Source organism: Aptenodytes patagonicus, chromosome 3, assembly GCF_965638725.1.
Source record: "Aptenodytes patagonicus chromosome 3, bAptPat1.pri.cur, whole genome shotgun sequence".
Taxonomy (NCBI): Eukaryota; Metazoa; Chordata; class Aves; order Sphenisciformes; family Spheniscidae; genus Aptenodytes; species Aptenodytes patagonicus.
Window position 1 is genome coordinate 117296183 of NC_134951.1, and position 130189 is coordinate 117426371.

The 130189-nt window shown below is 44.2% G+C and overlaps 1 protein-coding gene across 3 annotated transcripts; it reads left to right on the plus strand.

Annotated features, from left to right (window-relative positions):
• Window positions 1-18077: 18077 nt before the first annotated feature.
• TTBK1 (tau tubulin kinase 1) lies at window positions 18078-120768 on the plus strand. Of its 3 annotated transcripts, XM_076334822.1 has the most exons (15): window positions 18078-18119; window positions 18253-18411; window positions 26797-26944; window positions 40238-40311; window positions 43857-43997; window positions 45259-45363; window positions 62335-62400; window positions 63932-64024; window positions 64719-64844; window positions 78972-79126; window positions 80069-80288; window positions 83945-84120; window positions 86864-87422; window positions 113979-115573; window positions 116707-120768. In XM_076334822.1, exons 2-15 carry the CDS (start codon window positions 18304-18306, stop codon window positions 117131-117133), a joined length of 3993 nt encoding a protein of 1330 aa, XP_076190937.1. In that variant the 5' UTR covers window positions 18078-18119; window positions 18253-18303; the 3' UTR covers window positions 117134-120768. The 3 variants fall into 3 exon arrangements, with proteins under 3 accessions (XP_076190937.1, XP_076190938.1, XP_076190939.1); XM_076334823.1 differs by lacking the exons at window positions 18078-18119; window positions 18253-18411; window positions 40238-40311; window positions 43857-43997; window positions 45259-45363 and having other exon boundaries at window positions 26911-26944; XM_076334824.1 differs by lacking the exons at window positions 18078-18119; window positions 18253-18411; window positions 26797-26944; ... (1 more) ...; window positions 43857-43997; window positions 45259-45363 and adding an exon at window positions 58079-58098.
• The last annotated feature ends 9421 nt before the right edge of the window (window positions 120769-130189 follow it).

Below are 130189 nucleotides of genomic sequence, written 5' to 3' on the forward strand. Positions count from 1 at the left end.
TCCCAACAGTGCAGTGCCCAGCTCCACGCCGAAGGTGCCGGTGACAGTCCCAGGCCCAGTGGGACAGTCCTGGAGCGACAGTCCCAGGGCCGGTGTGCTGGTCCCGGTCAAAGCGCAGCACCCGGCCCTGTGCAGGCAGTGCCAGCGCTGGTCCCAGTCCCCGGGCAGCACAGCGCCCGGCCGCACGCTGGTGCTGCCAGTGCCGATCCCAGCAGCGCAGAGACGAGCCTTGCACCAGCCCCCGTCCTGGCAATGCCCGTGATCGTGCCGGCGGTGCCGGTCCCGGTCGCAGGGCGGGGCAGTCGCGTGCCGGCCCCGCTCCCCGGGCGGTGCTGTGCCGTGCCCAGCCCCACGCCGGCGCGGTGCCCAGCATCCCGTGTCCCGGCGCGCTGCAGTGCCCAGCCTCGTGTGCCGGCGGTGCGGTGCCCGGTGGCGGTGCCGGCGAAGCGCCCACAGCCCCACGCCGGGGCCGGTTGCCGGTGGCGGCGGGGCGGGCCCGGGGCGGGCCCGGCCGGGCGGGGGCGGCCCGCGGGTGATGTCAGGCTGATGCTGTCGGTGCGGCGCGCGGTGCATTGTGGGCGAATCCCGCCGCCCGCCGCGGCTCCGAGGGGGAAGATGCGTCCGGGGCCGGCCCGCCCCACAGCCGCAGCCGCAGCGCGCCGGGCCGGCGGCACCGAGCCCGGCCAGCCGCACTGAGGGGCGCGGGGCATGCGCTGCCCGCGCCGGCCGCAGCGGGAGGCGGCGGCGGGGCCAGGTGAGCCGGGCCGGGCCGGGCCGCGGCGGCCGTTGCGGTCATTGGCGGGGGAGGGGGCGTCCCGCTGGCAGCTGGGGAGGTGTGGGGCCGCGGGCCGCACCGGGCCGGGCCGGGCCGCTCCGCTCCGGGGCTGCGCGCGGGGCACTGTGGGAACTGTAGTTCGCCCCTCCGCCCGGTGCCGGCTGCAGAAGGGGAAGGGTCCCGCGCGGAGGACTCGGGTGCCCGGCATGCCCGCGGAGCCGGGCGGGCCCGAAGCGGAGTGACGGTCAGGCGCCGCCAATGAGAAGGCGGGCCGGGGTGGGGCGAACCATCTGCCGAGAGGGGCGGTGGGGGGTGGGGGGGGGCGGCGTGCCGGCAGCTGCAGTGCAGGGGCGGACGCGGCTACCTCGTCGGCGGGGGGAGGCGGGGCGGCCCGAGGTGAGGGGCAGGGCGGGGGGGGGCCCGGGGCGGCGGCTCCCCCTCCCCGCCGCCTCCTGCCCGGGCCGGCTGCGGGCCGACGGGTGCCGGGGCTCAGGGCGAGGCCCGGGGGGTGCCCGCCGGGGGAGGGGCGGGCGGTGGCCTCGCAGGGGCGCGGGCGACGGCAGCGTCGTGTGGGGCCGCGGGAGGCCTGAGCGGGGGTGCCCCGTCCCCCCGCGCCTCGAAGGGCTCCGCCGAGGAGGGAATGGCCCCGCCGGGTGGTGCCGGGTGGCTCCGTCGCCCGCCCGGCCCCCGTTGCCGGGGTGGGGGCTGAGGTGCGAAGGCAGCCGGCAGCCTTGTGCCGGGCGGCCGGGCCGGGGCCTGCGGGGGGGGGTGTCAGGTGAACCCACGGAAGGTGTCAGCTATTTCAGCGGAGCCAGGCTGCCGCCCGGGGCGAGGGGACCAGCATCCTCCCAGGTGTCACTAGGTGCCTCTTTAACCGAATGCTAGAAAGCCGGCCCATTTTGTAGGGGCTTTTGGGGAGGGATGGTTTTCATTGTGTTATTTTGGGATAACTCTTTGGTGCTTGGGTTGGAGGCGGGAGGCTGAGAGTTTCTCCTCATTAGCTTTTGCAGGGTGGGAGATTTTACTCCTGTGTGCATTGCCGTGTCTTCTGCAGCTTTTTAGCTTGAAGTTTCCTGCCATTGTCTTTATTGCTCACGGTGCCCAAGTTTGCACTGGTGAATGTGACTGTAGTCATTATGCTTTCCCTGCATACCGGGAGAGGCGGTATCCAGTAGCCTGGGTCTGACCCACCAAAACTTTCAAGATGAGCACCATGACCTTGAAGTGCATCTTGTATTTAACAAGGAACCAGTATGCTATATGAAGTGCTGGAGTGACACTGCCACTCCATCAGTGTTGCTGAACTACTTGCATGCCAAGTTCAAGACCCCCTGTGTCTTTTGGGGGGTGGGGATTTCAGTACCTGTTGGTATCATGTTTCTGAGCAGTCCAAACCAGCTGTATATTAAAATCTTTCTTCTATATTTTTGAATTTCCATAGGCTTGCAAGGAGAAAGTATAGGCAATTTGATTGATAGAAGGAAAGGCTTCCTAATTTTACTATTGCACATGAATTTCTTTATATTCCTTGTACTGTCACTGAAAATGCTACCTTTTAGCAACAAACTTCTCGGTGAGTCACAACAGAGATTTTCAGCCTGAGAACTTTTTCTTTGTATGAGTGAAATTTAACCTCACGTTGTGTGTGAGATAGGGTGTGCTAATGCTCCCTCAACACTAATGCTTATAGGTGCTGTGCCTATACAGGTGCTATGACTAAAAGGCAGTGTGCATCCATACTGTCTCACTAGTAGTTATTCACCACATTTTGGTGTATCAGCTTCTTTTGAGACTATCACTCAGTATAAGAGGGGCAGGGTAGGAATTACGTGTTAATGTTTTGGCTTTTTTTCCTTTGTATGCCAGTGATCATCCAGCTCATAACAAGCATTCTCATGCTGATGTATGTGGGATCAGAAACTTTTGAGATGTGATGCTCATGAATGGTGTATGTGGTGTCCACTGCTGTTACTTTTGTGTTCTGTGTGCTTTTGCATGCTTTGTGATACTCTCATTCCTTCAGGAATGGGCAAAGTTCCTCTTCTCTGACTGGCAAAGAAAAACACTGGAATTATCATTCCCTTGTAGGACAGTTTTATCAGGATCAGTCTTGGGGATACCTGCCTAACCTTTTTTTTCTTGGAATAGTTAGCAAGAGGAAAGTCGGATCCCCATCTGGAGGCTCTTGGTCCTCCAGAAAGGAGTGTCGCTGGTGTTAGGAAATTTATTTCACCAGCTCCCAGGGTTGATGCTAATGAAGTGGCGCTTGTGGCCCATGTGTGGATTTCCTTTCCCTTCCCTCTCCATCCCAACCCCAATGTTTGGTGGTGAAGGCAAGTGTATCTCTACACTGCAACAGGCAGCATGGAGCTCTCCTCCGACGGAAGCAGCTGGTACTCGTTTTCCAAAGCAGGAGTGATCAGACAGATCCAGGAAGAGCCAAATCCCTCTTTCATCTTTATCTTTAGTGCTTGGATCCCTTCATGCTGTTTCTTGTCCTCTCTTACAGAAAGATTGCCACATCACTTTATAGCTTATTGGGTAGCCCACTACTCTCCTGTGGGTCTTGCTGTGGGCTCCTCTTCAGTTGTGTCCTGTCAGTTTTCTGCCTTGGTCTTATTTATGTATGTATCAATGTGCAGGGTCCAGATAAACTCTGCAGGAATGGCTCCCCATCCTGGGAAGGTCCTAGATTAGATTCATTTGCCAGAGCTCCATAATGACCTTCCAGTAACTTTGAGAACAGAGCAGAAGACAGCAAATAGGGCCTTATAGAGGAATATGTCTCTGTAAAGTCCTCAAGGGCTTTGTAAACCGTTCCCTCATTTTTAAGGGTTTGTTGGCTTTGTTGGTATCTTCTCCTTTGAACGTTGCAAGGCACAGGCCAATATTTGCTGGAAGTATTTGCTAAAAGGGTGTTTTAGCTCTGCTAGCTTACTGAATAAGATGCAGAATGGGCACGACTAGTGCTTCGCTCCCCTTCTTCCATCAAAAAAACCCAAAAAGCGGGTATTCCTCTGAAACATCCTGAAATCCCCTTAAATGTCATTGTGGGACACCATCCAATTGGAATAAATGTTAAGATTGCTTTGGGAGAGAGGAATAAGGAAGACCAGCTATGAGGCCTCCCTCCCTACGGCAGAGGAAGAATGGGAGAATCTGTTGGACATTTATTGAAGTGTTAGGAAGGAGAGGTGGGAGGTGAGGGAGATGATGTGATTTTTATACTGTGCGTCTGAACCCAAATTGAGACTCCCTTGCCTGTAAGAGTCTCACCAGCTACAAACTGGGCAATGGCAGTCCCCCATGTCATGCAGGACCAACTCTTGGTCTTCTCCACAACAGCCTGTGTATCACACTGTTGAGACCCACGACAGTTATCCCAGAAAATATGGGAAATAATCTGGCAATAGTAATGTGGCTTGGAACTTGATGTATTAAGTGTTTTTTCACATTAACTTTTCTGGTTTTTGTAGACCAGCAGATACATCAATGTATTGGACTTGATGGAGGAAAAAAAAATTGACACACCAGCTTTTTTCATCAGACTTGCAATCCCTTTTGGTCTTACCCAGTTCCACACTGTTTTCCATTAAGTCGTCTTCACTACTCAAGAGCCGTTTACATGTGAAAGGGTCTTTTTTGTAGTTGAGAAGGAAGATGTTGACAGTGTGATGGACTGTAGATGTAATCAAATAAGATGTGCTTGGAAACCCTTTCCTTTTGGTGTCAAGCCATGTCATCTTCAATTTGGTGAACAATATGAAAGGAACAAACTGCAGATCATGGGCTGACTCCATCCATATAGGCGCAACAGGGAGCAGAGAGAATGCTTGTGGGCGCAGATTTCCTCTTCTCTGGAGAAGTGGGGCAGCCTAGCCTTAAGAAAGAGATTTAGCGTCAGCCGTGACAGATGGAAGTGGATTCCTCACTGTCCATGCGACAGTAAATGCTAGGAGGCTTGCTGTCAGCCCAGAGGCTGTATGTGTAGAAAGCTTTGGTGGCCTACCAATCAGATTTGAAAAGATTGCAAAAGGGATAAGGAGAAGTTGATGTCTAGTGAAAAGGTTTTGATTATAGGATTATAAACCCAACTGCTCAGGCCAAAACCCTGTATTGCTCCAGTCCTTTTTCTGCCAGTGACCAAGAGATGATGCTTAAGGAAAGGCTAAGAGGACACGTACAACATGCTTGCCCTAGTTATACCCTTCTTGGTGCTGCAGTCTGCAGTTTTTCAGTCTTTTTGTTAGCCTGAATAATTTTGTATGTACACAAGGTGTGTCATTCCACTGGTAACAGCACTCTGTTGTGAAACCTAGCTATGCATTCCTGTGTGTTTTCCTCTCTTTTAGCCAGTTATTAGTTTTAGAGAAACTTTAGTTTTATCCTGGGACATCTTAATTTTTACGGCCTTTGGTCTGATGCCACACCAGAAGGTTTTGGCTATCCAGAGACACTGTTATTAGTGAGATGGCTCTATCTGCGTACTTGTTGAGTTTTCCTAAAAGCACCTAGCCTTTCCTAATAAGTCTATAAATCATGACTTCTCCCCCCTGCCTGCCAGTTAGTTTTATTTTTCATTTTCAGTTTTTGGAACATGTCTGGTGCGGAAGTAAGACTCTCTGATTTTCCAGATCCTCTGCAGAGCTCTTTAAAATGAACAACAACCAAAAATCCTTGACATCTTCTTTCTTACCTTTTCTCTATTCAGTCTTTCTATTTCTTGTCTGTCTGTCATCCAGCGGACTGGCTGGCTGGCTGGCCTCTGGTCAGGTGTGTGTGGATAATACGTAGTTTTTATCTGTAGAAATTTGCTTCATCTCTTTAAAATCATCAAGAAAAAAATACTTAACTTGGAAGAATTTGTGCTGTTTTCTTCTTTTGCGCACATCTTCTATTTTTAAAAGACTTTTTGCTTGTACAATAAGTCAATTAGAATTAAAATCAAGCAATTTAAAGGACCAAGCAGAACTTGCGCTAGCCAAAGACTTTTTTTTTTTAAAGGTGATATATTTCTGTTCTTACTCAACAAAGTTGAGTTACTGTTGAGTTACAAAGTTACTATTTAAAATTTCATCTTGGTGCCATGTCCTGACTCCATGAGGAAACTGAAGTTCCCCGTTGCTGCCTGTTTCCCAAAGGCACAGCCCATCTGTTCTTCCACGGCAAATCACTGTGCTCCTTTATTCTGGTCTGATGGGGTAGTTTTACTACTACATTTTTTCCATTTAGGCTTGATACAATTCATTTATCTATCTCCTTTGAGTCTATTTTTTTCTTTGGTATGTAGTACTATTCCTCCCCTTGAGTGACCTGGCCTTTTTCTGTGTGCCTTGTTCCCTGGAGCGCCAGAGAATGCCACCCTGTTAACAGGTTCGTGGGGTACACGTTACCTCCATGTTTTCCCTTGAATCCATACATCCTAGTTCCCCACCTTACTTCTGAGACCTATTTCATCTGTTTGGTTTTTTGGGTCCCATTTAAATATCACATACCCTCAAAACTGCTCTTTGGGAGCGGGGGGTGTTTCTTCTAAAATTCTGCCCATTTTTTCCCTACCCTGCATCAGAAGTTACAGAACTTGGGATTTCATCCAGGCTATCATTCTTCGCCTCTATACCATTGAAAGCCATATGGATCATGCTTGCCAGCTTCTCCCTGGGGTGATACAGAAATGGCTGTTCTGGACTAGACCACCCAGCATGTTACCTGTGACTGTGACCAACGCTGAATGCCCAGGGGGGAGCCGGAGGTTGGAGCTGGTGGGCCGTGCTATTTTCCTGGAGTGCTCTCTCAGTGCTCGGTCGCTTTCAGTTCAGTGATTTTTTTTTTGGTCAGAGGTTTTTGTCATCATATGCAGTTGTCCTCTGCTGGCTGGTTTAGGTTTTTTTGTTTGTTTGTTTTTCTTAGGTTTTTTTTTCTATGAATTTGTCCAGTTCTTTGGACTCACTGTAAATGCTAACCTCCACTGTGTCTTGCAGCAGGGCATTGCACAACTCCTCTGTGCTTTGCACTTGTTTCAAACATGCCACCTGCTAGAGTTGCCTGCTGCTGCTTCCGGAAAAAGCGGTGAACAGTCTTTTCTTGTTCACCTTCTCCATGCGGAACTTGGTTGTGTAGACCTCAATCATACCACACCTCAACTTGTTGTTCTTCGTAAGAATCTGCCTCCCAGCACCTGGTGTGCCAGTCTTGCACCTGACTGGCAGGTCGCCGCATTCTGCTTTCACCTCACAAATTCAGCTGTCTGCCTGTCAGGTATCTGAGTTGCTTCTGCAGCATTCCTTTTCCTCTGCCCAGCGGGTGGGTATTCCTGGTGCAAGAGGATGGGATACCGCCATCCAGTGAGGAGGTGTCACCAACAGGATCATTGCTAGTCACCCTAAGACCTATTGCCACAAGGTGTTTTCCCCTCCTTGGTAGGAGCATAGTCTGAAGGTAGGAACATATCTGAAGTTCTTCTCTTCCCCCTCCCCAAACCCCGATTTGTGCAGTTCATCCATCCCTAACATGAAAAAGCAATATGTTGCTGGTGGTGTTGGGTTGACGGTTGGGTTGACGGTTGGACTCGATGATCTTAGAGGTCTTTTCCAACCTCAATGATTCTATGATTCTATGATTCTGAGGACTGTGAGGTGCATGTACATCTGTTCAGAGGTAGGTAGCTGTACATGCAGTGCTTGAAGCAGACTACAGCCGTCTTGCCTTTCTGCTGCACTGCTGCCTGCTTCCCAGCTTCCAGCCTTTTTAGAGGTAGTGGAGAGCAGTCAGTAGGTAGTTCTGTTGTTTCTCTCTTCTTTTAGCATAACTTTTTTTTATTTCACTTCTACAGTTAGGGACTAGGAACTTCATAGTCTTCTTGACATACAGCTTAAATTCTTGATACATGTTCTGCGCACTCAAACAAGGGGATGGTGTAGTTGTCTTATACTTTTACTTTCATATAGGCATCAGCGCAGTGCTCCTTTTGATTGGACGCTCCATTAACTTGTGTGTTTTATTTCCCTCATTTCATGAAGAAGAGCAAGTTGTTTGTTGCTTTCTTGCTGAAGTACCTCAGTCAGAGAACAGAAGTCACCTGTGTGGTGACATTGTGTTAGGAGACTTAGAGCTTTGTGGTTTAATTACATCTTGAATTATTTAAACAGAATCTAGCTGCATTAGACTCTCTTTACTAGTTTAGGAGTTATGAAAGTAAGTTATCGAAACTAACTGGTTTCTTTAAATTTTGCTTTCCTTGGAAAAAAAAAAAAAGGTTGGCCTCAGGCAGAGTTACTCCACTGCTTTTAAGCAGAAGTGGCTGAATCGTGTGATCTCATGGAAGGCCGAGAGCTTCCTGCTGTGGAGACGAACACAGAGCGCAGCTTGACTGAAGCTGAAATGGATCTGAGGTACCGCTCCTCCATTGTGCTGGCACTTGCGTTTGACTGACCCTACAATGAACCAGTTCAAGGAGCTCTAAGCCAAGGAAATAACCTTATTTATTAGGAAGAGGAACAGTTTTTCTGCTGGTACAAGTCACTGAACTGGCTCATGGTGGAATCCAGCATGCAGGAGTTCAGAGCTGGCAGGAGAGAGGGGAAGCTGTTTCTCTTCATTGCTGGTAGGTTTTTAGATTGGCTAACCCAGGAACGTGAAGCTGTGGATCAGCGTCTGTTTGTAGGCTTTATGGAGGAGGAAATGTAGGTAATGCGGTGTAACAGTGCTTCCATTGATTCTCAACTTTCATTCATTAGTGTCTAAGCACTCAAAAATGTGATTTTTGTTTTTTTTGGTCATTTAGTAAAATTTGCAGTAGCTAAAGCATGCCTTTTTAAAGGTGCCAAGCCTTGATCAGAAAACAGCAAGAGGTGCCCAGCCTGGATCTGAAAAGAGCGTGAGATCTAGAATCCACCATCTCCCTTGTTTTAGGTCCTGTCCTTAAGGAAAACTCTCATGAAAAAATAATTTGCAGTTGTCAGGCTTCAGCTTCTATCGGAAGATGAGCTAGAATGGGAGAGCCCTTCAGTTTCTTAAATTTTCATCATAAAGAGATACTTCTACACTACATTCATTTGCTTTTCAGTGTGCCTTTTGGGTAAGATACATGCATTTTAAAGAGTTTAGTTTTCAGGTGGCTGGAAGGCATCTTTCAGCCTTTTTTCAGCTCCAACTTTTTTAGTGACCATGAGGCCTGGATGCTGGCCCTTTACCAGACTCCACTGTCTCTCCCCAATTGTAGGCCAGGACAGAATTGCCTCCCATTTTTTTTCCTGCTTCTCTCTGTAGCAATGTTGTGCTCTGTATGCGTGACCTGTATGACTTATTCATAGACGTCTGAGCGTGAGTTTGGTTGTATTAAGAAGCATTTTGTGGAAGATGCACTTTTTCTTTCTGCTGTTTTCCATGTCTAGAAAGAATCAGGAGCGGTTGCTTGTCAAGTAGAGATGAGACTTAAGGGGCTTTGTCCATTGAGCTAACAGGAAAAAAAAGAAAATGTAAAAGGTGCAAATGCAAAGGGCAGGTAGTCAAGTATTTTCTCACTCTTGTGACCATCGACGTGGGGGAAATGGCAGGAGGCATTTGGGTTCCAGGACTTGGGGCTATCTGGTCGTGTAGGTCTCTGCAGCCTATTTTCAAGTTTGATGGCAACTCAGAAGCTGGTATTTTTAGTGTCGTTGCTTCTTTTGCAAAACAGATTTTCTTTAACCTTGCTACCTGTGTGTCTGATTGTGATGAAATGACATACATTTTTTCCCCCTCCAAACATCCTAGGCTGGACTTGAACCAGTAATTGTTCTGTCTGTGGAGTATTATTAGAAGCGTTTGCCGGTAGCCAGCTTACTCTGGCAAGTTGAGCACAGAATACGCAATTACCCATTTCAGGTTGAGATCAGTTTGAAAAATTGTTATGAGCTTTGACCAGCTCAAGTACAAAATTTAGTTTTCCATTATTTCATTACAGCTATGAATAGAATTAAAATTATTTTTACATTCAGATATGACATAAGGTTTATGATGCTTTTTTATAGAAACAAATTCTGACCATCTGTGTTCTGTAATAGGAAATTCTCAGGATCCTGTTACCTGGCATAGCACTGGCAAATTAAGGATCAAAGTATAAATAAGGTTTCTTACAATGAATCTGCCCTGAAGAACATATTTTGAAGTTGGTTTTGTTGTTTTTTTTTTTTTTCTTTCTAAGAATAATATTCAAGGGATTTTTCTGTCAAGCACAATGAGCTGGTGCTTGATCAAGATCTGATAGCAGAATGAGAAGACACATGCCTAAGTCATAGAACTGCTTAACTCAACAGATAGGAAAACTTATGTATGGGAAAAAATTATTTGCATGGGCTGGGAGAATGCAAGCAGATACTGACAGTTGTGGACTAGATGGCATCATTGACACATGTCAAAATGGATTATATAGAGGCAGTCCAGACCAGCTTGTAAAACTCTTCCATAATCTTAGTAACACCGTTTCTCCGTGGAAACTGACTCACGCAGCAGTGCAGAAAGAAATCAAACAGGCCGTGCTTGCATATACAAGAGTTTTCATGTGTCTTTCTAGGATGTTCAGGCATAGAGAGAAACAGGTGTAGGCCACAGCCATTATCTGCCTTAATGTTATTGTTTTCTTTGTTAATATTATCTTTAGATATTAAGTACAAAGGAAACAAATTCCTCTAGAACTGTAGATCCTTCAAATAACAATGAAATTTGAGCTTCCAATCTAAAACCAAGTTTTACACCTCTGGGGAATTTTGTCTTTGAGGGAAAAAGCTCAGGGAACCGTTGAATGTGGTTGAGAATGCACTGGGATTTCCCAAGGGTAGAAGAAAAAGTGGGTCAGCCATGAGGATATCACCTTCGGGCAAGTCACCAGCTGTCTGCAAACTAAAAAATGGTGAGGCTGCAGATCAGAGAATGAAACTGTAGATTTGCAGGGGGCAGAGGAAGGTTGAACATGCTCCCCTGAGCATGCTCCAACAAGGGGGGAGAGTTCCTTACAAAAATGGGATAAACAGTTACGGAAGGGCTGTAGAGAGATGGTTTAAGTGACTAACAGTTGGCATGATAAAATGTTTTTGTCTGTCCCAGGAAATCTCTTCTGTGTAATTACAAACAGAATCTCTGCTATGATCAGCAGTGGGCTTGAAAACTGCAAAAATTTTGTCCCACTTACTCTCATTTAGTCTGATACGACGTATCAGTGCAGCAAGTGGCAGTTGCCCCACTTACGCTAATTTTTATTAAATTTCAGACAGCGCTTGGCAACATGAAGTCTATGTGGCAAATCTATAAATACGTTATTTTTCCCTGCAAAATACCCTGTCTTCCAGAATTTGAATCAAAATACCAAATGTCTGATCAGGAACTTACTGTTATGTTCCTAACCTCTGAATAGTTTTTTGACAAGTTTATTTAATCCTTGATAATTATGGTGACTGTGTATATCATAAAATTATTTGAATGGGTAAGATGAGCACCATTCCCCCTGGAAAGGAGGTTTAAAATGATTGATCTCAGGCTGCGGGCCTTTTAATAACCTAATGTAACAGGTCATATACAAGACCATTGAGCAACAGATGTTATCAGTTTGCTGTATGGCTGAGTCGGTTATTCAAGGTAAAATACTGTTCTCCAAGAATAAGGACTCGAGGAAGGTACTGTTGACCACAGCTATGAAAAGCAACATGGAGTGGCCACGTTTGAAGGAAGATGAATAACAGCCTCCCCAGAAAAGCAAGGAGAAGGAAGGGAGAGGACTTGCCTAAGAGGGATACTTTGCATTACCGAAGGATCAATTAAACAAACTGGTCCAGGATCAGGTGATGAAAACATGGTGGTGTTTCTGGTGGTGTCAGGTGTAGATTGAGTCTGATACTATAAGTATAACCTCTGCTTAGTTCTTGCTTTTATTCAGATGTATTTGTTTTGGCTACCAGCAGACTACTGAAGCTTTGCAAGTAGTCATCTATATTGACTTTGCAGGTAGATATACTTAAGCTGCAGTTAAATGTTTATTGTATGCAGACCGTAATATTTGCCTGTTAAATTAGTAGAGGTTAAGCTGGTTATGATATTAGAGGGATTTCCTGGTGTTGGATTTAATTTTCTGCTTGGATCAACAATTGGAGCAACTCTGTCAGGGAGATTGGTGGAAGGTAATAGACTTTCCTCTCAAACTCTCCTGCTCCCCATTTTTTTAGCTTTGCTGCTGAGATGTAGTTGGAGAGGCTTAGGATCCCATAAACTGCCAGTAGTGCAGGCCTGCTTATCTGGTGTGCGTTCCTAATGATTTGTTGTCATAATTAGCTGTGCTGATTCTCCCTGTAGATAGGTGGTTTTGGCACAGAAATCACTGGTGTGTCTGACTACTCTGTAATGTATGTGAGTACAGTCTCTGGCAGTATGAAATTATGTGTTTGGGGGTTTTGTTTGTTTTGCTTAGGTTGGGTGCTGTTACTTGTAAGTCACTGTGCAGGCAATAATACATTCAGTTGGCTGTGCAACCGGGTAGCCATAATAATGCTGTCAAGGTGTTATCTGTTATCATATTTAATATATTTATGTATGTTCTGTTCAGTGCAGCCTGTTAGCAGAGAATCCGGACCTGTCTGTCTTGATGGCAGCTTTTTTTTGGGGGTGGGGGGATTTTGTTTGTTTGCTTGTTTTTGTTTTTCCTAGTTATAGGTACATCACTTCTTAATGGTCATAAACCTTTCAAAGGTGAAAAACAGTCCCAGTATCTCGCAACCTCACCTTTAGATGTTTTGTTTTTTACAGAAATGAAATGCTGTGAATAGCAAATCCAGAATTTCTAAGGCTGATGCCTTTGCATGCCTATGAGAAGAATATGTCACAGAGGAGACTTTAAGCCGCAACTGCTAGGAGTTGAGCCTGCTGTCTAAGCAGGGTTTGCTACAGCAGAGGCAGGCAATGAAGGAAGATATGTGTCTTCAAGGAACAATTCAGAACCTTTCGAGCTCCTGCTGTCAGACCTACCCTAACAGTGTATGACTTGTTTTTAATTGCCTTTTCAAGTTCAGCAGGAGGTATGATGTATTCCAGGGCTGAGGGGCTGTTAGTCCAGTGCACTGTATTTTTTTAATCAACTTGTTTCCTGTACTCTCATATGCATTTCTACCCTAATAACAGAATGCTAGTGCATGGTACAACTTATTTATACGAAGATTTAAGGGGGTTTTTGTTTGTTTTAATGTGAGAGATTTCATTTTTATAATTGGTATTGTGTGTTGGAAGTGGACGATGTTTGTAAAACAGTGAGGGACACTGAGTGTGTGCAGTTAATGCTGCCGTTAACTGAGCCCCAGTTCTGCTGCTCAGTTGCACTTGGAAACACCACTGTTTTTCTTCCTTACTTCTAAGCACTCTCAATCCTACTTGTTATATTCTCCTCTTATTCCCCACCCCATCTGTTTCATTTTGGCTTAATGCCAGTAAAGTTCATGTTGGGAATGGCTAAGTTATGGTTAAGTTCTATTTACAACTTTTTTGTTTGTTTGTTCCTCCCGTGCAAGTATTGGACAGGGAGAATGATCTGATTTCTAGACTGCAGTTTACTGGGGTTGCTTCTTTTGTTTTTTCAGATGTCCAGCTTTGTCTCACCTAAAAAGCTCTAGTGTTTGCATCAGCTTTCTAAAACACCATTGGGATCTGCTCTTAAGGTGGATCCCATGTTCATGGTGGGGAACGATAAAGTGAAGAGGGTCATGGGCTACAGCAATCTAAATAAACTTCACTTGTTCTAATTGTTCTAATTTGTAGGCTTCCAAAGGTGAGGATGTGTCCTGAAATAAAGTGGGATATTGCAATTCCTCCACAGGGAGATTAAGACACTTAAGATTATCCAGGACCTTTAGTGAGATGGTGAGAGACAGACCTCCATAGCTTTGTTCTGCTGTTTAATAACCACCTTGCTTCTGACGAGTTTTCAACTTGATGTTTGTTTGAGTTTGGCTGTATTTTGAGCACTGCTACCACAGTATATTGAGAGTGAAGTAAGCTAACATAGGAAAAGATCTCATATATACGTTAGGAATTTCCACAGGGAATGCTCCATGTTTATAAGTTTAATTTTAAGAGTGCTGTGATCCTGCAAAATTAGGAAATAATTTTTCCAGTAATGCTGTTTAAAATGTTGCTTGCATGAAAGAGAACATTGTAAGATAGGTAACTGGGTTGTGTATATGAGACTTTTTGATTGATTATTTATTTTTTGGTGTCTGATCTCCTTGAAGGGAAAAAGGAGACATACACACTACTTCCTCTACGAGTAACTGGTAAAAACACAAGTCTGGCCATACTGAGTCATATCACAGGTCCATCTAGGCCAGTATCACGTTCTAAGTTGGCCAAGAGTGGATATCTAGGGTAGAGAATAAGAGCGGGGAAAGCATATAAAATGACTCCGCAGAATGCTCTTGCCACGTTCAGTGAATTGAAGGCTTCCTAAGCTAAACATGGAATATTTGTATGTAACTGTTTCATGGATTTTTTTTTATCATTATTTTTAGTGAATTTGTCAAGTCACTTTTTGAATCTATGTAAGCTTTTAGCATCTGCAGCGAAGATTTCTTCAGCTTAACAACTTGTATGAAGTTACTTTTGCTTGGTCTAGTTTGTCTCCTGATGAACACACGCGTGAACAAGGCAGATGTGTTTGATGTAAGACTGCCACACTAATTGCAGCATCCGTCTTGCAGACTTTCCTCCTAAGTTTGTTACTGTTGCCTATCCCAGTCATGCTTCTCTGCTGGGTCTTGATTTTCAGGTTGGCTAAATAATTGCTGCTATAGTGCATCAGATTTTGTAAGCTGCCTTAAAAATAAGGAGACCATTTACCCGCGAGTACTATTGACTGGAACTGTCTTGATGCCAAATAGAAGGAACAGCTAGCAGAGCAGTGTGTCAGAATATATAGTGGGGCTTATTAGCCTGTTTAAGCATTGTTTTTTGGATTTCTTTTTTTTAAAGGCCAAGACTAAATTTATAAAACTATAAAGATTCTCCAGTATGGGCTGGAAGAGATGGCAGCATGCAAGAGCTGATTCCACACTTCTTCATGCTGAGGTTGGCCAAGAGACGGCATTTGGTCCTGTTGTCACTGTTTCTTTCTCACAGCTGCTTTCATTTCTGCTTCACTTGCTGTTTCTAGGAAGCCAGTTTTACAATATCTTAGGATTGCTCAGGTCTCTTGCCTGTCTTCATGGGAGAGGAGTACAATCATTTCTAGACATCCTGTACATTTCCTGCAGGAAAAGACAATCTGAAAATTCTTGTCTTCTCAGCCACTATCTTCATTATGTATCTTTACATTCTACGGTCTGTATATTTTAAAGCTAAAAGTGATGCAGATATGTCAAAGTTCATATGCTTGGTCACCCCTTGAATCAGGAACAGCTTTACTGGAGTTCAAGAGAGAGGTAATCCTTCCATCTCTCGTCCAGTTCCCCTTAACATCACTTAACATTTAACATGCAGAAATGATGCTCTCTGCTGTGTGTTGGAGAAGAGACAGTAGTGCCTTACCTCTCCCCCACTGACCATCCTTTGCCACCTCCCTTCTGTAGCTACATTAGCAAATTCAGCTCAAGCAGGGGGCTGGCTGCAGGCTTTGATGCTAGTCAAACTATTTACACTGTATTTTATTGATTTAGAAGGACTTACAATAACGTGTAAGTTAAAAGTATAATTTAAATGTGCTTATGTTTTCTGCACAAAGGTAACTTCATCCCTTCTTTTGCCCTTTCTTTGTGATGCTCTGGAGACCTAGGTTAATGTGTTATGTCTTGCCATGGGTGTAGGCAATGCTTCAGTGTTACTCTGGTAAACCCTTGGTCCATAGGCCTGAGCACGTTTCTGCAGTATTAGTACTGCCTCAGGAACAAATTTTTTATATGTTAACACTGCTTTGTGCTGCTACTCTGATCTAAAACAGCTTGAAATTTGTCTCAGGCTGTAATTAAATTGGCTTTTTGGTTTGGCTGCATCACTCTGGCTATACCAGAGCATATCCGTAAACTTAGTTCTGTAATTCTGTATTGCCAAATGGCTGCTATTCATGGTAGTGCCCAGGAGGATTTTGTTCTGCTTCAAAGCCAGTGAAGATTTATGCGACTCCTTTAAATAACAAACATGTTATCTTTGTACACATGTATTATAACATTGATAAAGGAAAGTGGAATAGCGCACCAGGGAAAGCAGTTCTACCTTGCCTAGCTTTGAGTGCTCATAGACTTTCATGCTCTGTCTCTCCTCTAAAATTATTCCTTGGGATTACTTTCCACCACTAGTCACTAGACTGAAATCTTATTATGCGCATGCATCGCTAATGTGTACATCATGTACCATACTTTTTAGGTGTTTTGCTGCAAAGTGAAAAATAGTGCATGGCTGACTTTCTCTGGAAAACTCCCAAACTTTTTTCTGTCTGTCTTTGTTGCTACTCCCACCCCACGTCCTGGATCTCTAGCTGCCTTTGTATCCCCTGCAATCCAGAGCCTGCATTGTGCTGTACTTGTCCTCATGAAGTGATGCCAAGAGACCTTCAAGAATAGAGAGGGGATACCTGCCTCTGTACTTGTGTGTTAATGTTGGGTTTTTATATTTTTATAACATTGAGGGCTTGGGATAGTCTATAATTAAATGACTATTCTTTAAATAACAGAAGAAAAGCCAGCCTTAGAAGAGATTTTTGCGGGGATTCTCTCTCCTGTGCAGTCTGCGGTGTTGTGCAGGGAGGCTGGGTGCACAGCATATGCAGACCTCACTGGTAGCTTAGGGTTGGTCAGTTCAGAGGTTTTGGTGACCATAAGGAGCCTGGGAATGGCATTAGACTTGCTCATCAGGAAGAAGCAGCACAAATGTTGTGCTGCCAAACATAGCATGTACTTTCTCATTGGAGAGCTTTCCAGTTTCAATACCTGGTGACTGAAAGGGCTGCTACCCTATACAGATGCAGGACTCTTTCTATGAGAATTCAGAGCATTTTGCAGCACCTTTCTTCTGAATTTCTTTAACATTCCGTTTCTTCTTATTTCTCTTCTATCATTTTGATTGTACTTTAGCTGATGTTGGACTCTATGAACATTTCTCAGCAGCCCTCTTACTGCGTTAGTCTGTTGCTCCTTTTTTCCATGTAGTTATCTTCTATATCTAGAATGAAATCTTCTTTTGTGAAGATCTTTTAAGAAGATCTCTTTGAGATCTTTTGTTCATGTTTTGTTTGATCATCCTCTATGTCTTGCACTTTTGACATACTTCTGTCTGCTGCTTCCTTGTGCACACCACATGCTGGTCACTTCCTATCCTTCCTTCTCAGTCCTTTTATTGCTAGGGAACGCGCTCTTTTCTCTATTTGAGCTCATAATTCACCGGTGACTTTTTCCCTTTTTTTGGGCCTGAAAAAGTGTGATGGTTGAATGACCAGCTCTAGTCTTTTTCTCTAATTTGATATTTGCGTTGTTAATCTTATTTAAGTCTGCAGTCAGAGTGCTACAGTAACAGTCATTTTTAGGATGGAAAATATTTCATATTTTGGGGGAAGGACGATAGAACTGCCAAGAAAGCTCAATAAAAGATCCATGCTTAATAAAAGATCTGGCCTACTTCTAAAGCCAGAAAAATATCTTGCAGGAAGAGACGAAATGCACTAGGAAGATCTTTTATTACTCCTGTTTCAATTCATTTTCTTCCCGGAAAATGGAGTTAATGTGTATCTGAAAGTAATTTTTTTTGTAGAAGAATTATAACCAAAAAAACCTCCAAACAAAATTAATTTCAGCATAGGCTATCTGGAGCTCCCTATAAAAGCAGGAAAAAGGGGCATGAGGTAGAAAGCAAACACCATAGGAACAAGGTATCTCTCTGTATTTAATTTGATCATTTTTAGCACTGTGTGTATGCTGTGAGGAGGACTAATTTATACATGGCTGAAGCCCTTTCTAACCATCCCCATCTTCTTTGCTTGGCTGTTCATCACAGTGATAGTGTCTGTAATCCTAGGCCCTTCTACCCTATTCAGATGCTTTTAGGCTTATTGAATGCAATACCTGGCAAACCTTTCTGATTTGCATTGGATGTTGTCCAATGAAAACCATAAAAACTTCCTACGTAGCAGCTGCTCTGTTAAAGCAAGACCTTTTTGCCTGGTAACAATAACAGCTCTTGCAGCATTTGGCATTAGATTCTGTCTGACTTGTTGGCTGTCAGGCCCAAGAGCACTGGACTCCTGCATGGTAGCTGGTAATTGTCACCCTTTTAGTTTGTGCTGCTGACTTGAAGCATGGTTGCGTCTGCCAAGTTTATGCATGGAGTGAGCTCAGGTGTTTGCAAGGTGAGTTTGCCTTCTTTCCTAAGAGACTGGTTCTGATTTAGTCATAAGCAAAACCTGTGGAAATGTAGCATGTACTTCTGCCGTGACATGTACTAATTTTGTCATTCCTTCCCCCTGCCCCTTTTTTCCCCAGATAAATGGCTCATTTAAATTGGGAGCTACTAAAATACTCTCTGGCTAGCAAATGCAGTGCCTAGCAGCAGTCATCAAGGACGAACCAAACATGAGTGGAGGAGGGGAACAGGTCGACATTCTTCCGGCCAATTATGTGGTCAAAGATCGCTGGAAAGTGGTGAGTAGCTCCGGCTTTGTGCTTCCTTTGGTGGCCCAAACAGATCTCCTCCTCCTGTAGTAGTATAGAAACTTGTCTAGTTAATCGTGGGCTCCGGCAAGCAACAGTGGAGTGGTATGGTTTGACATGTTAGTAAGATACTGCAAGAAGATGGTTAATATTGCTCTAGTGTTTTTTAGACTGTCTGGTACTTTTAGAAGACTAAACCTGCCAAGGATTTTTAGGTAGGATTGAACTGTTGCAGCAGGCTGAGTCATCTTTTAGTAAGAAACTTAGATTTCGAGTTACTGTGGCAAAGAATACTACAGACGTGCCTATAAATAAATTACATTACAATAAAATAATTTAAAAGCAAATGTTTAAGGTTGGAATGTCAACTACTTCAAAAGTCAGAAATTCCGTGATTAGCTTGTTGGTACAACTTCTGTGTAAATTTATTAGGATACTTTTTAAAATTATATCATCACATGTTAAGAGTTTTAGTTCTTCATGGGACAATGGTCTCATCTGTTGTACAAGCTGGATGGGGTACACTGAACTAGTAGCCACTTCATCTTTTATGTATTCATTGTATGGCTGCAGATATCACTATCCATTTAAATTCATGGCATGAGTTTGTCATTTAAACTCAGCTCTTTATGTTTCTTATTGCTGTAGTATCTGTGTCAGGTACTTTTTTTCTTTATTCATGCTTTTACCAGGTGATACAAGAGAACTATTAGCTTGCTTTTACAGATAGGGTTTCAAATTTAGTTAAACTTGATTTATTTTTTTTTTTTTTTTATTTTTTATAGACTGCTTAATATTTATGACCAAAGCACAGCTCTGCTAGATATCATGGGCATCTAGTCATGCTCATCACTTCTATCGATGGGACCTGGCTGTCTTGCCTTAGGCACCCAGCAGATGAGCATGTGATTAATGATGGCTTGTGAGCAGAGACTTCAGCAGCTTGACACAGAAGAATGCTGTGGTAGAGACATGGGGAGAATCTCATCCTCTAGGCCTGTGTTTTATTGCCACCAGATTTGTTCAGAGGATGCAGTTCCTCTTACGTATAAGACTTTCTCTTTAGTCATAAAGTGAGGTCTCTGGGATGGTGGGGGAAGTAGCATTATATTATCACCTCAGTTAAAGAAACTAGAATATAACACATGAAAGAATCATGTACCTTTATACTTCTTGAAATTCTGTATGTGTTTTCTGAGAGTTTTTGTTTTCTGGCTTTAAAAGCTTTGCTTTTAAAAAGCTGAAAAAAAATTTAAATCCCATGTGTGCCATTGTGTCCATTTTTAACTTGGATTACCAGCAGTGTCTGAATCATTAAACTCAGAGCAGAAGCCTCGCTAGTTTGAACTACAAGTAATTTGTAGTAGTAGCACTAAGTCGTTTCTCTGTGCTAACTAGCTATGGTACAGCTGCCCTGTGAGTTTTGCAGTGGGCTGTGAAGAGCAGAGGACTAAAGAGACTCAGGACTCTGAACTCGCTTCAGTTCCAGGCTGTGGATAGGTTATTTTCAACAGCCCACTTCAGACAACATGCTATCCTTTCGTTAGACTTGCCTTGTGCCTGTATCTCTTTTGTTGCCCTGGACAGTTCCACCTTGCTCTGTTCTTGTTACTCCCCCATTGCCTGCCTCTCTTCATCCTAGCACTTTGCTCCTGCTTTCTCCACAGCCCTCACTTTTCTGTCTGGCCTATCCCCGAACAGCCTATTTATATTTAAGCAATTCAAACTGCTCTTCATTCTCCATGCTTCCTGAGAGCAGATGGAGAATCTCAATTTTCTCTGTGATTAGATACCAAAATGGAGACAATCCCTATCCCCCTCCCAGAGCTTTCTGGCATGGCTGAAGGAAAGTCTTGCTGTGCTCTTGCAGCTCTAGGTTGGAGCACGTATACTTGTTTTGGCAGGATGATACATGTGCAGGTTAACTGACATATAGGACTTGAAACATGCTCTGTGCTTATGGACTTCTCAGAAAATACTGTTTGCAGCTTTTATCTGACCCTCCTTGCACAAATGGAAGTTTCCACAGAGCCTACAACTTGGTCAGATTGGTGCATGTTCTTTGCAAAGCTGAATTTAGACACTCTCCTGAAGCTAAGCCATTTCTTCAGGTGTATGGTTGCAAATACTCATTCTTCTCCATTCTCCTTTACCCTAGCTAGCTTCGGCTTGTACAATTCCTACTGTTCATCAAACTTTGAGTTTCTCCTTCATAGACAGGAGTGCTAAAACTTCTGTAAATGACGGGAGTATTCTTTTAACAAAGTCTAAACTTTGTTCTTGGAAACAGCAGAACTCTTAAAAGCACCGAAAACTCCAAATAAAGCCTAAAATATGCTCAGTTATGTTCATAGAGGAACATTTCAAACTAATTTTAAACTTGGTAGAGGCACTAAATGTGGGATTCGGTGACTTCATTGTTGCATGAATCTGTGACTGGGGACTGCTAGAAGCTCTACCCACTAACCCTGCCTTAGAAAATATAGAAATGTGTAGCTATATTGTCAACAACAACGACCTCTAACTAGAGAAATAGCCTTTTATGTTTTATAATGTTGACTAACAGTAGTCTTCAATACTGCAGTGAGCTCATTGCCCCACTTGAAGGCCCTGAGAAATTACACAACTTGCTAAAGGGCGTAAATAGCAATGAGAAATTCTAATTCCCACCTCGGTGAGTAGAGCTGGGAATTTGGCCTTGTGCTATCTGAGTTGTGTGTTGTGAGCCTTCATTGAACAGTCATTTCTGCCCCACTAAAAAGTGCACACCCTTTAGGCAGGCCTTTTGCGCTGTTCCCTTGTTGTGCTTGATGTTGGTGTGGGACCAGTCAGAACTGTGAGCTGTATGGGGCTCGAAGTAATCTGGAAAAAATATAAAACCACCTCTGTTGGCCCAAGGAAATGGATAGCGTAGGATCAAGTGACAGATGAAAAAGGGAGTGTACCTTAAAGTGAGCATACAGCTGTAACCTCAGTAGTACCATTTTTTTCTTTATCAGAGACCTTTCTGAATCTAACCCATAGCATGCAAGCTGGATAGTCCAAAGCTTTGCTGTGAGAGATGGATCCTGCTCAAGCAGGTGTGTGGCATATTTATGTGATGCTGGGGTTCAGCTGCCAGAAGGTTTTTTGTGTAATTTGTCCTCCCATTGTGACTGTCTCTGGCTGGGCATCTGCTTGAACCTTGTAGTTCTTAGTGCTGGCATACTTCCAGTATTGAGCCAATTTCTAATTTTAGATCGGTATAATGTATTCCTTGAATTCCTTTCCTCCTCTCCTCCTATATGCTGGCTGACAAAGTTTTGAAAAATGAAGATGTTAGTTCTCTGCAGTTAGCCTGTTGGACATCTTCCTGTCACGCCAAGTCAGTAAAGTTTGGCTGTCTGACAGCAATGATATTTTTGTTCTTATTTTTGGAGAAAGGCATGGGCAGGGAGTGCTTATGCTTTTTATCAAAACTTTTGGACTTGAAGTATCCTTTTGAGTCATCATTCTTTACTTGCAGATATTTTTAATGTTTTGACTGGATGAAATTTGGACAGTACTGGAACCATGTGACTTTTGCTGAGACCCCCGAGGGTGACTTGATCCACATATGCTCTGAATGATGCGAACTGCTTAGTTCAGGGGAGATAACAAAGTCAAACATAACTTGTACTTGCTTTGAACTAGGTATAGATGTTAAGGCTGAATGGATGTGTCTCTATTTCACCTAAATGCTTTGTATTGGGGATTCACAACTGAGATTTATTAGCAAGACAGAGTTGGCAGCTCCTGCACTGAGCTTTGAATGCAAGTGGTGAATCTTGTACACATGTATGCTCTTCTGTCAGGTGCAATCCATGCCTTGGTTTCTTCCAGGTTTCTGAGGTTCTTGAACCGAAGTTTTGGTTACACTTGTCCTTCTCCTGTTTATTTTAGAAACCTTGCTGGAAGCCCCACAAACCTTTGTGGACTCTTCACCTTGTCTTTGTCACAAAGGCCATTTATGGTTCCAAGAGGGAACTTGGGACAAGGAAGGTGCTTTGTCAGTCTTGGGGCCTGTTTTGGTCTCACTCTGTGCAGAATTGCTTTAAGTGGGCTTTGGCAGGTCTTCAGATAATTTAGAATGTGGCTGATTGACTTCTCCTTGATTGGCTTCTCACCAACTTTATATAAGTTAGTTTTCCCTTGAGATCAGTATAATTCCAGTCCTCCTAAGCAAGTTGAGTGGACTCAGAGTTTGGTGAATGTAAGTCCACTCTTCCTTATCTGTTGTTAAGTCAGATGAGGCCTGCTAACCATTTCTGGATCAAGTAACCCATTGAGTTGTGCAGCAGGTGTTGCAGTGCTCCTAAAAGGCAGTAACAGTAGTCCCTGTTTGACCTTGTCAGTATTTGAAGCCTGTGGGTGACAGCCTTGACCATGGCTGAGTTCATCATAGGTCGCTGGCTCTTGGTTTGGTCCTTTACTCTGGATTCAGAGCACATGTTCTTGTTCCACTCATGCCTTGGTCCTGGAGAGTTTTCCTGGGAAGGTCTAGTCTTTATATAATATCCTTGGAAGGCAGACTTTGTTTAGAGCAGCAGCGTCATATATCCTTGCCAAATAAAAGATTAAATTTGCAATTGAAGGCTATTTTTGGTTGGGGGGGGGTGTTGCCTTGGTTTTTTGAACTGTCCCTCTGTGAGTACTGATTTCTGCTTAGTGGGAAGGCTGTGTGTTGTTTGGTTTTTGTTTTTTTTTTTTAATAGGCTCTGGAGGCTTGTGCTGCAAGAGTCTTTTCAGGATAAATCAAAAATATTTCAGGATATTTAAAGGAGACTTCAAAGCGAGCCATCTGTGTCCTGTGTAACTACTGATATGTCCAGGGGGGCTTTTGGGAATGGCTTCCCCCATCAGGACATGGCTGTTTTGTGTTGGTAGTCCTGAGGGACAGTCCAGTTTGGGGAATTCCTGGAACCCCCTAGTTGGAGACTGCCACACTGAGGGGTCAAGTAGAGTGGCTTTTTGGTGACAGTTTACTCCAAGGGCCTAATGTGGCATGAAACCTCTTAGAATATGGAAGAAGCACTGCAATGAGCTGTATGGTTGTGTGGCTGTTAGAGGGATGCTGGAAGGACTGAAATCATGTCTGAGATGCAGCTTACTTAATTTTAGTTGTCTATGTGCAAGTTCAGATAGATACCTGTGTTTGATCAGATGAATTGTTCACTTGATTCCACAGGCTGTAATGGAAACCTGGACACCCAGCTCACATATAGGCTCGTGCATTTAGGTAGAATGAATCCTGCTGGTGTTGTCAGCCTGCATCCCAGTCTTAACAGTTAATGGACTGGTGGAAGGTAGGAAACAGGATGAGAATATTCCCAGTGCAGCGAGGCTTAGCATGGGCTGGTGACTCGTGATTACCACTTAGGAGATTCTCATTAGATGTTCCCTTCTTTCTTGACTTTGTGTTTAATGGCTTCATTATTTGTTTATTTTCTTGAGTGGTATATGCCCATCTCTCCTTTGTGTCCACCAGAAGGCTGTGTGGAGTTCCCCTTAGACAGTGAACTCCCACAGACTACCCAAGCAATGAGGAAATGCCTGTGTGGTATAAGCCCCTGACCTCAGCCAAGGCCTTGAGTTGCAAGATAACAACTTGCTCTGCAACAAAGAAAAGAAAATGGCTGCCAATGGCCTCTGGATGTTGCTGAAAAATCAAGGAGGACGGCAGTGCTGGTAATGATGAATAGGACCATCTGGTGTGCTGGGAAAAGTATGCCAGAGAATAATTTCCATAAGAGGGTGAGAGAGGATGTGAGGAAGCAGAGGCAGCTTGAGGGCTCTTGGACAGCGAGGTGCATCCATTGGCTGGAATGTGTGTATAAAATCGGTTTTCTGATTCAGCAGAAGCTCTGATCTTGATCTCATGTCATCTCGCATTTGTTGCTCCGTAGACTTGGTCCTCTGTCCAAGGGGTCCTCTGATTTGGCTGTTTTCCCAGGTGAGCAGTCTCAACACCTGTACCTGCTTATCCAATGCACATGTTCTTTTGCTTTTTCTGAGGTAGCAATCCTAGTCTGTCCTTAGTTTTTCTGGGCTCCTGATCATTCTCTTCATCCTGAAATGAACCACTCCTAACTCAGTGGGAGCCTCTAGCAGCAACATGATTGATATTGTGCATTGTACATGACTAGACATTCCTACAGATGCTTATAGTGCCACTATCCTAATCGTATTACTGTGTTGTTCCATTTATATTGTAGTGGCTTTGCATTTTGACAACTGTGTTGGATATGGGAGCTGTCCTTGTTAAGGCCAGTGAATGGAAAAGGATCACTGTCTGCGTCTGTGCTGGCTCAGCAATATTTCTTCCCAGATCCATTTCTTGAATTTGCAACCCAGCGAGATGTTTGGGTAGTCTATGTTTCTTCTCCATCCAAGCTATGTTGTGTTATATTTATTACTGTTGACTTTTGCTTGTTATGTTACCCATTTTCCCACTGAGACTTTTTAAATCTTCCTAAAAGCCCTTCCGGATCCCGACTAAACTTTTTGCCTTCTGCAGTTTTTACTGTCCCTTTCCCTTCTGTGTCATTAATACCTCAGGCAACAGAAGATCTTGTGTACTGAATCCTGAGGTATTAGCTGTTGTTGCTATGCTGAATGTAGCATTGTTTTGATAGAAAGATTTTTTTAATAGCCAGCTCACTTAGTGTGAATTTCCAAGTACAAGTAGGGCTGCACTATAATAATTTATGAATAATATGTGGTGACCTAGTTATTGGGCTGTTTATTGTATGAATATGCCTGTTTAGCCCAGTAGAAGGTTGTGAGGAAAAATAACAAGTAAAAGGAGAAGAATGGCTCCGGACAGCAACTCTCAAAGGGTTATCAAGAAATAGCTTCAGAGGCAATAGTCAGACTGTTAATACAGAAAGTACTACCTTCTTCATGCAGAGCTGTTTTCCTTGACCTGGGAGCCAGAAAAACAAATGGTTTGGGTCGCTTTAAAAAGGAAAAACAACCTGCCCTTGAGAGGCAGGGCCCTTTGTTCAGCAAACCGGACAGATGCACAGAACAGGCCTTCTGTGGTGCAGAATAGACTAAAATATCATCTAAACCTCATTAAACATTGTGTAAGATACATGTTTGACTATCTGCCTGATTTAAACTTCTTTTTCTCTTCAAGAGTTATTGCTGCCATTGGAAAGGAGCAGCACTCAGGGCTTCCTGAGCAGTTGTGAACAGAGGGGACATAAAATGCTGAAGGGAAGGGCTTCAGCTAGGTTCAATGAACAAGTGCTAAGCAGATCAAAGGAACCCTGATCTAGCTCTGCTGTAAACCTGAATTTGTTCCTGGGCAGCATAGTATGCTTTAAATATATCTAAGAGAAACAAATATAAAATAATTTTCCTGGCATAGACATTGACACTTGCAACATGTTAGGAGTCTGTCTTATGCATGCATATGTATAACTATATGTGCATATGCTGTCAAGTCTCAGCAGAAGGAGAATCAAGGAATCACCTTCCAGGAAAGGCAGAGGATCCCAGCTTGCTCTCTGAGTGGGTAGCTACTCTAGAACAGGCAGACGATCTATCTCTAGTAGGTGCGTATCAAATATGCTGAAACTTAGACGTCTTTAGCTTTGAGTTTATGTCAATTGAAATTGTTTTGATTCCAAGTAGTGATATCCTCTATTGTGAAACAGTCTTTAATTTTGCTCAGAGACACAAAAAGCATCATCTGGTGTGGTTTAAAATTAAAAAGAAAAAAAAGAGAGAAAGAGAAACAATGGAGCTGTATTTGTGGCTTGTATGTAACTGTTTTGAGGTAATGCAGTTGGCAGTTCTCTGAAATGTGACACTGAAGTAACTTCACTAGCAGAGCAGGTCAAGCATCTTGTAAAATACTCCAGTGGATGTTTTTTTCTGTATTTAAAATCCTGTGAATGAGATGTAAACTTCATTTAACTTATTTCTTGAAAGCATTATTTCCAACTACCATGGTTGTGTTTTACTGCAGAGATGTGTTTGAGAGGGAATGACAGTTTTTATCTACCATGGTCTGGATAGTGGTTCTACTATCTCCTTGAAGGGTCTTTCCTTGAATTTTGGCAGGAACATTATTGAGGTAATAGACGTTATCATTTGCTTTTAAGTGTATCACATGTCATCGCTTGCTAGGCTTGTTCTTTGTTGTTACAGCAAAGAATTTATACATAGCGCAGTCCAGTGGGTAGCTGGACTTTTGCCTAGCTGTGCAGTGAAGGGATTCAGGCACGGCACAGATTGGGAGCTAAGTTTGTTCTCCCTATGCAGTAAAGAAGCTAGTGCCTGGCTCTGAGAGCCAATTTGATGTTCTCTCTCTTGTACCTTGTACCAAACCTCTTCGTGCTTTTCTAGTTGAAGAAGATTGGTGGTGGTGGCTTTGGGGAGATCTATGAGGCGATGGATCTGCTGACCCGTGAGAATGTGGCCTTGAAGGTGGAATCAGCCCAGCAGCCCAAGCAAGTTCTCAAGATGGAAGTGGCTGTCCTGAAAAAGCTGCAAGGTAAGGCAGAAAGCTCTTTGGAAGTGCTAAAGGTCACTCTGTGTGTTAACAATTAGAATCCAAAGTTGCAAATGGTTTTTATAATTTTCTCTTCAGCTTCCATCTACATGTGATGTTACATTAAGTCATTCAGCTCAGAAAGTTATTACATTCTGCAAAGTGTCCTACTCAAGTGAGTTCCAACTACAGGGACTATTTTTGTCCGCCAGGCTGTAAGAACAATGAGGAGACTTAAACCAAACTGTTGGTACGCTGGTCTGTACACTCTGGTGATACTGATTAGACAGTAAGGAATAGAGCAAGCAATGTCTAAGAAATGAGGTTAGCTGATTGCCTCCCAGAGGACCAGGACAATGTTTGTGACTATAGCACTGTGAGCGTGACAGAGTCTTCAAGTAAAACGGTTGACTAGTAGATGAGTGCAAAACGTGGATAACATGAAGTATAGGGAAACTGGCAATTAGTTAATTTTTCACGTACCTGAAGGCAAAGTGTGAAGTGATTTTTTAGGTCTTTTAGTTTTGGGAGTTGGTGGTTTTGAATTATGTTAATTTGAATGATATGCCTATTCTTAACTTTTCCTAACACAGCTTTATATTGGTTTGCATGTGGAAGTCAGCCCTGGGACCATCGATTTCTGTAGTTGAACCTGGCAAAGCTTATAAGCAAGTTTCAAACTGACTGGGAAGCAGCAAAATGGGAGCCTGCCTTGACTCATGTCCAACCCTGCTTCCACTTAAGAGATTACACTGAAGGGGGACTTGCCTTATGCCAGGATGCTGTTTTCTGTTTGCTCAGATGAAACTATAAATAAGGCTAAAAGTTAAAACTTCCTTTGCTGGTCTTTAAAGTCACATTATCAGGAGTGAACTAGTAGAATAGGGTGAAAGAAGCCAGCCAGTATCCCGAAGGCTTTTGCAATGCTGATGAGATATAGTTTAACACCAAAGGGTGCAAGGGAGCAGTCTTGCTGCAGTTGTTCCTGGCTGAAAGAACAGTGAGGGGGCTTCTACTAAAAACTGATTGCTAAGGGAGGATGTAAACAAAGAATTTCCAAATCTCCCTTTGAGGAACTGAGAACTGCTGTTTGCTGAAGTGCATTGTGCATGAATTTCCTTGTGAAGGCAAGGCCAGCTATTGACAGGTACAGTTTACACGTTCTAGTATAATATGCCTTTGAAGGGATGTTCCTTTTTGCAGGATTCCCACCTGGGCTGAGGAAACACCTTCCCATGAAGCAGTGAGTAGTATCCCTATCACCAGGGTTTATGCTTCAGAGATAGTGTTGTGGCCCTATGTCTGTGTCTATACCTCTGCTCTTGCACGAAATCTCCAGAGATATGATTGAATTAGAGGGTGAGACTGTTGCAGGTCTTGTGAAACAGGGGTTACTCAATGTTTGTGACAGATTGCCTCTAGGTAAAAGTCAGTGAATTATTTTTGGAGGTCAAATAGTTTTCCACAGTTCAGCTCTTCTAAGAGGAGGACTGATAAGGCCTTTTTTGAATACGCTGTATTGTAATAGATGCAGCTGATCTGTGTAAAGAGAATCGAAACAAAGGATAAATCAACCCAGGTCATTAGGAGGAAGCTTGCTGTTGATCTGTGAAAGGCCTGGATACACAGAGCTCCCAGAGAACAGCAGAGCAGGTGGCTGAGGTCTGAAAGCAATGTAGTGAGGGCAAGCAAGGCAGAGATTTAGATTTTTGCATTTGGTTGTACACTTGGAACTGCTCTGAATTGAGTGAGAGTGTGACTGTGTATGACAGCGGATTATTAAAATACCAAGAGACGATGCTATCATGCCGGCTAGTGTCAATATGTGTTACATCCAGGGCAGGGAATGCCTGAAAAGCGTGACCTGAAGTCACCAAATCAGAACTAGCATCAGAAAATGTGCAAGTTGACAACTAATACTCATGCTTTGCCATCAGTGTTTATTTCTGGAAAATAATTGAGAATACCAAATGCTTGAAAAAACACCCACAGTTGTACACAGCATGATCCTGGTAATTGGGGAGAGGGAGTGGTGGTGTGTGGAATTAGGAAAGTCCCTTCGCAAAGCAATTATCAAATATTAAGGGAGAGAAAAGACAGAAGAAGCAGAATTGGCTATGCATCAGCTATCCTGCATTTAAGAATGACAAATTACTTCAGCCATATTTTTCAAATCAAGCTGTTCTGTGAAGAATTTAGCTTTTTTGGTTCAAGGTTAATCCCCAAATGCCATACTGAAATAAATGATAAAGTTAAAATAAGAAATAAGGTTGAGAGAGTTGGGAATCATGTATTGTGTATGTTTTCGCTGTGAGCTGTTGTGAAGAGGTGAGAAACATTTCGGAAAGGGAGATGCTGGCTTTATCCAAACAGTTGGTGGATGGAGGAAGTTGGTGGTATTACCATAGGTGATATAGCCAGTTCATGGTTTTCCAGGTGAAAAGCAAGGGAACAGTGTTGTCTAAAATTCCTCTGTACTTTTCTGGTAGAATTGAACATTGCAGTCCCTCTTAAATAGTACAGCTTTATTGTTTTCTATTTAGGTATCACACCAACATTAAAGGACTAATGAGCTGCTGCTCTTTTCAGAGCTTGTGATCAGGGTCTTGCAAGTTGCTAGAGCTTCACAGAGTTTGGGATAGAGAAGGCTGGCCATTAGCCCATACTGCAGACCTACTTCAGGACCTGATTTGGGTGCAGCCTGACCTCTCAGTGCAGTAGCTCCTGATCAGTTTGGTCTGCAGGCCGTTGCCAACAGTCAGGCTTTCTGGGACACTTTCTGGAATAGCCGCATAAGGAACGTAGCTGCAGGTCCTTCACAATGTCCTTTCTGCACTGGCAGTCTGCACAGGACAAGTGGGGAGCTAACCAGTTAATTACTCTTCTAGAGAGTCTCTATACCTTCTCATAAACACTGTGCAGTTTTCTACTGCGAGGGTGGTCAAACACTGGCACAGGTTGCCCAGAAAGGTTGTGGAGTCTCTGTCCTTGGAGATATTCAAAACCTAACTGGATGCGGCCCTGGACAACTTGCTCTAGCTGTCTCTGCTTGAACAGGTGGGGTGGACTAGATGATCTCAAGAGGTCCCTTCTGACATAAATGATTCTGTGACATTTGTGCTTGGCTACGTGAGATCACTGCCACTTCAGTATCTCTCAACTGCCCTGTAGAGTCATTCTGTTCTGCTCTTACTTGATTTGATTCTTCTAGCTGTATAGTGCTTTTTCTTTATCTGTTTAGATATTAATGTGTTTGCCAAAGGCAAAGTTCTTTCTGACTTGTATTGTTACTTGCAAGGATCATAGATCATCTTCTGACCAACATTCCAAATCTTTATACTCTCTTGGGGCTGGGAAGCAGCAGCAATGGTGCCCTTGTAGGCTTTGAGTGAAACATGATTGAGAAGTCAGCTTACAGAGTTTCTTGCTCAAGCAGGTGATGAGCTGAAGCTCCCAGTTGTCCTGTTGTTGCACATTTACCCAAAAAGTTTCCAGCAAAATTTCTGTCTTTTTCTTGCCTTCCATGGACTATTTTAGTGAAAATCAAAACCTCTTGGTCCCACAGAGTTGCTGTAGAGTATTTCCTTGTTCAGGCTGGGCTTGCAGGGCTCAGGACATTCTGTCTGGTGTTACTCTATCTGGCCAATTCTAATCAGAGCACCACAAGATAACTTTTTTTTTTCATCTTTGTCAAGCACTGTTTGGCTTACATTGTCCTGTTGCTCCCCTCTTCTGACAGGGCCTTGGCACTGTTGAACCAAAGCCGTTTTCTCAGTGCATGTTGGTAAGCTTGCTTGAGGAACAGGAGAATTGCATTCTCTTTTTGGTACCATTAGGAATGTTGACCTCAGTATCACAATGTGTATTACTGTCCTTGCTGCTCGAGGAGGCCTGCACCCTCCACAGTGCCTGATTTTACCCGTATCATCATTGCAGCACGAGCAGATGGGATCCTCCATGATGCCAGGCCTCTTCCATGAGGACTCACCATTTGAAAACAAGTCTTTCTTTCCAAATCCTCACCACGTGGTGGCACTCAGGCAACCATACCTTGTTGTAGGACCAGTGGCCACTACAGATGATGACCTTGGACCTCTTTTTTACTTGACACACTTAAACATGTGTTTACCCACTGTCTGCTGTAGGTGAAGTTCTCTGCTGTTTATCAACACCAGCCTGAGCAAGTCTTTTGGCATGACTACAGGATTTGCTCACCACTTCTGTTGGGCTTGATTATCTCTGGCTTATCTGTCCCTTCCATGGATGAAGGAGTAAGCAGGACTAAGTTTACCTGGAGGATCAGAAAATTTTACTTCCTTGAAGAAGGCTGCTGTGCAGTTCCCAGCTACTGGGTGTCATGGAGAGTCCAAGGAACTGCATCAGAGAGTAGACTTTTGCAGTAATAGATTCTTATATACATATTTATCTCTAAAGCATGCAATAAGTAACAAGCAATATGGAAATGATATGTAAAATTCATGGTGTACAGCAATAAGAAATGTGTGTATGTAGTTGGTAAGTATAGGGATAATAAAGTAATAGTATGAAAAAAGATAATAAGAAAAATTATTTTATAGATGGCTAATAGAGAATTACCCTCCTAGGGATGAAGAACTTACCTATAACAAATTCAGAAACTGTTTCAGGGATGGTTTGGCACATCTGCACAGGGAACTTCTGCATGAATACAGCTTCTCTGTCAGAGGAATACTATTTTAGTGCCAGGCCCTCATTTTATTACCTTAATCACTACTGTAAAATTATCTTTAAGTGAGATAATTGTATATGATTGTACCATTTGCACATATTTTTAACCTATTGGGCTTTTCTACTTTGCCATCAAGCATTTTGAAACCAAGCCTAAGCTGCATTGGCAAAATACTCCTTGCAGATACAACTTGTCTCCAGAAGAGAAGGTTGATGGTTTAGTTGTATCTGCAAGTGTTTTGCCGTGTAGACAAGCCTTTTGATCACATATGTTAAAAAGCAAATGGAAATAAGATCAGTATGGCTAAGTGAATTAGCAACTTGCTTATCCAGAGAGCAAGAACAGCCTTTGCTGGGTTTTCTGTTTCACCCTCTTAAGCTACATCTACATCAGTGAGCAGTATAGTACCAGCAAATCAGTGGATAGAAGCAGTTGCTCAGGCCTCTACATCTCCAGCATATATGGCTTGCGGATTTTACACTATAAACAGCATGTGTTTTGGGGATTTTGCTTTGGGTTAGTTTTAATCTGTTCCCCCTGTCTGAGGGACCAGTTGTTGGTTTGGACTGTCTCCTTTAGGATTTGGGAACTCTTTGGTATGCACCTGGAATGGAGCTCCTGGGTCTGTTTGATCAGAAAAGTTTACATGACCCAAAGCCACTCTGTGAACAACACTGACACAGGGTAATTGCAAAGATTTATGGCAGTATGGGGGCTTGCTTTAAAACCTCATTGCTATTATAAACCAGGACTCTGAGACTCCTGTTCTTTGGAATCATGGGGAGAAAAAATGGGATGGTTTCCTGTCATTGAACACAGGGAAGGAAGAGTCCTGTCACTTCTAGAAGAACAGATGTTTTTTCCATATCTTCAATGCTTTTCTAACCCTTTGAATACAGACAGACAGAAACCTGCCTGCTCTGTCTGTGACGTTTTCCCACCCTAGATTTGCTGTGGAGCAACATGCAGGTGGCAAAGGAGCACCTGTGAAATACTATCCGGACTCTGTTTCCCATCTCTGAGGTCTTTGAGGTTAATCAAAATGCAACGGCTTTGTTAGAACACCTCTTGCACAGCTTTTGAGGTGCTTGGCTTGGGCTATCTCAGTATCAGTCTACCTTTCCAACAGCAGCCTTAATTGCAGAAACAGTAAACCAGTATCCCTGATTAAATCCAGTGGATTATTTTCTCTCGGTTTCGGGCTGCTGCACAGAGGGGTGTGGAAACCATCTTTACATGCCAAACCAGGCACTGTGTCTGCTCTAGATGCTCAGCTGGGGCTGTGTGGGGCCTGGCAGCAGATGCTTTGAATTAAAAAGTATCCTCCCTGGCCTTACCCACTTCTTGATAGGTCTCTCTGGGAGCACTCTGAGGGCTTGTGAGACTAGGATGGTGCAAAAGGATCTCTCATGAGGGATCTCTCATGAGGCACGCACTTCAGATGCCTTCTGGTCCACAGGCTCCCCAAAATATGGATGTGGCCATGGCATTCAGTTTCCTTTGCTGGGCTTCTCCTTAGAGCAGCCTAACAGTCAGTTAGATTGTCAGTTAAAATGGCCAGATTATTCTGGTGCTGAGCACTGTTTTCTGTTCATCCGCAGTGGCAATTTTGCTGCGGTGTGAGGCTACAAGGCCCCGTGTACTTGCATTTGACCTCACTTGGCAGACAGATATTCCTAAGCTCTCTTCAGTGTGTCATTTTCTTTGTAAATGCCTTCTTTTTCAGTGTAACCAATCTCATTGCGTAGGACTGTGATTAATTTTATTCTGCAGTGCAGAGATCTTCTGCATATTGAGTAGTTGTGCAAGACGCAGCCTGGTCACAGGCATTGTAGTTTTTGAGTACCTGATTTTATTATAGCAGATAGTGAAGCAGGTCTGTGTTGATTGTTCCCCGTTTACTGCCAGGGGTTGGACAGGTAAGGGTTTCCTAACAAAATAAGGGAGGAAAAGGGATCTTGCTTGTGTTTTCTCATTTGCCAGTCTTAGTCTCTTCTTTTTGCATACGCGAGTTTTTTGTGTTAAAGTGGTGCCTTAACTCTGATTCAGTTTCTGTTACTTTTGTAGACACGTTTTATATGTTTCTACAGTATTTTGCTAGGTTGATGTAACCAACCTATCTGTAAAGGCTGGAAAGCCAGGTAAATTAGCCTTGGCAGGTCTTTAGGCTATCACAGTGTGGCAGATTCAGACACTTGATGTAGCTCTAGCCTCTCTGCCCAGCACTGCATTTTTCCGTGTGGAAGAGTCCTGTGGGTGTTTGAATGAACTGGCATTTGGGTCACATGTTTTCTGTGTCAGCCATGGTGTCACGGGATGGGGGAAGGACATGGGATGGATGAAAGAGGATTTAAAACACTTTTTTTGAGGCTGTGTTGAATTCTTGCTCCTTCGCTATTCTGCCTTGTCCTGTGTGGGATCTATTATGAGTTGCTCATCTTAAAGTTTTTAGTGGTCTTGGGAAACAAGTAGAAGAAATTATGCCATGCAAGGTCAGGCAGTTTTAGTTTTTACTGTTTGATTAGAAGATGATGACCAGCCTTTTGTTTTTATGTCCATTAGTTCATTCATTTATTACAGAAGCACTAACAAGGTTAACCCAGTTGATTAAATCCTAGTTGATTACTACTGGATAATGTAGTTATTTAAGCCTTCCTTGCAGCATAGCATTTGTTTTCTCTCATGTTCAAAACTCTTTGTCACCAAGCTGAGTTGACAAGTCCCTGAAGTCAGCTAGTTTGTCTGGCCAGAGATGAAACTTGCTAACTACAAAGGAAAGAAAACTGTATGCTAGTCAGCTTTGCCAAGCTACAGACACCATTTCCAAGTAAAGTTAGAAGATGATGAAAATAACTCTCATTTTATTTTCTAGTCCTGATGGATCCTCCATTTCTTTAGAATATTTGTACAGAAGTGAATTCAATATCCCCACAATACAAAATCTGTGATAAGCTGATAAACCTGATACTGATGTTGACAGGTGAATAAAAAAGAGGATAGCTGTAAAATGTATATTATATCTACAATGTGGAGCATGAGAAATAGCTGCAGCTTTCCAAATGCCGGTGAGAGCAATTGTATAGCTAGATGTCCCCAACTGTGCATATAATAGAGATCCTGGCAGTGCCAAGTGCTCAAGTAAGGTATGTCACTAAGCACTTGGGCTTTTCCTATGCAGTTGTCTTTAGGGTTGAGCTGCTGGATGACTGTGCCATGCTGGTTATTTTTGGCCAGCAGTATACCATTGGTTTTGATACTTCATGTATTACCTGAATAAAAAGAAACTTGACTGATGATTCTGGAATTAAGCTGAGTTTGTGATTAGAGAGGTCAGGGGCCGCTGCTGATGCAAGAGGCAGGCCTTAAAGAAAAGTGAGTGTTTGACACGGATAGATCCAGAGGATAATTTAGGCTGGTGGAGGGTACCTCTGGAGGTCTCCAGTACAACCTCCTGCTCCAAGTGGAAAGAAATAGATCAGGTTGCTCTGGGCCTTTTCCAGTGAAGTTTTGAATGATTTCCAAAGACAGAGATCCCACAGCCTCTCTGGGCCCCTGTTCCAGGGTTTGACCACCCTTGTGGTGAAAAAGAAATGACACCTAATGGGAATTTCCCATGTTGCAGCTCGTGTCCAATGCCTCTCTGTGTGCCTCTGAGAAAAGTCAGACTCCATCTTCTTGGCACTCTTCTGTTAGGTGGCTCTGACCAGCAGTTAGATCCCCCTCTGCTGCCTTCCTAAGGCTGCACAAACCCAGTTCTCTGACGCCTTCTTTGAATGTCATGTTCTCCTTTTCCTGCAACCATCCTGGTGGCCACTGCTGGACTTGTGCCGTTATGTCAGTGTTGGTCTTGTACTGCAGAGGAAATGCAAGAATTGGTAAGGTAACAATTATAAGAATAACAATAATTGCCACAAGATTTATGATAATCTATGCAGTAGAAGTTTCTTCAGTGTTTTGGATGGACTGTTAGCAATGAGACAGCTAATCTATGGAGATGAATCATAAAATAATTTTAGCATAAATTTAAAAGATTAAATTCTTCGACTCCTTTGGGGAGAAGAGTGGTTATTTGTTTTCTGCAGGTGAAAATGCAGGAAATATGGATTCTGTTACAAAAAAAACCCAAATCTTCAAATTGCAACAATAATGTCACATATTTCTTTCTTACTATTTATTTGATTCGTTTCATTGCTGTATTGAAAATACATTACCAATATTTAAGAACTTAAACGAGTAGAGGATTGGAATGAATATTGGTTTCCAGCAGTTTGAAATTGATCCATATGGAAAAATACACTCAAAAAAGAATCATAACTTAATTTTTTAAGTGCTGTGTAATGAACGTTTTTCATGTAATGAAAGTTTTTTAAGTATTAACATGGGGGTTTTAATTATATCTCTACAACGTGATGACTATCTATCCTAGGGTGGAAGGGTTTTCCAGATACTTGAAGTTATTTTTATACATGAGGACATGGTTATTGACTGTAATTTTTAAGTTCCTTCAGAATAAGGATGGTGAAGACCATTTCAGTAACTGAAATATTTGTATTTCTTACCCAGTATTATATGGGAGATTATGATATTCATTTTAGTTTAAAGGCAGCAGTAGAAAGAATATTTTTCTGTGGGTGAACGTTAAAACATTGCGTTAACTAAATCCTTGGAAAAATGAATGCATGTGAAACAAAATAAAACACATGTTCTCTGAAACTTTTCTCAGGTCAGTGTTTATGAACATCAGGCTGACTTATTCCTCCAACCTATGTTAGTTAGTTAACAGGCCAAAACTCTTTATAATCTCTTGCTCTGTTCCTTTACTTTGTTGGGAGATAACTGCTTCGTTTTAGTAATAAACAAATACAGATATAGGACTTACTTTCTAAAGTATGAGCTTGTGGTCTTCTCTAATATCAGGGTGGCTGTTCAGTGGAACAGTCTAGCAAAGGAGCAGGTGTGATCTGGCAGTTAGTGCAGTAAAATGGTTGTGAGGCTGCCCGTACTAAGTATACCTTGAAAAAACTTTTTTTTTTTCCTTTTCTTACTTTTCTGGGTTAAAATATGCTTTGCTGCTCTCTGTGCTATGGTCTGCATGCTTGAGGAGGGCATGTGTGAGGAAGGAGGGCTATTTCCTTCTGCCTTAAAGTATGACAGTCTCATCATCCTGGCTGCACAGGAGGTTATTATGAAGCCCCCAAGAACAAATCATGTTAATTCTGATCAGCCTCAGGACTGATCTGCAGGAATCCCAAAGTCATGCCTGACTTGCAGCTTCCATTTGCTACTTCAGCATGGCATGAACTCCTCTGACAGAGCAAACAGTTTTAACCTGGTGCCTCCTTTAGTTGAAAAATTAGTAAAAGCCTTGGAAACCCAGAGGGGTTGATGCTGCAAGCATTTATCTCATCTATATGACCAGCTGGCTGTACATACACCACCTCTAAATGTGGCCTGCTTTCTCTACTCTGTTATATTCCTTTTGTTTCATGCAGGAATTGGCACAGCCTTCCCTCCCCCACTTTCTTCTTTTCCTGCTGTTGCTTGTGTTGCAGAATAGTGCATGGGAGAGCTGTTCCAGGGAAAGCCTAAATTCCCAAGACCAACAGGTCAGGTAGGAGCCCATTTTAGGCTGGAAAGGAGGATTCAATATAAAATCAAGTCAGTTTGGGGATGTGGGTCATCAAGAACTGTCAGTCAGTTCATCATTTTCAAAAATTATAGTAAGCAGAAACACGTTGTCGGCCTAAACATGCATACAATTCTCAAAGATAATAAATTAAAAATATAAATGCTTTTTCTTTCTGTAAATTTTGTGATCCAGAAAACAATAATGTTATGGAGGAAACTGATTTAAAAAAAAAGAAAAAAAAAAAAAGGGTCTCAGGAATATACTCGAAATCAGAAGAGGCAGTACCGAATTAGCAGGGATGTCTTAGGTCACAATGAAGTCTATTGGACACTACCACTCCTGTTTCACTGAAATGATTGATTTAGGTGGCCAGGTTCTCCCTGTCACAGGGGATTGATTTTTAATGTTCTTGTCTGTAGTTTTACAGCAATAAAAAGCACATGGTGTCCTGCCTGTTAGTGCTTTGCAATTATTTAAAATAATAAAAGCAAGTAAAAATTGGAGTAATTTACCCTTTTTACCACACAGTAGCTCTCATTGCCAGTAGAAACAGTCATTGTTTTGGCTGTTGCCTCAATATCCATCTCCTGGTGCTCTGAAAGGCAAAACAAAGCAAAGTGGGTCTCACAGTGTGTCTGTAAGTAAGCCAGGCTGGTCTGTGTGAATCTGTACGGACATAGAGGAGTCAGGTCTGGGATGAGTGTGGACCTGCGCTGGCCTGTCCATCCTGTCTGAGACCTGTGTAGATTGCCAGTTTGCTGAAGCACGTAAGTATCATAAGCTCCTAAAGAAACATAACTGGTTCTTTCTGAGGTTATCCAGATATGTTGGCTTTGTAGCCACAAATCTGGCTTTGAGGCTGCCTTCATATTGGCAGGCAGCGTAGCCATCCATATTGGGACCCATGGCAGGAAGACGTGTAGGACCGTTGAGGCTTGCTGGTGGTCCCTTCTTGGTAATACCCAGGCCAAGACATGTGCTACATTCAGACAGTGTCTCAAGGAGTTCCCTCAGAAAACCAAAAACCTGTATGTCAAAATCAACACTGAATTTGCAATGAATGTGCAGATAGTAGGAAACCAGTGGCACCCAGTACTCATGGGCACACACAGGACATGGGCTTGGTATGAGAAAAAAAGGATCAAGGAAGAGTGTGCAGGCTGCCCTGATGTATACTGAAGAGGGTACTTTCCTGATCTCTGAATATCTTTTCCTGAAATATGGTGGCTTGTGACATTCCTTGATGGTTTCAGTATGGTCTTGCACACTCACTTCTGAAACTGGACAATGCCCTTAAGTCTGTGCCAGAGACATGAAGGATCTGCAGCCGCATAACCTTCCTGCTTATCTGACCAGATACAGATGGATACTAGGATTGGTTGGCTGGTTTGTTTTAAGCCTGTTCTTCCAAAGGGAGTAAGGGGTAGCCAAGGCCTCTGTCCCTCCAGTTCTGGTTGCCAGCAGCTCTGTTACCTCCTTGTGGCAGGAGAGAGAGTGTGGGTGTTCTGCTGTGGGATGCTGCTGGGCCCTGCAGGCTCTTGATGCTCTTACTGAGAGCCTTGGGATGGAGCTCCGTATTCCACAGCTGTATATATTGCTCTGGTCAAAGCTCTGGTTCTCCAGTGAGAAAGCTTCTTTGTCTCCTGCTGCCCTCCAGGTCCCTATTCTGTCACATCTTGCTGTCCTCAACAGTTTTTGATGCCCCAGGCCTATGGTGCACACAATGAGAGCAATAGCGGAGTCCTGAGGGTGTTACAGGCAGTGCAATTACTGATTACTGTATATGTTCATGTTCTTTTTTTTTTTTTTTTTTTTTTTTTTTAAAAACTGGGAAGTATCTAACAATAAGCTTTGGTTTAAAAACTACTTAAAATCACCATTGCTCAAGTGCTACAAAGAAATACAAGGCAAAGCTATGCAATGATACTCACCCTCTCCCCTGCTTAGAAACCCCACCAGGAACCAAATGTTCACTATTGTGGTGTGCATCAACCTTTACTCTGTTATCAGTAATCTGCTATTAGAGGAACGCATGCATCATACCTCCCCTTTTGCTATACAGAGAGCACACCATCACAAATCCATTACAGGTCAGGATCTGAAACCACAGCCTCCGCTCCCTCTGCTTTTTTTTTTTTTTTTTTTTTTTTTAAGATAGGTCCTGCCTGGTGCCATGTGATGAAATGTAGATGTTGTAGCAGCACTTTTGTACCACAGAGAATGAACCTAGATGACTAGCTGAGTGTTGCAGTGTGGCTGGTTGGCTTTGATTTTGCCTGAATAGATGTAGTTTGTACTTCTAACACCATGCCAGCACTCGACACAAAATTGCCCAGGTTTATTTCCTTCTTTTACTACAAAATTGCTTTAATGTTTCAATGGAGTTTTTCCATAAGCATTTTTTTTCCCAGATGTTTCTGACTATTAAAATCAGGGTTTGTCCATGTTGAAGTAGCATCAGTTTAGCTGTTTCAGAGTAAGCAATGCTAATAAGCAAGTGTAGTGGTGGTGTAAAAGTCAGCATTTACTGAGTAAAGCTGATGTAATGAGCTTAAGCGTGCTGCCAGTGAACCTGTAAAAACATGTGGTCATGTGTGCTACCCATGGTTTAGTTCAGGGATGGTGGTGGCTGTGGTGGTGTTGCATGTACATGGTGGTGGTATCACCACCATGCAGTTCATCACGCTCTCACTTGTGCCCTGTGTCATTTTGAGGATTCAAGGATCCCTGACACTGATTTCCACTCATGGCTATTTCTGAGGCAGTTTTCTTGTTGAATGTCAGTACTCTACTGAGCTACGAGACTGGGAAATAGAAACAAAATCAGACTGTTCTGCAAAACTCCCAGCCTGATGCCACTTACGGTTACAAGCCTTTGATCAGAAACCATTTTTCTAAAAATCGTGATCACAGGGTTGTTACCTTATGTTCCATTCTGTATGTTTCTGTTTCTTTTCAGGGAAGGATCATGTTTGCAGATTTATTGGCTGTGGAAGGAATGAAAAATTTAATTATGTGGTCATGCAGCTCCAGGTGAGTTCTGTCCTTCCCCTCTCCCCCCCGTCCCATGGAGATGGCATCACAGGGAAGGATTTACAGTGAGAGAATAAGGCCAAGCACTGGTGTAGAGACTTTGTTGTAAATAGAAAATGGGTGGAATGGGAGACAGTGAGAAGGGGTGGTGTTGCTGTGATATCGCTTGGGATAGCTCCAGTTGTCAAGACGCGCTAAGATATTTCATAGCTCTGCTTTTCTGTTTAAGATGGCTTTCTGTCAATTTTCTGGGGAAAGCACTCAATTCAGAATGCTCGCAGGAGCTACCTACAATATCATGCAGCAGTGGCAGCTGTTTGAAATATCTCCTGCTGAGCTCTGTGATGCAGCATTCAAAATACTTGTCTTGTATCGGAGCTCAGAGTGTGGTGGGAGCCAGTGGTGTCACACCAGCAGCACAGTCTTCTCTGTGAAAGGGAGTGATCTCTGGCTCCCCCGTCTCTACCAAGCTCAGCAGTAGCTTGGCTTCTGCTGTGAAAGTGTTTTCTCCTGTTTGAACACTGCTGATACTAAGTCAATATGGGTAAATACTTGGGTAGCTAGCACATGGTGACTGTACTGCTAGACAGCCAGCTACTCCTATCAGAGTTAGGCAGCTGAAGTCTTACATGGGTGTCTACACAAGCCACAATAACAGCAGGAGGTGCAGGGACCTCTGCATGGTTCAGCATGAAACTTTACCAAGAAAACATATATAGTTAGATCTTCAGAGCCCAAATATGGTGGTACTGTCATGAAAACAGCTTTCTTTTTCATGAAAGCAGCTTTCTTTTACAGCATACAGTCACAGGAGAAAGAGTTGGACGGGAACAAGTGGGAAGAGATGGCTGAGTCAAAAACACATGGAAGAAAGGCCTTTAAGGAGAGGGAGATTGTCCCTGGCTTGAGGGGAATACTTTCAAACTAAAGGTGCTTCCTTCTGACACAGTTGCCTTGGAAGCTGGCCTGTTTCAGCACCTGACATAAGAGCTGACAGGGAACTTGTCCTATCCCTCTTGCAGCTTGTATGATCAGGGCTTTGCTGTGCAAAACACTGTATGGTTATACAATACAAGCCTACCCTTCCCCTGAAGAGCTATGTCATGTTTCTTTATGTATAATTTGGATGATAGAACATGCAGAAGGAAAGTGAGACAATTGAAGCACTAAGTAATGAGAAGTAATCTGCTGCATAAACTGAAAGGTTTAATTAGTGAATGGTGAATGAAGTAAAATAGACACCAGCAGACCCCTGTACTTCTTTAAAATAAACTTCTGATTCTTTTGAAGTGTAGTTCTAGTTTGCAAGGTGGATGTATAAAACCAGTAAATTCCTGGTGCTTGAGTTTGCCTTTTACACACCGTTGGCATCCCAACTGCTGTTAGGGATAGAAAAAAACTTTGTTCTCTAACCAACCCTGGCTATTGCTGCTGCTGCAGTGTGAGTGTGAATATGATTCTTGAAAGGGCTAATCGGGAGCTGATGGAACAAGGCTTCTAACCCCCCAATCCCGTCCTTAACAAGCCTGATAAAGATGTCTACACCTTGGAAAAAAACTTCTCTGCCCAGAGTCTTACTTTCTAGCCTATTCTTTACTATGTAGCTGAGCTCGTAGAGTAGGCAGAGCTAAAAATCATTTCATTATTTACAAATGAAGACTTTGATACTTAAAGCATTAGCTAGTTTTGCACCATCACTCTTTAGGCTAAAATTCTCCTTCAACTTCAGGGTCTGCTGAGAAATGGTTTATCATGTGTCCCCTCTGACTGTTGTGTGCTGCAGTCCTCCCTTTCTCTTCAGTCACTGTGACTGAGGCTTCAACTCTAAGCTTTGCAACTCATTGCATCTGCTCTGTTTCTTAGCCAGCCTGATAGCGTTTACTTGGAAAATAATGCTCATTTTCTGTCTTTTCCTGGGGGCAGTATTGGATATTCAAATGCCTTGGGTTGTTTCTGGAGAGCAGGTGTCTGAGACAGTCTCCCAAACCAGCTGGGGAAAATTATGGCACACTTCAGTGTGTGGCTCTAAAAAAAAATCTGCCTTTCCCTATTACCATTGGATAAGAGAGCTGGTGTCCAAGGAACCGCTTTACAATGGAAGGAAAGATCTGCTGTCAGTTCAGTAACTCGGACCTTTCAGGATAGCGATGACAAATCTGTGCTGCCTCTAGTAAACTGTCACAGAAATTAAAAAAGATAAGCACTAGAGAAGTAGCTTAGTCTTATCTTGTCATGCTAAGGAGCAAACCTGGGCCAGTTGCTGTGGCTTGGCTCTATCTGTATTAGCTGACCTGTATCAAGTGTGGTTGTTCAAGGGACCAGAGCCCCGAAGTGAAACATGGGTCAAATCAATTTGAGAGACTAGTCATATGCTAAAAGAGCCAGTTAAAGTTGGCCCCTTAATGTCTGTAAATAACTTGAGAACTGGGAATGGGTGGATGAATAGAAGGCATTTCACTGGTTTGGAGAGCAATCTGTGTTTTCTCATCAAATGTTTGGAATCTTTTATAGATCTTCTGTTGTGAATTTTGTTTGAATACATCTGGACTTGTATTATAAACACGTATGTCTGCAGAAGCAGAATCAAGAGATTCTATAGTATAGTGATAATCAGCATGTCCCTATAACTTTTGTTCTTGATGCATGTTCTCTGAAACAGTGGACTCTTACTCCTAATATTTTTGATCAATTCATAAATGCATTAGTTCTGTGGAGTAGAGGGGTATTCTGTCATAGAGTATACTCATTTTAACACCTTCTTTCTCTTTACAAATCTAAAGAGATTCAGACAAAACTGAGATGACAGAGGTCAAAGAACACTGATTCTTCTGGTGTTTAGTCTGTCCTCTTTTTTTTTCTTTTTTTTTTTTTTTGCTAAATTGTCTTTATTTTCATGCCCAGCTGGTAGACTTTTTTCCCCCCAGAAATATAATTAACTGGAGGTAAATTACCAATTTTTTTAATAAGTATTTTTTAAGTCAGTGGAAAAATCCTCCCCTCCTGATTTCTGGTATGATTCTCTTGATAGACCACTTTCCCCATTGTGGCATTGCCACAACAATGCTGACTTGAGCTTGAGCCAGACAGTTGTGTGCTAGAGAGTTTCTAATGAAACTGCTTCGATGAGCTGTAATAGATAGTGGCTTCATGACCTGCTTATCATATTTGTACTGCTTTAATCTTTAGATGGCCCAGAGAACAGTCAAAGATTGTTCTTAAATCAGCTTCTATATAGTCTGGGTTTAACAGTAAGGAGATGCTGGGCTCACACAGTCTGAGGCACTGCTGTCCATGCCGTGCCTATTTTCCAAATAGTACATCAGCTGACTTCCCAAGATAACGGTCTGGTATCTTCTTATCATCAAATACATCGCTTAAAAGTTAAAATGAAGTATTGGAAGATCATATACAAGAAATAAAGCAGACATAAGGTGAGCACCTGTCTGATTAGCATTTCTGCTTTTTTGGGGATGCATGTTAGAACTTGCAGCTGTGAAATGCTATGCTTTAGTGTGATGTTTTAAGTGTTTTATTGATTGTTTCAGGGCCGAAATCTTGCAGATCTCAGAAGGAGTCAGCCTCGAGGGACTTTCACGCTAAGCACAACACTGCGATTAGGCAAACAGATTCTGGAATCAATAGAAGCCATTCACTCTGTGGGATTCCTGCATCGTGACATCAAGCCTGTATGTTGTTTTGGAAATTTTCCTTTTGGTTGTATGTGCCTGTTCTGCTTGAGTCAAGAAAGACAGTCTGAATATGGGCAGATCTCAGTGGAGGCATTTAGGCCTCCTTGCACACTCCCACTGTCTGACACATTGGCTATTTTCTATAAGTACAGAATAATAATATAGTATTGTCATTCATTTAAGTGCATAGCAGACTAGTTTTTATCAGCAGAGGCTGCTCCATGGTGGGTTAGTAGCTGTCGGTCATACTTGTACCAGTCAAGATCACATGACAAAGCAGTCTAATTTTGAACAACCATTTAGAGTCCAACCAATTATTACTATAAAAGGGGTTCAGAAAGGGTGTCTTGCTCCATGACCCATCACTTGAATAAATGCTATTTCATGTTTTTGACTTAGCTAAATAATCCTCTTAATCTTTTCTGAGCAATTGCCAAAAAAACTGGAGCACAGTTTCCAACGTCGGAAACACAGTCACAGTGTTGGTCATCTGCCTGGGTGAGGCACAATAATTCCAAGTGTCACTGTAGGAGCCAGTCTCTTTCCTGAAGCTCTTCACTACTTGACCTGAACACTTGTTGCTACATCATCCCTGAGACCATCTTCCTTCCAGCAAAATCATTTGCTGCTTTTAAAATCAGCTGGTTTTGGCTGATCAGATTCAGCTGAAAATCAGTCATTAATGTGACTGGCCACAAATCCTTTAGCAGCCATCCGTTATGGTAAAGGATATAACTTTAAGATGGGGGTTAAAAAAGAGCTGCTCCATTTGCTTGTTGTCAGTTTATTTACTAAGAACCAAACCCAGTATTTTTTTAGATGTCTGAATGTTCAGATAAATTTAGGTAATGCAATACAGTGGATGGAGATTCTGGGAGTTAGGGCAGAATAATGCATGTTAGCAGCTGAACCACGAACAGAAGCAGTTGTCTCCAGCTTGTTATGCAAGTGCTAGAGCTCTCACTGCAGAGCTAGTGGTGTTAAATGTAGCTTTTTCTCATAGCAGCTGAAATTTAGCGAAGCTAATGTGAATTTTAGTTATTTTGAGATTCCACAGTCACTTATCTGCAAAGTGAACTTTTTAACGTGGCAGTGATTCTCTAATCATGATGTTTAAGATGCATCTTAAAATTCTTCTCTTTGACTTATGTTTTCACCAGAGGCATGTGGGGCTATATGACAGTTTTGTTAACAAATGGCCACTCTTACCCTAGTTGCTGGTATCAAACTGATTTTTTTTCTTTCTTTCTTTGTCTAGTCCAATTTTGCCATGGGCCGCTTACCTTCAACATACAGGAAGTGCTACATGTTAGACTTTGGTCTGGCCCGTCAGTATACCAACACCACTGGTGAAGTCCGGCCAGTAAGTAAATTTTAAGTAACTTTTTCCCACTTCTGCAACTGCTTAGGCATGGAAAGGTTTTGTGATTTTTGTTTGTTTTGTGGTTGTTATGCTTGGTCATTATATTGGACTGCATTTTCTGCAAGGTGAGAAGCAGCAGGTGACTTCAACTGAGTGGGGAATCTAAGAAGGGATGCTTGCTTTTGTTTTACAAGGTGTGTGGCTTTTTTTTTTTCCTTTTTTTTTCCTTTAGGATAATCATGTTTTCCACAGGCTTGGAATGCTTACTGAGTACATTATGGCCAAGCAAAGAGGGTGAACCGAATTTTGGCCAGGTAACTTCTGTAGTCCCAGAGGACTGGTCTAGTTCAGTTCTCTGTGATCTGGGGAACCAGGTCGGTGCGTTCTTAAAGCTTCTTATGAAAAAAATGCTAAAAGTTAGAGGCTGACCTGATCTCTGAGACTGAGCTTCCTGTGAACTGCAACCTGTAATGCTGTTCTCACCCCTGCCTGGGTTTGGTTTTGTGTATATTGCCCCCTGTCCAGATTTCTTAGTAGGACTATTTCAGCATGCCTGCTTGGAGGGGAGGTAAGGGCAGGGGGCATAACTTGCATCACATGACATGTGTGTTTTCTTCAGTCCTTTTACCAGCACTGTGTTATCTGGGGACACTCATAAGGATGCGTTAAGCTTCAGATGCTCTAGGTATCAGTCAGAGCATTCCTAGGTTTATTTCGGAACACAGCGCAAGCAGGGAGGGCTCAGACAGTCTCTCTGTTTATCATCCTAGGCTTATACCTTTCGGTCTGCGCATCTTTTCTATCTGCAAGATAATCGTTCTGGAAAATGTTGACAATGTGAGAGCTAAATTCAGAGACTCTGTAGTGCAGGATATGGTTGGGGAGTGGGAAAAAAGCAAAGATCAGTGAGCAGATTTTATGTCTTTAGCAGATGAACACAGCTGTGGGATTTTTTTTCTATTTTTTTTTCTTCTTTTTTTATAAGTCTTTTCAGTTGGACGTTGCAAGTCTTTTCTTTTTAGCTGTAGATGGGAGCAGCTCCAAAGGTTGTGTCTGCATCTTATTCTTAAAAAGACACACACTATGTACTACTGGGTCTTCCTTGTCAATGCTGTTTAGTTTGGGGATAACCCTGCTCCATATTGCCCTTTTCAAAACACAGCCCCACTCCTTTCCTCTTTCTGCAGTCAGAATTAAAGCCCGTTATGGATTGAAACTGGCATTTGGTTTTCTGCAAAATTTCTTCATTGCTTCAGTGAAGCAACTATGTTTTATCTCTGTATTTCAAGTCCCATTGTTTGAACACTGTTCTTTCTTTACAGTTAAAGAAACTAATTTTTCCAGATGTCTCTTCTTTTGGATCCTCTTTTTTCTTCCTTTCTCCCACGAATTTAAAATTACTTTGCTTTTATTTTGCTACATCCTTAGAAAATACTCCCAGGGCCTGCTTTTGGAAACAGCACTACATGCAGCCTTGACATTTTTCAGAGGAAAAGATTCTTCAACTGTGTCTTGCAAGCTGTGTCCTGCCTGAGTTGGTGTGGGGGAGGTGGGGCTTTGTTAGGACGCAAGAGTCTGAGAAGGTCGGTCTTAATTCTGGTCATTCTGGTGGTTGGTTGGTTGCTTGCCACAGATGGGTCTCACAGAAGGACTAATGGCACATAATCTTTTCCTGAAAAAAGACACGGGGATCCCCAGAGAGGTGGGAGTATGCCCTGCTGAAAGCGGTAAAAATTCTCTGTTTGTTTGGGATGTGGGAGGATCATATGGGGTAAAGTCTCATATACCTAATGTACCTATTCCCCCATGCTACACTTCAGGTGGTGAGGCTTTTTCACAAAAATGATACAATAAAAAATACATAAATATTTACTTCAGTCCCTTTTAACATTATGTTATACTCACCGGGCTGTTTGATCCTTTTGTATCCCTGACGCCTGATACCACTGTTGAGTCCCGCTTACCGGACTGAGACACTTGCCTAGAGAAGCATGGTGTGATTGCTACCCAAATAGTACACTAAGGATTAGGAAGGATGGGGGTGAGGGGCGGTATGAAGACAAGTGAAATGAAACTTTTTTGTGAGTTTTTTCTTTTTTTAATTAAGAACTTAATCTTTTATTTCACCACGGAGATTATTTCAAGCCAGTAAGGTACATTCTTCTTTCTCCATTCTCTTTCAGTTCCTTTATCCATGAAGAATACAATTCCCAGATTTATAACGTGATCATCCTGAGCCTAGTTTTTTTGTGATTTGGTTCTGAGGTACATATACAAGATAGGTAGGGGAAGGAGCTCTCTTTCTCTTTTTCTGGAAGCATGTCTGAATTTTGCTTTCAGTCGTATTCATTTATTAACAGAAGTTTTCTGCTCAAGTAGGTTCTGTGCAGTTTTCTACAGTTTCAGAAGCATTGTCATACTTTATGAATAATTCCATAAAAAGTATTCGCTGTTTCCACATCCTCTGAAATTCATAACCTCAATCTTGCTTGTCAAATCTTCAGAAAGACTTTGAATGACTTGCTAATAATACATACAATGGGCCTGGCCTTTAGGATGCCGTGGTTTTGGTTTGTTTTTTTTTTTAACTTACCTTTTGCCTTCTTATTTTTGGTCACTTTTCTATTTTGAAAACACCTTTGATTTTGAAAAAGGGAAAAGCCAGTGATTCTGTGGAGCAAAATCAGAAACAGAACACAGAAAGCTGTGTTAGCACTGATTTTATGTATTTATTTTTTTATGTGCAATTCACGGATGCCAAACAGTGTGAATTTATTTTATATGAAAAGGCAGGGAGCCCCTTAGTAGGCAGATAGCATAGGCTGTCACTAAGAAGGTCTCATTCTGATTTTCTAGACATTGATTAAAGCTTTGAGGTGGGATCATTTCTACTCTCCATGATCTTCATTGAGCATTAGTTCCTCCATCCTCAGCTGTTACCACTCTGGCTTTCCAGATCCTCTTTCAAGGGCTACCACAGTAGCTTCTACCTAGGGAGCTGTTACTCTGCTAAGCTTCTGATGAGCACTATGTATTTGGTTTGTATATTTTTTTAGCTACTTGACAGTTCAACTTGATTGCTCGGCATTTGTAAAGTTATGGGCCACTTGGCTTAACTAAATCAAAATTTATTCTGAATCTGAATTTATTCTGTGCTTCTAGGAAAACAAAACTGATCTACCTTATGTGGGATGCTAATATTAGCACAAATGCTCCTCTTTGGAGAAAAGCTGTTGTCGCACAGATTTGCTTTCATGGGAGCGGTCTCACCTCTCTACCACTTACCCCTTGCCAGATGTTGCAAAATCTCCTGGATAACAGTCGGTAGGAACTCACATTGCACTATAAAGACAGAAGATGGTTGGAGCCAGAAGGTGTGTAAGGAAGCATCAGCAACAATTTTTCTCTCTGTTAGCAATCAGGGGAACTCAGCTGTTCTCAACAGTCTCATTACTTGATATTTGTCTGAGGGCTGTAGAAGTCTGAGGGCTGTAGAAGTCAGTCTTTGATAGTTACTCCTTCAGACGGGTAGAGCAGATGTGCATCAGCCATGTAGCCATTTGGTGTCCATTGTGTGTTGAGAACTGCTTAGGGCCTGGCTGAAGGCTGTTACTTTGGCTACTATCAGCATTTCTGGCATTTGGATCAGAGTCAACATCCTGGCTAGCAGGAGTGACTCTGGCTATTATGATAAACAGGACAGACTGCTAGTGCAAAAAAATTTAATCTTTCCAGAGGATTTTGTTTTCAAACACTTGTGAGGACAGGGAAATGAAGGAAAAGACAGGCAGCTTGACAAAACTGCTAGAGGAGGTGCTGATTTCTTTACTGCTCCTCCCTGCCCCTCCAAGCCCTACTCTCTCCTGTTTGAAAGGTGGCAAATACTGGTGAAGATCTGTGATCTGTATTCAGCAGGGTATGTTTGACCTGGGATTTCCCATTACTCAAGGGAGCACTGTCAGTGATAATTCACAAAGTATTCCTGGTCCATTACCCTTAGTAACATCTTTTGATGCTTAATACTTACATATTTACTGAAACAGAGTGGAAAAATTACTTAGTCACAGTAAACAGGGCCATCTCCAGGGCTGTGAGACTCCTGAGGTCCCTTTTCTAGGGAACATGTCTTAATTTTGTGCAAAGCTGTAAAGCTTCAATGAGAGAGATCGCAATACGCCTGCTCCCATTCTGCCTGTGGCTTAAATACATGATGTTTGTGGTACTCTGCTGTCAGGTGACAATGCAGGAACTCCTGTAGGAGAGGAGGTTATTGAACCTGAGACTTCCAAACTGGGTGAATGATCTAATGCTGGAGAGAAGAAACTGTGCTCCTGTTCAGCGTTGTCCTTTTTTTGTGAATCTGAACCTTCATTTCTTGTTTTTCTGGTTCTGCTCAATGCTCACCAGAAAACTGAATTGCTTCACCCTGCCACATTGCCTCTCCAGGCAGATACGAGAGTTATTCAAGCCCCCTATGAGTACTAGGGCTTGCAATTGCAAGGCTTCCTTCAGTTGTCTAAGGAAGGCTTCATCTACTTTTTCTTCTTGATCAGGCAGTCAGTAACAGATGCTTACCATTATGTTACCTGTGTTAGTTGGTGCTGATCACTTACCCATCAGTAGTGACTGTCTCATCGCCTGCTCCAAGGAGAGCTTCATACATTCAAGCCAATCCTGTGCAAACGCACCTCTTTGCCGTCCCAGTCCTTCTTTCCATTCATTGCACCACTCAAGCCATGTGAGCTGTCCCGCCAAGTCTCTGTAATCCCAGTGAGATCGTAGTTTTGCAACAGCACATGGACCACTAACTCCTCCTGTTTGTTTCACGTGTGTAGGTGTTTGTGGACAGGCACTTGAGGTGGGCCACCAGTTGTGCTGCTTTTCCAGGGGAGGCATGAGAGCTTCTATCATCCTCTCCCAGGGCACCTCCTCACAGCCTCCGTTCTTCCACTTCTCTTCAAGTTACGGTAATCATCTCTCATTGTACCTGCTTTAAGCCCTCCTCACTAGGTTAGCAAGCCTAGATGCAAAGCCTTCACAAAGATGCTCTTGCCACGCTGTCAGGTGGGTCCCTTCTTTCACCAACAGTGCTTTTTCCTCGAAGAGGGACCCATGGTCATAGAAGCCAAAGCCCTGTCTTTGATAGCTAGGTGTTGACTTGCAGGATGCATCCACTTCTACCTAAGTCTTTCCCACTCACTGGCAGGATTTAGGAGGACAGCACCTGGGCCCCTATGCCCCCAGATCTGTAGTCACTCTTAGTATACTCAAGGTCACCCCTTGAAAAACAGGTGCTTTTGGTGCTCCTATGAATGAGCAGCAAGGGTTAATAGTCAGAGGGCCACACAAACCTTGGCAATCTGTCCTTATCATCCCATATCCAGGCCCCCAACAAGCCACAAAGCTCTTGAGACATCAAGTCAGGCCAGTAGATGGGGCTTCCATTTCCTGCAGGAAGAAGTCTTCAGTGACCGTCACTCACCTTTTGCTTCTTGGTATGGACATTTGGTTCAGGCTCAGCTGGCTCCCCTGACAGGTCTTGTTCCTCCCCACCAGTTTCCCAGGTTACTAAATCTATTCTGCAACTGCAGATCTGCATGTGGAGCAGGAGCCTCCCTTCTGCTAGCTTCCCTCCTCTTGGAAGTCTCCATCTGTTGCTCCTTTGAGGATGACTGCTAGTTGTCCCTTTTTCCTTGCATTGCAGGGTTCATGATCTTTACTTTCAGAGGCTCTGTGAAGATTCTACTGATCTGTTGTTCACCCTCCCTGATGCTACACAGTCTGCTTGCCTCCTTTCCCACCTCACCACAGCTCCTTCACCTGGCAGCTCCGCACCTCAACCAGAGTACTTCTCTTAGAAATGAGGCCACTGCAGAGGCATCAGGTGCTCTCTGCAGCCCAATGTGGATGGCCACATCCTTCCTTTGGGGCTTTTTCTGGCTTGAAGCCTCCAATGTGCTAGATAGTTGCATCAGCCCATGCTGGGTACCAGGCCTTGTGGCCCATCACCACCATCGTTGCAGCCTCAGTCAGGCCCACACCATCCTGAGCAAAGTTTCCGGGCCCCTTCACACCCTTGTTTTGCGAACTGCTGTCACAACAGCTACAGGTCTGTTAGTTGTCTGTTTACTGTGCTGCTTATAAATATCATAAATAGAGGAAAAAATTAAATCAAAATTTTCATGCTTTTCATGCCAAAGTTTTTGTTAAACATCAAGAATCTCACAGTTAAACTTTGATCTAAAGGAAATCAGTTCTGAATTTGGCTGATCTCAAAGCTTTCTTGTCTCATGATATGAAAAATAATGCAACAGGAGAGGGGAAACTGAAAACACAACTTTGACCAGGTTGTATCATAAAGTTCTTTTTGTGTGCAGGTCTTTAAGAGTTTGTTGCCTCTTTAAAAGGACAACTGTAATTGCCACCGCCCAAATGAGAGAGCAACATTATCTTTTGCAGTGTAATTTCTTGAAGTGTGGACTTTCTCAGGGGCTGATGTTTTTGAAAATTCAGGTGTACTATGTGGACTAGGTTGCCCTTGTCTATATGCACAAATGCTGCAGAGAACTCTGTTGGTGATACACTACTTTCCCTTAGAAAAGGGAAGACTTTTCCTAATTACATCCCAGCTAGCCATATTTCTACTGATTTTGTTCTTTAGGAGAGTTTCAAGTATTCATTCTGGTGCGTGGGGTCTGAACCAACATTATACGTTTTAAAAATTAGTATTGCACGTGCCAGATTAAACAGAATGCAAGGGGACTGCATCTGCCCAACTACATGTACTCTACCTGTAGGATATCCAGAAGCACCTTCTTTAGGACTGGAGACAGGTTACCAGATGAGATGCATCGAGCCAGTGATGCAATCGTTATGGTCCATATGGAATAGGATGAGGAAAGCTACAAAACCTTTTTTAGTGCCTTTATACAAATCTAGATAAGATAACAGTTGATGATGCATAAGATACCAGCCATCCAGTTTCAAAGAAGGTATTGCAGATCTAAACAGTATTCAGAAGACAGTAATGACAAACCCACGTGAAGAGGGATCGAAAAGATTGTGATTATAACCTGAGCAAGAAGATGAATAAAAGGAGTTTTCTAAAGTCTAAAATACTATAAAGTCTTGAGAAGTGAATGAGAGCGCCTCTGTTCTCTCTGGTTACATAGGAATAAGATATTCAGTGAAATAGCTCATAAATTTAAACCAATAAAGGGATGCATTTATTCATGAGGCATCACTTGCTGCCACAGGTAGTCAGCGTGCATTGGGAAGAGTAATACAGCACATGCGTGCAGGTCAGAGACTGGTCTAAATAGCAGCAATGGGACAGAGTGTGCTGTGGTAAAGGTAAGGGCCAGCTATAGAAAATAGGGGGGGGCTATAAACTGGCAGGTGAAATTCTGTGTAGGTAAAAGGTGATGCTCATGGTGTGTGTTTGGGGGCAGGGGGAGAACAGTTCTAATTTCACATATATGATAGCGGCCTCTGAGCTGACAGGTATCACTGATAAGTGAGACCTTGATATTATGGAATAGCTTCATGAAAACATGGGTTTGATACTCAACAGCTTTCAAGAAGGTGCTCAAACATTAGAAGTCATCAGGAAAGGAATACAGGACAAATCAGAGATCACTGTTGTGACCCTTGATGAGGTGGGGGTAGCTTTTCAGAGTTCTCATAGGATACCTGAGAGAAAACTTTAGACTGATCTGAGGTGGACTGAGTGTTTATTGGCCTTGTTCTTGCAAAGAGCCTTTCTCTTTTTGTTGGTCATAGCGTGATGCTAGCAGCAGTTGTGGGTATAGGCCATCTCTGCCATCTACTATTAAAAGAGCTTGCTTTAGGGTTCTTTACTTTTTAACCCCTCTCTTCTGAGATTTTTGCAGTGACTTCACTTTGTGGTTGCATGTGGGCAAACTAGCCCAGCAGCAGGAAAATGGGTAAATATAAAATCTGTTCAGAAACATTTAAAAAATGGAGGCAAAAGAAAGAACTGGTGGTCTCTTCCATATCAGTGGTCTTCCTGCAGAACATTTGCACCCCATCTTTGCCTTGTTGGAGAATAAAATTGGGAAGTATAAGTAGCTTGGGGGCAGTGTTGTCTTCGACCAGTCTGACCTTTGTCCAGACTACTGATATATAGGAAGCAGTTTTTCCTTCCCTTAATACCTGAAGCAATCCCATTGCCTAATGCAAGGTCAATGTCCTTGTTTTTCAAGTTTACATTCTGCACCCTCCCACACCCCACAATACCTTTTTCTCTGTGGGATCTTCCCAGGATTCATGCTATTGTATAATTTTAGTGGCAAGGAAGCATAGTTTTTTATATGGTTATGCTGATGTGTTACATACTTTTGTTATCAGCACGAGGATTCCCATCCAAGTGGGTTTGAAGTGGGAAGTAGTTCAAGCCATGTTTTTCTGAGAACATGTGTTTCTCAGTCATGGAAGGCTTGGAGATCTGCTTGAGAAGAGATGGCTTATGGAGGGTATCTCTTAGTTCAGCTCCAGTTAATAAAAAAAAAAGTCCATTTTGGTGTGAATCCCAAAACCTTCCTTAACAAATTCGATATTACAGGATTCAGAGAGCTTTTTTAGGGATTTAACTATTATTTCCTCTAGATGCAACCTTCTGCCATGGTTCAGATAGAGACATGAGCAGTTTTATTCACTGTGATGTCCTGGTTGTACAACCCACGTTTACCATGCAGCAGTATAAGCAGTCAATATTGATGCACGTCTTAGGACAACAGAGCTAAGCAACTGGGGAATGAACTGAAAAGTTGGGTTTTTTAAATTTGTGGAAGTATCTTCTATAGAGAGCACAGAAGTCAAAATTTTCATCTTGCATTAATTTTTACAGCAGAGAGCTGAACTAGCAGAACGTGTTTGATATGGAGAACTAAGGCTGAGAAGAAAATTTGAATTTGGAGGGGAAAATAGACATAAGCATTGTTATACAGATAATATGATTAACAACATATGCTTGTATAGTGGAGGTGTTCTGAGTCATGAAGGTCTTCCGTGCTAATGTAGGTCAGGTTTTGGACAATAACTCCTTGATCATTACTGGTCTTTGTTCAGGTCTGCTAGTTTTGTCACTAACGCACAGTACAGAAAGCATTATACTTTTCCTCTCTCTGTGACACCCTGCCTTCAGAAACATATTCCCTGTGGCTCCACAAATATTAATTGAAAGTGGTCGAGGGTTTAGCAGCTTGGTCTTAATTATTTATTTGAAAATAGAGGAGAGGCTATGTTTTTCCTGGAGTCTCTCTCCCGTTGCAGGATCTGACACTGGGCTGTTAGGCTCAGCAAGCATTTTTTTAGCTTAGTCAGCTGCAGCCCATTGATTAGACCTCGATCTCCTCATGGCTCAGACTGCACTGCAGTAGTTTGCAGTGCCTTGCTGAAGATACTGTACATGTGCAAGGGCAGCTCTGTGAGTCAGTGGGCAGAAAGATGTTGTAGGCAGGACAGTGCATAGCCTGTTTAGATGAGCATGGTGAAGGCTGCAGAAATGTGTTAGCTAATTGAGAAAAAGGTATTTATTTTCCAAATGTCTGTGCATAGTGTGAAAAATAAACTTTGCTGCAGTGAACAAGGTATTAGAAGAGGAGAGTTTGGTATGTTTTTCTACTAAGAAGTTTGCCCCCCACTTGAAAATAAGCTATAAAATAACACAAAGGATATTAACTCCTACATCCAAAGACCCCAAATATTCAAACATAGAAGCCCAGTAGCTTTTATACTTACTTTGTACTTGAAATATATGTAAAGCTGTAATGTTATGTAGGAGATGAACATTTTGCAGTAGAATAAACAGATATGTGGAGCTGTAGTACTCAGAGTACTATATTAGCTTAGGAAGGGATATAATTTTTGTCTCAAGTTTTGTATTGTAAAAAGGTAATCGGAGAAAAGGCTGAAAGCACAGCATAGTCACATTGGTTCACACAGAGATGGGGAAAAGGAAAAAAATGGACCTATGTCTTTAAAAATATTGCACATTTAATATATTATAGAAATGCTATTTCTGTGGGAATGGGTTAGTTATAAAACAGATCATCATACAAATTACGTAAAGGTTCTCGTTGTTACTTTCACTGTTGGAGTAGCAAATTTGGACTTGAGAAGGGAGTTCGTGTTCTGGCTTAAAACATTACAACTACAGAAAGCCAGTACAGTTGAAATTAAATGTATGAAAAGCAGACTAGCTGATGGATTTGAAAATCTATTAGCAAGCAGGAAGTCTTGTGTCTTGTTATAACTAGCTGTTTCTCTGCTTTCCTCCCCTGGAAGCCCTGATTCAGTGATGGTGACCTCAGATCATCTACATCAGGTTGTTGGTGGTTTTATTTTATGTAGCATCTCTCTGGTTAGAGCTCTTGTGCTACAAGGGTGAGGGAAAAGGAAGGACAACTCAGGCTCAAATCCCATATATGCCTGCAGGGAACTAAGATCCCATTTTCCATTTCTGAGTGCCTTTACTGCCAAGCTGCAGGGGGGATACGGTACATCTGAATGTGTCATTCCTTCTGGTCGATGCTGTTCCACTTGAAACTCTGATTATTCTTCCCACTGGACTACAGAGAGAGGAACAGAAAACTATTACTGTGTCCAGTGGTGAGGGAACAGGGGTTTTACTCCCTGGGCAAATGAATGTTGAGTTGGATTGCAGGTCAAGTCTCCCCTCCATCAGGTAAGTGCATTTGCTGCCAGGTTACAGAGTGCCTGTCATACACTTTCTCTTGGTAATAAATATTCAATTATTCTGTGCAAAAGGGATTTTTTCCAACATGGATGTTCTTAGACTTGCATCTCAGAGTACCCTGTGGCTTAGGGGTGAGGGTGTACTTTGGAAGGAGGGAGGTGTGGTTTTCATGTCTGTCCAAGGGGTGGAGAGATTTGAACTTAGCTCTGCTGCATCTCAGTGATTGCCACGACTGTCTTTTGTCGTCTTGCTTTTGGTAGAAAAGGACCGTCTTCTCCATCTGACTCCAGGAAAGCATTATGAGCTGTAAATCCCAAATGAGATGTGACTAACACTCTACAACACTCTCCGAAACATTTCCATTTCAGTTGGTTCCCGATCTGTGTTACAGCACATGAAAAACTTACCTATCTTACTTAGCAGTCCCCATGCTTTCCATGGGGATATTCTGTGCTCCTTGTTCCCCTATGGGACCATGCATGTAAGAAACAAGTGCAGCTCTGAGGCCAAAATTCTCTTGTTAAAAATCGAATGATAATTGCATAATAGGATTACAGCTGGAATAAGCTTTTGATTAAAAAAAAATGTTCATTTTTAGCCCTGTTTCTAATGTGAGAAAGGCATCCTCATCTCCAGCACAAGTTCTGGCCCAGGAATCGCATGATGAGATGGTTGGCGCATGCTATTCAGAAAGACAAAATTATTACCTTGGTCTTTTCTGATGTTAAAATCCATTGGAAATTTTGAATTCTCCTAAAGTAAAGAAGGAAAGATGGTATTTTAACTCATCTCCTTCTGGTCTTTTGCATTGGAAAGAATAGTAGGAGACTATTAAGTAACTTTCTCAAAACTAAATTTCGTGCAAAATCTATGGAATTCTTAGAACTTGCACATTTTTAGGGAAGAGAAATACTGAGACTCAAATAGGAAACTCCATTGGGTTGATTGCTTTTGATTACTTGATTTCTGTTCGAATAAGTATCTCTCAGCGGAGGTCTTTCCTCAGCTCATTGAATTGAGTTTTAAGGTTATATAATATATTATAATATTAGCTCTTGCCTGTGATCAGGGTGGCCCTCATGTTTCCATACTGTGCAATTCACATCTTAAGATACAGTGACTGCTCACATGGCCTAAAAGCGGCACTGACTTTCATTCTGCTTTCTTTCAAGCCACCATGCTGCATCCCACCACAGCCAGCGGAGACCCCGCTATTTCTAGGTGGAGCACTGCAGCAATCATCAGGGAAGGGGAAGATGCCTGAAGTTGGCAGCTGTGAAGCCCGTAAAGTTGGCAAGCCAGTGATTGTATGGAGATTGCTGGTGAGAAAGCAAGGTGGTGGTTGCAGAAAAAGCCAAATATCTTAGGTGGGAACCCATGACAATTCAAATGGGGAAGGGGACTTCTCTGTTCATTTTTAGAAACTTAAGCGCTAATGTTGGAACTTGCTCTGGGTGAAAAGAGCAAGGGATGAGAAAGAGCAAATCCCCTTGCTGGTTATTAGATCAGTTTGACTGGAGGAGGAAGGGAGGTGTAGGTATCAGATAATTTTAGGAAGGAAGATGATGGTAGAACCATACAACTGACCTGTGGTTAGGCTGCATGCATCTCTGCTCTCAACTTTGTTTTTTTTATACTGTTAGGTGTGATATGTGAGCAGGGGGAAGTTAGTCTCTAGAGGGACCCCTCTCACCACTTTACAGAGCACTCACAAACCACACAGCCTCACTCAACTCTGTGTCTAAATGAAACTAAATACAGCATGGGCCAACAGCCCTGGGGAGGATGCTGGGAGATGGCAACAGCTGAACAAGAGACCCAGGTTTCTGGAGGGATACAATATTGAATTGTTTTTTAATTCATTTCTGTTTAATTTTTTTCTCATTTTGTTGTTTTTTATCATGTTTTTCTTTGGGTTTCTCTCTGTTTTACAGTTCTTTTGGGCTCTTCTTTTGAGGCTGTGTTTGATGCGTTGGCTTCCCATCCGCTGCTCGTAACCATCTCTGCTATGAGTTGTGAGTGAGCCATCACCATGCTTCTGGGTTTTCATTTTGTTTTGTGCTTTTGTTATATATGGAAGTCCGAATTACACCCGGTTTTCTTTTTTCCCCTCATGATATATTTGTTTTTCAGCAGGATCGTGACAGCTACCTAAATGTGATGCAGAGGCCTAGAACACTTGGGATTCTGCCTGAGGGGCTGGCAGACATTTGGGTGGTGATTTTGTCACTTCTGTGGTTTCAGAGGCAAGGGGAGGGGAGTTCTCTCATCTTACGTTTTTGGCTCCAGCTTCCTCTATTAAATTTCTGACTCCCCATTGGGATAAAATATGCTGCTGTCATTAATGATTCTACAAAATGCTGCTGTTTAAATTAGCAAGTCAAAATGCATATAAGAGGTGCAGAATTTGTCTCCATAGAAGAGGTGGAGATGCATATCCCTGCATCTCCCCTGTGAGCCTAACTGGTGGAAGCAGGAGATTCCTAGAAGTCTCAGAGATACTTCCTTTTAGTTCAGCTAAAGCTTCCTTTCACTTTTCTTTCTTATCACAACTTTTCCAACAAGTCATTTCAATCCAAGATACATCTCCAAGTGCTTCCCAAGATCTGTGGCATTTCCTCTCTCCCCTTACCACCTTCTCTTCGATCTGCACTAACTTTCTTTTCATTTTCTTACTGCTGGAAATCCTTTTCCTGTTTCCAGGAGAGGTGGGTTAATGATCCTAGATAACAGCAGGCCTGCCAGGGGCAAAGGTGGTGGATCTTGTGAGGTGTTTGCACAGGCTTCCAGAAAGTTGGGGAGGAACCAGCGGTCACGTTCCATGAGAGTACCACAGGCATAAGAAACGGCAGGAGGAAAGTACTGACATCCAAATACAAGTTTTTAGGAAGGAAGCTGGAAACCGGGACATTCAAAATACCAATCTAGGGACCAGTGAGGCAAGAGAAAAAATTTTAATCTCTATGTGTGAATGTGGTGTAACGAGCAGGGATTCAGATTAATGAGGAAATACGAGCACTCTTGAAATAAAGGGAGCATATACAGGGAAGACAGACTTAATGTTAATCAAAAGGGAGACACTGTTGGCACTTAAAATACAAATGATCATGAGTGTTTGAACTGGAGAATGATGAAAAGCTGATGGGTGCAAAAGAGCACAATTTGGAACAATGCATCCACCACTTTGTACAGGATTTTGTCACCTAATTCTGTCTTTGTCTGTGAGGTAGTGTACATGGCTAATATACTGAAAGGAACACAGAGTATAATTTTTGCTCTGTGGTAGTGATCTAATGTATTTTCCCAAGCTAAAACTCATTTTAAACCAAGCTTCTAACACAATGCAGTATACTTTATATCTCTGTCATCTCCCTGACAGCTCTGTGTAATAAATTACTTTAGCTTTGTGCTAGACACAATCTGAATGCAGGAAGAGATATACTTTACCCTGAGTAACATTTTTGATAGTAATACTGATGTGGAAAAATTGAAAAATAAATCATGTATGGTTTAAAATTGTATTTCAACTTGCTAGCTTATTACCTTCTTACCATTTTTGGGATTCAAATCGGTTGGGTTATATATGATTCCATAGTCTGAAGCTCCTAAGTGTTAGAATTTCAGTTCTGTGTCAAATGTGGATCAGTCTGGACAGCAAGGATGCTTTATCCAGGCTCTTTTCCACCACTGGGCAATGCAGTGGTGGGATGAAATTTATTAACTGGAAGAAATGAAGTGTGTAAGGAAATAATCTGGAAAATTAATGTTGATGAATTCAGAAGAAAAGTCAGTAACAGTTGGGTGTACAGCATGTGCTACAATAAATGCTCAGGCAGGAGCTGTTTGTTTGGATGAAAAACAAGGTATCTCCACAGCCATGGAAATATTTGATTGCAGTGATTAGTGATACAATCAAAAGGCATGACTAATTGCCTTGTGACTGGCAGGGCAGTCAAATATGGTTAAAAGAGGTGAAACCGTTATGAGAAAAAGATGCTGTTAACACAGTTAGCATCTGCCTATTTTGTTCAAAGCTCTAAATGTCCTGTCAAAACAATTGCAAAGTCTTGCTCAGTTGTAGTGCTCTCCCTTTGCTGAGGTATCACATGAGAGAGGGCTGGAGAGAGAGCCCTTCGGGTTCAGCTGCAGGACTGGCTTGGTGAACTGTTTCATGTTGGCTGTGGGACAGATGCACAGTTAAAAGATGGCTGGGCTTTTGGTTTTCTTCTGAAAGAGGAGGGGAATACATTTGCAAACTGCCTAAAGTTGGTTTCAGAATAGATCTAATTAAACACTGCAAAGATAACCTGTGTGCCAGAAATAGTAAGTATTGATCTAAAAAGATTTTCAGAGACATTGCCAACCATACTGAAACCAGCACATGTGGTACTTGGTTCAGTACATACACAGTTGATAAGTGAAGACATTGAAGTAGGGAAAGAACATGGAAAAACTCCCATGGACTGCAAACATTGAACAATATTTGTTCTGAAAACATTACGGGTTACACACTAGAATTGTTCACAATACACTCTTATTTTATGGCTCATGAAAAGTATCCAAACACACTAGCTTCCACTCATAATGGAAAAGAAGAATGTCCTCTTGCTTTTGAATATGTAGAGGACATTTACGGTGATGGCTGATTCCAACAGATGTATTCCAGTGGCCAGTATTCTGCTTTTCAGGAACTCATATCAGTGAACTCACTGGAATTCTGAAAAATATTTTGCAGTCATTTGTCAGTGGGAATCCTAAATGTATGCTCCAGGAGGAATGAGGTACATGATCATGAATATAATATCTCAACTATTACCTGCTGCTAAATAAGCAGCTTATAGCTCAGGCTGGTGTACTGCAAGATTAAATGCTGCATTAAGTGCATGGGATATGCATACAGGTTCTCCTTGTGGAGCATTTGATTAACGTAAAGGAGTTGTAAGAGACTTTTAGCTTTTTTTTTGCTTGGAGTCACTATAACTTAAGAGCTGTATTATACACCATTCAGGTGTGTGTTAGTGGCACAGTGTTGGTGAACTTGTTTAAAAAACGTTTAAAGTTTTATTCTTTCTGAGAGTATTGAAACTCAGAGCAACTTCCCTGTACCCAAAAGGAAGCAATTGAATTGTACGTATTTAAACTGACAGAAGGGTGGCCTAGAATAAAAGTATAGAGTTTTAGGCTTAGTTCTGAACGCATAGGCACAGCTGAAAGAACAAACATGAATCAACTGACCTAAGTGGGACAAGTTACCCAATTAGAGTTGTTATTAATGTGCTCAAATTTCTGCAAGAGTAGGATTTTAATTATGAGTATGTTTAGTTCTTTGCCCAGGCTTAGCCTTATGATGGAAGATGTCTGGGCCTGAACCTGGTTTTGCCACATGAATTTTGAAAGCACTGCTGTTAACTCTCGTGCTTCTAGCTAAGCTGAAAGGATTTGGTGGATGTCCTTATTTAAATGCAATTTTTTCAGAACAATGACATCTTCAGTAAGTGAACTCACATGGTCTAATATTCTTGTGGAGGCAGCAGTGGAAAGAGTTGGAAGTGTTGCTCAGCCCCCAGAACAGAGAAAGCTTCCAGCTTGGCAATATAGTCACAGGAGGACTGCCTTCTTCCCAAGGCCGCTATATCAAGCCTTCACTTCCTGAGGACACGAAGAACAAGAGAATCAGAGAAAGAGAAAATAAAGATACATGGTGTAGGATACACTGGGAAGAATCAGGAAAAAAGCAAGAACTCTGAAAGTCAGAGGTTCTTAATTTGTTTAAGTCTTACAGAGGATGTTGACAACCAGTGTCAGCAAACATGTATGGTCATCTGCCCTGGGTCAGAGTAGGGGATCCCTGTTCTTGTCCTGACCAGGCTGCCCTCAGGCTTTGCTTAGCTCATGTTATTCATGACTCAGTTCTGCACTTGCACTTCTTTACTAGCTTTTCCCTTGACCTGGAGTTTAAAAAAGAAAATATGATCTTGGATAATGTTCTTAGCTCCATGCCTAGACTATTACTATTCTAACCTATCACTGTAACCACCTTGCCCTCTCTGTAAAATAAGCTTTTCTAGAAATGCAGAATTGGAGAATGCTGTCTGTTTAGCTGGCTGCTAGAGCAGATGAAAGCACTAAGAGCTTTGTATCCCTTGGGTACATACAAAATAACAGTACAGACAAGAAGTTCTCAGGAGTTAGCTGCGCAGGGGATTTAGTAATCTGCTCTATCTCTGAGATTTTCTGTTGTCTCCCTTCAGCCTCGCAATGTTGCTGGTTTTCGAGGAACAGTCCGCTACGCTTCGGTGAATGCACACAAAAACCGAGTGAGTATTTTTGGGTTATAAGGAGTTAACAGCAAGGTTATTTCTCCTCAGAAACCTGTTTTTAGGAGCAGAGGAATAAGACGCTTGAGTTCTGGTTTGTTACCTACAGAAGTTAGTATATCAGATGAATTCCATTAGGTGGTCAAGGCTGTTGACTGTAAAATCAAAATTATGATTCAGTTATTGGACCCTCTCTAGTTGGCAGCCTTAATAATTGTAATTATTGCATTATCAGACACTTTTTAAGGGGGGGAAAAAACCCACACTAAAGTGGAAATCAGGTTAAGCACCAGGCTGCTTGCTGCTAGTTTCTAGCAGAACTTGGCTGTGAATTACCAAGTGCCAAGTCCCCAAATCCATTCTCTACCTGGAATTTTTAATATTAACATCAAGCCGTCAGGTGAAGAGCCACCTAGTGAAACCTAGGTTTATTTTTCCCTGAAAAGAGCCATTATTTACATAGTGTCTGGCCTGTTTCATTCTAAACACTTCCAGAAGTCTCATCCAACATTCTTCTCAAAACACGCATTTGTCCTATTTCAGTAATGTTCCTGTGTAGACCATAAACCGTAAGTCCGCTGGTTCTGCTGCTAAGTGCTTGCCAGATGGAAACTATCAGCCCTCCTGCATTACCTCCAGGTTTCTGGCCTACGTGGGATGAGTCTGTAGGATGACCTGTGACATATGAGGAAGTTCCAAGTTTTTTAGGGAAAAAAGTTACTGTCTGCAGAAGGTGGAAAGTGTGAGGGGATGGCGGTTGGATGCCATCATGAATTCATTCTATTTCCTGGGAGACACTGAGAAACCTGAGGTATAATTTTTGGAAGAGCTGAATAGTGCCAGCTGTAACTGGCATCAGCTGAAGGTATATTTAGACACAAAAATTGCTGTAGAATGCATGCTATTCTGAAAAATCATGTTCTAGACATTGGATGTTGAGCATCAAAAATGACTTCATGTGCTTTGACAATTTCAGCCTTAATCCCCATGTTTCACTTTCCCATTTGCTAGGCCAGGACAAGAGTGGTATGTGGAAATATTATAAATCTGTAAATTGTTGTGGTGCTTGATGATGAGTGTTTTGCAAAAGCCCTTGAGTAAATGCTGTCTTGTCTAAAGAGTTTGAATTATATTTAGCTTAAAAATAATAATAAACTTTCTACACACAGTTTGGTTTTTTTTTAATCTAGGTTATTCCACATCCCATTAATAAATATTCTACTCCTGTATACGCTGAGGGCGAGTCCTACGGAAAACTTGTGCTTTGTTGTATAGATAAAAACTCTTTCCTAATATATTCACAAAAAGGAAAACAAATGAGGTTATTCGGGTGACTGTATTGACATTGCCAAGTTTAATAAATGCTTGATTTTGCATCTTTAGTCTTTAATCTGGCTTCTTTAATCATTGAATGGGAAGTATGACTTCTCTTCCTGCTGTTTTAAAATGAGGTAGCCTGTCTGGAGAGCACACCTGGACTACTGAGCAGCATGGAACTTTGCTCCTCAGTCTTCGTCTCTCTTTTCTCCAGGAGATGGGTAGACATGATGATCTGTGGTCCCTCTTCTACATGTTGGTGGAGTTTGCAGTTGGTCAGCTTCCATGGCGAAAGATCAAAGATAAGGTAGGAAGCCTAGTGTCTGTGCTTAAGATAGGGTGCTACATTTTCATTATTATGACTCATTATTCCTCGTGCAGCTCAGTGCAGTAAGATCTGATGAAAAGCAGGCTCTGGCTTTACTTCAGCAAAAAGCTGCAAGATGCTAACCTGCTTTTGTGTGTTCTGACTCACAGTGTGGAGCTTGTCTTATTGGAGTAGCTAGACATTTTCTTATGCATGTTGTTAATCATATTTGATCAAGCGACTTTGGCTTTGTTCTTGCAAAGCAAACAACAAAAGTGGAAAAGCTGAGCTGTCCTTTGACAAATAAACAGAGCCTTTAGAAAGGCGGGAGGATAATGCTTTGCCATGCCAAACAAGCCAAATGGGAATTGCAACTGGAAAGTTAAACAGACTAAAGATAACTGTTCATGTTGTCTTGGAAATACTTTGTGCTAGAGAATAAAATCCATAGAAAGAAATAGGTCACCCGTGCAGAAGGCTCTGCTAAAGGGACAACTTCTGAAGAGTGTTTCCAGCTCAGGATTCCCCTTTGCCAGGGACACCAAATGGGAGAATTGTGTAGACAGTGCTGGGTCTAAGAAGATGCCATGTTCCAGGAATGATAAGACGAGATGGTATTCCAGGAATGATAAGACTGTATGAATATGAAGCAATAGAAGAGATTCTTGGCTCTGAGATATTTTCTTTTTTCCAGGAGCAGGTTGGCATGATAAAAGAAAAGTATGAACACCGAATGCTGCTAAAACACATGCCTTCAGAGTTCCACCTTTTTCTGGATCATATTGCAAGCCTAGATTACTTCACCAAGCCAGACTATCAGGTAGGAGCCTTTCTTTGTTACCAATCTGATGCATGGCAGTCTGGATTGGCATTTGGATTTTCTAACATTTCCATGCACGTGTTCATATCTGGCTGAGGAATACCTTTCCTAGGACCAGGAGAAAAAGGTTGGACTGTACAGTTCTTCAACATCTCAAAAGTTTTTTTTTCTTCTCCTTCCACCACCCTGTCCAAAATAATCCTGTACTCCAGACCAGAAAGCTCTTCCCAAACAACAGAGTACTTTTGGCTTTCATTAAAACACAAAAGTTTTGAGATACTCCAAATGTGACGGAATTTTAGCACAGCTTGCCAAAGTCTGCAGAGAGCCTATGCCAACAGCTCAACAGTGCACACCAACCCCTTTGTTTTCTTGCAGACTCATATGGGCCTTAGCTATTATCTCTTTCTTTAATATTCGTCTTAACATATATTTTTTCTCCCATTCACTGTTTGCTGTCAGCATATATGTCATCAGTTACAGTAGCTCAAATAACACAATATAGCTGAGGCAACTTGATTCTGTGTCCCTTTTTTATCACAGTGGTTTTCTCTGTACATTAAAGCCAGAGTGATGAAAACATTTTATTAGCAGATCTGTGCAGTCTTACATGAGTGCCTGCTCCTGTTGATAGTGCATCAAATGAGTGGGAAAATGGTAGGAGGGTGTTCCAGCAAACTCTCTCCAACAGTGCTTTTGTATTTTAGCCGCATACGTGTTTCAGCATAGCAACCACAACTTTTTAAAAAAGAAAAAAAAAAGGCAAATACTTTCTGGATAGTACAGTGGAAAAATAACATTTGCCACTAAGATGGAGGGCTATACAGGAATGGAGGTAGACTGAGGAGATGCTGAGGAGATGTTTAGCCTGGAGAAAAAAAGTCAAAGAGGGGATCTGATTGCTGTCTTCCACTGCCTCAAGGACAGTTGTGGGGAGAATAGGTTGTGGGGAGAATAGAGGCAGACTTTTCTCAGAGGCAGCAAGGGAAATTGTGACTAAATCTAGGGGGGAAAAAATCAGAATGAGGGTTCTTAAGTACAGAACAGGTACCTAGAGAAGCTGTGGAATTTCCATCCTCGGGGATTTCCAAAAGTCAACTGGATGAGGAACCTGATTTGACTTTGCAGTTAGCCCTGGTTTGAGCAGATGGTTGGATTAGGGATCTCCAAAGCTCCTTGTGAACCTACATCCTCCTATATTCTATTCCAGTTTAAAATAATTGTGTCCTAACTGAAAAGCCATCCTTGAGATGGAAATGGAAGAAGATGTTTCCAAAAAATTTTAGTGCAGTACAAATCACGAACAGCTCTTTCACAGTACGGGATTTGTCTGAAGCTGTGAATTGCCTCTTTGCCTTCAGTTTCTTGCAGGTGCAGCTCTGGGAAGAAGCCTCCAAAAGGGAACTCCCCACAAAAGTCTGGCACCTGCAGCTTGCCACCAAACAGTGATTCTTCTAGCTTGACTTGGAGGCCTATTCCAGCCAGCAAATTCTCCAAACATCTCAGCTCCAGAGATGTCTTTATATTGATTTATCTGGATTTATTACTGTGAAAGATTAAAAAGTATATCAGGTGGCATCTGAATTTGTCACCAGTACCAGACCCTCAGGGAAATTAAGGAAATTGGGGAAGTATGTCTACTAATATATAAAGTCATGGTTTATTTAAAAATTGGAATGATAAGATTAGAAATAAGGAAACAGAATAAAACATATATGAATACAATTTTAAGTTACAGTTCACCATTTCCCTTCTTAGCTCTTTAATATATTTCAATTTAAGATGTATGCTAATCACCAGGTGAGGATTATGACTGAATGCTGTCCTGTAGCTGGACGGGTTTGGTGTTTCATATAGCTACCCAGCTCCAGTCGACCTCCAAGTTCTCCTCTTTGAGAAAAATTATGATGAAAGGGCAGCATCACTGGGCTGGAGAAAAGGTTTGTCTGGCCTAGTAGCATGTCCCCAACAGTGTTGGCTGTGGGAAGATTATAAAAGAATGAGCATTCACTTGAATGGAAGCATGACACTTCCCCAGAAAACTCTCAAAGCTCGAGGATCAAGGATCCTTGAGGCTCAAGAATCTCCTAAACCAAAAATGTCTCTATTTCATAGTCCTCAATGAATTTGTCTTCGATGAACTTGTCCAGTCTCCTCCTGAATTCATGTAAACCTTTAGCATCCACCATGTTGACAGGGAGGCACCACAGCTTAAGTGCTTGCTGTGAGAACTACTTTCTTCTGTTTGTTCTAAACTTGCCACCTGCCAGCCTTGTTTAATGCCCCTTACATCTCGGACATAACTGTGAATGCTGGTCCCTAGCCCCTCTCCTGCTTCCCAGCCACACAGAATCTTACAGACCTCCATGGTATTGCCCTTCGGTTACTCTTTTGCCCAGACTGAAGGATCCTAGTCTACTACTTGCTTTTTGCCCAGAAGGAAACCTTTCCACACCTTTGGTTTGTGTCCTCCTCTGAACCTTGTCCAATTGTACCTTTGTGAGGTGGGGACTTGCCAGCATTGGATGTTCAAGATGTATGCAGCCCATGAAGTGATAAACTGCAGTTACGATGTTCTATTCCATTCCTAAGACTTGTCTGTTTTATCCAGCGGCAATGCAGTTTTGATTGCTCCCATCTCCATGTACTAAGTAAAGCTTTGGCTTCTTTTGCAGTAGCATGAAGTTTTGGTAAAATCCTTCCTCTCCCACCCCCATCATTTTGAAGTGGGGAATGATGCATAAATGCTGCATGTGAGCATCTGATAAGAAGACCATTCTGACTGCTCCCTCCTCCCTCACTGTCTGAATTCTGATGTATTATCTCTCTGACTTCTCCTGATGTATGTCTTCTGGCTTTGCAGGATGCTGGATATCATAGGATGCTTTTGGCTTTAGAAATAGGCCAGACATGAATGGAAGAAGAGCCATACTGGGTCAGCCCCTCCTTTCTTGCTCCTTTGTAAAGGGGGACAGACAATAGGCAACTGGCCGCTGCTGCTGTCCTCCTTGCTCCAAGTAGTCCATGCCCTGAAGTCTGCAATCTTTTTCTTTAGCTCTGCCACCATCAGCATGTGGGATTGTCCATCTAAGCAGATATGCTAGTGTAAAGGATGGGAAAGGGAGAGGGGTGAAATACACCTATAGCCCTCACCACCATTGTGCAGCACACCTGAACTGTTGCATGAAGGAAAAAGCAACTGCATCTGCTATCTTCAGACTTGTTTATTCACTGTCACAGGAAAAAAAGTTTTAGGGGTGGAAGGCAATGCAGATACTTGATCTCAGTGACCCCATGACTTCTCCCCCTCCCCCCCCCCGCTTCTTTCTCTGTATTGTTGTTTAAAACAAAACAAAACAAAAAAATCCAACCAACCAAAAAAACCCAAACAGTCCTCTCCCACCACTCAGTGCCGTATTTCTCTCTCCATCCACCCCCTAGCCTGGCTTACGGCTTTTTCTGTCTTTGTGTGAATTCTCTCGGTCTCCTAGTTTTGCAATTCTCCTACTCACATCCTTGCTCCTATGTGATTGTTTTTTTTCTTTTTTTTGCATTTGTTAGCCACCATGATTATCTCTTATTTGCCTCAATTAAGTAGTCACACTACTGTCCTTTCCCCTACCAGCTCTGACTGGGAAGATCATAATGCTCCTTAACACATGAAAATAACATAGCTGACACTCTGCAGCATCCAAGTAGTCACCTGCCTTGGGGGGAAAAGGGGATTACTCCATCGTGTGTCTGCAGCAGGTTCACTCTTACTTAACCAATGATCTTAGCTGGGCCCAGAAGCTGATGGGATGGTGAGCCTCTTCTTCCTGAACCTACTCCCCATGGAGGTGAAGGTTGCCAAGATCGTATTTGGTCAGACTGTGGCTCTAGATCCATGGGAAGTGTCTAGTTCTTAGCCTTGGGGCATAGAGGTCAATAATTAAGCCATCAAAAAGTGTTTGTCAGTAGTCGTCTGCCTTCCCTTGCCATTTTAGATTCTCCTAAGCATGCTTCAGGCTGAGTGGGGATTTTATCACAGTTCTGGGCCCCTGAGATCATGTCAGAAGAGAGAGATACCAGGCTGTAACTGAAGACTAAGTGTGACTGGAGACCACTACTCTCTGATGGATAGATGCCACAAGCTTTGCCTAGGCATAGGTGAAGAAAATGATGGTAGAATAAAATAGAGTTGAGCTGTCACGTGATGGATCTTACTTACACCTTGTGTTTTTGCACTTCTTGGGCTTACGGCCTCTGACATCAGGCCTGTCCCTTTAATGGATCATTGTCAGTATTGGTTCATGGTTAGGATCAAACTTTTAGCACTTTCACAGCAGGAGGTTGTGGGCATTAGAGCAACATTTTTGGGTTTTCTGACTCATTTGACAGCAAGAGAGACATGCCTTTTTCCCTGGCATAGTGAAGACAGGATGTGAGAAAGGTGCATGAAAATCTTTTCTACTACAGTTGCATGCTGGGCCCAGCTGGTAGAGGGATAGTTTCAGGTATGATTGTGGAGGTGGCTGGCTTCTCTCCCCAAAGATCCATCTTTTTGCAATGAGTATCAGAAAAGGAATGGTGACCTTTGGTCCTGGAAGATTATATAAATTGGGGTGCCTTTGCCTGGGAGCCCATCAGATTCCCTCAGCTGGTGGATTGTGAATTGCATTTCACCCAAGAAAAAGTGATCACGTCACCTGTGATTGTGTAAGAGAATGGCTGTCTCGTACACGTCCAGAGCAGATGTGGGAAGGTAAGAGCTTTGTACACAAACCTCTTCCTTTCAGATCCAGTCAGTACCAGATATTGTCAGAGCATATGGGAAAGACTCCCTGTGGACAACCAATGCCAGTTTGAACTCTCTCATGCTGGCCAAGTTATTGGAAGTCTTCCATCATAAGCTTGGTGTTCTCTCCCCAGACATCCCTCTAGGGCTTACAGACACATATCAGGAGCATTGCCTTGTCAAAAGGGGACCCCTGCCACTTAAGAAGTCTGCCTGATATTTATTCTTCAATACTGTGTTGGGGATTCCAGTGCAGATTAGAAACTTGAGCAAGAACAACTTGCCACGCCTGAAGTTTGTGCTGAAAGATTCCATCTTCCTGGATGAGCCCTGAAGAATTCAAGGATGGAGCATCTGGACAATCCATAACTGTTTTGGGACCTTTTTCACCTGATATTTCGGGATTGACTGTGATTCATTTCCTGAACCTTGGCCAGGAGAAGGCATTTGACAAGATGTATCATGACAGTTTAATGGGTAATTTCTGCACAATTGGCTTCTCTCTTATTCTATGAGGCATCAGCCCAAAATGTGGTGTGCTACTGCAAAATGTGCAATTAAGCTTTATGTCCTCGTGGACATTAACATCTTTAATAGAGAAACATGTTGGGCCTCTTCTTTATCCCACCAGTGGTTTTGATACTCAAAGAGTTGGAATTGCACATTGTCTTGTGGAAGTTGACATGCTCTGATGTGACAAGGTCTAGACCTGGCATATGGCCTGACAAGCCATGCCCTCACCAGCCTACATCTGCCGAGTCATGAGTCCTCGTCCAGTGCTGGGGCGGGGGGAAAGGTACCACAAGGGTTCCCTAGTTCCCATTGCTGTGCCGCAGTTCGGTTTATCCGATGTATTTTCTTTACTGCTTATCCCTTTGTGTTGTTAAATCTGGCCCAATAGGAAGCTCAGGAATCTGAACAGCCCTAAAGGGGCAAAGCTGAATCCAGTCCATGCTCTGCCCCTGTTTCAATAACATTCTCCTGTGACTCTGATAACCTTCCAAGGGAAAATTCTGTATTTCTTCTCATTGGGGTGCTGTGGATCTCTGTTTACTCTGTAGGTAGGGAAGAGGATCTGATCTGCATCTGTAGCCACTGTCTCCCTTCTCTTTCTGGACCCTGGAGAGGTGGAGTGATTGCTGTACAGTGCAGCTAGTCTGAATGAAATATACCGTCTTGTGCCTTTCCTGTTACCTCCCAGGGTTCCAGAATGGCCAACATTTCATAGAATCATAGAGTCATTAAGGTTGGAAAAGACCTCTGAGATCATCGAGTCCAACCCTTTGTATATGAGGAATTCCCAGTGAGACCTGTCCAAACTGTTGGTCTTTCACCACAACTTCCTGATGACTTGGAAGCTCTTTTCCAAGTAAGGCCAGCTACAGGCACTGTGATAAAGGGTTGCTTTCATAGGTCCCTGTCTGCGTGTGTTATAGACCTGTTGGGTGTACTGGAACTTAGTCCTGTCTGGTAGCTTCATAATTTGAGCCTAATTTTTATGTTACAATTAGGTGTACATAACTTTTTTTACCTGGTGCATGGGTGACAGACATATGCATTATTCTCAACCAGTAGAGAGAAATTGGAATATCTTCCTGCATCAAGGAAGTCTTATGAGAAGATGTTACCTGGTCATCTACTACCTTTTCCTACGTTCCTTCATCACCTGAGCTCAGCCTTCCCTGAAGTCTCTTCATCTAGCCTCAAACCCCATCGAATGGTTATTCATAAAGTTTTTGAAAAAAATGATAATATTGTTCATGTATGCACATGCTTCATAATCACTTTCCTTGGTTTTGTGTTCTGTCCAGACACCAAAAGGCTAGGTCTGTTACTGCTAAGAAAATATGGCAAGTCAGCCTCTATCTACCCTTAGGTCCATGGTATACAAACTAAAAAATTCTTAATGGAATGGTGTATACACGCATAGCTATGGTGGGCATTATATTCTTGCTGAAGAGGGATGCTGGGCTTATTATGAAATAACTACTTTTGGAAAGCACGTCCAGGTATGTGCAAGGTTAGAAGGGGACTGGGAAGAGCCAGTATGGATTTATCCAGGACAGAGCATACTTGACCAACCTGACCAGCCTTCTGTGAGGAGGTGACTTCTTCTATGGATACAGAGAGAGCAGTGAATGTTATCTACCTTGACTTTACAGTCTCTTATAATGTCTTTGTAGCCAGATTGGAAAGAGATGGTTTGAATAAGTGGACCACAAGGTTGGTGGCAAATTGTCTCGATTGCTGGGTGTCAGAGGGTTGCGATTAGCAGTGCAAAGTTCAGTTGGTGGCTAGCCACTGGTGGTATCTCTCAGGTAACAGTACTGGAGCTAATAGTTCAGTGTCTTCATCAAAGACTTGGATGATGGGACAGGGGCACAGAGCACACTCTCAGCCAGTTCACAGAAGATACGGATTTGGGAGAAGCAGCTGATATGCTGAAGGGTAGTACTGATACTCACTGAGACCTTGACAGACTTACAGGAACCTCATGAGGTTCAGCAAAGGCAAGTACAAAGTCCTGCACTTGGGATGGAATAAACATGTGGAACAGTACAGGCTGGGGATCAATTAACTGGCTAGGGAGGAGCTCTGCTTCTGCAGACCTGTAAGTCTTAGTGGTGACTATGAAACAGTAGTGTGTCCATGTGACAAAGCAAGCTAACTGCATGTTGGGCTGTATTAGGAAGAGCATAGCCAGCAGTGTAAGGGAAGTGATTATTCCCTTCTGTTAGGCATTTGTTAAATCACATCAGGAAAGCTGTGTCCAGTACAAGACAGACATACAAACGAGAGTGAGCCCAGTGGAAGGCCACCAAGATGACTGCGAGCTAGAGCGCATGCCATAAGGGGAGAGGCTGAGAGAAATGGATTTCTTTGACCTTAAGAAGGAGAGCATCAAAGGGGATCCTGGTTTTGCCTTCTGCTACCTATAGGGAAGACTGAGCTAGACTCTTCCGAGGTGCACAGTGAAAGGATGAGATGCAATTGACGCAATCTGCAACAAAGGAAATTGCAATTAGCTATACAGGAAAAAAATATCATCATCCTTGGAGATGGATGAAGATCCATCGTCAGAACATAACTTGACAGGGCATTGAGCAAGCTGATCTGACTTTGAAACTGAATCTGACTTGAAGGTAAGCCCTACTTTGAGTAGTGGGTGGACTAGGTGATCGCCTGAGTTCCCTTGCAACTTAAAGATCTTTTGAGTTCCAACTCGCATCTGTAGCACCTCCTGCCAAGGCTCTTGCTGTGCTCCTTACTTGACATCCTGTGTAACTGAGGGATCTCTTGTCATCTTCCTCCTGGCGCTGCCAAGTTAGCTGTTCTTGGGCCCAGCAGAAGGAAACTCAGTATCAGAGGCATGCGGTGACTGTGGAAACTCTTCTGGTCCCTAATAATATTGTGTCTGCAGGCAGAGGATCCCTAGACAGGATCCAGTAACTCTTTGCATGACTTCTGGGAGCAGTGGTTGTTGTTGGGAATGTTTTGTGTGGTTCCCCATTCCACTTTCCTCCTTGTAAAGCTTTGACCTTTCGTCAGAAGTATAAAGGGTTCAGAGAAAGCTGAGAAAGATCAATAAGACCATGGAATAGCTTGAGAATAATGGCAGCTGAGGACACTAGTATCCTTCAGCCTGCGAAAAAAGACACCCTACAGGGAACACAATAGAGGTCTGTAAAATCCCAAATGGCCTGCAAAGTCAAATGCAAGCATTACAGAAGTTATAGCAGAAAGTAACAAAAGTTGTTTTGACTGAGTGGGTCCTTGTCTGCATGAATGAATGCTAAGAATAAGACAGCTGAACTTCTAATTTTAGCATGTGGTTTCTTACTTCATACTACTTTAGTATCAAAGGAACGGAAGGTGGCAGAAGCAGTACCAATTTTTAAATGGCTTCAGAAGATACCAGTCCCTGACACTGATATGTATATCACAAAGAAACAGAAACTGTGATAAAGACTGGGATTAGTGGACAGATGGGTGAAGATGATCTCATGAGCAGAAGTCAGTATGGCTTTTATAGAATCATAGAATCATTGAGGTTGGAAAAGACCTCTAAGATCATCGAGTCCAACCGTCAACCCAACACCACCATGTCCACTAAACCATGTCCCTAAGCGCCTCATCTACTCGTCTTTTAAATACTTCCAGGGATGGGGACTCCACCACTTCCCTGGGCAGCCTGTTCCAATGTTTCACCACTCTTTCAGTAAAGAAATTTTTCCTCATATCCAATCTAAACCTCCCCTGGCGCAACTTGAGGCCATTTCCTCTTGTCCTATCGCTTGTTACTTGGGAGAAGAGACTGACCCCCACCTCGCTACAACCTCCTTTCAGGTAGTTGTAGAGAGCGATGAGGTCTCCCCTCAGCCTCCTCTTCTGCAGGCTGAACAACCCCAGTTCCCTCAGCCGCTCCTCATAAGACTTGTTCTCCAGACCCCTCACCAGCCTCGTTGCCCTTCTCTGCACACGCTCCAGCACCTCAATGTCCTTCTTGTAGTGAGGGGCCGAAAACTGAACACAATATTCGAGGTACGGCCTCACCAGTGCCGAGTACAGGGGCACGATCACTTCCCTAGTCCTGCTGGCCACACTATTTCTGATACAGGCCACGATGCCATTGGCCTTCTTGGCCGCCTGGGCACACTGCCGGCTCATGTTCAGCCGGCTGTCGACCAACACCCCCAGGTCCTTCTCTGCTGGGCAGCTTTCCAGCCACTCTTCCCCAAGCCTGTAGCGCTGCATGGGGTTGTTGTGGCCGAAGTGCAGGACCCAGCACTTGGCCTTGTTGAACCTCATACAGTTGGCCTGGGCCCATCGATCCAGCCTGTCCAGGTCCCTCTGCAGAGCCTTCCTACCCTCGAGCAGATCAACGCTCCCGCCCAACTTGGTGTCGTCTGCAAACTTACTGAGGGTGCACTCAATCCCCTCATCCAGATCATCGATAGAGATATTAAACAAGACCGGCCCCAGTACTGAGCCCTGGGGAACACCGCTCGTGACTGGCCGCCAACTGGATTTGACTCCATTCACCACAACTCTCTGGGCCCGGCCGTCCAGCCAGTTTTTGACCCAGCGCAGAGTACACCTGTCTAAGCCGTGAGCCGCCAGCTTCTCTAGGAGAATGCTGTGGGAGACGGTGTCAAAGGCCTTACTGAAGTCCAGGTAGACCACATCCACAGCCTTTCCCTCATCCACTAGGCGGGTCACCTGGTCATAGAAGGAGATCAGGTTGGTCAGGCAGGACCTGCCTCTCATGAATCCGTGCTGGCTAGGCCGGATCCCCTGGTTGTCCCGCTCATGCCTTGTGAGCACCCTCAAGATGAACCGCTCCATAATCTTCCCCGGCACCGAGGTCAGGCTGACAGGCCTGCAGTTCCCCGGATCCTCCTTCCGGCCCTTCTTGTAGATGGGCGTCACATCGGCAAGCCTCCAGTCATCCAGGACCTCCCCCGTTAACCAGGACCGCTGATAAATGATGGAGAGTGGCTTGGCGAGCACCTCCGCCAGCTCCCTCAGCACTCTCGGGTGGATCCCATCCGGCCCCATAGACTTGTGAGCATCCAGGTGGCGTAGCAGGTCATTGACTGCTTCCTCTTGGATTATGGGGGGTTTATCCTGCTTGCCGTCCCTGTCTTCCAGCTCGGGAGGCCGAGTACCCTGAGGATAACTGGTCTGCCTGTTAAAGACTGAGGCAAAGAAGGCATTAAGTACCTCAGCCTTTTCCTCATCCTCGGTGACAATGTTCCCCCCCGCATCCAATAAAGGATGGAGATTTTCCTTGGCTCTCTTCTTGTCATTAATATATTTGTAAAAGCTTTTTTTGTTGTCTCTAACGACAGCGGCCAGATTGCGTTCTAGCTGGGCTTTTGCCTTTCTCATTTCTTCTCTGCATGACCTAACGAGATCCCTGTACTCTTCTTGAGTTGCCTGCCCCTTCTTCCACAAGCGGTAAACTCTCCTTTTTTTCCTGAGTCCCAGCAAGAGCTCCCCGTTCAGCCAGGCCGGTCGTCTTCCCCGCCCATTCTTCTTACGGTGTACAGGGACAGCCTGCTCCTGCGCCTTTAAGACTTCCTTCTTGAAGAATGTCCAGCCTTCCTGGACCACTTTGCCCTTCAGGACTGTCTCCCAAGGGACTCTCTCAACCAATGTCCTGAACAGGCCAAAGTCCGCCCTCCGGAAGTCCATGGTTGCGGTAAATGAGGGCATCTGTCTACAAATGTATGGAGTTCTTGGAAGGAGTCTTTGAGGATATGGGAATATTAATTTCTAAAAGACATTTGACAGTAATCCTTGCCAAAGTGCAGTCAGAAAGCAAATATAATCCTAAGAATAATTAGACTAGTATTAGAGGGTAAACAGAAAATATCCTTATACTACCATGTAAATCTGTGTGAAGCTTACTCTTAAGTACTGTGTGTAGTTCCATTCCTGCATCTCAGAAAGGATATCTTGAAATCATAGAAGTGTGGGGAAGGGTAACAAGGAGGCTAGAGATAGATTCATTTCCAGATATGGAAAGACTAATTAGACTAGGACAGTACACTCTGGAAAAAAGAGACCACTGACATGTACATGACATCTTTAAAATCAAAGGCAGAATGGTAAGAAGTGAATGGAGAATGATTGTAGAATCGTAGAATAGTTTGGGTTGGAAGGGACCTCTAAAGGTCATCTAGTCCAACCCCACTGCTGGCTGTCTCGAATCACCTCCCTGTCCTCCATGTGCCTTAGCATAGCTTCCAGGAGGATCTGTTCCATGATCTTCCCAGGCACAGAGGTGAGACTGAGTGGCCTGTAGTTCCCCGGGTCTTCCTTTTTTCCCTTTTTAAAAATGGGGGTTATGGTTCCCCTTTTCCAGTCAGTGGGAACTTCACCAGACTGCCACGGCTTCTCAAATACGATGGATAGTGGCTTAGCAACTTCATCCGCCAGTTCCTTCAGGACCCGTGGATGGATCTCATCGGGTCCCATGGACTTGTGCACCTTCAGGTGCCTTAGATGGTCTCGCACCTGATCTTCTCCCACAGTGGGTGGCTCTTCATTCTCCCAGTCCCCATCTTTGCCTTCTGCGGCTTGGGCAGTGAAGCTCGAGCACTTGCCAGTGAAGACCGAGGCAAAAAAGTCGTTGAGTACCTCTGCCTTCTCTGTATCCCAGGTAACCAGGTCTCCTATTTCATTCCAGAGAGGGCCCACATTTTCCCTCATCTTCCTTTTATCCCTGATGTACCTATAGAATCTTTTCTTGTTGCCCTTGATGTCCCTGGCCAGATTTAATCCTATCAGGGCTTTAGCTTTCCTAACCTGATTGTCTGGCTGCTCAGACAATTTCTCTGTATTCCTCCCAGGCTACCTGTCCTTGCTTCCACCCTCTGTAGGCTTCCCTTTTGTGTTTGAGTTTGTCCAGGAGCTCCGTGTTCATCCATGCAGGCCTCCTGGTGCTTTTGCCTGACTTCCTCTTTGTTGGGATGCATCGCTCCTGAGCTTGAAGGAGGTGATCCTTGAATATTACCCAGCTTTCTTGGGCCTCTCTTCCCTCCAGGGCTTTGTCCCATGCCACTCTACCAAGCAGATCCCTGAAGAGGCCAAAGTCTGCTCTCCTGAAGTCGCCAAAGTCTGCTCTCCTGAAGTCCAGGGTACTGAGCTTGCTGTGCGCCCTTCTCGCTGCCCTAAGGATCTTGAACTCCACCATTTCGTGGTCACTGCAGCCCAGGCTGCCCTTGAGCTTCACATTCCCCACCAGCCCCTCCTTGTTGGTGAGAACAAGGTCCATTGTTTTCTGCTTCTTCTGATATGAAAATGAGGAACTGCCAAATGAAATTAGCTTGTGGCAGGTTTGAATGAGCAAAGAAGATAGTTCACATAATTGGTGCATTCTTTGCCCTAAGATAGGTGTAGTCCAAAAGCTTATGTATTCAATAAGTAATTAGGCAAATTAATGAGAAAAGATCCATCTAAGGTTACTAAATACCAGAAATGCATTTACTAAAAGCAAGACTGTGTCCCTTTAGTTACTCACATTCAGTTTTAAGCAAGAAATTCCCTGCCAACAGCAGCAGCACAACTCCCGTTTCCATCAGAGGTGAAAGGGGGCATCATGACATGAGGCTAACAAGCAGAAACACAATCCTATCATATTAAACTGTCACAACAGTAAAATCTCTTTCAAATCAAAGAAGCTACTACCACTGCCATCTGCTCTCTGGAGAGGTGTTACCTGTTCCTTGGTCTGTCCGACAGTCAAGCCTGGGAATTGTTTTAATCAAATGAAGCGCCACTGCAGGAGTAGAGCACCTAATTCTAGGATTCTAGGTCACAAAAAGGAGGAAAAAGATGGCTCAGCTGAAAACTGCAAATAGGCACTTTACTGCAGTTTGGTGGAAGGTAGTAGGAAATGGCAGGCTCTCCTGGCCTTCTGATCATGCTGATAAACAGAACTGGAATATAAATGCAACAAATAGGGGGTTTGTTCATGGTAATTTTTATTCATAACTTAGTGCTAATTCTATGCCATAAACCAAATGTATTTGTCACCATATTATCTCTCCGTATAGACTTTAGGCTGAATTCTTGCAGTTCTGCATTATTTAGCTGAATAATTTTATTAGAAATGCAGGACCTCACATATGGCTGTGTTGGCCTATAGCATCCAGTTTCCCTTTGACAGCAGATCAGATTTCCCTGGGTAACGCGTTGATGCACAGAGCACTGTTGCCAGTAGTTTCATTCTCTCCTAAAGAATATCTGTTCTTAGAAAGCAACAAGCATAAACCATGTCAACATGAGCATTTGTACCTGCCATCTTATAAAGAAAATTGTATCATCCCTTTTACAGTTTTATTTTCTTCCGCAGCCAAGTGTGGCAGGCCACATTGTGTAAAACATCACAGGGCTCCTGACCAAGCTGTATTTGAGCCAGACACTGCAGCGAGTCTGCATCCTAGGACTGTGTTTTCCTGTTGTGTTTATGTCTTCTGGCAGCCCTTGAACTCTACGTATCAAATGTACTATTCTGTGTATGTCTAATCTACAGGAAAGCTGAGCTGAAGTTATGGCTTTAGAGTTAGAGCAACAAGCCAACTGCAAGATTTCATCAAATCAGTGTCAAAATGTTGCATGCACTTCTTTTGTAGATTTAAAGAAATTTCAGTTACCAAGCCAAAACCAGTCTGAGAAACAACTGATAATGATTTTATGACATTTGCTTTCATTTCTTGGTACCTTTCATAGGCAAGATGGAGATTATAAGCTGCACTTGGTCCGCATGCTCATACTTCACATGTTTTGTGAGAGCCACCCTCAGCTACTTAACATAAATTGTTTTTGTAAATTTATTCCAGCTAATCATGTCCGTTTTTGAGAACAGCATGAAAGAAAGAGGTATCACTGAAAATGAAGCCTTTGACTGGGAGAAGGCTGGTACAGATATCTTGTTGTCCACTAGCACCTCTACTCCACCACAGCAAAACACCAGGCAAACAGCAGCTATGTTTGGGTGAGTATTGCAGTTGCGCCAGTCAGACTATGGACATCCTCAGTAACAAGTTCATTTTTGAAAGATTTTAAAGCCATTATGATCCTGGGAAGTTAGAACTGCATGGCAGCCACGACTTGATTTATTAACATGTATCTAAGGTGGTGGAACCCAGTTTCAGACCTTTGCTGTCCTGAAAACACATTTTCTACTGGGGATGAGTGTGTGGGTTGGGGTCACATTAAGGGATGTCTGGAGACCTTTGTCCAGGATTGATGGAGCCCATATGCTTGTATATTTTGCATATTATATGGCAGGCATGGCTGGAGCTTCTGTGAGAGCACCTGCTGTGAGGCAGTTGTTGCCTTGCTGTGGGGTGGGTTTGTGATTGCTAGTGAGCTGAACAGAGCAGAGTGCATGCACTGGTCATGCCTCGAACACAGCTCCTCAACTTTTACAGGGTGTTTCATGTGCTGGTGCAAAGGTACACAGAGCCTGGTGCTCAGAGGTGGAAATGAGTCCAAACAAAAGTTGATAAGGCTTAGTTCACTGGTCTGTCTTGGTGCTTTTGAGGGGGCTGACATTAAGGGATAACAATAATCCTTAGTAATATTATAGAAGATAAAAGCTATAAGGCCTATTAAGCCTCATTTGCTCATGCAAAGAGGGGAAGTTTCTTCTAAGCTAAATATTGTGTAATGGGCACTTCTGAAGAAGTTTGCAGCCTGCATATCAAGGGTCCCAAGATGCTTTCACTGATCCATCCCACTGTCTTTGTGACTATATGTTAGGTGGAATCCTCCGGTTCTGTTTCAGGTTGTCATATCTGGGATAATGCTGGACTGCCTGTTTTTTCAACCTGGTAATACACTAAAAGCTGCTAAGGAATTTCTGTGGGGCAGTGTGATAGGCCTCCTTCTTTAAGTACTAATAATTTTACCTTTCTTCTTGTCTCTTCCATAGGGTGGTTAATGTCACTCCAGTACCTGGGGACTTGCTTCGTGAGAACACTGAGGATGTCCTACAGGGTGAACATCTGAGTGATCAAGAGAATGCTCCTCCCATCCTGTCAGGCCGGCCAGCAGAAGGTCTCGGTCAGGCTCCAAACACCGCTTTCAATGAGGCTGAAGTTTGGGAAGAGACAGATGTGAATCGCAACAAACTCAGGATCAGCATCAGCAAAGTAAAGACATTTATTTATCTCCTGTCGCTGTTGGATTTAGGGCAATGGATTCATAGACTGCTAGAAGCCACCCAGATCCACTGATGTAGCATCCTACATTGTGCAGCCCAAAAAGCACTGTGGAATGGGAAAATTACAATTTTTTCACAGAGTAAAAGCCATTGGGATTAATTTGGATCTTTATGCAAATGACATTTTGGGGGCCAATAACGCTAGAGTGAATCTTTCATCCAATCATATCATTATCTAGGATCTTGATACTTCAAGGCATGGAATTTTAGTCCTTGCATAGCTGATATAATATCAGAAACGTCCCAGGTTTGGAAATTATAAACCAAAATTTTATTGTGTCCTAACCTCTTGGGTAAATAAATTTCATCAGAGATGTCTTCATAAGCCATATTTTTCTACACCTTGAATCATCACTGATTTTTCTCTTCCAATTTTTTAACTTTCCTTTCTAAGGGTAGCACAATCTATAAAGAGCATCTAATGATGGTTTCACGCCTATGAAAAGTGAGAGAAACTATCACTTAATATTCTCATATTTCTGCATTCCAAGATCATATTAGACTTTTTAGCTTGCATAAAGTGTATACATCAGTTGGTTTTCCTCATAATCCCTAAGCTGTTTCTCAGTCCTTTCTTGTAATTGTTACCTAATTTCTTGGAGGCATCCCCATTGAATGATGATTCCATAGTAAATGTGAAGTATGAGAATCTACCAGTTAGTTTATTTATTAGATCAACTTACATATTGTAAGTAAATTAGTATTTGTTGTGTTGATCTCAATTCTTATTCAAAAATCAGAATGTCACATGGCATGACACCAGATACATACAGAATCTGTTAGCAGAGAAACCTTCATCAAACAGACTTAAAATATTATCAGAACATATCGGATTCACTTCACAAACCTGTCTTTAATGGACATTTGTGGATTAGCGTGTTAAATCTACCAGTCTTCTGGGTCTGACCAGAATTCACTTTAGTCTCTACTGGCACAAAGTTAGTCCTTCTTTCAGCCCTGTAGATATCTCCACTATCCTTAGTCTTATTAGAAAACATTATTCATGGACAAGAAATAATCTCATCTAACTTGCTTAAAATTCTCCAATGCAAATAATTTGAATCAACGTGTTATCTGTATGGAACATTACCAGCAGCATTCCCCAATATTGAGAATTATAAGCCAAGTTCAAATCACTTCTTCATCTCTCACTGGTAAACTGTGTGCATTCCCAGAAGTTCTCATCTGAAGGCACATGAAATAAGAAAAGCCTGGTAGAGTGGGACAGTTCTGTTTACACAACATACAAAAAAAAGAGTATTACAGAAAAATCCTGGTAACTCCTATGTGTTTTTCTGTTCCTTTGAACCACCAGGTGTCTCGATGCTCTTCAGTCAGACTGAGATGTGCATAAGGGAGTCCTAAATGTCCTTTCTGTGTGCTAGTTGTACGTCATGTCTTAGGTACCCAGCGCTGTCATTCACAAGCCCTGTCATAACAGCAGCTAGAGGCAGGAGAGGTTTCTACAAGATCCACAGCATGACCAGGTGACTCTTCTGCCAGGGGATATGCTATTTTTTGTCAGTTTGCTGGCAAAGGAGCTTAGGGATTTAGTCAGCGTGGCAATGAGCACTTCAGTTCTGACAAGCTCTGTAGCTACGCATCAGTCTATGAAATAAAGCCCAGGGTATCATGCTCTCCAAAGCTAAAGAAGTCTGTCCTTTCTCTCTGTGTGGGTTGTTATCTTTAGTCTGACTCTTGCCTGTCCTTTCACTCTGCTAGGCTTATTATCTTTAGTCTGACTGTTCTCTGAAAGAGAATCAGTTTTTATTTACGTCACAGTCACCACATGGAGAAAAAAAGGAGGCTGCAGATTTGATAAGGGCACAGCTTTACCTCTGCTTGTAATCTCAGGCATCCTTTGTGTCTTTCAGAACTGCAAGGGCAGCTGGTGTGTAAAACACTCTTCTGCTATTCACAGCTTCACCATCCTTCATCTTCCAGTCTTGTAGCACTAGAAGTAACTCTGGCTCTCCCTGTCTTGGTCTTTGTATTTAGGTGATGAGTAGATCTTGCCATGTTTTTTCTCCCCAGTACCTCTATAAGGTCATCCTTATTTCTCTGTTCACACAGATCTCCTTCTGTCCCACTTCTCCCATTTTTGTGCTAAGGACAGTTTCCTTGCTTACTGTCACTGACCTTTCTAAATCCTCCTTCTGGTTCTCCTTCCTCCACTGGATCAAAGTTCTCGTTCTGTGTTTTTTCAGAAGCCTCTTCCTTCTCTCCCACACCCTCCACCAATTCTCTGCTCTTGCATCTTACCAAGTTGCCTGTTACCCTACAGTTACATCAGCATTTTGCTCCTTTCACAAACACATTTGACCTTCCTTTGTCACTAACCTTCTCCTGGCCTGAATGGATTACAGATTAAATCATTATCATCTATTCTGCTTTTCCTGTAATGCCTGAAAGTTCTCCTCCACTCTCCCTAGCTGCAAAGGCTCCTTAGTTACGCATTCCAAACCCAGCCTGGGTGGTTTAGATCTGCTAATTTATGGATGCTGACTGACTTGCCGTATGCACAGTACACGCATAAAGGCAACTGTCTTGATCATCAGTGTTTTACTGAGAAGCCTGCTTCCATTCAGAGCCTCTGGCATTAATAGAGGACAAGTGAATGTAGCGCATGCTGCAGAGAAGGGTAAACACTCTCCATGCTAGGAACTTGCACTGGCACCTCAATGCATATCCCCACACAGAGGTAGCGTGTAGCAGCTGATGTTGCATGGCTGGCAGCACAACAGGGTTGAATGCAAATCCTAGACTGCTGCTGTAGCCCTTGGACCATTCTGCCTCTATGCTTTTGCCTAAGCAGGTCTTCTCTTCCAAGGGGAAGTAGCACAGTGGAAGGCAGAAGGCAGCTGTGTTACAGTCAACTACTTTTGCTCCTTTGACTGCTGCTAAACTAAAAAAAAAAAAAAAATCAAATTCACTAAGGCCGTATGAAAACAGAAAATATGTACTGGTAGAGTATGAACACTCAATGCTCACAAGTGTTCACGAGCATATTCAGGTCCCTGCATGACCTTGGGTCTGTGGAAAGCTCTTACAGATGTTGTGGTTGAGTATATGTCCTGGAGGACTTTGTTTAGAGGACCAAGATTTAAAAAAACAAAAAAACCCCAAAAAAACCAAACTACCCTGGGAATTAGGAGATGGCTTAGTCATATCAAGTCCATCAGAAGTAAAAGTATGTACACTGCAATATAATGCATGGACCCTGCATAGATGAATATTGACAAACAAGGGCTCTTAGACATCTTGGTTAAGCAATTAGGGTTTGTGTATGCAGTATGTTAGCCCATAACAACTCCTTCGGATCAACTATTCAGGGTAATTGAAATGCAAAGGCCACCTTGTAAAGATGTTTAAATATTTGAATTGATTTAAAATCCATACCTTCTTTTAATACTAGATAACTGCCAGGGCATATGGGCCCTTGCGTTCCTGCAAACATTGCTTATGTAGATTGTGAAAATGCAGCTGAAACTGTATCCTGGAAGAAAGCACAGAGCAACAGTGAAGGATGGGAAATCAATGTCTTTTTGGTCAGACTTTGAGGTTCTCTGTGTTTACCCCCTACAGACTCAGTGCATGGTGGAAGAGGAGCAGAGAAATGGTGTCTGCCCCAGTTCCCCTGTCCGAGTGCCTCCGGAGTCCCCTACTGCACAAGTGCGCTCCCTAAGATACCGCCGTGTGAACAGCCCTGAGTCAGAACGCCTCTCCACTGCTGATGGCAAAGCAGATCTACATGAAAGAAGGTTTGCTCACCCTCTGTAGCCTCCTACTGCTTTTAGCAGTGTCTTGAGGATTGACTGTTGAGACCAACCTAATCATTAGATCAGCAGGCACTGGAAGTTCATTTCTGGGTGGAGGTGTTCATGGGCTTTATGATCTTTCTGATGAGACACTCATGTCTGTTAATAAGGAGAGTTAGTGGGAACGATTCTCATCCTGTCCCTGGATGGGAAGAACTCCACAGGTGGAAGGAGGGACATTTGTCAGAGGGAACGCAAAGCATCAGATCAGAGATAATGTAAACAGTCACAAAGCTTTTGGCTGGCCTGAGGTGGGAGGGAAGAATGGATCTTGTTAGGATACATGCAGGGATGCATGTACTCCGGGAGCTATCTGGCAGATCCTGATCTGGTGGGTTTCGTTATTTCATTATTTTTCATTAATAGTAATAACAGTATTCATTTTTCAGCATATAGCATTGCACTTGTTTGCATGTGAAAAGTACACATTACACCCTGATTTTGAGGGTAACAGGAATACCTTCTCTCAGATCCACAGCAAAGAGATAAACAAAAAAACAAGAATAATAAAAATAATTAAAAGAAGCTTTTTAAAGTATTGTGTGCTGGAGAACAGGTGTGTTAGAAGACACAAGCCCTTGGTGCTGGTAACCCCCTTCACATCCTTTGTTACTCTGTCTTCCTCTTCCCATTGAAAGTCAGGGCACAGACTGTGGTTGCAGGACATACTGGTGAAATGGCCCCTCTAAAAGAGGCAGGGGAGAGACAGGCCGCCTTCTTAGAGAAAATCTGACAGACTTCAGCCAAGAGGAACAGTCACAAGGAGATGGTAGCTGGAAATGAAGGAGGATCAAAAAGAACTAGAAAGAGGATGAGCCCCTAGCACTACCTCCAGTTTGTTAGGTACTGTTTTATTCTGGGTGGCTGGGGGAAGCTGTAATGCTTCTCTTTCATTCAGGAAAGATTGTTTGTGTTGCTATTAATAATTTAGGGTTTGAATAACAAATGTTGGGTCTTGCTACCTTTTCTTTTTCTTGCTTAGAAGAAAGGCTCTTTAAAATAGGAAAGGAAAAAAGCTATTTATAACAGTCAGCAACACTAGTCCTGTATATTCACTGAATGCTTTTAACTCCTTCCTTTGTTTCTCCCACCCTTCCTTGTCTACTCAGCATCATGCTATCTTAATATAGAAAATATGTATTGTCCAAAACGCATCCCTTTCTCCTGCTTTCTTCCCTCAGCTCCTGCTTTTAAAATCAATATCTTTTTTCATCTTCCAAGTAGCCTGCACTAAGTATGGTGCAAATACAATCCCACTCTGCCACCCAGTCTTCTCTTTATTCTGTTTTCATCTTTTTACAACACAGACCTGACTCCCAGCACTGGGAAATTCTTCTGGCTTTCTGGACTAAATTCTTCCACTCCAGGAGTCTCTCCTCTGCTGGGGAATGGATGAAGACATTGGCTAAATCCAGAGTTTCTTTTATTTTTTTAACAACAGCTCTTTAAAATCCAGTTCTTCTTCACACACACACTATAGGTCATTTTTCATTCTTACTTTGCATACTTAGTGTTCCCTATTCACAATAATATATTTTAAGACTTTAACAAATACAGCCTTGCTTCTTTCCAATCCATCAGATGGCTTTTGCTGAGATATTTGTTTTTGCTCACAACTTTCTCTACATCAACCTTCACCTCCTTCTCTAATTGCCCCTTCTTCATCAAAAATTTTTCATTTTTGCTTGTAATTCTTTCCATCTCAGCTCTGACCTTCCACTGTATTAAAAATACCCAGTTTTGCTTAGCAACCCTCACCCAATGGTCAGTCACTTCTCTGTTCCACCTCATGCTTTCTCACACACAGAAGGCTTTTTCCAGAACAGTCTGCAAGGCTCCTGTATGGTCCTTGTTGAAATCCTTTTGTAAAACACACTGCAGCTGTCTTTTTCTGGGCAGCAGACACTCTGGCTTTGTGCAGCAAGGTGCTAGAATCTGTGATAGGCAGAGAAGTAAAGCAAGCAGCAGGTGCAGGCCAAATGAGAAGCATGGATCATAACACTGTGGAGCAGAAAGACAGAAATGCCACTGGCTTTTCCAGCTGAGATGCCGCCAGGGCCATTGGGGCACAGGGAGCTTCCAGGGCCTTTTTGAAAGGTATTTCTGCATGGCTGCAGGAGCTGCTGCTATTTAGACTGTGAGCCACTGAACATTATACTACCCTTTGTAAAAGGATACTTGCCATATTTTCTTCCTGCTCCTCCAAAGTATTTTGGGGTCGTCTATACACAATGGGATCAAAGATTCTTGCTGTCTTCGAAGAACTCATGTGGCCGCCCTAGAGGCCTCAGTGGCCACCATAGAGATAGCACAGTGCAGCTGAAGAGGTCATAGGAGCCCAGCAGAGACACTGTTATATCAGGCAGTAGATTTAGGAGTGGTTTGGTTTTTTTTCTTTTTCACAAACCAGTAGAACTTACCAAAGGGGTGTTGTTGGGAGAAATTGGTTATCATCCTGTCATCCACAAGGAAGAGAGATGCTGAATTGGCTGTCGTACTGAAGCACTTTGGTGGGAACATCTTTATGCCATTGTAGATTCTAAAGAAATATTTTTGCTTAAGCCTGTCTTTCTGAAATGTACCAAGAAATGAGTGAGAAGGACTATACAGGTTTTCTCTCAACTCTTATCCCTAACTTTAACCACAAACCTGATGTATTTTTAATGCCTTCATGTTCTGTCTTTAGGTCTCGAATGGATTTACCTGGCTCTCCATCACGGCTTGTATGCTCCTCCCAGCCAGCCCAGATGCTGTCCATTGATACTGGCCAGGCTGACCGGCAGGCAAGTGGTAGGATGGATGTGTCTGCTTCAGTGGAACATGAAGCCCTCAGCAATGCTTTCCGCTCAGTGCCACTTGCAGAGGAGGAGGACTTTGATAGCAAGGAGTGGGTTATCATTGATAAGGAGACAGAGCTGAAGGACTTTCACCCAGGTGCTGAGCCAAGCACCTCTGGAACCACGGATGAGGAGCCTGAGGAACTAAGACCTATTGAAGAGGGTGAGGAGAGAAGGCGCTTGGGGGCAGATGCTGCAGTCAGGCCGAAGACACATGATGGGCGAAGTCGGGGTATGCAGCCTGTGACTGAGGAGGACAGTTCCCACAGACATGAAGGACCTTCTCAAACAGTGTCTGACAGTAAACACGAACAGCAGACAGGAAGTCCAGCCCACTCCCCCCTACATTCAGCACCAGCTATCCGACAAAGGAGACGAGAATCTGAACCTACTGGTCCTCAGAGACAGGTAAGATCCCTGGGTTTGTATCTTGTTGCCTAGCATAGCATCATCTTAGGAAACCTCAGCTGTGCTGGAGAAGTCTGTGATTCCAAGCATGGATGCTCTTGTGAAACTCTTTCTGACAATGCTTGCAAATGTTGTGAACACCTTAGAAGTGCTCGCTATAGCTAATAACATTGTCCCCTAATAACTAAGGACACACTGTTATCACGATCTTTCAGCCGTTTTGGCATAGGGACAAGAGGAGAGCACAGCTGTGGTTGTGGGTATCTTTAATCAGTTTTCTTATTGCTCTCCCACAGTGTTTTGTTAATAACCGCTTAGTTGTATGGAGGTGTTGCTAGCAAATCTTCTCCACGTAGTTTCTCAGCAGCAACAGCAGTGTATGGCAAGAGAATGCCGTCTAATCTAATCACACATCAGCACTGGGCAGGCCTGCAGCAATACGAATCATAAAATAACTCCCTGAAATTAAACTTTCTTCTAAATACCTAATAAAAAGCTCAGAGTAACCAGCACACACATCCCATCAACCTTACTTCAGTGACTGGCATTGTTGTTACCAGGTACTTACTCACAGAAATATTCTTTACCTCCTGTGTTTTTTCCAGATAGTTGTAGAGGGCTTTTTTCTTTCAGTTTTGCTTTTTCCTGTGGTCCTCTGAAGATATAAAGAAGTTCAGTTACCTCAGTGGGAGGTAATTTATTAGATTACCTGGAAAAACATGATATACTGTTAGGCTCAGAGTTCCTCTGTCATATCTAATCTTCATTTCTCGGACATTCAGAAGAAGGCTGTCCCAGACTGTTCACTGCAAGAGACAATAAAATTGTTCTCCTGAGGGCTTTTTGTATTTGTATGTTAATGAAGATCTCTCATGCACGTGGGATCCATAAGTGCAGCAAAGAGCAGGCGAGTCTTGGGTCACGGACACAGGGATACCCTCCTACGGCAGGCGTTCATGCAGTCTGCTTGTTCCCCTCTGGAAGATGGTAACTCCATCTCCCATTCCCTCTTGAGCTTATTCTCTAAGGGAGTGTTCACTGGACTGGAGCATGTTAAAAGAACATCCTTCTGTTCAGGCCTTGCCCAGATTCTTCTCTTCTCTGGATCCCGGAGAGGTACAAGAAAAAAAGGACTGTTAGCAAAACATGAATGATACAAGAAACTATATAAAAAGAATCAGACCAAATCCTTGCCTGCCAGGCAAGGTGTTCCTTGCTAAGGTGTATGAGGCTACAGCATTTACAGGAAGGATAGAAATACTGATAGCAGGCACTTGTGGGAGTGTCCTGCTGAGCATGGAGTAGTAGCAGTACATGCTTCTCATGGAGACTGCATCCAGTTGCAAGGTTCCTAGGTGGAGGTGTTTGCTGTATAAAGCCAATATGTTGCATGCCCCAGATATCTAGAGATTGCATAGGCAAGATCGGCAGAGTTGAAGGGTCTGTGTCTGAATTTGCTGTCTGTACACTTATTAGGCTGGTCAGTGCAAGATGTACAAAATTTGCAAGACGCAAGGAACATGGCAAGAGCCAGCTGGTAAGAACCAGCTTTAAGAACCAGCAGGGACACTTCACTGACATATTTAGTGTAGCTGAAGAAGGCTGGAGGTGCCTTCTTGGCCATAGCACGTAATACTGCTATGTGAAATGACTGGGGGAGTTGGGTATGATGCAGTATGAAGGCTGCTTATCACTGCACAGTGATACTTAAAAAGCAGGCAAAAAAGGTAAATTAATGGGATTGTGGGTGATCACTGCTAATATATTAGACAGCCTCGGTTCTCCAGCAGACTGCAAAATTTTTTGCTCATATGTTCTGAAATACCCTCTAGTTACTCCTGGGCCTAGCTTTGTACGTACAGACCAACCCTGGACTTCTTTGGCTGGCCGGGATTTAGTTGTGCTTCCTTCAGATCCTTCAGTTGCCTCTGTATAAACAGCTTTGCAGTGACATTCATATTTTTCCATTTGCTGTCACAAAACCAACTGCTAACTCTGAAAGGAAAAATTACTTGGTGCCTAAAAGAAAGCAGAAGCCTGTTCTCCTTAGGTACAGCAGAGATGGAAGGACAGTTGGTTGGGACACTAGTAAGAAGTTGACCAAGAACTTAACTAATGAAAATACTGAAGGCCTCACTAGCAACGACAGATGTTTCCTGTAGCTCAGGCTTGGGCTTCCTCTGGGTTTGATTGAAGCTGTGATTAGATAGTGTGTGTGTGTCAGTAAATCTTCCTTATCTTTGAATATGAACTGAGCCTTTAAGATAGGTAAAAATGTCACTAAATGCAGAACTACCACGACTAAGGTCATAGGCCTTGTTGTACTGATTTGGGACCTCATTCTGGTGGTCAGAATCAGGAAACTGGTGATCATCCATTGGTGTCAGTAGAGTACTAACTGAGAGCAAATGGGTAATCCCTGCTGTAATGCTTTCTTCTGTTCCTCCATTCTCTGGCTCCAACATATAAGCCATTACTTGTTACTGGCAAAAAGACAGTGACCTCTGGATTATCATAGAATCACAGCATGGTTGAGGTTGAAGGGACCTCTGGAGCTCATCTAGTTCCACCCTCTGCTCCAAGATGGATCAACTAGAGCAGGTTGCTCAGGATGGTGTCCAATCAGAATATCTCTGAGGATGAAGATTCCACAACCTCTCTGGGCTACCTGTTCCAGTGTTCAATCACCCTTATGGTAAAAAAACTTTCTTACGTTTAAATGGAATTTCCTGTATTTCAATTTCTGCCCATTTCTTCTTGTCCTTTCACTGGGCACCACTAAAAAGAGTCTGGATTCATCTTCTTTTTCCCATCAATTATTTATAAATGTTGATAAGAACCCCCCTGAGCCTTCTCTTCTCCAGACTAAACAGTCCCAGCACTCTCAGCCTTTCCTCAAATGAGAGGTGCTCCAGTCCCTTCATCATTTTTGTGACCCTTCGCTAGACTATCTGTCTCCAGTATGTCCGTGTCTCTCTTCTACTGGGCAGCCCAGAAATGGAAAATGGCACTCCAGATATGGCCTCACCAGTGCTGAGTAGAGGGGAAGGACCACGTCCCTCAACCTGCTGGCAACACTCCTCCTAATGCAGCCCAGGAGGCTGTTGGCCCTTTTTACCACAAAGGCACCTTGCTGGCTTGTGTTCAGCTTAGTGTCCACCAGGACCTCCAGGTACTTCTCTGTCAAACTGCTATCCAGACAGTTGGCCCCCAGCGAGTACTGTTCCCCCCCAGGTGCAGGACTTTCCACTTCCCTTTGTTGAACTTCATGAAATTCCTTTTTGCCCATTTCACCAGCCTATCCAGGCACGTCTGAATATCAGCCCAACCCTCTGGTGTGTCAGCTACTCCTCCCAGTTTTGCATCATCTGTGAACCTGCTGAGGGTACACTCTGTCACATCATCCAGGTCATTAATGAAGTTGTTAAACAGCAGTGGCCCCAGTATCAACCCCTGGCTACGCCACTAGTGACTGGCCTGCAGCTGGACTTTGTTTCCCTAAGCACAATGCTTTGAGCCCAGCAGCTCAGCCAGTTTTCAGTCCAACTCACTGTCTACTTATCTAGCCCATGTTTCATAATTTTGTCTATGAGGATGTTATGGGAGACAGTGTCAAAAACCTTACTAAAGTCAAGGTAAACAACCTCCCACTCAGTCATCTCATCACAGAAAGCTATCAGGTTCATCAGGCATGATTTCCCCTTCATATATCCATGCTGACCGCTCTCAGTCACCACCTTCTGCTTCATATCTTTGGAAATGGCTTACTGGAGGATTTGCTCTATGCCCTTTCCAGGCTGACCAGCCTGTAGTTCCCCGAGTTATCCTCATTTAGAGCTCAGATGTCTGTTCAAACGTATGAAGCTGTTGGAAGAAAGATATTGTAGTGCAAGTGTGAGGGATGGTGGTGTCCTTGTGAAACTGTGTGGGTGTAAGAGGGAGCACAGTATGAACAAATGCTGCTGTGGGGAAAGTCAGGTACAGAGGAGGCTCTGAACTGCCTGGGGGAATTTCTGACCCAAAAATTCTCACATATTAGATATCTCCCAGTTTCAGCTGGCAAGGAGACAGCTGCAGTGGAGCATAGACCTCATGGGAAGCCCTGGTGTAGAGGGAGAACAGGTCTGTCATGAAACTATGTCCTGTTCAAGCCCTTCTGTCTGTGCACTGCTCAGTGCAGCACTGAGCACCCAGCAAGCTGTTTAATAGAGCTTTTAGGGTTTACTTTAATGTATGCATTTCAGGAATGTAGTAATAAATTTCTGCTTATTTTTATGCACTAATGTGCAGATAAAGCTATAGAAATAGCCAAAAATGAGTGGGAAAAAAGATTGAACCTGCACTTCTGTTTACATATTAATCCTCACATAGGATTGCTGTTATTGTTGGAAATCATTTATATCCACACCTAGCAATATAATTTAAAAATCTGTCAAGCTCTTAAATATGCTGAGTAAATTCACTGACACTTGACAGAGATGGCAACTTACTGCTGCCCTCTGCATTGGAAAGAAATACAAATGTTCATACGTTTATGAGTTTTTGCAATTTTTCTGACTGTAGGTCTGTGTTCATAGGTATTTCTTGACTCTGAATATCCCTCACTGCTAGTGCAATTGGCATTGTACAAAATGTTTTGAGTCTTGCCTGCCTAAAACATGCCTGTCCAAATGATGTCTCATCTGAAAAACACAAGAAAAAAGTGAAGCAATAGTGGGAGATCATATTAACTCTTCCTTACCTATTCTTGGATATATTCTGCAGAGTTCAGAGAGCAGTTACAATGGGTCTTACAGTCCCATCTCCCAGAGCCAAGAGTTCATCTTTTAGAAAAGGTCCCAACGTGAAGAGGCACTGGTGTATTTCCTCACCAACTTAGCTGTGTAGTTAGAATCACTCTTAAAAAAATCTCCCTTGGTGCTGTATTAGGCCTCTTTTCTCCCACAGCCAGCCTTCCACAGCTAGGAGAATGCCACAAATGGACTTATTTAAAGTTGTCCATATCTTAACCCTGAGAGGGCAGCAGCTGTGGAGCTTATGAGCCCTTCCCAGCCATACCCCACCATTGGCATCTTTGCTGAGAGATCACGCAAGGATGCTGAGCATGAGGACCTGTGTTGGTAATACCATGGGTAAGACAGGAGGCAGTCAGAAGCACATTGCACAGGCTGCCTGGGCCAGCTTCACCTGGGACTCCAACTTTACCTATAATCACTGGTTTTCTTCTGTAAAAAACTGTGCTGAGACCCTTACTGAGCCAAGAAAATATTCTCTGTTCCAGTCCTGAGCCCACGGGTGCCCCCATGCTCCTGAACTTCATCATTGCCACATCTGAGGGATGCTATATTTGTGACGTTGCCTGATACCCTTGGGAGCAGCATAGCTGGTCAGGGGACGAGCCCTTCAGCAACCCCAGTATGCTGTTCTCTTCCTCCATTCATTTGAGTTGGCAATGATTATTCCTCGGAAAGGGACACAGAGACACAGGAGAGGGCTGCCTCACAACAAGGACAGGGCTCTAGCGTTTTGGGTGATCTGTACTGCCTCTCTGGTTCACGTGGTGTAGAGCCCTGGGTTGCCCCGGGTCTGTTACCTGGAGGAACTCTGTTTGATTTGCACTGAGGACTGAAAGCTGAGCAGGGCTTTCTCTGGGTTATATTTTGGGCCCAGTGGCCTCTGTGGCCCCAGACCCTGGAGCAGTGATGAGGGAAACCCTTGTCACTCCCAGAGTGCCTATAGACAGCAGGAGGAGAGGACAGAAACTACAACTTCACTGGCTCTGAGGCAGAAAGAAGAAAAGCTGGGCTGAAATAATTGAGCAACAGGTAGAAGCAAAACACAGCTCTCAGGTTTATAACCCTGGGCAGAAGAGGTAGGCTGGGGGAAGAAGGCGGCAGGAAAAATGAGATATGGAAAGGTGCTATGTGCCTTGGTTTCCTTTCCCTTCTACAGCATGGTCTGTGGGGTGCTCTGAGGGGACCCGAGGGACCATTTCTCAGTGGTGAGAAATGGGCATTTGCAGAAGAGGGGCAGACTCTCATTGCCCTTCACTCGGTGTAATTCCCATTGAGCTGCACTTGGTGCCTGTTGTAGATGATGCAAATCTTTGACATTCAGCTCCTCCGGCTTCCCTCCACATGAGAAGAGCTTGCCAGCTGATGGAGAAGGATGTAGATGTAGAGTTGGCCTCTGTCCCTTACGGTCTTTAGATTCAGGGTCTCTGTCCATCCATGTGTTAGGAATAAAGGATCGGCAAAAGGGTGATACTATAAGAGAAGTAATGCTCACTTATGCTTATTATATATATACAGATCATAACAATCAAAACCTTAAGCTCAGTAGAAATTCCTAATTACATTTTATATCTTTGAAATATATTGAGCTATATCAATATCACATTTTTCTGGGACTTCACATGAGAGGTGTCATACTACTCCTGTCCAAAAAGAGCAGAATAGGTCTGATGGAAGGTGGTCCAGCCTGATTGCTAACAAGGGCAAAGAGATAAAAAGGGGCAGCACCTCTAGCATTGACTGTGTAATTTAAGCATTAGAGCATCAGTGAAGAAAAGTGGCGTGTCTGTAACCTCAGCTTCAGCCAGAAGGCAGCCATACCTAAGTGCGCTTGCTGGTGGGGTGTTGCAATTTCCCCCTTTATGGCTTGGACAAGGTCCTTGGTTCTGTGCTGTAAAGGAGGTCCATCGGGGTGGTTGGAGTGATCCTTTTTGATCTGAGAAGTCTTTACCATGTTGGGATGATATATACATTGGAAATCATACAATATGCTGAGCCCAAACATAGAGCAAAAAGTAATAATAAGAATTCCAGTATACTTAGTTGTGCAGCCTACAAATAGTACACCCAGGACTGAATCTACGCAAAGAAGAGATGGTTGTCTTTATGAGAAATTAGAGCTGCTGTCTGAAATTTCTTTGTCTCTCTCAAATACTCTGTATGACAGCATTACATTATTATTTTCTGAGAGTCTGATCTATGCAGTGACATGCAGTACATTTAGGACTGTGAATAATTGCTTTTCACATTTAATGCCCACCACAAGCTGAGTAGTTCTCAGGTGCTTATGAAGATAAGATACCTGCCTCAAAGCATGGCAAAGATATTGAAGGTGACAGAAAAGAGATGAGACTGGATGAAGTTCAGCTCTTTTTCTCATATCATTTGCAAGGGCAACATCTCTAGTAAGGTAAGGAGAGCAATGTTGGCTTAAGAAAATACAATATTGCCTTTTCACATTTCCCAATTACATTTTGAAACCGGCAGAGGCTTCCTGAAAAGAAATGCAGCACAAGGAAGGGAATGGATTTGAAAGGAAAAATGTAATTCCAGGAAAAATGGTCTGGTTTTGGAAATTGAGGTTGCTGACCTCTGTGAAAGCACTAGTTTCATAGCAGAAGTAGAAAGGGGAGGAAGGGCTTAGCATTTTCAGGGTGAAGAATCTGAAGTCACTCCCATAATGCCTCTCTCTTCCATTCAGTGCGTAAAGGGAAGGTAGGGACTGCAATCTCATCCTGGCACAAGCTGTCCTCTGTGAGTATACTTTCCTCCCTCTCCTGGCCATCCCAGGATCACAGAAGCAGAAAAGGGACCTAAGAGTGCATCTTCTCCTCATGTCCTCCCGTGGCTCTGTGTTTTGAATTTCTCACTGAAAGGAGAATTATACTCTGCCTGCCTTTCCAGCTGCTGCCTGTCCTCCGCTTACCAAAACTGGAAGCATTAACACTCCCCCTGCAGGTACTCAGTATAAAAGTGTATCGGGAGGCCAGCAGTGTAAGTGTGAGAAAAGGAAAGCCCACTAACAGCCCCCAAAGTTGCCTTTGCAAATCCCTGGAGCGAGTTTTAATAACACTTATCAAAAGAGCCCTTGAGAATCCCTCGCTTTTAAATATATATAATCATTTTAGCACCAGATGTTTCACCTTTTCTCATACACATGGTTTCCAAGTGTGTTTAGAGTTTGACTGTTACCTATATGCAAGATGTATGAATAGCCTAATGACATGTCAAGATGAGTGATGCCAGAGGAACAGAGAGGTGAGGCGTGTGGCCTGAAGAGCCAGAGGAGGGGACTGACGTAGCAGAGCCTGACACTGCTGGTGTCGCTCATGTCCGCGTGTGGCTGGGGAGAGCATGGCAGGCCCTCTGTAATGGCAGGCTGCTGTGGTGCCCGTAGGATCCCCGGGAATTTATAGACACAGAGCAGTAAGTAAGCCCTGCGTAGAGCAAAAGCATTTTTCATCCGCCAGCGAAGATGTCTGCAGCATGCGCATCACAAACCAGGGGCGAGTCAAGTCTTTGCCTGACACCTTTTCCTCCACTCTTCTTGGTCTTTTTCAGTTGGAGGAGGACAGGCCTTCTCAGCACTCCCTCCCGAGGTACAGCCCCCTGAGAAGACTGGCGTCCTCCGTTTTCTCCTCCTCAACCCTGGAGACAGAACACTACCCTCACGTTGGTGGCACTTTCATACAGCGCAGCCGTTCAGCGGAGAGCAGTCCCGTGCGCATGCCCCACCGCAGGCACATGCCCCTCACGGCAGGAAACCACAGACTCATGCCTTCCGTCCTCCGCATTTCCAGGTCCCAGCTCCAGCAGGTGTGGGCCCGCTTCACACACAAAACATAGCCTGTTCAGGGAAGCAGCAGCCTCCATAATGCAATAATAGATCCCACCTGCCCACAATGTGTCACCACTTAATGCAATATTGAATCCCAGACAACACTGGCCTAAGGTACTGTAACTTCCAAAGCCCCTGCAACCAGACCCCACAGAGACTGAAAACATCTGCCTTTCTAAACCTCCCAGCAACCTGGGCGAAGGGCAGCAGCATGGCCGAAGATGAGAACGCAGATGGTGAACATGTGATCTATGAAAGAGGTGGATGCCAGGGCTCATCTCAGAGACTCGCTCACGTGTCCTGCCGCCTTGGGGTAGGAAGTGCAGGGCTGCCTCACTGAACACATGCAATCAAGCCACAAACAATGTCAAATTATTGCTGGAGTGGAGAGACCGTGGAGGTATCAGCAAGCGTTACCTTCCCCAGGCAAATTGGTTCAAGCATCTTTGTTGGTATCTTACACTGGGCCAAATCTGTAGGCGGTTTTACTCCATCTAGATATAGGCAGACTTCCACTGGAAGCTCACCTGAGGCAGGACCTCAGGATTTGTCCCTCTTGTGGAGTTACGATCATGTATCTCTTTGTTGCTTTGGCTTTGGAAATCCCGTTGCTTTTATTGCGGTTTGGTTTCCATACAGTGACCATATATTTCTGTCTCTCTGGCTTTGCCTCTGTAACTTGACAGTGGACCTGTTTGTCTGCTCTCCACTCCTAAGCTGCTCCAAACCTACCTGCCTTCCCCCAGAGGCACTGACTGTCAAGAGTTGGATAGCAAGGATTTTCTTACTGATCCAGCTGTATATTACGCTGTTTCTAAATTCCAGAAATTTTAGGCACCTGCAGCTTTTCAATGGCAGAGCAGCCCTGCTTCTTGGCCTTGCTTGGAAATGCCTGTGGTAACGGATCTCACTTGAGAAATAAACTGGCCTCAGCACTTGGTGTACAGAGCCCCTGGAGCCCTTGTCTAAAACTGACTTGAATCTCAGAGGAAAAGGGAGACCAAAGTTAATTTAAATTGTCATAAGTATCCTTATTTCCCGGGTTTGTGGGGTTATATTGCCCTTCTCAGTATAGCTGCAGTGTAAAACACCAGGCTGTATGAAGACCACCTGTAGTTAAGCGAATGTAGTAACTGTCTTCTATTGAAATGAGCCTTTGGTCCGGTCTTCTGGGAGAAGAGGCAGTATGGATGTTAAGGTTAAAGAAGAAGGGGTCGTTGCTGGTGCTCAGGGCTTTAGGAAAGTGCAAGTCCAAAGTAAAATACTCTGCAGAAAGTATATAAGGACAGGATACAGACAAGAAAAGATTAGAAAGCTCAGGCAGATGTGAAAATGGCATGGGATAAGTATGGGTGTTGGAAGAAAGTTGTGACACGGAGGTATTATTGCATAGGTAGGGTGTTTCCAGTGGAGTTACAATGAACACTTCCTTCCAAATACTGATTTCTGTAGGTATATCTGCCCTGCCTGAGGCTCCCTTAATATCAGATTCACCCTTCTATAAGCAACCCAGATGGGGTGGGTGGTGCTTTCTGAAGCTCGTAGGACCTGGCCCAGTGGGTCTGCACGCTGCAGGACATGCTCAGGCAGGCTGGGGGTGTGCTGTCTCCTGCCTGCCCACAGAGCATCCTGGTGGGTGCAGGGATGGAGATGGAGGGGGCAACATGCCCTCCTTGAGAGATTCAGTGTAGGCATGACCAGTGTCTTCCCACAGTCATTCTTGAATCAGTGACATAAATTTCTTTTGATTTGCCCCAAGAACATTAGTGAACAGGACACTTTACTGCCCAGCCAAAATTTTTATCTGCAATTTGTTAATCAGTTTTATTTTTTAAAAAGGCACTGGGTATTGCCAGAAATACTTGGACTGAATTAACCAGTAGCCTAATCCTATTTGGCAGTTCTTCTCTTGTCAAGCACAGAAACCAGAAAGAGCAAGGCTTTGATTTTCTCAAAGTGACATGAGAAGGGATGATTTCCTTAAGTAGACTCTGCTCTGGTGTTATTTTTTCCGTGTTCAGTAGAGACTTTAGTAGAACAGCAGGTTCCAGAGAAAATGGAATTTGTGAAAGAAGTTGATTTAAAATCAGTAGCTCTTAATAATTTTTAATTCATAGTGTCCAAAACACTGATGTTCACTTTTCAAGGTCAATTTTAGGCATGAAAATTTCTATTGTTCTATTTTTTAAAAAACAATTTTTAGTTTTGCCAGTGAGAAAAGGGAACAAACAGGATAACTGGGTATTTATAAACTCTAACCTGCCCTTTTCAGACAAAAACAATGACTAGCTGATAAGTAGCTCCATACATAAAATTTACAAGGCAGTAATTTATCTAATGCTACTCATCATGGTAATATATATAGAACTCTTCTTGCAAAGTAAACTTGATACTGTTCTTCTTCTAAGTTCAAAAGTCTGATTGATAAAGATGGTTGATTTATATAGACTTCAGTAAGACTTTCTTCTAGTTAAAATTATTACTAAATTGAAAACCAACTAACCAAACAAAATATGTTTATATGTTGGTATCTCTTACAAGTGGGGATGTTTCTCATTAGGACTCCTGATCTCCTGCCCTTAGCTCCGCACTATTCCACGCCTTTAGTGGCTGTCAAGAAGAAGAAAGAAATCACTGAGGAGAAAATTTGCAGTGACAGAAAGATGGGTGGCTTGATAAAATAATACTGGCAGGCCAGCTCTGCAGAAAGATCTGGATCACTTGATAAGTTGCTTGCATTCAAACTAATTATTGCATTCAGCCAGGGACAAGGTCATGTTTCGATTACAAAGAATATAGGTCACACGAACAGAGTGGGAGAAACTGTGCCCTGGGAGGTGCTGTCTCCCAAAATGAGATGGGAGTTAGGGGAAATAATTAGCTGCATGTAAGTTCTCATTATGCGGCTATAGCAAAAAAAAAAAAAAAATCTTCTTTGATACATCAGCAGGAAAATGAAGATGTGAGCAGAGGGGAGATCTTTTGTAGTGGTGAGGTCACTACCAGACATCATATCCAAGTCTTGTATGGAATTTTTTAAAAAAGTTTTTCAAAACCTAGAAAAGGAGAAGTGATACAAGAATTGTTTGATTCTGTAAAACCTGCCTTGTAGAATGAGCTTGAAGAAATGCAGTCCGTCATTGAAGACAAAACTAAAAAGTGACATGCTTGCTGTTAGGAGTACCGGCCTGAAGAGAGCAAGATGGGTTTTTAATCTGCCAGGCAAAGATATGGGTCTAGGTGCTGGAAGATAAAGTAACAAAGGTCAAACTAGAAGTAAGATGCTCATTTTAAAGATATAGGTGGGTGGTAAACCGCTGAAATACATTATTAAAAGACACTGAATTCTTTGCTGTTCAGATTCTGTAAGGTGGGATATTGATTTCTAAACCAATCCTGTTAAACCATCAAATTTGGACTCTATACCAGAATAATTGGACATGTTGCTGTCACCTGGGTTTTATGGGAAGTTTTATTTCATGATCAATATGACTTTTACAGTTTAATTCTGAACAAATTAATTGGTGCTAACGGCTGGAATCCTGATGTTACAGAAGTATGCAAAGAGTTTTAAAAATAGTCAATTTGCAGATTTTTTTAACATCATCTAATGCTGTAATAATTACTATGGAATCCACATATTGTTGAGGAACAGTTGGCAAATTAAAGAAATGTGAAAATAGCTCTCTTTTTATATATATGGAAATGTAATAAATTAATATTAAAACTAGTTACAGTGCAATTCTAAAAAACCTCTGTAGATTACATTTATATTGCATTTATTTATTGTGTTTCATTTATAATGACTGCAATTATAAATGTAAATATGTCCAAAATCAGTTGTCAAAAAAAAAAAAACCAACTAGAAAGCTCAAAGAAAGTGGCAAGCAGCCATTTCCCGTTGAAGGCTGCGCTTTCATGGTCAAGTTAGGGGAACAGAAGTGTCGGTTCTCTAAGAGGTACCCTCCTACCCCCACCCCATCCCATCCCGCCCTTTCCGCCCTTTCCCCTGTGCCAGTGCTGGTCTTCATGTGGCTGCGTGGACCTGCACGGGGAGAAGGAAAGTTGTTTTCAGCTTTGGTTCACTGTCCTTTTGCACAACTGACAGCACTGGCAAGCCAGGGCCAGCAGGGAAAAAAACAACTGATGGAGGGCTGCCAACATGAAAAGCGATCGTGGGGCTATGGGCTGAAAAGTTAGTTGCCCTAGTTATTTTTCCTTTTATGTTTTATAAGGTTCCTTAAATTCTTCCACTGGGGTAAGTCAGTGTAAATCAATACTAGTGAAATAAAATTCCCTTTCAGCATCAGACTCTTAGGCAAATTGTGTTCATCAGAAGGGTCCAAGAACAGGGTTTGCATCCTGAAAGAGATGTTCTTGTTTTTACTTCCCATTGTACGTAGCACTTGTTCTCCTTGGAATCCAAAGTGGGGATTGAAATGAGCATTTGGCACTCCTTTACAATACAGAGACCATTAGCATCAGAAGGACAGGTAGCTGTTGCTAGGATCTCATGCTCTGCGTCAGTGAGCAAATGCACATCAATTGTATACACATACAAAAGCCATCTTTTTATATCTTGGTCTCTTGGCTCCTTTCACTTTCTTTCTATGCAGAATGGGAGATGTTTCCAGTTTATCACTCTCTCCCCAGCCTCCTTCCCACAGGAAGGAGCTAATGAGATGTGATTTCTGTGAAAATGTTACTGTAAATGCCTGGGTTAAGCTAGCACGAATTGGGTAAAGGTAGTTATGCCAGCACACATTCACTTTCAGTGGAGAAGGTTTTGGTGGGAGGGGGCTGGCCAAAAATAAGCTATACCGACAAAGGTGCAATTTTGCAGATGCCAGTGCATCTGCATTAGGAGCATCCTGTTGATATATCCATGTTGACAAAGTCCCTGGTGTGACCCTGACTTTGTGCGCCATTCCCATACTTTTTTGCCAGTGTTGAGGGGCAGGTAAGTGGAAGGGTTATGTTGCATCACCTCTTTCACTGTTTAAAGTCTCTTTTGTTACAGTGATGACAGAACGTAAGACAGAAATGCCCCGTAAGACAGCCATATGGGTGATATAATCCCATCCCTATGCTACCTCTTCATGATGAAAAGTATCATCTCTTGCACGTCCACTCCTTCTCTTTGTTGTGGGTCTGAACCTGGACATTGTGGTGGTCAAGGCTGCTGCGAGACTGTTGCTCTGAAAGGGACAAACTGGTTCAAAAGTTGTATTTGTTGGGCTAAGTGTCTTTGTGGTTCCTAGAGACTTCCAACCTGGACTGATGCTTTCCGAAAAGGATGACAGATGTGGACTCCAAGACCTTTCCTTCAGCTCTTTTCCTGTAGTTCATGTGGTGATTCTTTAAGGGTCCCCAAGGACAGAGGCAGATCAGCCCACCTCTCAAATCCTGTGTCCAAATGACTTTTGAGGAATGTATAGGAAGCTGCTCTAGCTGCCTTTCAGTTACTAGGTACTCAGCTGAAGGTGAGAGTTTGAGCGCACCTTCTCCCTTCCAGTGCTGGGAGGCAGCAGGCACCACCTGAGCTGTGAAGGATGTTGGCAGTTGCCACCTCCCCAGCCCAGGATGAAGAAGCTGTACTTGGACAGTTGGCCTCCAGACTGGATTGAGATGCGGCAGCTCACTCCAGGACTGGCTGATGTTCTCCTCTGGGATCTCGTCCATTGCTCCATAAGCAGAGATACTGCTGCTCAGCTGCCACCCAGTTAGCTTACATTTAAATCTGAATCTGGATGCAAGAACAACAGCAGTCAGCTGTAGCCCCGAGCTGTTGGTAGGCTTCACATACAATGTGATGAGGAGGCAGAACCCCCTCATCTTCACCTCACTGCTTGAGAAGCTCTCTTAGATCTAGTTGCCTCTTTGTTCCCCTTTGCCTATCCTGTCTCTTCCCCATATGACAAAACTCTTGTACTCCACCCTGGTTGCCAGTGAGTGTCCCACTCCACACATTCACCTGCCCCCATGGTTTACCTCCATTGCCATTTGTGGTATCTCATCCCTCGCATCCTTATTGCATCCCTGGGTACCTGCACTACCTCCTGCCTTTGCTGTTCCCCCAAGAATATGCAAGGCTTGCCTCCTGCACCAGTTTCCTACGCATTGCATATCTCATGTGGCACCACACAATCCCTGTAGCACTTTGATCAGCCTCTTGCCTTCCCTCCCTCTGATTTCCTTGGAGGAAACAGTGAAAAATGGCACATTTTGGCACTTGGAGCAGTCTCAGCTCTACATGGAGTCTGTCTGAGGAATAGTGATCATGTTGTTTAAAGGCAGTTTGATTTCAAAGATGATAATGGAAGATACCCTCCATTTTCAGGACAGTTTCACGAGTTTCAGATCCTGGAATCCTCAGGACTTAGCAAACTCCCCAAAATTATTGTGTACACGAGCAGCTAAATTTAGAGAGCTGGCAATGCTCTTTCCCTTAAGACACAGCTACCATCTGTGATTGCAAACCATGTAAATAGCTGCTTAAACACCACTCCTATTGTTGTGAGCGTGTCTCTAAGTTCCATTTAAATTGGTGTCTGGTCTCTGTGAGTGAGAAAATGTCTCAACTCTGGTTGCAAATAGTACAAGCTCTTCCAACTGGATGTTTTCTGGGCTGGCAAAAATGGCTGTCCCCATTCTCCAGCCTGGGAGTTGGAGGGGATCCAAACAAAAATAGAAATGAATGGGGTATTTCAAACAGCCAGGACAGGGCAATTTTAAGTGCAACAGAGCTGACGCTTTGTTCATTAATTCTAAGCTTTAACTCACGGGTGTTTCCTCTCGTTGCCTGTCTTATCTGGAGGTATCACAGAGTGGTGGATTTTGTCCTTGAGGATTGGTGTTCTTCACTTTGGCACATATAATGACAGTTATTCCCTTATCTAGCCTGTGCCGCTGGCATTAGGCCATCAAAGTATCTTGTTGTTTTAAACAAGCTCTGTGTTTCTTCTGCGATCCCATTTGGCAGCTAGCTCTCCCCAGCTGCTTCTGCGGCAGTCAAACCTGGGTGTTATCTGAGAAGGCAGCGTGCCTTTTAGAACCAGTCAACAATCTTTTTTCCTTTTTGAGGTGAAAAAAATCAATTTTTGATACATTTTTTGCCTATAGGACTTCAGGAAGGAGGCCTATCGTTTCAAACTGATCAGCGATAATAAGCAAAGGTGTCCTCAGCAGCTTCCCTAGCCTGCTCGTGAGGCAGAGAGGTTGAGTGATTCTTCAATAGTTGGGCTGCATTTGTTTTCCAAAGGTGACTCTAAAGCCAGTTAACATACACCTTCTTTTCTAACTCCTCTAGGCTGCGAGCACTTTGAGATGAGAAACAAAACAAATGTTTGGGCCATTTCTCTGCTCTGTGCTTCAAACATTTCTTCCAAAGGGTTCGCTTGGGAGTGTTTAACTACCTCATTCGTCTTTTGTTTCAGTAGCATCGCCAGGCTTTGGTACCATCTTTATCACTGGCTACACTGCCCCGAAGTGTACGGCCTCTTCTGAGAGACTCGATAATTTGTTTTGTAGTAGAAGCCTTCTGCAGTCAGATGGGGAACCAGGGCAAACACCTCAATTTAGCCTTTCCAGAGTTTAGTCAGAAACGATACTAACAGTCACAGTACTCATACCTTCCCATGGTCTCTTAACCCAAAACATCCCCAAGTGCTTTATTTTGACGGTTGGACTCGATGATCTTAGAGGTCTTTTCCAACCTTAATGATTCTATGATTCTATGATTCTATGATTTTTCCTGTGAGTCACGTCCCTGCTGTTTGACATTGGGACCGCTGGAGGAAGTCAGCAGCAAACAAAGCCTTTTCAGAACACGTCAGGATGAGGCCAGACGTGAGAGTTTGATTGCACAGAGAGAATTTCAGGAGGCAGAATATTATTTCATGATCTGGAAATTGTCAGGACGGTGGGTGAGACCTATATACCAAATATAACAAATATCATTGAGGCATTTCTTTGACTGCAAATCACCAGGAACTTCACGTGCTCTCTCATGTAAAAATGCACTATTTGAATCTGGTGCTGTGATCCTATGTAAATAAATTAAGGCAAGAAAATAAAACCATTGCTAGTTTAGTCCTGTATTGTAAAATAGCTCAACAATAGGATGCACTGTGAGACTGAAGATCAGAAAGCGTGGAAAGATGTGTTCAGTCCTTTTCCTGTTTTCTAATGTCCTTCCCTCTCACACCTCCATCAGTTAATCTTACATGACGTGTATATGTGGAACTTTTACGTGCTTGGCAGCGGACAAGATTATTCTTGAAAATATAAGGAGATTTTCTACTGCTCATCTGGAGGGATTGGTGACAGATACCCACTGTGTTTGTTCAGTGGGTCTAGCATCTCTTCCTTAGGCTACGTGGAGTCTCTGTGGTATCCAGCCACATCTGTATTACAGCCACATAATACTGCATCAATGACCTAATTTATTTTTATTGTAAACTGCTGGGTTAGATGAATGACACATCTTATTAATGGTTGTCAGTGGAGATTTATTCACGCCTCTCTCGGAACTTTACCTGGAGCTGAGACCATCTTGCGACTTTCACATTGGATAAGAAAGGGCTCTTTTATCCCAATCTATTCAAAAGGGAAGCTTTTATTTTTATTTTTCCTTTTCTGTTTTTCCTTTGGTGACAAATGGGAAAGAAATATTTGGAGATAGCTATTGTATATTTGTCTAGCTCTGCTTGGCAGTAACAGATGGGCTTCAGGAGGCTAGCTGAAGAAAATAAAATTGCATTTCCTAGCAGACAATGTCTGAAGCCTTGAAAATCATGGATGATTTGCAAATCCCTGAACTCCTGTTAGTGTTTATAGTGAATAAATTGCCCCAGATATTTCTCAGCTGGAGAACATGGGGTGCTTTTCTTCTTGACATGCTTTCCCTGTAGTTGCCAGCCCTCCCCAGAGTGACTGGAGGAGACGACAGTTTCTGGAGAGGCTGACCAAAGTAAGCCAGATGTGCTTCCTGATTTCACTCTTGTCCCCGGGGTGATGTTGGGATGCTTTTTGCTGGAGCTTCCATTTCTGATTGTATGTATGTTTATATGTGTTCATGACCCACACGTGCAGTGTGAATGGCCACGCATGGTCATGCCTTACAGAAGCGTTTCTGTGCCGGTAATGGGCCACCTTGCACACATCCAAGTGCTCAAAAGGCTGTTGCAAAGAACGGATCTCAGTCAGTTGCAGAAAGTGTCCTCGTGGTGTGTGGTTCAGATGGCACACCTGGTCTCCTTTGCACATTGCAGATCTGATTTCGGCATCCTGGCCCAGCCCAGTTTTCTTAGTTCAGTGTCTTGTAGCATACATATCCCTCCATTCGCCATTGGCTGGTGGCAGAGTATTCTGGCGATAGGAACAGTGCTGCCACTCGGGATGTAATTTATTAGTATGCAAACTCCTATTTTGGGTAATGTTAAAACATTAAATAAAATGTGTAAAGGCTGATCATTGCGGTACTACCTTCCTTTTTGTTAGATTTTTACACCATGTGTTTTGTGTTTGGGTCACTATAACACACAGGCCTGCATTTGCAGTTCCATGGGACAGCGCAAAGGTTAATGTCTGGGAAATGTTTCTAAGTATTATTTGATGTATTGCAACTCCTTTGTATTACACCTGCCATTGAAAGAATGATGTTACAATGAATGTACATTTTAAACAAGCTGCTAACCATGTAACCTGGGGATTGGAAGTGATCCCCATTTTACATTCACTTGCATGTCTTTTAGTGTTTGAAAAGAAAATTGCTTTATGTTTGGAGGTTTTATTTTTTCATATGCAAAGTGTTTCAAGTCGGTTACCTCATCTAGTGCACTTGCCTCGTAAGAATCGCCAGGGCTTCCTCCAACAAGTTTGTCAGTTTAATTATGAGTGCAATTAATTGATCTGGCAATGTGAAACACAGTAATGGCAAATTTCCTCTGAACAAGTCAGATGAGGATTTCCGTGGGACTCTTGCCCCTTCAGCTTGGTCCTTCCTAAAGAAAAAGCCAGATCAGGTTCTTATTCAGCAGTGCTGACTTCTGGTTATTTTTATGACTAAGGAAGATGTTTAGCTTTCAGAATCTCCTTCTTCTTTCTTGCTGCTATTAAGTTGCCTTTACAATTAGGGACTAGAACAATTTTTGGATTATCGTTCCCTTCCACTTTGCTCGCCATTTCCTGAGTCCATGAGTGATAAAAATGAGGTGGTCCCCGTGTCTGCTCAGACAGGGAGCTCTGCGTTGACTCTTGCTGGAGACACTGGTGGGTGCAGAGGTGGGAAGCTAAGTGGCAGGCGTACCACCTTTACAGAGCTATTGCTTCCGTCCAAGATGCTAGGAAAACTGGCACAAACCTAACAACATACGAAAGCACAAATAGGGAGGAGCAGAGCACTTATCCAGCATAGGACTGGACTGTCCTATTCACCTTGGTAAAAAAAAAACTAAGAGAAAGGCTGTGGAGCATTTGATGGTAAGATGCTGGAAAGAAGAACATCTCTCTGACATTTATGGTGCTGATACTTGGAACACAGAGATCCTGCAAGCAAGCGTGGCAGCTCTAAGACCCCTGCTACTTTTACCTCATCTGATGCTGGTTTGAAGAGCGAGCTGCTTCAGAAACTCAGATTCTAGTTTTTTTCCACTCAGTGTTGTCAATCCTGCCAGATCTCCCAGTCCCAAACAAGCTTAGTCTATGTTGGCAGAGGATAATGTCACTTCCAGGATATGCTAAGGTCCTGATAGAATCCAAATCAAAGCTGTTACAGGGAAGACCGGACTATGGCTCTTGCTGTCTGTGTGCCATCTGCATCTCTCAGGACTAAGGCCTCTTCCCATTCCCAATGGAACAATTAACGTCATGTTGGGAACTTGATTTCTGCTTCTCGGACTTTCCAGCTCCCATGAAGAATCTCAGGGACCAGCATATCCTTCCTTTGCATTACCTTGTGTCACCTGTTAGACTTCTGTTGCTGCTAAGCAGGAGAGAGTCCAAACCATATTTAACCGACTGCTATTCAAGTAGGAGGTGAATGTGGGTTTCTGTAGTCATTCCTACTGAGAGGAGACAAAAGCTGTAGGTAACCTGTTGTGCTTCCTGGTTTGCTTGAGAAACTTCATCTTCTGGGACTGGAGTTTGCTTGAAGCAGTGGATCTCAGGAAAGTCCCCTTCAAGCAGGTCTCTGGCATTAGGAGGCACAGCAGAAGGGCTTCCTCACGTTGCCAGAAGTCCTCATCGATTGCTAGGGACAGAAGGTTTGAAGAAGCTGTGGAAGTTCATCTCAGGGGGAGGGCAGCAGGGAGATGGAGGGGAAGCAGCCTGCTGTAGCTTTAAAGGCGGTACTGAGTAGGGATCCATTTGGAAGGACGTAGTTGACTAAAGGGATCCAAAGCTTGTTTTCCTTGAGTCTTTTTATTCTTCCTGTATCTAATCCCTTTAGAGCCTAAGGTCAACCCCTTTTTGTACTGCAATAACACTGTAATATATGCTTGCACTAATTCTTCTGGCACACCGAGCATGCAAGACCAATTTTTCAGAAGAAAAACACTGTATTATTGTGTATATAGAAATACTGAGAGAGAATTTGAATTCTGTCTCCTGTATAAAAGCATGCATTGATTACCTGTATGTAGACCATGCTGTAAATGCTGCAGAGTACTGTAAAATCCTACACTTGAAACCACAATGAACAGGCAATGTCATCAAAAACAAACAAAACAGAAGCTGTGCAATGGATTTTGTGCCTTTTTTAAATCCATGTATGTTAATCCAGACAATCGGAAAAAAAAAAGAAAAAAAAAGCTTGTATACTACCAAAACCTTATTAAAGAATCAAAGGCAGCACCTTGGTGATGGCTGGGTTTTTTGTTTGCTTTCTTGCTTTGTTTTTCTACTCCCTTTGCTTTCCAGCTCTGGGAGGGTGTCCCCTGCTCATCCTTGTGTACATGGGAGCACCAGGCAGAGAGATGAAGGAGCTCTGGTAGAACAGTGAGAGTTTAATTATCGTTTACTAATGTGATCACTGAAAACTTGCAGTTAAGACAGATCTGGGAACAGAAACAAAGTTCCATGACTGTTGGAGATGTGTTTCATGTACTTTGGGAAGGCCACACTGTGAGTTCAATTTATGTAAATTTGGGCTGGTACCAATTTCACTGACTTGAACCCAGTCATATCACAGCAGCAGGTTACAACTAGCCCCAACTTATGTAAGTTTTTAGAGCTCTGCCTTGATGGTTAGCAGCATCCAAACTGGCTAAACTTAAACTAGTACAATTCAGCACCTATGAACACAGCAGAAACAGTTTATCACATTTCTCTTGGTTTCCTACATGGGCATCCCCCTAGCTGGCAGCGCAGTGCGCATAGCGTGGGTGGATGGCTGTCTCCCATCAGACATTTGACAAGGTGTTTAAGAACATCTGGTAAACGTTCAGCCCCTCCACCCCCTAAAAACCCAGGGAGATGGATGTCCTGCAAGTGGCTGTCCTGCAAGTAATGTACTCCTGCCTGGGCTGCTCAGTGGATCCGACCATCCTTGCCTTTCATCATGACTCCTACTTGAAAACAGTCTCTGCTGTAGAGCGGCTTGGGGCTCAGCCCCAACTGCTGTTGGTCTGTCTGGGATCAGGTTGGAAGAGGAAACACGGCAATAGACCCTGTCTGCGTGTACAGTTACTAACTCAGTGTTCTTCTGAAAGTGGCTGGAGAGGGAGGCTGCAGGCAACACGTGCATGCAGAGGCTCTGGTACCTGTGGAAAGGGTGGTGGAAACTTTGCCCCTTGCATGAGAAGCACAAGACCTCAGCTCCTCAAAGGCAGAGAGCAGTTTGTGCGGGCAGGTGATGGTCTGGGAGGAAGAGCTAGGATTAGGCTGTGGTCTGACTTACAGGGTTGTACGGTGTGTGAGTCCCTTTTTTCCCCTGGGAATTGTACGGAGGGTCAGGATTCTTCTGAGTCTGCCTCTAGCGGTGTGCAAAGCCCGTCTGCTCCATGATGAACGCCTCAAAGTGTGTTTTGGTTTGCCTCCGTAAGGCTGTTGGTATGTGGCAGATGTGTATGTCTGTCAAACACTGCAGAAGGACGCACTGATGCCATAGTGGTAACCACGGTCTGAGACAGGTTTAGAGCATGGTCTGAAACAAAATGGTAGATCGAAGAGATGTGGCATTTCCTGGTTTTATGTTAGGCAAATATTGTGATATTTTTCCTGTACCTGGTGGTTTTTTTTCCCACAAATTATTGCATTTAAAATGTTTAAAACCAAGATATGGGAGAGAAAAAAAAAAAAAAAAAAATCCCAAATTCTACAGTCTAAGGGAAAATTGATTAGGCTCACGCGGGAAACTGTTCCCTTTCCCCCACGTCGGTGCAGAGCTGCTCAGGAGAGCAGGCTTTTCTGGTGGACACCAGGCCCGCTCTGTGCCACGCCACAGACTGCTCTGCTGCGGGGGCATATACAGGCAAGCTGTAGGGTCTCTGCTCTATGCCCTCATGAGTCATGAGGTCACCAGAAAGCCATACAGGCAGAGCAGGTACTGTCATCACTCTCCATTGCTGTAGGGACCTGGGCAGAGCGTGCGTGGCTTGGCATGGGCCAGGACATGAGCACGTTAATGAGCTGGATGCCAGTACTGCTCCTGAACCCACCAGCGTGAGTCTGCTCCGTGCTGCTGTCTGAGAAGAACACATCTGTCTACATTCCTGGTTACAAGGGGACCTGGGAACTTCTAACGCATGGTTGTAAACTTGCTGTAGCAAAGTGGAGACTGCGTCTTTGCTGATTTTTGCAGTGTTTGCAGCATCGCTGGGATGTAGGAACTTTACTGCTGCCCATATTGGGTGATGTAAGTCTCCTCTGAGGATGTCCCAGTGCCAATGATTCTGCTAATTTGAAACCCCACCAGTTTACAGTAAAGACAAACCCTCAGACTCCACTTAGCTGTTCAGGAGCACAGGGGCAGAGATGGACTTGAAGGGGCTGGTTTCTGCCTCTGTCAAATATGAGCAGGTAGATCTTTTTCTCTCCTGACTCTCCTTCCTTTCTGTATTCGTGGCCTCTGTGCAAAGCAGGGATATTTATTGCTTTCCAAATACATATTGTTACCCAAAGTAGTTACTAGCCAAATTGAATTTAAATGCAGTCAAGTTTTATGGAGAGACAGAGTGTTAAAGAGGTGAAATGTGCAGACTTTGTGGGGAACACACGCTCAGACACATATACTGCCATATGCATTCCTGGACAATTGACTGACAAGTCAAAAGAGAGTCAGGAGTGAAGATCTGAGCCCAAGCAGGTAGGAAAAAATGGTTCACTGTCCAAGGACAGGCAATGTGTCTTCTGAGAAAGTGAGGAGCACAGGCAGAGAGCAGAGCTTGCTGGAGGTGAAGGAAGTCCTTTTGACTCAGATTCGGCCAGCTCCAGTGTAGCTCTGCTCACTCACAGTCTTGGTAGCTTTTTAAAATGGGGTGGCTGCCTCAGCTCACGGCATAGTTCCTGCTCATAGTGGAGTAAGCCTAGCAGAGGGCGGCCAAGGTGATTAGGAACTAGAAACGTATGACATGAGGAGAGGCTGAAAGGGCTGGGTTTGTTCCGCCTTAAAAAGATAAGGATTGGGGTGGGATCTTATTTCTTCCTTGAACTACCTGATGAAGGATGATGCCCGACTCTTCTCAGAGGTGCACAGTGAAAGGATGAGATGTGATGGACACAAGCTGCATGAAAGGAAAATTAGATATAGGAAACAGATAGAAAGAAAAACTTTTTCACCATGAAGAGCCTCAAACACTAGGACAGGGTCCCAAAGAGGCTGTGGGATCTCTGTCCTTGGAGATACTCAAAACTCAGCTGGACAGGGCCCGGACCAGCCAGCTCTAAGTTGGTCCTGCTTTGAGGGGTGGTTGGAGCAGAGACCTCCAGAGATTCCTTACACCTTTGTTATTCTACAATTTTAAGATACAGGCTAAGCCTCTCCACTCCCGATCTTCTGGCATCTTCCCACAGTTCCTCCCCATTGGTACAGCAGAGCAGAAAAGTTCTTCTCCAGCCTTTGGGGACTAGTCCTAGAGCAGCTGAGCGTGCTGTAGTACAAAAGACACATCATGACTGTCAAGAGAGGACACAAGCTTCTCTAGTGAGGGGTTCAAACCAGGAACACCTTGTTCAGCAGGGCGCTTGCAGCTAGCTGCTGATCACATTAACTCAACAGTGAAGACAGTCTCAGACTTTGATGCCCTAGGACAGTCTTCCTTGTTAACAGCTTCAGGTGATGATAGTAATGAAGGTAAGAAAATACGTGTTAAAATAATATTTGACTAAAGAGACATTTCAACAAAGTTTCTTTTAGTTGGGTTTGTAGGTAACTTCTGTCCTCCATATTTTTTGGCATATTTATGCTCTTTGGATTTTCTCCATGTGCACTTACAGTGGCAAAACAACCAGTCTCAGGCTGCTTTAAGGAATGCATTCTGGCAATTTTGGGGTACTGCATGCAACAGGTTAAGCAGTCCAAGTCTCCCAAAGGTAGGTAGAAGCCAAGCAATCACTGTTGTGCTTAGGGTGCAGTGTCCATGCAGGGAAATAGAAAATACGTGGGGAAAATGAAATGACAGACAGAAAGGCAGTCCATTTGCTAAATACCGCAAGGAATTTGTACAGCCAGAGGTGGAAGTATGTGGAGGGTGGAAAGGTATCTACAGCACAACTCAATGACAGCAAAGGGGGACCAGAGCAGAAGAAGAAAAGAACCGTTATTTTTATTACAGCAACATCATGCTGTCCAGCTCCGTGTCATACCTTTATTGCTTAGTGCAATCTCATCTCAGAAAAACTTCTGATGTCTTGTGCACTGCAGGACTGGATTCAGTTCTCCTTGACCAGAAGGCAGATGAGATGACACAAGTTCCTAAGAGCTGAGAGGAGATTTGAAGGTTTACATATGCAAAGAGAAACCAGCAATCCTCCAACTGTACCATCAACCACAGCATCTAGAAAATGCGGTGAAGTAGAGCAGCGGGTGAACTGTTGTTGTGGATGGGGTACTCTTTCCAGTGGGAGGCTCAGCACAGGGCAAGGTGTTGGTCAGGGCTTATTTATCAGGTCCCAGTCCCACTGGGGAAGCGCATCTGTTTGATCAGGACTCCAAGGATAGCACTGCGGGTGTATTTCTTCGGAAAACCAAATCCAGCCAACAGGCAGAATCCAATCTTAGGCTGCTGAACGGCCTAATTTCCAAGAAATGCCTGAGGAAGGAAGCCAAGTGGGTAATTTCCTTTGCAAAGAGTGGTAAGTCCCTCTTACCAGTCCAAGTTCCACATCTGTCATCCTGATACAAAAGGTAGAGTGGGTCCGGGAAAGCCCAAATCAGGCTAATACAGGGCCATCTTCAGGGCCAGGCTTCAGCTTTAATGAAAGAAGAGAAGCTTTGGACTCCAGAGGCATTGCCAAAACCAGCCTGTGTTTTAATTTATAAGATATAAAAAGAAATATTAAATGGCTAACAACTTATCACCATGCGTAACAGCTTGATGCTGCCCACCAATCTATTTGAAATGTCCCTGTTATACATGAGATCTTACATTTTTCAGGCATACTAATAGGGCAGTTGCTCTGCACGGAATAACATGCAGATTTTCAGCACAATTTGAAATTGTGTCATTGGACTGAAAAGCTATTGAGGGCTTTCCCCCCCCGTAGAGACAAAAAGATCTGTTCCCATAGCCAGGTGAATGTGCTAGCTGTTGGCAGCTCTGTAGCCTGCATAGTTAAATGGGTGCTTGTTTAGTCGTGTGCCCTATATACCCTCTGACGCTGTCAAATGCCGCTTGAAAACGCAGATGTTTGGAGCCCTTCTGTTCATGATTAGGACCTTTCAAGGGTAACATGTGATGCATTATTGACTGGTTGAGTTTATGGAAAGGCTTTAATTTTCCAGCCCTCTTAATAGAAGGGTGACCTAAATGGTTTTTTTAAAATCCATTTTGCGGAGTGGTGCTGCTGTGGTTTTCATTTACAACCAGTTGTTAATTAGGCCAAACTTCGATGGGCATTTCCTATTTATTTTCCCCTTTTTTGCTTGTTTGGTCAAGTGTGCGCATGTGTCTGTGAGCTGCTGCTTTTCTGTTAGTATTATTTGCAATCATTTCACAGCCTACTCCCAGCGCCTTACAGGCAGTCTCTCCGCCACAGACTGCCGCTCGAGAAACACTGCCTCCACCAACTCTCCTGTCCTCCCATTGCTTTTAACGGTTGGACACCCCAGAGTCTAATAACGATACCTTACACGTCAGCTTTCATTAATTACTTGCTGATCATTTTAGTGAAAGCAGAAGCCTGTAGAAGATAGGATTAGGAGTTGCTGGAGGGAGGTGGGAGTGGAAGGGAGGGATGAATAGCACAGGAGGGGAGTGCTACAAGGGTTATTGCCCCAGGGACAATGGAGGACGGTATTGGAAAAGTGATCAGGAAATTTATCTAGCCCAGAGGGGCCCCTTGAGCTCACTGTGGCCTGGGCATAAAAAAGAGTTGCTGAATGGTTCCAGTAAGGAAGGAGTGAACATGTAGATACATAAATACTGAAATAAATATATAAATACTGAAGAAGATTGGGAAACATGAAAAAATTCTGAGGAATTGCTTGCAAACAGCTCTTTTAGGTCCAGGTTAAAGACTGCTAACAAAGGAACTCCTCTGGCACATTTTTTTGCCTTCATTGATAAGTATCTGTGAATCTCTCCTTTCTAAGGTTTGTATGAATCGAATGATGGAGTGATCGCTGCTCAGGCATGTATTTTGGAAGCGTGATGGACTAGATGCTTTCCACTGACGCTTCGCACTGCTGTTGATCCTGATACCTTCTGTGTCAATGCTATGTCTGAATACTAACCCTTTTCCTTTGTCACATCTGTCTTCTTGCAGGCATATATGCTGAAGTCATTTGAAATGAATGGTCTGCCCAAGGCGGTGCCTTTAAGTTTGCCTTACCAAGACTTCAGAAAAGATGTGTCAGACTACTGGGAAAAGCCTAAAATATCCCAGCGGATAAAGAAAGTTGATTTCTCAAATGTTGTCTTGACTGCTCCTTGCAAACCTCTGGAACCTTATCTGGAAATGAATGGAAAAGAGGAAGAGGAAGACGACGAGGAAGAAGACGAGGAGGAGGAAGATGAGGAGGAGGAGGCGGAGGAGGAAGGGGATGAGATTGACATGCACAGTGGTTCCAGCAGCGACCTGACTCAAAAAAGCACAGAGCACAGCCAGGAGTGCGCACCATCCACACTCCTGGCTGATGACCAGAAGGGATCCAAGGGTCGAGCGTCCACTGCTGATGGGGACCTGGAGCTGGAGGAAGGCTCAAAAACACTAGTGCTGTTTTCACCAGGTGATCTGAAAAAGTCTCCGGTGACCACAGACTTGGCTCCAGAAGTTGATCTGGGCACTCTTGCTGCACTGACACCTCAGAGTGAGCGGCCACAGCCTATGGGTAGCCAACTGGATGTATCCGAGCCAGGGACCCTGTCCTCAGTCCTTAAATCTGAACCAAAGCCTCCCGTGGCAGTGGCTACAGCTTCCTCCCCCTTTACCAAAGTTGAGCGCACATTTGTTCATATTGCTGAAAAGACCCACTTAAATGTCATGTCTTCCAGCGGCCAGCTGATGAGGCATGAGGAATACTGCCCTCCGGGCCAGTTTGAGGAGGTCATTATCGAAGAAGAGCTGGAGGACAACCTGGCGCTGGTAGAGAATGGAAGCATACATTCGGGGCTAGAAGGGGCAGAAACGGAGAGCTGCGCACTTTCGGCTAATCACATTGAAACCACCTCAGAGACGGTGGGGGAGCAGCTGGCCCTTCCCAATGGCATCACAAAGCCTCCCGAGGACAAGCAGGAGGTCTCCAACAAAGTGGCACTCTCGCTGGATTTGGAAGAACCTGGCAAGATGGTTACAAGAGAGCCTGACCTTAAGAAGTCAGCATCGGTGGCAGAACACCTTAAGCGAGCAGAGACCCTCCTCGACACACCGCAGCAGGGCCCCAGGAGACCTCTGGGCTCCAGGTATAGAAGTCGGATACCCATTTTGTTCTCTGAGGAGGACACTGGCTCAGACCTTTCAACTTCACTCTCGGCCAAAGAGAGGCTTTATAAGAGGGCAAAGCAACCTGACTTGGCTCGCCTGGTGATGGAGAAGAGGCAAAACCGCCTTCTTCGTCTGACCTCAGGGGCCTCCTCCTCAGCGTCCTCCAGTGATGAGAGGCGGCGGGCCTCAGAAACCCTGTCGGCCACCGGTTCTGAGGAGGACACCCACGACTCTGACGACTCCATCCCAAGGAAGGCAGGGAAAGAGAAGGCTGCCCTCCTGGGGAAAGAAGAGAGACCCACAAGCACAAAGAGCAGAATTCCTCGGCCCATCACGCCAGTGAAAACACCGCTAGAGGCGGCGAAGTCTGAGAGCTCCATGGCCATCGCGATGGCAGTGCTATGTAGCTCCCCGCAGGATGCGGCTGTTGCCTACAGGTAAGACCAAAACGGTAAGCCATGCAAAATGTTGGACTTGTTAAGGAGGCGCAGCCAGGGCTTTGCTCACCTCCCACTGCTTTACCCTTCACTTGGCTTGAATGCGTGGTCCATCCCCGTTTCCTACAGTCATTTCAGCGCACCAGTGTGTGAAATTCCCACCTCTCTGTCTTCTTTGGCTCAGTCTGGCCAAAGGGCCAAGCCCCTCTTCACTTGCCCTGGCTTTGAGGCCTTCTTCCCTTCCACGAGCTCTTTCATTTGGTCTGATCCTGCTAATAGCAGATCCCTCTGGTGTTGAGCTCTCAGTTTTGCAGCGTGCTCGGCATGGCCGTGACTCTGCAGGGAGACCTGACCTGGCTATTGCGATTAGAGCTGCAAGGGCTGCAAGGTTGCCAGTTGTGATTGCCTCAGAAGATGGCCAGCATGCGAAGAGCTGGAGAGAGGGAGGTGCACACGCATGGGCTTTGGCAGTGACCTGGAACAGCGTGGGCCACCTCCATGTGGTCTGAATTCCCTACACATCCCTGTGCCTTGATTTTTTTTGGAGGTACCTGGCTCTCTATCAAATAAGCACAGAGATGTAAGTGGAGGTGGACCTTCTGAATTCACCACAGTTTGGCTTTTCTGCCTGGCCTTGGGGCTGGAGGTCCAGCCTAGGAGCAGAGCTGCTGCTGTGGCTCTGCACAGGTCCAGCAAATTCTGCTCTTTCAGAGGCGTGGGGTGAAAGGAGAGGATCCCTGTGGGGTGGTTTATCTTCCAGCACAGTTACCATCAGAGGCCAACTGGTGCAATCCAGCTCATGCCCATGTTCCCAGATTGTATCTCCTGCCTTAAACGAGGTTGCTGCATCCATGCTGCACATTAAGAGTCCCAGATATGTGCTATTGGCCAAACCATACCTGCGTATTATCCCAGAGGGTGCTGAAGGATCAGGGCAAACACTTACTAGTTGACAGCATCGAGAGTTACAGGATGGTGTTCAAACCAGTGCCCCATCTTGTTCACAGCATAGCTCCTGTCATCCTGGTGCTGGAGACTCCTTGTAATTTCCCAGCAACATTCATGAAACTTCCGGGAGCCCAGACCCCCTTGCAGAAATTCCCCTTCATCCTCCCTCTTCTCTTCCCCTGTAGGCTTCAGGCACAGAGACCAGCTGGAAGTGTCCCAAACGAGTGCCGAACAACGCAGATACAAAGTCGGCTTCCTCCTTCGCCGAGCTCCACTTCTCTTCCTCCACGGAGCAGCTCACGGAGGTCCAGCTGTGCATCCCCTCGGAGCCCTGTCCTTCCTTCAAGAAACCCCAGTGCTTCCCCCAGAAGCCAGCTGCCGCCTCGGAGGGAAAGTCCTTCTCCCTGCCGACAGCATAAGCCAGGGACTGCTCTTCAGCGAGTTCCTCCTTCCCCCCGACCTCAGCCCCCAGCTCAGGCCCTGGGGCCGACAGGAGATTCCCTGCCCTCTCCTGGTGTGGCCAAAAAACGACAAAGAGGAAAAACCCAGACTCAGAGTCCAGCAACCAAAGGAAAGCAGGTGTCCCTGGAAAGTAAGGCAGCTGCCAGATAATGATCTTCTTCTGTCAGCCCAACAGACTGGGTAACTTCTGCATATAGTATACACTTGAGATGCTGCAGCACAGCCTTCCATGCTGGACCCACGAGTGTATAGCAGTAGCTGTACTTCAATGCTTCACTCACTCTCACCCCACACCGTCGCGATCAGCTCCCACGGGCCTGAGAGCCTCTGAGCCACGGAGCCTTCTTCAAGGGAGACATCCAGCCCGCAGCTCATGCTTGCTAACGCACAGCACCAAGCAGCGACCCAGGCAGCCTGCCTAGTGCCTGACCCTCCTCCCTCCCCAGGCATTCCCCTCTCTCTGTTAGCAATACCAGTCGCCAACACCGACCCTGGCTTTGGAAAGAGGAGCAGAGGTGATGAGAGCAAGGCCTGCTGGAGAGGAAGGCTCCTGTCCTGCAGGCAGCTCCCTCCTCTCTCCTTGCTGGGAAAATGCCAGCCTTGGCCGCCACCATCTACCTGAGTGTTGGCCGCCTCCTGCCACCTGTGTTAGCAAGGGATTGTCACCAGCCCAAGAGGGATGGATGCGTCCTTGCGTGCTGAGATAAGAGCATGGGCAGGGTGGAGGGGGGGCTCTTCTCTCCTTTCCAGAGATGTCTCTGCAGGTGGGAATGGGAGACAGGCAGGTCTTGCTGGATGCTCCTACCTGCTCCAGTGTGTCCCACAGAGGAGGCCGTCTGGCATTGCTGCTCAGCGACGCTGCTGCTGTTTCAGCAGATGCCTGTGTGGTGGGTATTTAGATGGAAGTAGGGACGTATTGGCAGCTTGCTGGGAAACCAAGAGCGCTTGCTAATTGATGTAGAAGGGAGCACACTGCAGCCGCTTCTGTCTCAAGTACCAAACTGTGATCTGTTGAGACCGCATCTCCCAACATGGGTGGTTCCTCTCGACCTGAGTGTGCTTGGTGCCACAGATCCGTAGTCCACCAAACACAGCTCCATCCTGAAGACGTGAATAGTCACTGGATGCCTTTAGCTTAGGTGCCCCTTGCACCTAAATTCCTTGTGCTTTATTGTTACGCTCTTGGTGTTTGTGAATTTTGGCACTGTGGTTGAAAGTTCCCCTACACGGCAGGGTGGGAAATTACTATCCTGTAGTATACTCAAAAGCTGCTGCTTTGCAAGGAGAGGTTTGCTGGCACGCCGTGAGTACCTTGTGTATTTCTATCCGAGAGTACAGTGGGTTGAGTTGCGGAGGTCGGGTTTATGTTATTCTCTTTCTCGGTGCTCAGCTCTTCAACACGTTGCGTGAGAACTAACAATGTGATCGTAAAAGCAAGGGCTGTGCTCTTCAAGTAATATTATCAGAATAGAAGCTTAGCGCTCAGCTAGAACTAAATCAACCAACTTCTTAGCCCCCAGACTAATTAGGAAGGTTTGAAAATGAAAGCCAGGAGGACTGATACCTGTCTGAGCTTGATGAGATCTTGAAGTAGTCACAAAATTTTCCCTGCACCTCACAGGGGGAAACACTCCAGACCCAAATACTTTGGGCTTCACACCATTGTCGTGCCTAAAAGAGGCTTTGCATGAGGCAGAACAAAAATACAGCTGTTCTGTACACCCATCCCTGCAGCTGCAACTAGCTGCAAATATTTACTATTTGCAGACAACAAAGCCTGATAGAGGAATCTGGACAGTAGTAACCTTGATTCATTTGAACATAGATACAGTCAGTCACACTGATGGCCATCGAGTCCGAGGAATCCTGAAGTTGTTCACATCTACAGGAACTGTTCTGGAAGGGAGCATGGGAGCTGTGACGGGGTGGCTGGGAGAACAGGGTACTCCTCGGACATCTGAACAGGGAAATGTCTAGAAATAGGTGACGGGAATTACCTCTTTATCTGACAGTCTCAGTGTTGCTAATGCTAAGAATTTATTTCATCTAGCTCAAAGCGTTTGCTGTTTTCCATTGACGTTGTTCACCCTGGTAGAGTAAGAAGCACAGCTTCTAGTCTAAAAACATGCCCTCATCTTTGCAGAGAAGCATTGGGAACTCCAAGGTCAGGTTGTGGTTTGACGGACTGAGCTGATGTTGCCAACAAAAGCAGTGGTCCCTCCAAGTTCCAGCTGCACTGTCCTACCCCCTTACATGGGGGCAGCTGTTTGGTGAAGTGGCTGGAAATGCTGATCTAGCATGACACCAAGCGGTCTGGTTTGGTTTTCATCTGGTTCAGTTCATCAGTCTGGTTCAGCATTTGGTCCCACAGCAGAAGTGGGGGAAGGAGAGGACAGAGAGTGTGACCACTTCTTCTGGTGGCACTATAACTTCATGTGAGTTTGAAGTGTGAGTCAAACTACAACCTAAATATGCCCTACAAGTTTAGAAACTAGAAAACAGAATAAACCCAAACACAGATTCTTTCCAGAAATATAAACCGTAATGGCTCTCCTATTAATTTGTTGGGGTACTATTCATTTTAGAGTGCTCAGACAGTAAGACTTTGTCGTGAAGCCTTTACCAGATGCTCCATCCAGGTCTTAGATGCACATGCCAAAAACGACATTGAAAGAGCTTGGAAAGAGGGCTACAGGACTATTAACAAGGTTAGCAAACCTGACTAATCGTGGGAGGCCAACAAAGCACAATCAATGTATTAGTTCAAGAGAAAGTTTAAAGGGGAGTTTTCCGTGGTCCAGCTATACCCATGTCAGAAAGGAAGCTCCAGGGCAGAGATCTTCCATCTGCCACATGAAAGGAGGGAAGACAGAGTAGCCGAGAATGGCAGATGAAGAAATCGGGCAGGCTTTTAGTTGTGAAGCGACTGTCCAGTGAAATCTTTCACAGGAACATGGGGACTTTTTCTTATTGAAAGGTTTTCTGAGAAACCTAGCTGTTTTCTAAGAGGTCTTCCTACTATGACCCAACCACAAGTAGCAGGCAGGATGCTGGTGACACCAAGGTATCATCTCTCTTTGTGGCACAGTAGATTCCTGGTCCTGCCAGACACATGCCAAAGCTGTCACATGTTGGAGAGCCACCAGACAGGTCCCGCAGGTTTCAGAAAGCCAGTGGAAGAGTTCCAGCACAGAAAATAACAGCCGTTCCCAGTGTTGTTTGACAGGGCTGGGCTGAGGGTGCAGCTGGGTCCACAGAGATCTGGGACTGGCATGAGTTGTCTCTCCTTGTGGTTGTGCTACCAGCCTCCCTGCCCCAGCACAGCCCTGCTTCCCAGCTGTCCCTGGCAGGGAGGGGAGCAGGAGAGTGTGTCAACAGCGTGGTGCTCCCCCAGTCATTTTGGATGAGAGTGGGCTGCGCCATCAGGTGCGATGGCAGTGAAAGTTGTCTGACTGCAGCAATGCTTTCTCCCCAGAGAGCCTGCACAGGAGCTGACAGGCGCTGTCACTTCAAGGTTTCTAAGGGTTGTTCCTGCAAGGCCTGACTGTCCCCATGTATTCCACAGGTTTGGGTCTCTGGACCTGCTCCCCTCTCCAGTGGCAAGCGATGCTGTGATCTTGGCTGGATGTCACATTGCCTCTTTCATGCCTTCACTGAGGTTATTTTTACAGGAGCTTCAGTGCTGGGGTCTTCCAGTCAAGTGGATATCAAGGATTTGCTAACAAGAGGTGGTCCTCAGAGCTGCGTTTTGCTGGCAGAGCCGGTCACAGGGCACTGCCTGGCCTAGGCATGCTCGTGAGCTCCCTGTTAGCAGCCCGCATGCTGCAGGAGGTGATGTCTTGATCTTTCTTTCAGGTGTCAGCAGAGAGGCTCGGGAAAGCTCCTGCCATGCGGGTGCTGCTCTGGATCTCCTCCCTGGCTCTGATTTTCAAGCTTCAGTTGCTCAATGAGTGTGACCCCAGGGTACTCCCATCACTGGGGTGCTCAGCACACCCTGGTTGCAGAAGTTCCCATTCCTCTTGCGTGTCTCTCTGGAGGGATTTTCTGGCAGGCAGGTGGACCAGCAGTGATGCTCTCTGCTAGTGTTACTGTGAAAACAGCCCTGCAAAAGGGTCAACGACTAACTCCTCTGGGTCCTCTCATCCTTTCTTCTTCCTCTACCCTGCAGGGAGGCTGGAAGGGCACCTGCCATAGTTGGAGCAAACACGGGAGATCATGTTTGGGGGCAGGAGGGGATGAGGCCTGTGATGTTAGGGAGAAGTTAGGTGGTTGAGGGATGCCAGATGATCCAGTCTGGCATTGCAGGACATGGTGGGCTGTCACATCCCAGAAAGGCGGGAGAGGCAAGACCCTGCTGTTCTCTGCCATGAAACATGGTGTGCAAGCTCTGTCAAGCCTCAAGGACACACAGGGCTGCTCGAACACTGCTGTTGGTGTGTGGCTGCGTCCTTGCTTCACTGCAAAGAAGAGAAGATCGAAGAGAAGATCGAGCTTACCAGAGCAGAGGAAATGGCTAGGAAGAATAAAGAAAACTGGGGTCGGGGGAGGAGAAGTAGGCTTCCCAGCACTTTCCCATGTTTGTGGGAATTTCTGGGAACAGCCTGATACCACGTGGTTCCCCATCGGCGTCTTTGCTGCAGGGTCTGTCCTGGCCAGCTGCAGATGGTTGTGCCTATGTGTTTTGAGGAGACTCCTGGGACAGGTTGCCACCGTGCCTGTGTCTGTGCCTGCATGTGCATGGGTGGTAGGAACAGATAGGACTTGTTCAGGGGAGTATTGTGGGGTCCTGTGTGTGTTGGGAGCATAACTGTCTTTGGGACTGCCTGGTATCATGAGATAAAGCAAAAGCTCTGCTGAGAGTCTTTGGTGGGGTCTGCGAAGGTCCCACCTACTTTCTTATCTGCCAGCTGAGAAGATGGCACGCTGGCTGGTAGAAATGAGTCAATGGCTGCTGTCTGGCCAGGAGATGTTCGCAAAGAAACAGGGATACGGGGGGGATGTGCCAAGTGGTGAATCTGAAAGACAGTTCTCAGCGCTAAGCCAGCGTGACGACAGGTTGTATGAGCAGAGGGAGCAAAAGGACCGATGGCACCAGTCAGACTAATGCCGTGGAGGGCTTGAACACATGGATGGAGCTGCTTAACTGATTCATCCGGTTGGCAGCACAAACACTTCTGCCTGTCTTGGTGCAAAAGGTGTTTCCGTAGCAGACCTCTCTGAGTCAGTTGTGCTTGGAATCTGTGAGAGGCAGGAGACTTTGCTTGCCCTTTCTAAGTAAAGAATATTATAATATATATATTATTATAACAATATAATATAAGTAGTGCCCATTATATATAGTGGCTAAAGGTTGAAAAGGATCCTGCTACCTTGAAAGAAGTGCCCTGATGCTATGTGACTTCTGATGTGTGCAGGACTGACTGCTGTGCGCGGTGGACGTGGCTGGAGGAACAGGGTACCACTCTACCAAAGCGCATGTGAGCTGTGAGGCTCCACTCACCCGAGCATGAACCAGGGCCAAAACACCCCCGCTTGGATGGTTGGCAGCCGTCAGAGTTGTAATAACTGGTGGACTGCCACACATCCTTGTGTGGCATGGATCGGGGTCTGGAGAGCCCCTGCTCACATGGCTGCCCTTGACTGACACACGCATGGTTTGTTTGCTAGTGAAATGCTTCAATCCAAAGCAAGTTGTGTTGGGGCAAGAAAATCATTGGTGTTTCTCCTTTCCAACACAGAGGTATTTTCTCAGTGTAGACCTTCTGTAAGAAGATGGCTAAGTATCTATTGATAGCCTGACCAGCTCCAGTAGCAGCTCGATGGTCCCTTAGCACACTTCTTTCCTCTCTGTATAGTTTACTGACCCGTGGCATGATCCCACCACTATTCCATGTGCACAGACACTGATGCCCACCTAAGGCCTTGCCCCACACATCAATCAACTGCAGTTAAATTAACCTTGTGAACACAGTATAAGTCCCGTTCTGGACATGAGTTTGGTTTCAAATTAATTTCCTCTGGCTCAACTGAAATGTGCCCGTGCTTCAGCAGTGCTAGGCTGGTTTCACAAAGCACACGGGGACCACTTGGGAGTTTGCAACCACCTTTGATTCCATCTGTTTGCCAGCTACTCCAGCATCTGCACACGAGGGAGAGAGCTTGGGCTCCTGTTCAGGCCCTTTATTCTTGTGGTGCGTGCCTGTATCACTGATACCGGGTGGGTGCCCATAGGCTCCTGAGGTCCTCTGCAGATCCCTGAATGGTTGTTTTGCCTGTTGCTGCGCTCTGAGGGGCTGGAACCATTGCTGATAGTAACAGCAGAGCCGGCTGACATTAAGACAGGTTGGCAGCATCTCCATGAGCGTTGGGGTTTGTGTCTTTGTGAGGCCAGAAATAACCCTGGTTGCAGGCTGTGGTGAGCCATGATCCTGAGCACAGCCAGGATCCCATGAAATGACAGTGATGTGTACGCCATAACTCTCCTGTCCCCTCATTCCTAATATACCTCCTCTAGCAAATCTTGTCTTCAAAGTCACTGTGTACTCCCTGCAGGTCAGTCCCTCTCTGGCTAGGGGCTTGAAGCCCTCGAGGATTTCTGCAAAGCTTGAGGCAGACTTGGCTGCCAACCTACGCAGCAGGCCCTGCACCATGCAGGCTGGTGCTCCAGGTTATAAGGAAGAACATTATCCCTTTTATTTCTGGAGCTGCTAATGTCTGGAAAGCAGGTTTGAAGTATGCATTGATGCCTTCTATGCTAAAAGGAGGAAGGGAGCTACCACAGCAAATCCAGAGGTGGGTTCCTGGTAGGGACCAAGGTGAGAACTCCTCCTGCTCTTAGCTCCTAAACCAGAGGGGGCTGCAGGGGTGAGATCTCTGCTTTGGCGAGGGTACTGCTGGGCTGGTATCAGCATGGGTCTTGCCAGTACCTGCTCTGCCTGTGGCTTGCCTCGTATTGCTTCTGCCCTGAGCACAAGGAGGTCTGACACAGGGTCACTGGAGGAGGCAGGGGCTGACGTTTACTCAGCACTTGGGTAAATGGCTGCCGGGGTGCAAGGCAGAGGCTCTCAGACCATCACCTGCAGATGGTGTGATGAGCTCTGCAGGACGTGGGGGTTTAGGCAAGGAGTCCAGGCGTAACAGTGTGTGTGAAAACCAGTGTCAGCGACACTGCTGTGCTATGGGACCTGGGCTGCTGCTTCTCCAGACAGGAACTGCAGCTGGAAACGCAGATAATTTTGTATATCTCCTTTTAACACGATAGCATGTGACTCTACACTCAGACACTGTATCTGGCGCACCGATGTTGTTTTCCTTCGCCTCTGGCACAGTCTGACGCAGTCTTTTGGCCTGGAGACAGGACTTCTGCTCCTTGGTACTGCCTGCCTGGAAATGCGACTGGGTCCCAAGGCTAAATCTCTCTACATATCTTCTTTGCATTCTTTAGGAAAGCAGCTGGAGAATGTTTACACACTGCAAACAGAATGTATGACTCCAACCGAGGAACCACAATCCGGTTCAACTGCATGGCAAATTTCTTGGCCATAAAACCTGGCATGCATCACAGAGGCCCTGTCTGTGTACAGATCCACCTGGCATTTGTCATAACTTCAGATCACGTCTTAAAAAAAAATAAATGATGATGCCATTTCTTGTTCCTATCAGACACAGTTGTCATTAGATTTGTTATTAAAAGGGGATTCTTGATCATGCCATTAAAAGCCTGTCTACCTTTTCATTGGTGTCTTCTCCCATTTATTGGTGTTGCCACATGTGAAGCGGAAGCATCACCTGAATTGCTGGCAAGGGACCTTGGCTACGATTGTGCTTGGGTTTCATTCCAGTTGTGTGGCAGCTGCGGCCCCTGTTCCTTCTCTGAAGCCTCCTGCGGAGCTGTGCCCCAGGTTGCCATGAAATCTCCCCACAAGGTACATTATTTTTTCCTGCATCATGACAACTCAGTTGGCTGCGACCAACCCCAAAACACATGGTGGCCAGGACCAGGAGCATTCCCTTGTTTCAATATGAGCATCAATGATGTAGCTCCTGCCTTGTGCATGTAAACAGGTATGCAAAAGCTCAGAGCTGTCTGTTTTGCTGGTAGCCTTTCCTTATGCCACAGAGTAATGCTGGCTCTCTCTTCTCTTGTGGCTTGTGATTCACACAAGCAGGCGAGGTCAGAGGAACAGCTTGGAAGGATGCACCAGAGCGGGGCTGTTAGTAGTCATGCAAGCATTTCTGCACCATAGACGTGTTCCTTCATCATGAATCTTGTTCACAACCTCACTAGAGGCAGCAGGCTCAGCTATCCACTTCCAAACCAGCATCTGTCAGAGAGCAAAGCCTGCTTTTTTAACAAAAAAAGAGATGCTTTTAGTGTAGAAGCCTAGATGCCACAGCTAAGTAACATTTGTGCAGTTGTTTGCAGGACCCATGCCTGGCTGGTCCATGCAGTCCATCTGGGACCTGCCTGGGGGATCTACACTGAACTCCAGAGCTGGCCAGGACCAGTGTTTTACATGACTGGACTCTTGCTCTTCTGTTTTATATGGTCTTCCCAATTTGAGCACCACTGGGATCATTACAATATTTCACTGGCCCTGGCTGTACTCTGTGCTGAGACCAGGCAGCTGGGGCTGCAGTTGGACCTGCACATTAATATGCTGGAAGTGGAGCAGAAGCAAACCAGTAACTTGGCACAGTTTGACTTTTAATACTCTCTGACAGTCCGGAGGACAGCTCCTACAACAGTCGGTTCACCATGTGCAAGTTGCCTGGTGGCTATCGTGGGCAGACCACAGCCAGGTATGTGTAGTACAGTTTCTTCCCTAGGTTTGGGAAGGGGTGGTGGAAGAGGGATTAGCTATGAAGGATCATTTTCATCGATTAGTAAGTTTATACCCCTTCGCCACCTTCACTTGGGCACCTTTACTGAGCACGCCGCAGGCAGGATTGAACACAGCTTACAAGCAGACAGCCATCCTTTATGGCCTGACGCAGGTAGTACAGGGCTCAAACACGTTACTTGGCTAAACGTGCATAAACTCACGGCCACCTTGCAGGCACACAGCAGACGTCTGTCTGCTGGCAAGTGGGTGTCAGCTTCCGCGGCTCCCTGAGACAGGCTCATTCTCCTGTTGCTCAGTTGCCATCTCAGTTTCTCTGCTGCTTTTTTTGAGGGTTTTGTCTGTGAGTCCATGTGCTGCTCCATGTCACTATCTCAAAAATTTTACTTTTGCTTGTGTTTTTAGTTTTCCTCTCTGGCATTGCTTTAGCTCACGGACTCTGACAACGGTCTTTCCCACAACCTAGAGATATTCTCATTAAACTCAAACCAGGGCTTGGCATCAAATCTGGTGCTTAGCTCCCAGAAGCCTGAACCCTGGGCTGAGGGTTTTGAGTTGAGCTCAGCAAAAATAAGAGCTAAGACACCAGTAAACACAAAGGCATTTATGCGTCCTGTCCCCATGGAATGGGACATGAACCTAGCTTGGCGCTACAAACAGCTTTTGAGTTTCCTTTGAGCTACCTTGTGTCTGATTCAGATCACCTTGTGCGTAGCTATGGCCGTATTTCTATGCATGTGACTCTGTTAATGTGATCAACACTACCATATTTCACATGTAGCTTCAAAGACTGGATTTCTCTGCTCAGCTGTGTAAAGCTCCCTTTCTTGTCTTACCAAAGGACATGCATTTACAGCTAACCGGACCGGAGTTTCAGAGGGATAGAAATCAAGGGATGGCAGACAGGATGGGAGAGGACACATCCTGGCAATGTCCAAATAATGACCATGTGGCCATTATCCAAGGATTTGGGAAGAAGAAGTAGTAGTAAGAAAGACAAACGCTTGGGAGGTTTTCACAAATCCTGCTGGTAAGGTAGGGCCCAAATATTCTTGGATGTAACAGCTGGTAGCTGTGATAGCATGGAGGCGATCGCTTCCTGCAGGAAGAGGCATTGCTATTTCACGTGCTAGATTTAGACCAGTTGTAGTGATTCTGTTCTGAGCGTTTTACATTTCAGACTATATGTCAAAAGACAGATTTTAATTCTGAGAACTCACTGTATTGGTGAGTTCGATGGGATTTAGAGCTGAAGAACATGAACACAGAATCACGTTTAGTAGAGGAACAAAAACTATCAGGAGTTCATATTTGGAGGGAAGAGAGAAATCACCCCAGGAAGAGCTCCCTAGACAATTATCTTTGAACATGACACAAAGGACTTGCAGTGGATCTCTTGGTGCCTTTTCCCTCAGGTGAGCATGCCAACATGAAAAAGACTTTGCACCTCTACAACAACATCATTGCACCTCGAAAAGAAAGTAAAAGAAAGAAACTGAGAGCTGCTAGATAAGGAAGCATAACGAAGGGTTTATAAATAGCTTCCCATCCAGCTCACTGTGTGGTGAGGTCTTTCTTTTCATGCTCGCTCTCACCAGTGTTTTCAAAGGGTTCCCTGGCTTGCAGCCAACTATCTACAGCACACCCAAGTACACCCAAGTCCTGTGAAAATGTCTCTTGGATCCAGGAGCATGGCTGGTGTCTGCTCACTGACCTCTGGTGATGCTTCGGGCTCCAGCTGACGGGGCCTCTCCCTCCCTGCCCACGCACCAGCACAGGTCATCCCCAGGCAGGCTCAGCTGCTCTTACGAACGATGTTCCCAGGAAACTCTCTCCCCATAGAGTCCCACTTGGCCGTCCCCAAGGCATAAGGAGTGAGAATGAGGCTGACAGCAAGTGTCTTGGCAGTTGCACCATGATTCCCGTTTCATTAACATGTATCATAAAAGACATGGTAAATGCAATCCAATTAATAAAGCAGATTTGCTCACTGCTACAAAAAGTGAGCAAAGCAAGTCCATCAGCCACTGATACGGATTGCAGAGATCAAGTGGTGCAAAAATAAAGCAAGCAGACTCAAAAGAAGAATTGGGTTTTGCAGAGAACAAATAGTAAAATGATATTCAGCTCCATGAATAAATAAACAAACACAACAAAAAAAAAGGCCCAGGCAGGAATAAGTCTGGCCACTAGCTAGTGAAGACGGTTAGGTATTAAAAATAACCTAAATGTGGCTCAAACCACTGGTTAAAATATTGTTTACAATTGAGGCATTAGTGCTCCCAGGCAGCAGGAGGAGATGAGGAAAACACGAAATTCACATTCACTTTGTCCTAATTTCATGACTGTGGTTGGGACTGAAATACCTATTTGAAACATTTGAGTATACGGTAAAATACCTCAACTAGCATCATCATGGTCTAACACACCAAATAAGCGCTTTGTCTGATATTCCAGATGACAAAAAACGTACAGGGTAAGAACACCATTTGTACCAGTCAGTGTGATTTTCTGGAAGTTGGCTTTGTTAGGAAAATATGGTGGCTTCTTTTTTTTACATTGCATAGCTAACCATATACAGCATTTGACTAAACATCCCAAAACACACTATTTCCACATTTATACACTGAGCTGCACAGTTCACAGGTGAGAGCTGCCAACCCCCTTGAGTCCCAGGACACAGCTAAGCCAAGCTGGGATAAAGTAGCCCGCGGTAATCCAATTAAGGAGCAATGAGGAGCAGCAGAAAGCTTAATCTCCTTTGAGTACACCAATCTGACAGGAGAACACCGTAAGCTCCTCTCAGCTTTAACTCCTCTCAGTGAAAAATTGGTGAGAGTGAAAAAAAGAATAAAAAAATCAGTGCTCGCTTGGAAAGATGTTCCTATTTTATTCTTTCTCCTATAGCCAAAAGAAAACACAGTTGACTCTAGTGCAGAATCTAAATCCATAGTAAGAAACACTGGGATCTAAGAAGCTCCTTAAAGTCCGTTTCAGGAACAGGCAGATGAAAATTAAAGCTGAGCAGCATCAACTGGAAAATTGAGAAATATTTCAGAACCGCATGGACCGGCTGCCAGCAGGAGGTGTTGCCGGAGGGGCTTCATCACCCACCCCTAGATGGTGAAATGAGAGGTCCTCTGGAAGGTGTGTTTGTCAGATGCAAGGTGCCGGGTACAGCATTGGCTGAGGCACTCTGCCTTTGTCAGGTGAGAAAGCAGGTGGAGAAAGAAACTAAAACAGGCTGCTCTTACTGGAACAGTTTCAGGAAATATGAAAAGACAGGTTTGTAGGAGGAGGCAATATCTTTTCTTGGACCAGCTGATATAGCTGGAAAAAGCAAAGAGGCTTTTGGGCACAGAGATCTTTCTTCTGCAGACCTGACACAGCCACCCTGAGATATTTCAAGACAAGACAAGCCCCAGTGTGGACAAGGCAAGCTACAGAAGTGCCTCAGCACTGTAGGGGAACCCTGCACTGCAAGGAAACGCAGCTCCCGCTCATTATTCCTGGCCTTGCAAGGAAACGTTTTATCCTTTAATGTCAGAGGGTAGACTCTCAAAGCGGGGCTCTGGAGTCAGTTAGACCCAAGGACCACTGACGTGAGAAAGGGTCCTTCAAGCCTGTAGCTTCAAGGAAGCTGCTAAAATGTGTCTGGTTGCAGAGAGCACCTAGAGACCAACAGACACTTACAGCATCTACACAGGTTTCATTACTTACAAATGACCAAGAAAATAGTCAAAGAACTTAAAATAGACAAAGAAAATAATGCAATTGAGTCCAGCTGTTTAAATTCACTAATTCATATTTAGAACACAATAAGGTAAAGCCTCAGATTTAAAACAACAGGCTAAACTAATCCAAAACCTTCGGGTATAATGTTCATAGGCTCATAGGATAATTCAGGCTGGAAGAGACCTCAGGAGGTCTCTAGTCCAAGCCCTGCTCAGAGCAGGGTCAGCCCTGGGGTCCCACCAGGTTGCTCAGTAGACTGGGGGGAGGCTGCACGTGTGACTCCCAGCCTCTGAGGCTGGGGTGGAGGTGCAGAGCACAACAGCGGCCAAGGAGTTCATCCTACACTGAAATCAAACCAACAAAGCCACCCTCCCAGGGCCTGTCCCACAGCTGCCCATGGGGGATGCTGCCTGAAATGGAGCCATCACTGCAGACCCAGATGTGGCATCACCACGAGTCCTGTAAATGCATGGACCGACAAGGTCCAGGCAAGTTTGTCTGTGGTGTCAAAAGGCCACCAAGCTCTAATTTCAGCAACAAATGGCAAAAAAAAAAAAAGCCCAGCTGCATGAGGTGCAGACCAAAGCAACAACTCACCACTCAGGTAAGGCTGATGATAGGAAGGAGT

Excerpts from the sequence above, each read along its gene's own strand:
- TTBK1 (XM_076334822.1), top strand. The coding sequence starts at position 18,304 with ATGCAGTGCCTAGCAGCAGTCATCAAGGACGAACCAAACATGAGTGGA. Across the intron at positions 43,998-45,258 it reads TGCATCGTGACATCAAGCCT|TCCAATTTTGCCATGGGCCG; the intron begins GTATGTTGTTTT and ends TTCTTTGTCTAG. Across the intron at positions 115,574-116,706 it reads GATGCGGCTGTTGCCTACAG|GCTTCAGGCACAGAGACCAG; the intron begins GTAAGACCAAAA and ends CTTCCCCTGTAG.